At 43.5% G+C, this 144179-nt stretch overlaps 1 protein-coding gene across 1 annotated transcript; it reads left to right on the forward strand.

The window, feature by feature from the left end:
- Nucleotides 1–8161: 8161 nt before the first annotated feature.
- DOK5 (docking protein 5) lies at nt 8162–83481 on the forward strand. Its single transcript, XM_048498926.1, has 8 exons — nt 8162–8494; nt 50208–50315; nt 68655–68769; nt 68887–69006; nt 70763–70952; nt 73403–73538; nt 78847–78967; nt 82824–83481. The coding sequence occupies exons 1-8, from the start codon at nt 8429–8431 to the stop codon at nt 82880–82882; spliced, it is 915 nt and encodes a 304-aa protein (XP_048354883.1). The 5' UTR covers nt 8162–8428; the 3' UTR covers nt 82883–83481.
- Nucleotides 83482–144179: the final 60698 nt, after the last annotated feature.

Here is a 144179-nt window from a genome sequence, read left to right on the forward strand (position 1 = left end):
ACACCACCTGTTCTAACAAACGGCTAGTTGCCTTTCTTTTTCCAGCTCCCTGTCCATTTCTTTTCATAAGAACATAAGAAGAGCTGTGCTCGATCAGACTTAAGGCCCATCAAGTCTCACGTTCTGTTCACACAGTGCTTGGCCAGCTGCCCCTAGGAAGCCTGCAAGCAGGATGCCCACAAGCTTATTTGTTGCTGTAGCAAATATCCAGCTATGTCTTATGTTGCTTGGAATCTATCTGCAACATATGTTGCATTGTCCCATTAAGTTGCAGATAAATGCTCCATTCTGAAATGCAGAGAAATTAGGTACAGATATGTGCCGGGGAATAGCTTTGGGTAAGTCATTGGTTTTACCACATCATGCTTTTCCCCTTTCAACAGACCATTGGAGAACTTCCAGAAGTTCAACTGATCTCCACACAACAGAGATCAGTTCTCTTGGAGGAAATGGCTGCTTTGGATTATGATCTATTGGGATTGTGATCTGTTGAAGTTCTTCCCCTCTTCAGACAATGCCCCCAGGCTCCTCACCTAAATCTCCAGGAATTTCCCAACCCTGAGCTGGCAACCCTACTTGCAATCTACATAAAAACATAGAGCTGGAAATGACCCCCAGGGTCATTTAGTCCAACCCCCTGCACAATGCAGGAAATTCATGGCTATCTCACCCCCCCAGTTAACAGGTAGTGTCCACTTAGGTGCTGTGTGGTTTCTGGGCTGTATGGCCGTGTTCTATCAGCATTCTCTCCTGATGTTTCGCCTGCATCTGTGGCTGGCATCTTCAGAGGATCTGAGGATCTCCTGACGTTTGAGCAGACAGGAGAGTGCTGCTAGAACACGGCCATACAGCCTGGAAATCACACAGCACCCCAGTGATTCCTGCTGTGAAAGCCTTTGACAATACAGTCTCCACTTAGATTTGGGGGAATCAGCTGGAGACAGAAAGCAAGAGGAAGTAAGTGGAATCGATAACTTATGTATCTCAGAATTGTCCAAGTGAGAACTATTAAAACAGCAGACTGTTGTCCAATTAACTGAGTTCTATTGATAAAATAGCAAAAAGATAGGAATATATTTTTAAGCAATGAACATACACATAGAAGGCATACAAGAGCTGACTAGTAGGAAATGTCAGAAGCTGGATAGGGTTTCAGGGATGGGTGGTAGTTACCAGTCTTAAAGGGATGTACAGGGAAAACAGACTGAAGAGAAAAATGACCAGTGTTTCCAGGATCAAAAAGGAAGAACCCACACGCAAGCGGGTACATGTACACGGATCCAGAACCCACACATTATGTACGGCCAAATATTTATGTCAAAAATATTTGGTCCTGAGGTAAACTGGCAGGAAAGTCAGAGCCAAAGAATCAATGACTTTTCCTGAATTTGAACAATAAGAGTAGGAGAAGCTTGATGAATCATCAGGACCCAAGAGAATGCCTGGTCTATTCTCTTGAATACTGATTGATTACTGGGATGGATGCAGATAGGGTAAGTAATTGTCTGCTCAAAACACTGATTAAATTCCCTTAGGATGACACAATGGAGATTACTTAGTGCAGAGGTGTAGCTCCAAGGGACAGGGGGGCGACGCACCAGGTGCGCGCCCCTGTGGGGGTGTGGTGAGGGTGTTCGGGGGACATTTCTGGGGCGTTCCAGAGGGGGATGGGGGCGGAGGACGCACTAGTGCACCAGGCGCTTTCCTCTTACTTAGTGCCACTGTCCAGCCAGGCACATCTTAGGGCCATGGGAAAATTTAAGCGAGGGAAACTGCCTTCATGGCCAGTCTTGATGGAACCCACCACACAACTGTAAATATCCTTTGAGCAAATAAATGTTCTCTCTAAGGCTCTCTTGTAGTGACCCTGAACTCTTTTTTCTCTAGAAAATGGAGTTTTACTTATGTGCACACATTTCTATGCCCCTTGAATGAGCATGCATAACTAGGGGGCAGAGTTTACCACTGCAATCTCTAACCCTTCCTGGCATGCTGAGCTTCCATAGATATGTTGTTCAAAGGGAGTTTTCTTTATAAGCCCAAACTAACATCCTGCATATTTACAAATAAAAGAAAGACAAAGACTTCGCAGTATAAAATAGTTGTTCTGTATAGGACTTGGCCATTACAGAATTTAAAAGGGAAGTAGATCACAAGCAAATTGAGCCATACTCAAACTGGCTTTAATCTGCCTAGAAGGCAGGAAGAAATGTAGGCCTCTGGAACCGGTGTTTTCTAGCAGAGATAAAAGATTAGGGCTGTGATTAAATACCTGTTGTGTAAGACCTTGCAAGTGTTAGTTTTTATATACATTAGTTTTCTCAACTGATCTACTGGAAATTAGTTTAAAAATAGTGTCTTTTTCCTATCTGTCCAGTTTTTGTTTTTTAATTAGGAAGCTTTTATCTCCTTTCCTCATTTTATCCTCACAACACTGGGTAGGAAAAATAAGATGCCCCCTGGGTTCCTGGGCTCTGCCCAACCAGGCAGGAGATACCTTGCAGGTGACCTGAGGGGAAAAAGTCCACCTTTTAGTTAGTGTTTCTTAGAAGGCTGTTTGTGTCCCCTCAAAAGAATTGAAAATAAAACTTATCACAGAGACCCTGTGAATTAATGACCTCAAAATCCCCTATCATTAACAGCCTTGCTTAGGTCTTGCAAGCTGCAGTTTCCTTGATGGGACTCAATCCATTCCCACTCTAGTGACTTGTTTTCTCATGATGTGACCAGAGCTCGACAGCTTCAGTTCAGTCATTTCAGCTTCTAGTGAGAGTTCAGGCTTGACTTGATCTAGAATCCATGTTTTGGCGCTCTACAGTATCTTTAAAATTCTCCTCCAACATCACACTGCAAATGAACCAGCTTTTTCACAGAATTATCTAAGAAGTGTTAATTTACAGCTCCATCCAGGAGGGTGTGTGTGAATGGTCTCTTGGAGCTAGCATGGAGCTGTGCCAGCAGGTTTGCCCACCCTACCAGCAGTGGCGTAGGAGGTTAAGAGCACTTGTACTCTAATCTGGAGGAACCGGGTTTGATTCCCAGCTCTGCCACCTGAGCTGTGGAGGCTTATCTGGGGAATTCAGATTAGACTGTACACTCCCACACATGCCAGCTGGGTGACCTTGGGCTAGTCACAGCTTCTCGGAGCTCTCTCAGCCCCACCTGCCTCACAGGGTGTTTGTTGTGAGGAGGGAAGGGAAAGGAGATTGTAAGCCCCTTTGAGTTTCCTGCAGGAGAGAAAGGGGGGATATAAATCCAAACTCCTCCTCCTCCTCCTCCTCCTCCTCCTCCTCTTCTTCTTCTTCTTCTTCTTTCATCAGGGAGTGCAAACTGGGTGAAAGGTGGGTGCTGTGAGCCTTGGTGCACCCACCAGAAGAGAGCCTGACCCAGTGGTGGGATCCACTATCCTCCTCCATTTTCTCACAACAGTCCTTTGAGGTAAGGTCGGCTGAGAGTTGTGATTGACCCAAGATCACTCAGCAAGATTTAATGGCAGGAATGTGCAATTACCAGGGTTCTTGTCTGCCACTCTATCCACTACAGCACACTGACTCTCTCTGGCCACATTCCTGTTCTCTTTCTAAAGGAAATAGTTCTGAACAATTCCATTTTACGCATGCTGCAAAATGATGGAAAAATGGGGACCTTCATTGCAAAGGGCGGGAGTTACGACAAATTATGTTTCAGTATGGTCATCTGTAGATCTTATCCATTTGCAGGATGATAACTTCTAAGACCTTCCTGTGTCCCTAGTGTTCACAAGAGATCTTTGGATCAGGTTGAATGTTAAATGGTTTGAACATTCTTATGTGTCCATAAAGTGTCCATATTTTTTTTTACAGTTTAAAAATAGATTGTTCAGATAAATTCACCCATCCATCTTGGAGGGGGACGACACATGAGTAGGAAACAAAGTTGACACACACACACACACACCCGCCCCAAGCCTCCAAATGATGCTGGTCTCTTCAGTTCAAATGCTTCATTTTGTCATTTTCATGCAAAAGAAAGAAATCTTGGAACTCAAAGTCACGCCATGTATTGAACAATTTTCCCAGACTATTGTAATGTGATTATAATTATTACTCATTTAAATTATTTACAACAGGGCTATTACTTCAGAGTGACCTTTTGTTCTCTCGCAACTAAAAATGCTAATATAGTGTTGTGATAATAGAATAATGCTATTGTTGGAAAGGCTCAAAGCATACATTTATTTCCATTGAAGACTACAGCTCACAAAATAAACATAATAGGAAGCCTAATTCTGATAAATTGCTAGAGGTCACTTTTCTGATTCTCTGGCTGTTATATATGATCCCATCTTCAGAAAGGAAGTGCTGTGCATCTTGCTGTAATCCACTGAGGTTCCAAATGCTGGGAGAATAGTTAGAGGTTGGAGTAGGGACTGGATCAGGATTCCTTAAAGTATACACAGGTATGAAAGGTATAGGTGTATTTGTACCTTTATTTGTCTGCTGAAGGAAACACAGGTATTCCTGATAGCAACTGTGACGTGGGGAGTTGCCCATAGAAATAAGTAGAGAGAACCCTATTTTGTAAACATATCTGACATGATATTGACGTATGAAACGGCTTTCTGCTGAGTCAGACCATTTGTCTATCAAGCTCAATATTGTCTGCCTGGACTGGCAGAGGATTTCCTGGATTCAAGCAATGCAGCCTTTTATAATTGATAGAGGGAGATTTTATTAATTTTGTAGTTCAGGTGCTGTCCAGAGTTTTTTGGTCTTGGACCCAGTGTGTCGATCATCACAGGGACCCCAACTGCTGGTTTGTGCCATAATCTCTCTACTTGCATTCTCAGATCCTACCATGTCATCATCTTTTCCTCTTCTTTTTCTTCAACCCTGTTGTCACCAGGTATTGCTACATCAGCTATTCACATTTTTTCCCCTTTTCACAACCACTGTTATGTCTGGTGTATTATGTGCCAATACCTCGTCTGTTTATATTTGGAAGTCCCACAGTGTTTTGACATGCACATTTTCAACTACTTCTTCAAGAGTCTGCTCCCACCAATTTTTTTTTCCTGCTGGCAAATGAATTTTTTTAACAGATGTTCCAGTGAATAGTTTTAGCAACTGTGTTATGACATTGTTTATAACCAGTTTGTGCAATCTTCTTGCCGGAGCTTAGTATGTTGTCGTTGCTGCTGCTGCTGCTGTTAAGTATTGGGAAGGTGCAACTGAGTTATAGCAATCCCTCATGGGATTTTTAAGACAAGAGATTAGCAGAGGATTCCATTCAGAGGTGTACCTGGGGAAAATATAGCCCGGTGCAAAATCTGAATGCCCCCCCCCCCCTGCATATGGGTGGCCGCCCTCCCCCATCATGACCAAACAACTTTTTTTGCACCAGGCCTTGAAGTCAGTGTATGGATCCGGAGGAAGGAGGCGGGGTGTAGGGGGTGATTTCCCCCCCCCCCACATGACTAAATGGCCACAGCCAGGGGACATTTGACCCCATATGCCCCCCTGCGTGGTATGCCCCTGTTTCCATTGCCTGCTTCTGTGTAGCAACCCTGGTCTTCATTGGCGGTCTCCCCTCTAAGTACCAACCTTGGTTGACTCTACTTAGTTTCCTCGGCTATACTGGACTTAAAACACAATGCCAAGAGATATATATATATACTTTCAGTGCACTTTGTGCTCTGTGCTCTTAAATGAAGGTGGGCTAGGATTGCAGCACATTATTATTCCGTGCCTCTTCCTTTCCCTTCCTGACATTTTCTAGCTTAATTGGATCCCATCAGCAGTGGATGCTAGAAAGGGCTCAGGGACTGGGCAATGAAAAGATTGGAAATTATGCAGGCAGAGGGAGGTGAAGGGGAGGGGGACAGACCAAAATGCACTGAAAACAGTATTGTCCCCCCCCCCCCAGGTGTGCACAAATCTCGCTCTCTTCCCCCCCATCCAACCTGGCTCTTGTTAAAAAAAATGACTTTTGCAAACCCTTTCAACTGCCTATTGTTTAATTGACTTGCAAAGTATTATCAATACCTAGGCAGAAGATGCATATGACTCCCATTTTGTCCCGCGCATATGGCTGCCCATCCATTAGCGGGTTCAGTTCAAGATATTGGCTATCACATACCTGGCCTTTCATGGCCTGAGTTTCCATGTCTGAAGGACAGCCAGCCCTGCAACTGGGCAAAATCAAAAACTGGCTGCCCAGTGTCTTCTTGGTTTTGGCCCCCATCTTGTGGATCGCACTGCCTAATGGGGCCAGAAAGGCTCCCATTCTCTTGGCTTCCGACAGGTTCTGCAAAACTGAATTATTCAGAAGGGCTTCTGACACTAGTAATTAAGATTGTATTGTAATAAAATGTTTCCAAAGGGTAGAGACTGTGGACTACAAAATGTATATACTAAGCTGGTTCTGAGAGAGTAGATGGTTGTAGTTAGGTCCTGGTTTACAGAGCTGTGGGAAATCGCCATCTATATTTTAATTTTTTTTAATCTTATGTTTGTTATCAGGTTAATTGATCTATGAGGTTATTTAGTTGTAATAGTTTACAAGTTAGGTATAGGGATTGGTGCTTATTGCAGGTGCTAAGGTGTGTGATATTTGATGCTTTGCTACTATTTGTATGCTATGTATTATGTTGTTGTGCTATTGCAAATTGTTATTATGTGCTATGCTGATTATATTGTTAGTGGTTAACCTGAGATAGGAATATTATTATTAATGTTTATTTAGCTGTTGTTTGATTATGTTAGGGTTTATTGTAAACGATGTACTATTATGCTTGGTCCTATTATATTGACGTTGTTGTTTCTTTTCATGTTGTACACTGTCCTGAGCCCTCCGGGGGAGGGCGGTATATAAAATAAATTTCAAATCAAATAAAAAATCAAATTACTGTGTCTGGTGTGCACTGTCTATTGCTGTAAGTTTCTTTCGACTATATAGTTTCTTCATTGTTTATCATGCCATTTTAATGTCGATGCTTTGATCTGGCTGTTTTCAGATTTCTGCAGCCCAAACCCTATTGATTGGTTGCCCCACCCTATTGGTTGAATTTGACTTACATTGTGCGATCCACCTTGAGTTTCAGTGAGGAAAATAGGACATAAATAATGTAAAGAAGTAAATAAGTTTGCTCAAGGTTGCAACCCTTCTATACCCACTGATTTAAATGGATTTGGAAGAGGGCAGCATACTGTAGTACTGTGCTGTTGTTCCAAGTCTGACAACTCCTGAGTGTTGCAACCTAATTTAAACTGTTTGAATGCACCAAAAGCTATCATTGTAGGTTGGTTAAAAAAAAACTGTAGATGTGATACACTTGGCAGTTATCTCAGCTGGTGTAGTGGTTAAGAGCAGGTGGACGCTAACTGGAGAACTGGGTTTGATTCCCTGCTCCTCCACATGAGCGGTGGAATCTTATCTAGTGAGCCAGATTTGTTTCCCCGCTCCTACATTCCTGCTGGGTGACCCTGAGCTAGTCTCAGTTCTCTCAGAACTCTAGTCTCAGTTCTGTCAGCCCCACCTACCTCACAAGGTGTCTGTTGTAGGGAGGGGAACAGAAAGGAGTCTGTAAGTCCCTGTGAGTTTCCTCACAGGACAGAAAGGGGGTATAAATCCAAACAATAACAACAACAAACAAACAAACAATACATCTTCTCCTTCATGCTGCTGCCCCTGCTGCGTACATTCGCCTGCTTTTCCTTATTTGGCTGTTGCCCTCTTCGCCCTCCTGTCCATTAAAAAAAAAGTGTGGGGGCTCCAATCTGTCTGGCTCTCTTATCCCCTGATGAACAAATCAGTCCCACAAACCCTGAGTTTCTGGGGCCCCTTTTTGGCAGTGCTGAAGGCAATGCGATCTGCACGTGCTTAGAGGCACTTTCCTCTTGGACCTGATCAGACTTGCTGGGGAGGAGCCTGCTTCCTAATTAACCCCCCCCCCCCCCGCTCCTCTCCACCACCTTTATACTGCAAAATGAAAGGATCCCTGCTTTGGCAACAAGGGCGATGCACGGTCTTTCCAAGGGAGAGGGGCGGGCGGCGTTCAGCAGGTCGATCCCCCTTTTGCTAAGGAGCAGCCAGCGAAGGCAGCAGGACTTGTCGCCCACAAGAGGGGAGGGCAGGGGAGGGGAGGGGAAGCGCTGGGCCGAATCTCTGATCTCATTCCAGAAGCCAGTCAGCTGCGAGCTGTCGTCTATCCCCGTCAGCTGATCCAGCAGGGGAGTCTCCCGTCTCATTCACTCTTTCTCACTTCCCAAGTGGATTAAAAACTCTTGCCGGCGAGTTTCTGGGTCAGGCGGCGGCTTTCATTCCAAGGGCTGGCTAGCTAGTAGGAGATCTATTTTTTTTTTTTTTTAAACAAGCCAACCCAAACCCACAGCTGCAAACTGGATCGCCCTGCAACTTGCACCCAACTCTTGGGCTCTCCATTCAGAGGATGGCGACCAATTTTAATGACATAGTGAAGCAAGGGTATGTAAAGATTAAGAGCAGACGTTTAGGTGTAAGTATTTGGGATTTCCCTCCCCCTTTTTTTATTTCTTCTGGGCAAAGGAACGGGCCGGGTGGGTTTGGCTGGTCGGTGTTTCCCAGGCTTCTGCCACGTGGGGTGTGCGGTCGGGTCGGAACGGAAGCCGCGTTCGTTTACATTGCAAAGAGCCGCTCCTTTCCCGATCCGAAGCGGTATGCGCGTTATAAATATAGCAACAGCTCGGCTGCATTTCGCGTGCACGGATGCCAGGGGCGGGGGGAACCGGAGGAGATCCACCGGAGTTCTAACTGGACCAGCCGCGTCCATAAAGTAGCAGGCTTTCGGAGTTCACAGGACTCAGCTTGGCTGGGCAGAAGCTCATTTGCAATTTTTTTTAAAAAATACGGTCTTGGCTTAGGAAAGAAACGACTTTGGAGAGGAGAGTCCTCTGAAGGCTCTGAGGGTCATGATTTTAAGAGGACACACCTGTTGGACTGTAGCAGAGTGCAGTGCTCTTCGTGTTGTGGCAGTAAGTTTTGGGCAGAAGACCTTCCTAGGAGGTCATGCCCTCCCCCCCAAATGGTGGTGGAACCTTCATGTTTTCATGCCTGAAGGATGTTTACCTGGAAGTTAAGTCTCACAGTATTCAGGGACATCCAGGTGGATAATAGGTTCCGGAGAACTCAAAAGCATGCACGCTTCTTTGTGTCGGCCTTAACCAAAGGCACCACTTGGCTTTTTGATTTGGCTTTGGACCCACGCAACTACCTGCAATCTCCATATGTTCCTATGTAAGGACAGTAGGGTGACAAAGAATGCTGATTTCTGCAGATTCAACTGGTTGTTGTGGGTTTTCCATGCTGTGTGGCCGTAGTCTGGTAGATCTTGTTCCTGGACACAGTGTGTAACAGACTTCCCTCTGTGCTACACCTCTGAAGATGCCCACCACAGATGCAGGTGAAACGGTAGGAACAAGATCTACCAGACCACAACCACGCAGCCTGGAAAACCCACCAGAACCAGCTGACTTCTGTGTTAAGGTGCATAGAACCAAGCTGTTGGGACCGCTTTAGCATGTTGGAATTGGATGTGATGGAAATCATTCTGCAATGCCCGTGCCTCATTTAGCAATTGTAGATGTTGTATTTCTCTTCCTTTCTCCAATCCTCCTTCATGGAAACATAGCCAGAAGAAGGGATCTGGAGCATCAGGAAACTAGCATCCTAAACCAAGTTATCCCTGCAAGATTACAATTCTAAAATTGCCAACTGGTTTAGAAGAGTGTAACTCTCAGTAGGATTGTGCTGTAGGTGTGCCATCCTTTGTAGAGTTACTTCAGTCTTAATCCAAAGACCCCAATGATTGTAAACAGGAATAACTCTGCATAGGTTAAAGGGCAGGTGTTGAAGGAGGAGGGTGCACATGCCAACTTACTCTAGCAGTGGCAGTGGGCATTTCTTCAATGTGTCATCGCTTGCTATGGATTCAGATGCATGCCTATATGAGGGGCTCATTGTCTGCAGGAAACATGGAGATGCCACAATGAATAACACTTGTTGGGCCAGCTTTCTTGTCGCCAAGAAGGACTCTTTGCTCATGCAACTGTTTACAGGACAGCATACGGAAGGAAGAACATGGTCTTTGATGTGTTAAGTGCACATGAAAGACTGTGCTTAGCATGGCAGCTGAAACAACCCACACTAATCCAGTTAGTTAATATGGGAATGAGTTGTGAGTGTTCACAAAGTTTGGCTGGTATAGAAAGAGGTCTGTGTGGAAGGAATGCCTTGGGTGAATGTACGTGCCTTTACTATGTCTCTGTGGTCCCTTGCTGATTGCAACTGATATCTATATAAACAAACTGATGTGTTTATCTACTTTCCTTGGTTTTGCGATTAAGCATTGTTTTCATTGTGACGGTGTTTGGAATTCCACGTTCACTGTAGTTTATGAAATAGATCTTAGAACTATCGGGGTCTACTCAGTAGCATCCTGGTATTTCAGTCATGAACTCATTTGGTAAGGCAATGGGCTAGTGAGCTGCCTGGCTCTTCTGCCTGTCGAATGGGAACACTTTCTCTCTCATCTGGGAGATGGTCCGTAAGTCCAAGTGACCCTCCTGTTCTTGAAACATGGGCTGGCAATACATGAAGCTGAACTTACAAGGATTGCCTGTGTGATGTCTTCTGGAGATCTTGAATCTCACCCAAACTGAGATGCCATTTCCAACAACAGAAGAGTTGACAGCCGGTGTGGTGTAGTGGGTATAGTGTCAATCAAGGATCTAGCACAGGGGTAGGGAACCTGCGGCTCTCCAGATGTTCAGGAACTACAATTCCCATCAGCCTCTATCAGCATGGCCAATTGGCCATGATCTAGCAGATCTCCGTTTAAATTGGCCCTGATCTAGCAGATCTCCGTTTAAATCCCTGCTCTGCCATGGAAGGTTGCTAGGTGACCTTGGATAAATCACACACTCTCAGCTTGACTTACCTCACAAGGTTGTTGTACAGATAAAATGGAGGAGAGGGTTGTAAGCTCCTTCGGGGAGAAAGGTGGGGTACAAATGAAGAAAATAAAGCGGGGATACAGCGACATCTGAGTCTAGTAACACCAAGTTTTTCAGAGGTGCTCTCAGATGCCCATTAAAAATTTCTAGACATGATAAATGATGGCTGCTTCAAAGTATGCGAAAATGACCTTGCATTCAATTGACCCCAAATAAAAATTCATATAAAACTGTCAACTCCAGGAATAAGCACTCCCCCTTCCTTTTCCCATGAGTCTTGCTGGGTGTTGCACCTGCTCTTGTAACATCATTTGGGTTAGAGTTCAGATTTAAATTATCAAAATGGTAAATATACAAATGGGGCTATGGGTCAAATGCCGCTGCTACCACAACACTTTTGGCAACTTGGGCAGTACATGATTTTTCTGCTTAAGGATGTTTTGAACAGATCTAAGAAAGATCAAGACTGCTTGTTGAGAGAAGGGCTTCCAGGTTATACAGCAGGAAAGATCTCTGCTTTGCACATAACATTACCTAACTAATCATGCTAGGTTCATTGGGGTTTGAGGGGTGTAACTCTATTTAAGTTTGTACTAGATTGTGGCCCAATCTAGATATTCTGTTTGAGGGTTTCTATCATGCCACAATAGGAAAATCACTGTGTGGATGTTTATCTATTTTCCCCCTGTATTTTAATTTTATACAGGATTTTTTTTAAAAAAGGTTCATCCCTGTGTTAATAGGATGATGAGCATTTCTGGAGAGAAAAAGAATCAACTGGTACATTTTGTATTTCTGCTTAATGGAATTATTCCTGCAGTCTCATACTTATTTTACTAGAATACATAAAGGTTGGCTGGCAATCTCCTGGAAAAAGAGGCTGCTGATGCTTTAAACATACTTCAATTAAATCACTTAAGGACAAGTTCCCTCCACCCCCACCATTCCTACATTTATATCAATACTCAAATGATGATAAACTCTGGGTTAAAAAAGTAACAATAAAGAAGAGTTTGGTAGGTTGCAGTGGTGCTATTTGAAATATAACCATCCCTATAAACTCAGCACAGATGACCAGCAATTATAGACAAAACATAAGTGATGTACAAGTGCTAATAAACTGGGAATGGCTTGGATGTGAAGACTGGATTAAATGATAGAAATATTCTAGGTATTAACACCGTGTGCTAAATGCTCGTAACCCTAGGAGAGCCTCGAACATCCCTTTGGAGAGGAAGCAAATTACATTCTTCGTTAGCAGGTGACGTGATTAGTTATGAACTAATAAAAGATATTGGTCAGGCTCCATAAAGATGGAATACAGTATGTGAAAAGGAAATGCATACTTTATTGCTGCCTTTCCCCGGCTGGTCGTAAATGGTATTTGCTAATGTAATTGGAGTAGAGAATTTATGCTGCTGGGAGAATCTCGGTGATGTAAAACTGGCATCAAAAGTCATGTGTACATAGCTTAGCAGGGATGCAGAGTTCAGAAAAAGTCAGGGAGCAAACCTGTACACACTTACCTGGGTGTAAGACCACATGAATAAACCTGGGTGTAAGACCACATGAATAAACAGGGACATTTTTTTCTGAGCAAACATTATTGGATTGTGCTGTGAAATGTCTGTAAACGTAACTCGAAGTGTAAATGTCTTGCATTCCAAACTTGTTTACCAAGAAGTAAAATCCTGATAGTACAAAAATCCATTGATCTACTTCCAGGTAAATACGTTTAGGATGGTAGCTTCAGATTTAAATCTCAAATGGACAGTTAGAAAGGGAAAAGTTCACACCAAACACAAAAGTCACATCATATTCCAAAACAAGGGGTGATCTTTTGAGTTCTCCACTAGCACAAAATAAGGGGAAGGGAAGAAAGTGAGCTGTTGATGGGGAAAGCCCCTCCCCTCCCAATGGCTTGAAAAAGGGATGCAGAATGTGTTGTGGGCTTAACTGGTTTTGATAAATGGTAAAGTTTCCCTTCAGTTGTGTTCAACCCTGGGGTACCACTGCGAGCAGTGATTTCGTAGGCAAGCCATTTTTGAGGGGTAGTTTGCCATTGCTTTCCCCTTCTATTCTTTACCCCCTAGCTATGTGCTAATACCCCCTAGCTACTCATTTACCGACCAAGGAATGGCTGGCTGGCTGAGTTGACCACGAGCCAGCTGCCAGGATATCTGACCCATAGGGGCCTCGCACTCCTGACTGTGTGAGTGGCAGTGCAAGCACTTAACCACTATGCCACACAGCTCCCAGATAGTGCTAGGTAAAAAACCCAGACTTTTAAATAGCACCAGTGAAGGTTATGTTTGAGGAGAGAGAAATAGAATTTTTCCTTGGTGAATATGAAAGGCAGCTGCAAATCAAATCTCTTCCTCCTTCAGCACTAAATGAAACACGCTCTTTCATTACAAGGCAGGGAGCAAAAGCCAAACGCAGTTATTCTAAGGAGGTTGGAGTTCTGGACGTGATTTGACCATGATGTTGACGAAGCCATAGCTCTCGCCCAGGGGACTCTGTGCTCAAACAGCATCTCATTTAAACTAGGCAGCAGCCCCTGTAAATCAACTGCAGGCGCTTTGCTAGTGTGCCAGGGGCCCATCAGCCTGGTGGATGTGGCACAGGTGTGCTCATTAATCACCCGGAGGTTCCCTGCCCAGGGAGTAGTCCAGTTTAAATGTGATGCTATGCAGTTAGGGTTGCCCAGTCCAGGTTGGGAAATGCCTGGAACTGTTGGGGGTGGAGCCTGGGGAGGGTGGGGCTTGCGAATGGGAGGGATTTCAGCAGGGTATATAGTCCACCCTCCAAAGCAGTCATTTTGTGAAGATCAGTTGTAATTCTGGGAAATCTCCAGACATAGCCAGAGATTTGGCTCCCCTATATAAAGCACAAAATCCTTATAATAGTCCTGTGTGGTAGAAGAAGACGAGTTTGGATTTATATCCGCCCTTTCTCTCCATTAAGGAGACTCAAAGGGGCTTAAAATCACCCACAACAAACACCTTGTGAGGTGGGTGGGACTGAGAGAGCTCAGAAGAACTGTGACTAGCCCAAGGTCACCCAGCTGGCGAGTGTAGGAGTGCAAAGGCTAATCTAGTTCCCCAGATAGCTTCCAGAGCTCAGAGCGGGGGAATCAAACCTGGTTCTCCAGATTAGATTGTACCTGCTGTTAACCACTATGTCACTGCTGCTGAGGGAGAAAGAGTGATCCAAGGTCATCCAGTGAGTTTCATGGCTGAACAAAGAACTGAACCCATGTCTTTCTGTAAGGTTGTATCTAAAAAAAATAGTACCTTGGGGTAAGCACTGAAATTTCACCCCCTTGTTTGTGGGGAGAGAAGCCAGAGGTGGGGGCAAGAAATGGGCAGCAGCAATGGGGGGGGGGGGAAGCGGGGCAGGCTTCCATTTCTGGCAGAAAGCCAGGTGCTGAGAGTCTGTTTAGTTGCCTGTCTATAAGCCAATAGGTCCTTCACTCATTCTATTCCTAATTAAAGCCATGTTGGATCAGACCAAACTGGGTCCATCTACTTCAGCTTCTGTGATTGGTTGCCAGGATTTGGCCAATCAGAAAATTGGTGGTGTTTCTGGCCCTGCGACAAATGCTTGGTTTCCAAGCCAGCACCCTGACTGCAGCCAGTGAGAGTCTGGGGGTGGAGGGAGCCATTAGCAGGGCATTAACGTCCAGTACTCTTCCTGCAGGCCACCTTGCCTCCTCCTGCTATGCTCCTCTGCTTTTGCAATATATCATTCTTTTTCTCAGCTGCCCTCCTGTGCCCTCCCCTACCAAGCAATGGTTAGGGCTTGAGCCCTTCCATGGCCTACCCTAGTAATGCTGCTGCCTTTCTGAGCCAGCAGGGTATAGCTGTTATGAGTGGTGGACTGTAATCTGGACCAGGTTTGATTCCCCACTCCTCCACATGAGCAGCGGATGCTAATCTGGTGAACTGGATTTGTTCCCCGCTCCTACACAGGAAACCTGATGGGTGACCTTGGGCTAGTCATAGTTCTCTTCAAATTTGCTCAGCCCCACCTACCTCACAAGGTGCCTTTTGTGGGGGAGAGGAAGGGAAAGAGTTTGTAAGCCACTTCGACACGCCTTACAGCCGAGAAAAGTGGGGTATAAATCCAGACCTTCTCCTCTTCTAAATAAATAAATGGAAGAATAAAACACTAAACCAGTGAGTCCTTTCTTGCTATTGTACATTACACATTTTTGGGATGGGATAACTGATCAGAAAATTCTGCCAAACCTCAGCAACAGCTGAAGAAGACACAACGTTGCTGCCTATACACACAATAGGAAAAGAACCGATACAGGATTTACTCAAATGTAAGACTAGATTTTTTCACAGGTAACCCATCAAACAAAGAATGGAGTCGTCTGATGTTTGCATACTAGTTACAGTTATGTCCAATTATTTTATTGGGTGTATAACATTTTTAAGGGAGTCCTTTTATCTTCTGGTTGTCTTCCTTTCAAGGAAAATAATGGCAATTGATGGCTAACTCAAAACTCTTTCTTTGTTTCATTTTGCTTTTTTACTGTTAGTACAAGAGCAGTAGCACACACACATTAAAACTTGGTGACTGGGATATTTATTTTAATAAAATGAAGAGTTGCCATAGTAGCATTGGAATCACATCCTCCTACGTTTCTGGAGAAAAATCGCTCCATCATTTCTTTAAATCATTGCACTCTAATAGACCCATATGTTACACTCATGGCAACTCTGTATGCTCCAGCTGGCAAGAAAATATGTGCAAAAGAAGAATTTTTAAACCCCACTTTTCTTTACCTTTAAGAAGCTTCAAAGTACCTTAAAATCACCTCCCCTTCCCCTCTCCACAACAGATACCTTGTGAGGTAGGTGAGGCTGAGAGAGTTCTGAGGGTTACTGTGACTGGCCCAAGATTACCCAGCAGGCTTCATGTGTAGGAGCAGGGAAACAAACCTGATAGAGTCCGCAACTCTTCAACACTACACCATCGCTGGCTACACCAAGTGATGTCTGAAAATAAAAACTTGCAGTTTTGTAATTTGTTATAATTGTGGGGCATCTTATCTTGATGATTACTTTTATTCTTTCTATGTTTTATCTCTGTTTTATTTAGACCAACTTCGTAATGGCCCTTGGCCACACTCAGTAAACATTTACAGTTATCCCTTCCACATCGTAACTTTCCCCATCGCAGTTTTGATATATTGCAGGTCGACATAAGTAATTAAGTGTTTGGGGGGAAGTTTTGCAGAAACCACAGACATCACGCAAAGGCCAGCTGACAACACAAAAAAGTTTAGAAACTCAGAAATGCATAAAATATATGTATAGTATTGTATAATATAATCGTATTTTATTTTTAATACCACAAATATATACACAATTTCTTTTTAGAAGTTAAGATAAAAGGAAAAGAAAAAAAATCAGACTTCTTTTTTGGTACAAAGAGAGGGCCAAAAAATTTAAAGTGAATTTCCAAATCGCGGGCGGCACCATGCCCATAACCCCAGCAATGAGGAAGGGATAACTGTGCTTTCCCTACTACTAATAGAAATTTACTATGCTTTCCCCAAGCCAATTTCATCAAGAGTGCTTTGAGTCGCCAGTTTCAAACTAAGGGTTTCTAAGCATGTGCAGAAATTTTTCTTATGGGGGGGGGGAGTTATCCTGTAAGCCAGTATGGGGCAGTGATTGGAGTGTCAGACTATTAGAATATAGAGGACCCAGGCTGAAATTCTTCCTCTTCCATGGATACACACTGGATGACCGTGGACCAGTCAGTCCCTCACCCTAGCCTCTCAGGGTGGTTGTTGTGCAGACAGAAAATAGAAGAATGATGATTTGGGTTCCTGTTAGTGGAAAAAATGGGGGACAAAACCTAAATAAATAAAAGATAGGAAAGGAGAACCAGAAAAGTTTCCCAGTTTTGGAGCGGCACCATTTAGATAAAAGGCATATTATACTTATCAGAAGGATCAATATACAATATATAAGAGATAAATAAAAACTGCGTTAGTCGAAAAGAATGTAAACATGGAGTCCGGAGATATATTCCATTGTTTGTTTAAATCTGGGTGTGAAAGAAAGCTTAGCCAAATAAGGTCAGAATTGATGGTAATATTGATTTAGTAGGTCCGAATGGGAAGTCAAGAATGAAAGTAGGGAAATTATCTGCATTAGATACTTATAAATTTTATATATGTATTGTACCTATTAAGGTACTTTTGTACCACAGTTGAAATTTTGTAAATGCTTTTTTAATATGGATAAATGGAATAAACTAAAATAAATAAGGGGATCTCTCCAAAAATGAGACTTGAAGGAGACATTTGAGGAGGTGCAGAGTGCCTTTGTCTCATCAAGGGAAGGCTTCTTCATGTGGCTGGAGACGGGTGTGCTTTGGGGTGGCTTTTCATCCTCTGGTCCTCATTATTATTGAAAAGGGCCTTGCGTTCTCCCTCTGTGTGTGTATGCGTGTGAGAGAGAACATTCTGGCTGGGGCAGTAACATTCTAATTGGATTATCATTTAGCATTCTGAAAAGTCTGGGTGGAAACGATCCTGTTGGCCGTGCACTCAGATCTGATTTCCTGTCGGTTATCCTTATTGCTTCCTGACCTACTGTTGGCAGATAGGGTGAAGAAATGGCACTCAGTGTCCATTCTGACAAAATAGATATCATTCTTACAAGTCCTCATTCTGAAAACAGGCAATTCCTTTGACTTCCTCACGTACGTTTTTCTCCAGTACCTAGTATCATCCTCACAGATGTCCTGAGAACTTGGAATAGCTTGTCAAAAAGCCACCTTCACACACTCCAGATGTTCTTGTGTTCAGAAATACGATCATGTTTTGACACTGACACTATCGTGAAGCGAAGCTCCAAGCTGAGGAAATGTCTGTTATATATAGAACGGGAGCTGCTAAGACCTGGACATTCCACCCTGACTTCCTTCCTGCATCTTTAATATCCTATTTAAGATGGTGATCTGGGGTCAGGATCTAGAATGGCCATGTCTGATCTTGGACAGGCACCACCAATATGCTTCCAAAGTGGGTGAGAGCCACCTGCTGAACTCTCTCTCAGATTGCTATCCTACACCTAGGTCGATTCCCCACGGTCAATTTATCACGTGATACACAAAAAAACATGGTTTAAGCAAGAATTCCCCACCACTTAAGTACCGAACACAGATTCATCCTGGTTCTGGCATGCACTCCCCCCCCTTATCCCACGTTTTTTCAGAACCTGCACCCTTTTTCCCAATCACGCTCCGAAGCCGGTTTGGTGGGGAGAAACAGGACAGACACGGCTTATTCTTCCCACTCTTCGAACCTTCCAGCCAATCAGAGCATAGTGGGCTGTGCTCAAAGCACGCACAGCCTTTTTTTGTGCTGCACTGGGCGTGGCTACGAGGGAATGTTAATAGGGAGCTTCGGCATAACGATTTTGAGAAATTGTTTATGCATGGCTCCGTTCAAACGTAAAAATGAGAAGAAGAATTTTCAACCGGCGGCGGAGTAGTGTTCCCAATCCGAAGGTGGGGAAATTCTGCCTACGCATCTACATAACAACATAGCTGCGTGAAAAAAAAAGTTAAAAAAGTTCCCACCCCAATACAACACAACAGCCAATCAGGACGAGGAAGAACAGACCCGCCAAGCAGATTGCGTGTTCGTGGGGAGTCTTTACATTGCTTGAATCCACAATAGACATCGAGGTCTTCACTAGACAAACGCTGCAGTGGGGGAGGGAGAAACCGCGACGAAAAGGTGCTGTTTCTTTTGAAACCTGGTTGTATCCGGCTTTAATTTCTCAGTGGGGAAATGGCCTAGCTACTTCATGTCCACTGCCTCCTTTTGCTGCCTTTGCAATGACAGCCGTTTAACAGTACAATCTCAAAGAGTTGCATCTTCTATGTCCATTGACTATCGTGGCATTAGAATAGGGTTGCTAATAGTGATGACAGTCTCCAGGTGGGGCCTGGGGATTGTGGCTCATCTGCAGACAACAAAGATAAATTCCACTGGAGAAAATAGACACTCTGGAGGGTTGAATCAATGACACTGTAACTCACCAAGGTCTCTGCCCGCCCCAGGCGCCACTCCCAAACTTCCAGGAGTTTCCCATCCTATGGCTGGCAACTGTGCCCTGACCCATAAGAACATAAGAACAAGCCAGCTGGATCAGACCAGAGTCCATCTAGTCCAGCTCTCTGCTACTCGCAGTGGCCCACCAGGTGCCTTTGGGAGCTCACCTGCAGGAGGTGAAAGCAATGGCCTTCTCCTGCTGCTGCTCCTGAGCACCTGGTCTGCTAAAGCATTTGCAATCTCAGATCAAAGAGGATCAAGATTGGAAGCCATAAATCGACTTCTCCTCTATAAATCTGTCCAAGACCCCTGGTGATGGCCTCGGGGAACCTGGCAACCCTTGTTTCCAACCTGTCTTGAGACTTCAAGGGCAGTGCCGGGGGAAGGTGGAGTTTGGGAAAAATGTGATGTCAATTTCAAATGCCGCTCTATGAATTTGCTCCAATATCTCTGATAAGCCTATAGAGACATGGAAAAACTCCTATGGAGGCTGTTTTCTTTCTTTTCCTGCTCAGTTTCTTGCAGGTGGGAGCTTGGTGGTGGTGATGATAAGTGCCATCGAGATGCAGCTAACATGGTGACCCAATAGGGTTTTCAGGGCAAGGGACACTCAGACGTGGTTTGCCATTGCCTGCCTCTGCATGGTAATCCTGAATTTGCTTGACGGTCTCTTGTCCAAGTACTAACCAGGGCCAACCTTGCTTAGCTTTTGAGATCTGATACAATCAGTCTAGCCTGGACCATCCAGGCCAGGACAAACCTTACTTAGGATATCATTCTGCTGAGAGTTGCATTTAGGCTTCCAAACTTCCAGGCGTTGCTTGGAGATGTGCTGGGAATTGCACGTTATCTCCAGACCACAGAAAATCTGTTCCGAGCAGCTGGAGAAAACTCAGCTAATCAGCTCAGTTCACAAGCAGGAAGCTGCCGCTTTTTAAAAATCTGTTCTGCTCCTTGCGAGCATCTTTTGTTGTGTGCCTATACAAGAATACATGCTGGGGTCTGGGACTAGCTGAAGCGGCTTTTCCGTACTTATCTGGTTTCTCATTCCCATCCTCTTTCGGCTCACAGTTTCTGACACAGCACGTCCAATTCAGTTCAGCAGCCAAATATGGTAGCCCATCACAGTCTTGTTCAGTGCAGGGCTGCCAGAGGGGAGGGGGAAGAGATCGGGGAGTTTCTCTGGGCATCCCCAAAAGCCAGACAGTCCATTTACCTCAGTTTGTGCTTACGATCCCCAGCCTGCAGGATGTATGTAACCTCAGAGCTTCAGCAATATTTCGAAGCTTCTCAAGAGTCAACCTTCATTTTAACCAGTTGTTTATAATGTTTTGTTCTTCCTCTTTTCCACTAAGGATTGGCACAACCGTGTGTGTGTGTTAGTGTAACCTCAGCTTGTGGGTTCTGTGGGCAGAACTTGGAATGAGTTTGCAACAACAAATTTTTAAAAACAAAATGGTTTACTTTCTTAACATATAACATCAACATTTAAAATCACATTTCAAGGTCCTGTTCAGGTTGCATTTTCAAGTCCTTATATTTACAGTCTACTGATACTGCCAAGTCCAATTCTTCTTTGCAAGTGGGTTGGCTCCTGAAGACTCCAAGGGCTTGATGAACAGGCTTCAACATGATGAAGGTTTCCAGGAGAACTCTCACCCATTACAACCACAAAAAGAAACCCTGAGACAATAAACTCCAACATTTACAACATAGCAAAATAAACAACTACCTTCCCAGTAGTTCCCAACAATATTGCAGTTTACCTTAACAAGGTGTTAAGGGCTTATACAACCAAGGTCCGAGTCTGGTAGCCTTGTCTCCTCCAAAGAGCTCTGCAGCCTCGTGCTGCTCTGAGTCTCCACCCCTTTCTGGGTCAACCCATTCTGAGCATGGGGGTTACATTAGGATTGTCAGTACTGGACTAGGTAAAACCAAGAGATTTGGGAGTCTAACCTGCAGAGAGTGGGGTTTGGGGAGGAGATATAATGCCATAGATTCAACCTTCCAAAGCAGCCATTTTCTCCAGAGAAACTGACTTTAGGCATTTGGAGATCAAATGCATTAGTGAGAGATCTTCAGATGCCATCTGCAGGTTGGCAACTCTAGTATGTGTACCTTCTTCAAACGAGGGGCAGAAGCTTCAGTGATAGCGAACCTTTTTGAGACCGAGTGCCCAAATTGCAACCCAAAACCCACTTATTCACCGCAAAGTGCCAACACGGCAATTTAACCTGAATACTGAGGTTTTAGTTTAGAAAAAAAGGTTGGCTCTGAGGCATGCATTACTCGGGAGTAAGCTTGGTGGTAGTCGATGGCTTTGCTTTGAAGCAACTCTTCCAACGGGTGAATCACGACCCTATGAGGGTTTATTCAGGAGCAAGCCCCAATGCCAGCAACCAAGCTTACTCCCAGGTAAAGCACTGTGCTTTAGTTCTTCGCATGAACGTTTAACAGCGCTTAACAGGGTTACCTACACTGCCTTCCCAAAACTAAGGCCCCTTCCACACACGCAAAATAATGCATTTTCAAACCACTTTCACAACTGTTTGCAAGTGGATTTTGCTATTCCGCACAGCTTCAAAGAGCACTGAAAGCAGTTTGAAAGTGCATTATTCTGCATTATTCTGCATGTGCGGAATGAGCCTAAGTCTTAGGTTTAATGCTAATAATCGAGCCCAGCGGCCCAGGCCAGCCTAGAGGGGCACTCTGTTTGCACATGCCCACAGAGAGGGCTCTGAGTGCCGCCTCTGGCACCCATGCCATAGGTTGCCACCACCGAGCTAGGTTATTGTCCTCCAAGTGAGGCCTGGAGTTCTCCTGAAATTACAACGAATCTCTCAACTACAGAGATTGGTTCCCCTGAAGGAAACAGCAGTTCAGAAGGTGGAGTCTATGACATCGCCTCTCCGCTGAGGCTCTCAGGCTTTGTTCTCTGATCTCCAGGAATTTTCCAAGTGGAGTTGGCCCCCTAGGGTTGACAACCTAGGGTTGTCAGCTGTGGATTGACAAATACCTGCAAACTTTGGGGGAGGAGCCTGAGGAGGGTGGGGTTTTGGGTGGTGAGGGACTTCAGTGGGTATGATGCCATATAGTTCTCCTTCCAGAGTGGTCATTTTCTCCAGGTGAGCTGATCTCTGTTGCCTGGAGATCACAAAGGTGGAATCCTTCGGACTAGTTAAGAATAGGCTCTTGGATCTTGATTTTCATAATTTGACTCTTGCAGCCAAGACAACCTGTTCTCCGACTACATTATTAATCCCATGCGAGCGTGGAATTATGGCAGCATATCTTCGTCTGCTGATTAATCCCACCCAGAGGAGAGCCTTGGCTACTGCAAGATGTAATGTGCTGCCATCAGCTCTCCTGGAGGGAAGATTCAAGGGAACATTCTAAAAGAGTTTGTTCATGTGATCTGATTACGGTTGAAACACTTGACCATTCTCTGTCTGTATGCCCTAAATACAATAAGATACGCATGAAATACATGAATTCCATTTTCTTGCAATGTTCTCAGTGGCAAGAGTGTTATAAGATACCCAATCTCCTGAACAGCTCTGATGTGCTCTTTTGTGAAACTGTTGCAAATTTTACACTGGAAATTAGTAATTTTAACAGTTTTTCTTAAACTTCATTTTGTTTTAAAATATTGTCCTGTTTTGTATGCCAATAAAGACTTGTGTGTGTGTTGCCTGGAGATCAGGTTTAACAGTGAGATATCTCCAGCTGCCCCCTGGAGTTTGGCAGCCCTAACCAGTATTACAAGGCAGGCAACTGATGGACAACTCACAACTGGGAGAGTCTGTGACAGTTGCAACCCTAGCAGATTCATGGAGGGTTTGAATGTTAAAAATGAGAGTCTGGCTACAATGCACGACTAATGGGGTCTGCTGGGCAGGCCTGCTGTACCTAAAAGAACAGGTATGTCCTTATCTCTTAGTATTTCAACATAGACTGTCATTCAAATGGAAAACAGGACTTCCGTCTTTGCCAGACTTCCGTCTTTGCCTATTTTTTTTCAATTATTAGAACAAATGAAGGAGAAGCCAAGATGGAAATAGCTGTGGTATTCATTCTGCTTCTGCAGGATGTTTTCTTTACATGACTGGCTTGTGCTAACTCAGGGGCAGACTGGCAGTTTGTCATCCCAGGCCCTGTTTCACCCAGATTCAGTGGATTTATCGCTGCCTCCTGGCCATCGTCCAATTTCTTAGCGTCTCGCTGCCCCTTCCAAAAGGAAATTGCTTTTAATTTTTGCCAAACTGCTACTTGTTGTTTTCAAAGGAATATTATGAGCTGATTTTCTTCAGTCTCATAATGGGAAATATTGGTCAGTGCTAGACGAGATAGTGCCTACATTGAATTAATTAGCAAAGATATCTGCTTCTGAAAGAAGCATAAGATTATTAAAACTGCCCAGGGCAGTCCAAGGCTGAGTTAATCCAGTCAAAACCCACTGAGTTCTATGGATTTAGACCACAGTCGCTTGGCTTAGGCCAGTAACTCTGGGCCAAAAAATATTTCTGGGGCCACAGAACAAAAACAGCTCCCTGTGTCTGAATTTCACTGGCTAGGAATGCTTAGGTTATCTAACCTCACTCGCTTGGCTCTCTTGGCACCTGCTTTAGGCATCGGTCCAAATTATTTCAACTCATGGAGAGACTGGCAGGCTCTCAGGATGAGGTCTTTCACAACACCTTCGACCTGATCCTTCTAAATGAAGATGCCGGAGATTGAACCTGGGACGTTCTGCATTCAAAGCAGACACTCTTCCACTGAGTTTACCTGAGCCTTTCAACTGGAGACACTGGGGACTAAACCTGGGATGCTCTGCCACTGAGCCATGATGGCACCCTCCCCAGTCCTATTTCTAACCTGTGGAGTATTTTTATGCCTTTGTTTGTAGTCGGAGGGAAGGTTCAAGGTGTGTGGCTTTATCTATATATATAAAAAGCTAACAGTGTTTTTGTTGATGATAGTGTAACTCAGTAACTGCTGGGCCAATTCCTCTGAAAATTCCCAGCCACTATAGTCAGCCAGGTGAGAGTGTGTTTAGATGTTCACATACCTGAAATTTCACACCTGGCCCAGGTAAAACACCTTTTTCCTGGCGCTCCATGGTGAAGGACATGCCTGTGTGTAACTGTCACCCTTGGAATTTTTGTGCTGCTTAGAATGTTCGCTCAGATGGCCAGGTATGAGCAGTGAAAACAGTACATAGGCAGTAACTCCAGTGGAAGTGAAACACATACACACGAGGGAGAGGGGAGGGAAAGGGATGGAGGGGGAGGCATGCAAGGGAAGAGAAGTGAGTGAGGGTGGCATGCAAGGGAGGGGAGGCAGGGGGCCCAGCATCTTGATATGACCCACCCACCCTAGCAGAGGAAAAGGGAAGGGAAGGGAAGGGAGGGGGAGGGGTGGCATGCAAGGGAAGAGAAGTGAGGGAGGGAAGAGAGTGAGGGGTGACATGGGACGGGAGGGAGGGGCCAGGCCCCCTAGATTCCCTGAATACTGTGGTTACAGTTAAGAAAACCAGGCACGCATTACTCAGGAGTAAGCTCGGTACAGCAACCGTGACATACTTTGAATGGCTGCATAGCGCCCCTCAGAGGGTTTCCTCAGAAGCGACACCCATTGCCACTAACCAAACTTACTCCCAGGTAAAGGATCATGACCAGCCAGCCTAGATGTGTGGTAGGGGTGCCTTTCCATTCCGCGCACCCTCCCCCCAGGAATGCGGGCACACACATCAATGACATCGCACAGTATCAGGCTGCGTGTTTGCATGAGCATGTACTGCAAAAAACATTTTGGAGCTGCCTCAGGCAGTATTCTGGAGGTGTGTCTCTATAACTTTTTCCAAATAAATAAGGTTTGATGATTTACACTATTTGATGGTAGGAAAATCAAAGTGAAATGCGAGAAGGAGCCACAGGTGCCTGGTTTCCCCACCTACTCAGTGATTTAATGGTTAGTGCCCAGTTTCTGGATCATGAGCCAACAGCTGTAGTGAATATTAGTATTTATCAATGGCCATATGAACCTTCAGATTGGTTATTTTCCATTTAAGCAGGTGGAAATTGCTTCAGGGATGTAAGTGGCAATTAAATGATATTGCTTTTAACACTGCAGGCCTCTTCCTTCATATTCCATATTGGCAGAAGTTAATAACATTAAATGCTGCTGCATTGATTGAAATCAGCAGAGGTGCTGATTGCAAGCAGGCTAGTTAGTTGAACTTTCAGCCAGAGGAAAGCAGGAAGTGAAGTCAACAGTCTGAGAGGATGAAGAAGGGCAGGGGGATAAACTGCAGGAAGGCATAACTGAAGTAGCCTGGTTGTGAGTCTAGCTTGCTGAGGCCAGACTTCTAAGCTGCTTATACCATTCAGATAGTGAAAATAATGCCATTATTAAGAGCAGTTGTTACTTGAGCACCAAGAACAAGATGAAACTGTGTTTTCTGTGTTACAGAATGGTAGCCTAGGTTGACTTTATCACTGGAATGAATAACTGAAGGGCTTGTGAATTTCCTTTCCAAGAAAAAAAGTATCTAATAGGAATGAGGATATTGCTTTAGAACATGACTTTGGGGAAAAAGGTTTAATTTGAACCAGATGTTATGTGGAATTCATACTCCAAGGGGCTTTCCCCACTGACAGAGTTGAACTGGTTTCTACCTAGGTTCGCTTCAGTGAATCCCCACTGCCACCGAGCTCAACATTGTTTTGTCTCAGTCCCCCCCCCTCAGAACTGTGACATCCTTGTCCGTTTCACACCCACACAAGGTCCCGTTTCACACCCACACAAGGGATGCCAGCCTCCAGGTGGGATCTGGGGATCCCCCCACAGGATTGACACCTCATCCGTTCAACCAATCATGAGCCGCTTTTGTGGCATGCGCAGAACAGGAGAGTCATGGCAGACAGAAAATACATGTAACTGTAAACTGTAAAAACTGTAAAAAAAAGAGTGAAACAGGCACCAAGATGATCCCGCCCACTTAGCTCGGTTCCTGGGGGCCAACTCAGTTGCTGTGGGGACAGCCTGGAATCGCCCTCCACTGAAGGGAACCGAGTCGACCTTAGCTCCCTTCTGTAGTGGGGAAAACCCCTTCAAAAGGGAAACAATGAAAGAATAGGTTTATTGAACATGTATGGAGTACAGTTTTAATCGCTGCTGAGTGCTGGTGGTCAGCATGCATTTTTTTCTCCTTGGATTCTGAGTAGGGTTGCCAATTTTGGTTGGGAAGTTCCTGGAAGTTATAGGGGTTAATCCTGCGGAGGGCTGGGTTTGGGGAGGGGAGGGAGTTCAGGAGGGACATGGTTCCAAAGAATCCAGCCTTCAAAGCTGCAATTTTGCCCAAGGAAACTGACCTTGGCTGTCTGGAAACTAGCTGTAATTCAAAGGGACCTCCAGGCCCACTTGGTTAGCAAGCCTATTTCCAGAAGGGAGGCCTATGCCACCTGAAAGACTGCCACTGATTTTTCTTTCCAGAAACATTTACAGTGCAAGCCTATGAACACTTCTTGGGAGTAAGCCCCGCTGAAGAAGCCTGAATAGAATTCTGGGTAGATCGGCTTAGGATAGCAGTTTTAGATGCCCTTTTGATTTCAGTAGAGTAGGATCCAACCAGCAGAACTATTGGTGAAAAAGAGGGCACAGGTTCCCGTTTCACACCCACACAAGGGATGCCAGCCTCCAGGTGGGATCTGGGGATCCCCCCACAGGATTACAGCTCATCTCCAGACTACAACAATTAGTTCCTTTGGAGAAAATGGAGTCTTTGGGACTGAGATCCCTGTCCTCTCCAGGCTCTGTTCCCAAATCTCCAGGAATTTCCCAACATGGATCTGGCAACCCTACCTCGCCCCACCAGTGGCCACTCCGAACAAAAAATGGGGGCAATGTTACTGGTGAAGTCTACTCACTTAGGTTAAGGTTTAGGGTTGCTAACCTCCAGGTGGTGGCTGGAGATCTCCTGGGACTGCAACTGAACTCAAGGCAACAGTTCACCTGGAGGAAATCATAGTTTTCAATGGGTGGACTGTATGGTATCAAATCTCTGCTGAGCTCCCTTCCCTCCTGAAATTCTGCCCTCCTCAGGCTCTACCCCCAAAATCTCAAAGTTCCACCCTCCCAAATCTTTAGAAATTTGAGATCACAGAACTGGCAACCCTATCAAGGCAGGACTGGATCATAATTTTTACCCTACAATGAGAAGGCCAAGATATAGGAATGAAAGGATGTGTATTCTATCCCTGTATATCAAAAGCTTCTAAGGTGATATTGGCCAGCACAATCGCCATTCAGTCAGAGGGACCCTCTTTCACTAGGGCCCCAGAGGGTAAGGTAGAGTTGCTGGCTCTGGGTTGGGAAATTATTTGAGATTTGGGAGGGTAAGGCTTGGGGAAGGACTTCAACATGGTGTCATGCCATGAAGGCCAACCTCCAAAGCACCCATTTTCTCCAGGGCAACTGATAGTTGTTGGCTGTAGAGCAGCTGTAATTTCAAGAGATCTCTAGCCACCAACTGGGGTTTGGCAAACCTAACAATGGATAGCTCTGTAGTCTCCTGGACACAGTAGTATCACGGGGGGTGGCCCGCCAGCTAACAGTTCGAAGTGCATCTGGCCAGCAGAGGGAGGACATCCCTAACTGGAAGTAATGTTTGATCTGGTCCCACAAAAGGAGCACAACAGTCCTTGATGGTTCATCCACAGCCGTTGCCTGGACCTAAAGTGACGTTGCTTGGGAAGTGACATCCTTGCCATGCAAGCAGTGTCCAAAAGAGTGCTGAATCTCAGCATTTCTAATGGATCTATTGAGCCCCTTCTGCACGCATGTGGCATTTTGGTTCCTGATTTCATGGGTAGGCATGAGTAGGCAAGTATTGCAGATCTAACACCATAGATAGAACATTCATGTCATCCATTTCTTACCTCCTCTTTTTAACAGAATCAGTTGACACATTTGTCTGCAGGTAGTATTGACACATGAGATAATGTGAATGCATGACTCTTGTGATGCAGGAGAACCATTTGGTTGGTTCACATATTCATCATCTGATCAGCTTCAAGTGTTTAAACTGGTCTAAACTTATATGGAATTGTCTTCATCGAGTTTGAACTGTTCACTGAACCACCATCAGTGCAACTATTGACAACATTCATACCACTCATAACGTAATGTTAGCTACTCCACACATGCAGTTATAAATCACGAAGTGTCCAACAACAAAGCAATGGGCAAATGTCAAGATCTCTGTGTGTGAACCAGCCAAGTTTACATGGAAATTTCCTCCAGTTGCATTAATCAGACAGCATTCTGGATTCATCGTTGGTTTTATTATGACTCCAATTATTAAAAAGCGGACACAGATTTTAGTAGTGTACACTCTGTGCAAACAGTGTCTTAATGAGCGCAGCAAGGAAGCAACATTCTCAGTCGCACAAGACATCTCTTCCCCACTTGCACTTTTCTCTAATTAAAGACAATAAGTAGAAGACAGGAGCCATAAACTGCCTTCCTCCTAATTGGTAAGCCCATTCAGTCCCGAGCTGCAGAGCCTGTCTAGTTCTGCATTAGTCACTGAATGTATTGCACTGGCAGGCAGCCCATGTTATTCGTCAACTGACTTCTTTTAAAAAGAGAATCTCCCCCCTGCACTGGGGGAAGCACCAAAATCCTATGGAATCAATCATCTCTTCTGTGCCCTTTGGCATTGTAGACTTGGTCACTGTGCTTTGATCATTATTCATTCTCATTATGATCCACAAAGAAGCAGAACATACCAGTGGAGGTGCTCAAGATGGGCTTTCATGTACAAGGCACAAGTGTAGAACAGTTGGTTCACAATGTCGTATATCAGCAATAATCCATCTCCAGGAAAATCTCAAGGGGTTTCAAGTGCATGCATGCAGAAAACCCACAGGATGCAGTCTCATCTTTCATTCCAATATCACATGAAATGAGTTGCTTCCATCATTGAAATGAGTGGAACCTCTTCACAGATACCTCTGGACTCTTTCATGAAGAAGACATGGCCAAATGAAGAACTGTAGAACAGACTCCATTGTGACTGCATTCTTATCTATTGCATTTGTATCCCACCTTTTCCAAAGACTTCACAGTGGTATACCTGAGATTCTTCCCATCTTCTGGACAACCCTGAGGTAGGTTAGGCTGAGAGAGAGTGGTGGGCCTGAGATCACCTCCAAAGTTTCAGGGCAGTGTAGAGACTTCAATCTGATTTCTCTAGATATTTGCCTGATTGTTTAACCACTGCCCAATAGCAACTCTCACCTAGGCTTGCCAGGTCTCCTGTGATAGTGGGAGGAAATAAGGGGGATACTGGTCTGCTGATGTCACTTCCTGTAAAATCTAAATGTGGTGTTCTAGGAGTTGTATAATTTTCAACAAATCTATGGTTTCATTTTAGTATGCCCAGTGATGTCATTTCCAGGTTTTATGGGATATGATGTCAGCACATTGGCAGTCGCGTAGCTACCACGGGGTGGGGTGCCCCGCCCTGGGCGCACACCATTGGCGTCACATGGGGGGCGGAAAATTGGGTCTGGGCATCATTTTTCTCCATACAAAGATGGTTTCTGCATAATGACATATAGTACATGAGGTTAGATTAGTAAGCGTTGAACGTACAATCTTTAGTAAGAATATCTAATGTGTTTATAGCAGCAGGAGGGCAATAACAGTGTCAGCTTAATAAAAACATATTATAGGTACAAATACTCATTTTAGATACAAATGTAATAGGATCTACATGTTACCTTAACAGTAATCCTCGTCTCATGTACACAGTGCTGCAGGCACAGAGGGATTCTACACTACACGCCTTGGCAGAGGTGAGCAACCTTTTTGGCAAGCATGCTAGGCATACAATCCAAAGCTTCCAGACCAAATTTTCCTTTAAATGGAGACCTATTTTTTAACTAGTTCTCTTTTCCTGTTGTCTCCTACTTTTCCCCCCTCATGCCATTCCTGAGAGTCCCTGGTTACTCCAGAGGAGCATTTTGAGGAGACCCATGTACTGCAGTAGAAGATTAAATACTGGGGAAAGCCTGTTCTGCTGACAGAAGTACCTTCTGGTAGTGGGAAATTTCACCTGGATTCAACCCATATAGGCTAGAGATTGTGAGGGTGTGTAACAGACTTCTCTCTGTGATACACCTCTGAAGATACACCCCTGGCCCGAAAGCTATCAGGCCAGCCTCTACAAGGGCCAGGGCTTTTACAGCCCTGGCCTCCACCTGGTGGAACAGGGAGATCAGGGCCCTGCGGGACCTGCAGAGTTTCCGCAGGACCTGTAAGACGGACCTGTTCTGCCAGGCATTTGGCCAGCCTCGTTAAATACATCGCTGCCATTTCATCTGGCCTCCCATGGGCATAAAAGTAGGGAGGGGGAGGGTGAAACGCCATCTGACGATCTACGGTTCCTGGTTTTATTATTGCTAGTTAGTTGTTTCTGTTATGTTTTTAAGCTGTTTTTATCACTGTTATCCACTGCCCTGAGCCCCTAGGGAGAGGGCAGTTTAGAAATCTAATAAATAAATAAATAAATAAACAAGCCAGCCACAGATGCAGGTGAAACATTAGGAACAAGATCTACCAGACCACGGCCACACAGCCCGAAAAACCCACCACAACCAGTTTAAAAAGTAGCTCGGGAGAAGGGAATGCTGATTTGGATTGGGGTTATATCCTGAATGGAAATTGACCTTGCCTTCAGATGCTAATAGTGTACATGTATACAGAGAGCAAACCATGCACCATGTTTTTCTCATATGCATGCTAAGAAGACCAACAGTATACTGAGGTGAGGTTACTCAGTGGCTGGAGAAGATTTGTCCATTCATCCACCATAGCTTCTGCCTCACTCTGGGGCACCTCCAGGTGCTTGCCTGGTGTTCCCTCTGAATCTTTTGGTCTGTAGTTTACAAACCTGATCCTGACACCACTGAGGTCATCATGGCTCTTCCTGCTAGCGTTCCTGCTGTTATAACTCAGAAGTGATAACGGGTAGCTCCAGGAATTGATACACATTCTATGGGTTTACCATAGAGTTTCTGTCAATTCCTGGAACTACCCATTGACACTCTTGGGTGGTACCTGTTCATGATGTAGTGACATAGGTGATATCACCAACATCACATGTCCTCCACACACCCCATATTCCTGCCTTCCAGCCCTCCAGCTGCTTGCAAGGATTGGTGTGGGGGCATCCCTACTGTCAGGTGGCTTACATTATTTCTTTACACATGCCTCCAGATCCCTGAGTCCCATGGTCAGTGTATCCTTCATCTGGAAAGATGGGCGACCACTGCTCAAACCACCTGAAACATTTTTACCTTCTCTGAAAACTTTGGAGGACAACAGAAGGAAGATTCCCTTTAAAGACTCACAAATTGCCTGGCAGCGTGGCAGAAAGTCACATGGCTTTTTAAAAATAAAAGCCCGTCTGCCACAGAGCGATCCAGCAACTTTAACTTGATGGTATCAGTCTGTTTCTTGATTCTGCCGTCTTCCTGCACTTCCGGGACTTTGGAACGCTCGCAACATTCCTCTGAAAATTCATGTCAGCTCTGAAGTTTTTGGAGCATAATAGTCTCAGCTTAGCAAAAACTCCAACTGCGAAGCTCTTGATCTCTGTGTTACATAACTTGCCAAATAACATTGCCAATGTGGGGGAAAATTTTGTTGGGTTTTTTTTTTATTTTCAGGAGGAAAAAAAAATCTTAGTGAAGCAGACCACATGGCGAGAAGCATCTTGCTCTTAATGAGCTGCTGTCCTACCTCTAGGTCATCTATTTTTATAGGTTTATCGTAAGTATATAAAAGCCAAGCTTCTGGCATCAAACCAGGCATATAGAATATCGTCTTGTGCTGCCTGACATAACGTTTACTTCTTTTTTAAAAAAGAAAACCCTATAGAACTCCATATCTGTCAGATCTCTCAGGATCTGTAATTTCTCTGCAACTCAAAAGTGCCACTTTTTTTAAAAAAAGGAAACAACAGAGTAAATAATACACAAGGACTGCTTTCTAGAAGGTCAGTTATATTCCTTGAGATGGCAGACTCTTACAGAATCACACCCTTGGGAAGGCATGAAATGTACTTCTTAAGACCCCGGGCCAGAGCTTCTCTCTCAGCCTAACCTACCTCACAGCGATGTTGTGAGTATAAAATGGAGGAGAGAAGAATGATGGATGACGCCTTGAGATATGTGAAAGAAGGTGGAGATACAGACTGATAGAAACCGGCGTCTTTATCTAGATCAAGGAAAGATATACTAGCAAAGAGAAGAAGCTGTCAGTAACATTGTTTACATGCGCTGGTGAATGCACATATTTCCTGCCTGTAAGAGGGAGCCAATGCATGTTCACTATATGAATAAAACTGGGGACCAGTTAGGGCAGGGGTCTGCAATCTGTGGCTCTCCAGATGTTCATGGACTACAATTCCCATCAGCCCCTGCCAGCATGGCCAATTGGCTCTCCAGATGTTCATGGTTTACAATTCCCATCAGCCCCTGCCAACATGGTCTTGAACATCTGAAGAGCCACAGATTGCAGACCCCTGAGTTAGGGTCACTGGCTTCCAGGTGCGGACTGGGTCTCTCCTGGAATGTCTCCCAGAATTCTTCCCTAGAGAAAATGGCTGCTTTGGAAAATGGCTGCCATGGCATTATACCCTGCTGAGGTCCTTTCCCAGGCTCCGCCCCCCAATCTCAAGGAAATTCCCAGCCTGGAGTTGACAACCCTAGGACCAGTACCCAGAGAAATGTAGTGTTCAATCATATCACATGTCCAACAGTATGTGAGTTGACTGTAACAGAATTAATTAACAGACATACATGGACTGTGCATGTGTTCACAGTAACCTGTACACAGGGCTAGTGAAGAGTGGGGGTAGCTAAAATGCTCAAACAGAAACAGAAGGCAGGAGCTGTTTTCTAATCTGTTTTCTAATCTGGCAGCATACTGAAGAAGATAATTTTGGATTTATATCCCACTTTTCTTGACCATAAGGAGTCTCAAAGTGGCCAACAAATTTCCTTCCCTTCTGCTCCACACAACAGACACCTTGTGAAGTAGGTGGGGCTGAGAGAGTTTTGAGAGAATTGTGACTAGCCCCAAGTCACCCAGCAGGGTTCATGTGGAGGATTGGGGGAAAAAAACTGGTTTACCAGATTAGACTCATGTGGAGGAGTGGGGAATTCTACTCATGTGGAGGAGTGGGGAATCAAACCCTGTTCTCCAGATTGGAGTCCACCACTCTTAACCACTATGTCCCATTGAAAGATAAAGGGAGAATTTCTGGCAACCCAATGTAGGGCTGTTTCCTCAGGGAATAATTTACAATGACTGGTGTGCCATGTAGTTGCTTGCTTGTGTGAGGCTACCCATGCTTAGACTGGGACTCAGGACCTGAAAAGGAATAGAAAGTCACAGATTCAATTTCCAGTATTAAAGGATCAGGTAATCGGTTGACCTGAGACCCTGGAGATCTGCCAGTCAGAATAGCCCATACTGACTTGGCTATACTAATGATCTGATTCAGTAGAAGGCAGGCTGGATTAGGGTTTCCAACCTTCAGGTGGGAGCTGGTGATCTCCTGGGATTATGCTGATCTCTAGCCAATGGTGATCAAGTTCACCTGGAGAAAATGGCTGCTTTGGAAAGATGGACTCGATGGCATTATACTGCTGAGGCCTCTTCCCTCCCCATCTTCCCTCCTCTGGCTCCACCACCAAAATCTGTAACCCAAAGCTGATAACCCTACCCAGAAGAGAAATGAGGGAATAAAAAATATGGAGGGTAGAAGTTTGAACCAGTAGAGGAGGAGGAGTTTGGATTTATAACCTGCTTTTCTCAAATACAAAGAGTTTTTTAAAAGGCGCACAATTTCTTCTCTTCCTCTCTCCGCAACAGACACCTTGTGAGGTAGGTGGGGCTGAGAGAGTTCTGAGAGAACTGTGACAAACCCAAGGTCACCCAGCAGGTTTTCATATGTAGTAGTGGGGAAACAAATCCAGTTCACCAGATAGGAGTCCACCTGCTCTAAACCACTGCACCAACACAAAGCATATCCAACAATCAGTGCTTGCCATTACATTCTGCTATTAAACTTAACAAATTCCTCCTTTGTGCGTGTGGGAGTGCCCATTGCCAAATGCTAGTTTCTCTTCACTGTGTTAAGTTTCCTGATGGGTGGCAGTTTATCTAACCAGATGCTGAGCTGAAGAAATTCTAAGTGCCTGAAGAGGGAAAGAGGGAACTAATTTCTCTCTTCTCCTGGTGTTTCATCAGACATTTGATTCTTCCCATTTAGAACAAATTGCCACTTTTTGACTCCTTGGCTGTGAAAACCATCCTGCTGTAATAGCTGCCATGTGTTGGGATCAATAAGCAGTTGTTTGTGCTCCATTTAATGTAAGCAGTAAATTAATCATTTTGAAGAATCAGCACTTAGGGATACATTACACTTCTTTTGTCTTTCGCTGGGCTCATTTTCCTGTAATTCTTATGCGAAGGAAAATGAAATCCTGACAATGTGTTTTATTGATCTGAATAGGTATTGATATTTCTCTAAACTTTCTTCCTAAAATAACTTTTGTTTCCTCCTGCAATACAATGACTATAGCTCAGATATGCTAGAGTTTATTAAGACTAATTGGTGGCATGGAATTTGGGTAGGGTGCTCAATGGACAGAGCATCTTTCATGAAAAGGTGACAGGTATTAGGTCTGAGACCCTGAATAGCTACTGTATATCATTCAGACAGACCGAAGGTTTGAGATAGGCTACAAAATTTTGAAACACAGCGATACAATTGGATTAAAAAATAGAAAATAATACAATATAATACAATAATACATAGGATATATACAATAAACAATGCAATAACATCACTTTTTTCCCCACAGACTGTGAGTTTGCTTCTGAACAAATTCATTTTACACTGTCTGAAGAACTCTTGTGGAATAGTAACAGTATGGGTTGCCAGTCCTTGACAGGCAAATGGCGGGGGACTTACTGTGCTTAGCAACAGGGCCCAGGGAGGAGGAAACGGCATTGAGTGATGCACAATGTCAGTTCCAGCCAAAAAAAACAGAAGAGACATCACAGTGTCATGGTGATGCTCTAGGAACCCAATTAATCTCTATGGTTCTACCCTAGAACTTTGATGAATTCCTAGAGTATCCTCACAATGTGGTGACATCACTTCTTTTTTTTAAAGCTGGAAGTGACATTGTACACCATGTGAGTCTATCTTCCCCTTTCTGTTTTCTCTCACTGTTCACTGAAGTAGTGGTAGAGTGACTGGGAAGGACTGGCAGGAGTATTCAAGCTAGAACAGAGGTCTGCAACCTGAGGCTCTTCAGATGTTCATGGACTACAAATCCCATCAGCCTCTGCCAGCATGGCCAATTGGCCATGCTGGCAGGGGCTGATGGGAACTGTAGTCCATGAACATCTGGAGAGCTGCAGGTTGCAGATCCCTGAGCTAGAAGATGTTAAGTGGAATTGCTGTGTTGGAGCCTCCCTGATCTTGTCAAGCGGGCTGTTCTACCAGATCTAGCCACAACACAGAAAGCCTGAATATGGGCATCCTTTCGTCTTTTCACATTTGTGAGGTGGAAACTTCAGATGACTTAATGTGGCTGGAGTTGGGCTCTTAAGTTTCATATCTGTTTTTTTTTAAAAAACCCCATTCACTGTATTGTCGAAGGCTTTCACGGCCGGAAACACTTGGGTGCTGTGTGGTTTCCGGGCTGTATGGCCGTGTTCTAGCAGCATTCTCTCCTGACGTTTCGCCTGCATCTGTGGCTGGCATCTTCCCAACATCAGATCCTCTGAAGATGCCAGCCACAGACGCAGGCGAAACGTCAGGAGAGAATGCTGCTAGAACACGGCCATACAGCCCGGAAACCACACAGCACCCACCCCATTCACTGTAAGTAAATCATATTTTTTGACATCCTCTGATACAATCCAAGACAGCTTTTTCAGGTGTGCTTGAATTCTTGGATATGTACAAGAATGAAGTGTCCCTCTATGATGCATGCCAGCTTTTACAAATCTGTCAGCAGAAATCGCTAATTGCTGCGGATCCTTCCCACATCATCTTTCCCTCAGCAATCCTTTCTGATCCCAGGAAAGTTTATTCATGGTATCCTGGAACCTGTGAAAATGGATAGTCATGTAAGTTGGGAGGTAAAGTGGGATTCTGTCCTCCATCTTCTGTCAGCAGAACTGTGTTGATGGAGGATGAAGAAACGTGAACAGAACATGGGTTCTGTGACACATAGAATCAATTTCCCCTGAACTGGAAAGAACTGTTGGGGAGTGGGACGTTGAAAAGATCTGTGCTCCTTGAATCTATAGATTGCTGTATCTAGTCCACTGTCTGTCAACCCAACTCACCTCAGAGGGTTGTTATGGGTATAAAATGATCATGGTTGCTGCTCTGAGCTCCTTGGAGGATGGCCATGAAAAAATGGACCAGGTAATGCTACAACATTGTTTTAGGAAGTGTTTCTTTTGAGTTGTTTGGGAGTCTTTATTCTCTTGAGTCAAAACTGCCTTCATTTCCCAATGTTTTATTGACCAGGAATGCCCACACAGCCTACTTGTATACTGGAAGCTGATTTGAATAATTGTGGTGAATAGATATGAGGGCAATCAAGTAAACAATGAATTAATGCACACTTACTATTCAGGGCTATTATTCAGAGAGCTAAGTGCCCCTGAAGGATATTGCTGTTAGGCATTTTGCGAACCCGATTTCACTTTCTCAATGTATTGAGTTGTTTTTTTCTGATTAAGTCTGTGTCTGGAAACTATGGAGTTGTTGAGCAGGCAACAATTTCTGTTGATATACATTAAAAATAGATGTGATGCATTTGTAAATGCTTGGGTGTTGTCTGGAAAGTCAAAGAGTAACAACTGCAAATCATAGATGCAGGTATTGTCGAGAAAAAAAGAAGAAGAGAAAAATATCCATCAAGGTACAGATGTACCTGCTCTGCAGATATATTTCACTGGTGGTTAGGATGTTAGACTCTCCTTCCACACATGCAGAATAATGCACTTTCGAACTGCTTTCAGTGCTCTTTGAAGCTGTGCGGAATAGCAAAATCCACTTGCAAACAGTTGTGAAAGTGGTTTGAAAATGCATTATTTTGCGTGTGCGGAAGGGGGCCTCTGTTCTTTTCCACACAAATCCCCTAAAATGTTTTTAATTTTTTTTCAGTCCCCATCTTTACATATTCCTGCACTCACCCCTTCGAAATGACTCCTGACAGCCATAGTGTGATCCCCCCCCCTTTTTTTGAGCTCTGCATTGAATTGATGCTTCTTTACTTCACAGCCTCATGTTGCATTCTCTACTGGATGCTTTAAAGATTTACACCCCCCCCCCCCCACAAATAAAAGAACAGAGAAATGCTGCAAATAAACAGGCGAGGGGAAACGAGCTAGCTCAGAAAATGTCACCGAGGAGGAAGTTCAGGGAAGCAGAGAAATGGGAAACAAAGTCAATACATCGCACAGCAATTGAAGATGTTTTCAAAACATTTCAATCAGAGAATTGTTTTAAAAGGGGATTCGTTTAAAATGTTTCAAGGCCGGAAATGAAACGTTTGCAGGTAAAAACAATGCAGAACTCCGTGGAGGAAAGGCTTTATTTCCTGCCACAAAATGTTTTAACAGGTTTGTGAGGAAAGGGCCTATGACTGGGGAGGTCCTGGTTCCCACCCTCACTCTGCCATAAGGCTTGCTAGGTAATCTCATTCCCTCTGAGCCCATGGTGGTGAACCTTTGGCACTCCAGATATTATGGACTACAATTCTCATCAGCCCCTGCCAGCATGGCCAATTGCTGGCCAATTGGCCATGCTGGCAGGGGCTGATGGGAATTGTAGTCTATAACATCTGGAGTGCCAAAGGTTCGCCACCACTTCTCTAAGCTGAATAGACCCATCAGAATTGATGCAAGGATACATGGAGAAGGAAGTGCTAGCTTAGGAAGGCAGACTCTGTGGCATCAAATCTCTGATGTGCTCCCTCCCCCAAACTCAGCCTTTCTCAAGCTCTGCCCACAGATCTCCAGGAATTGCCCGAGCCAGAATTGGCAAACATAACATTGGGAGCCCATATGGGATGGGATAAATCTATTCATTTTGCTGTATTGCCAGGGCTGCAAACAAGGCTACCTCCCAAGTTTAGAGAGCAGTGGTTCTATCAGCTGGGCCTTCTCAACAACTTCCTTCTCTTTACCAGTTTCCAGAGATCTCCTTTGCAGAACCCATGAAATCTTGGAGATGGCCTTGTAATGCATTCCCTAAAACCTAAGGCCAATTCCACACAGCAAATGTATAACAGGTTGCAGTCATACTGGAGCCCATTTTCCTGTATACTTGTTCACAAGTGTTCCATGCAGACATTGATTGGAGCCCACAGAAACAATCTGGGCTGCTGTCATGCCTTTGCAAGAAGAAGGAGGAGGAGGAGGAGGAGAAGGAGTTTGGATTTATATCCCCCCTTTCTCTCCTGTAAGAGACTCAAAGGGGCTTACAATCGCCTTGCCCTTCCCCCCTCACAACAAACACCCTGTGAGGTAGGTGGGGCTGGGAGAGCTTCAAGAAGCTGTGACTAGCCCAAGGTCACCCAGCTGGTGTGTGTGGGAGTGTACAGGCTAATCTGAATCCCCCAGATAAGCCTCCACAGCTCAGGTGGCAGAGCGGAGGATCAAACTCGGTTCCTCCAGATTAGATACATGAGCGCTTAACTTCCTACACCATTGCTGCTCCTACGCCACTGCTGAATGGAGACACTTCTCTTTTTTTAAAAAAAAATGCTGCTATACATGCATAGCTACGCAGGCATGCAAAGATGAACCCTCACAGCCATGCTTGTGGTCCCACGATGTGACCGGCTGCACCTGCATAGCTACACAGATGCAACTGGCAAAATTAAAAAAAGGAAAAGAGATCTCCCTGGAACAGACGGGCAATGGCAGGCTGCTTCTCCCTTACCATGGAAGGAGTGGTGGGAGGCAAATGAAGGACTTCCTGCCTGGCCGTTTGCTCGGGAGCGGCTCCAACCAAGGATTTTTTAAAAAAGATCGCTAATTTAACGATTTTCAAAAAATTCTGGTTGGGGGAAATTAAAAAGGGGCAGATTCGTTTTGGGGGGCAGGATCTGTGCGAAGTCTTCCCCCCACACGAATAGATTTTATAGCATTTACACCCATTATATTTGCACTGTGCGGAATCAGCCTGCGTCTTCTGGTAGTTTTTTTAAAAAACATGAGTAGGGAGGAACAAAAATGAATATCTCTTAAGGATTAATTCTATAGTGAGAGATTATTATATCAGTTGTTGCTTTTTCAGGTTATTATCACTCATTTACAAAACATACAGTGTTATGCCTAAGGCTTTCCAAATTAAATCAAGTCAGAAAAGCGTTGAGGGTTGTGTACTGAGCTTGATACTAGCTGCAAAGGGGGAAAAATCTATACTCATTAAATATGTTCCTTTGGCAGTTTAGCAGTAAAGGCACCAGAGAGAAAATCAAGAAAACACCCCCCTCCCCGTATCTTACTCAATTTCTGTTTCTTCCAAAGTCCTTGGAAATAAGGATGAACTCAACTCCATCTGTTTATGCAATGCAATTTACCAAAAAAATTACAAGTTATGGGGCACATGAAACACCACAGGGCAATTAACCTTGTTAACAGTGAGGAACACAGGGAATTCATGAAAACTTGACAGCTTTGTCAGTTTCTCCCCCCCCTTTGCGGTGTTTGTGTGTGTTGAATTTTCTTTTTTGTAGGTTTAATGGGAGGATTCTTAGGTAGCTTGTGACTTTCTACATCAGAGAGTCTTCAGAAAACAAGATATTTATTGTAAGATCTAAGAAACTGTGCTCTGAATCAAGAAACCCTTAGTTTAAATCTCACCCCGGTAAACGTAACCACACCATCTGTTTCAAAAATGGTAAATATGCAGGTATTCTCCTAAATATATGAGCAATAAAATTGCACATACAACAATATATACAATGTGGGTTTTATAATATACTTTCCTCCCTTTGAATTCAACACAGTGATGGCAGACCTTTTGGATTTGGTGTGTCAAAAATTAGCAATGCATGGTGATATCTATTATACAAATAAAGGCCAAATATTTTCAAAAATGACTCAGACAGGGAGAATAGTTTTTGGGTGTATCAACTTTGACACATGTCATAGGCTCATCATCATGGCTCTATGTTCTGTGTGTGTGTGTCTTCGAATCTGTTATGAGAAAGACAGAGACCCAGACAGGCAGATGTAATAGTTCAACTAAGACCAGGAAGACATTGGGGGTATAACTTTGCATCCGCCCATGATGTCTAGGCAGCATTGGGTCCCTCGCTGTTTCTTTCTCCCTACCTCATGGAGCTGTCATGAAGAGGGAAACTATGAATTTTAGCATGAGCTCAGGCTAGACTGATCTTGTCAGATCCAAGAAGCTAAGCAGGGTTGACCTTGATGAGTTTTTGGATGAGAGATCACTGAGGAATACTAGGGTTGCTATCCTTGAAACCCCTACTGGGTTGTCATAAGTCAGCTGTGACTTGATGGTACAAAAATTGGATGGACAATTGAGTGCATCTGATGAAATGGGCTCTGGTTTACGAAACCTTATATCCTGATTGGGATGGCTCAGACTTACCTGATGTCATGAGATCTTGGAAACAAAGCAGGGTTGATCCCTGGCAAGTGTTTGGATGGGATACCACCAAGGAATTCCTCTGTTATGCAGAGGAAGGCAATGGCAAACCACATCTGTTAGTTTCTTGCCTTTAAAATAGTCTGAACAGCTGTGGTTCCTGCTTCTCCACTCCTGCTTGCTTGGTTCATTCATCATTTGTCACAATATTTTAGCATTCCAGTAAAAACATTTTCAATTCTTATGTTTTTAAATTTAAAAAAAATCTGCATTGCTTGAGGCATTACAGGTTTGTAAAGAAATACTCTCTGTATGAACATGGTCTACTTTCTGTGTTTTTTTTAATCTGCATGAGGGCCAAGTTCAGAATCAGATATGTAATACTGAAATACACACAATAAAAGTAAGTTAGGAACAGAATTCAAAGGCCCTGCATTTCTTATTGTGAAGCTCTAGTACAACTAATGTCAAGAGTTTAACTAAGAGACATATTCATTCATACCACTGTTTCTCCACTTTCTCATTTCAACAGCTGGTTGCCTTGGTATATTACCTTGATGCCAGTGCTGTGTAGTGGTTAAAGTTTCAGACTACAGTCTGAGAAATCCAGGTTCAAATCCCCACTTGTGCCATGGAAACTTGCTGAGGGACCTTGGGTCAATCACACACACTCAGCCTAACCTCCTTCATTGGATTCTTTAAAGGATAAAATGGAGGAGAAGAGCAAGTTATGTAATTCATTTTCATATTGTATTCAATTCAGGTGACATGAGAGGGACCTCAGCAGAAATCTTTATCTGGGGACCTATGATGGCTGTCAGCCATCCTGGCTGGAACATATGCTCTGAATCTAAGGAACCCAGGTCAGGAATGGCCTGGCAACTGGTCGGGAGGCTTATTGGCAGCAAGGTCCTAGCTCGCACTGTAATGATGTTGCCAGTGATGTACTGATGTCACTCACTGTGCTCAGAAGCAACATCAGCGAGTCACTGAAGAATGCTCTGACATTTTGGCAAAACTCGATGGTTTAACTAAAATACCAGTGCATTCCCCAGTGACGAACTGATATCGCTTTCAGGAGCATGAGAAGTGACATCATTGCATAGGGATGATGCCAATGCCCCCCCACCCCATTTCCAGCCATTTTCCCCACACCAGCCAGTTGACTGACAGGAAATCCCCTGCCTCTAGCAGAAGAATGGCAAGTCTACATTCAAAATGCTCCCTTACTGGAAATTATAAACAGTAGATTTGTCAACCCCAACTGAAGGGTCCAACTGAAGGGCTGTCCTTGTACAATTTGATGAAACACATGGGAATTATTGTTCCGTCTGTAATTGCAAACCTCCCATTTATTTTGGCGAGGGCTGTGTGGAGAAACGTTCTGCAGGCTTGGATCCAAAATACCCTGACAAGCATATGAACATGGCTTCTAACCTTTCCATAAATGCCATACAAATTAACAGCATTGTTAGTATACACAACAGTATGCCACTAAAGATTTCAAATGCAGAGTAACGGGCCCCGAAGTCATGATTTGTAGATTTAGAGAAAGTAAAAATTAATTTCACTTTGTCTGAAAGCAAATCCCTTCTCAGCAGTATCGTTATTACACTCAACAAATAGACATGTTTACCTTCTGTCTGCTAGCATTACAGATTCAAACAATCATACTTAACCTTTGCAAATAATCCTAGGGTTATTTTAATAAAACGAAAACTGTTCATCCACCAGCTGGAATCCCGAAGTCTCTCACTGTTCTTTTATTTGCTTAGCTGCTAAACACAAGGCCACCTGGAGACTACAGCCGTTGCTGGCACACCTCTGCACCTTTTGGAAAGAAAGAGTAGTAGTAGTAGTAGTAGTAGTAGTAGTAGTAGTAGTAGTAGTAGTAGTTTGAATTTATACCCCAGCTTTCTAAATTGTATGGAGTGTAGAGCGACTTACAAACTCCTTCCCTTCCTCTCCCCACAGCAAACACCTTGTGAGGTAGGTAGGGCTGAGAGAACTCTGAAGAACAGTGACTAGCCCAAGGTCACCAAGCAGGCTTCATGTGGAGGAGTAGGGAAACAAATCCAGTTCACCAGATAAGAGTCCACTGCTCACTGGTTCTCCAGATTAGAGTTTGCTGCTTTTAACCACTACACCAAAAAGGAAATGCTGGAATCTTCATGGATACAAGTCATATTTGATAGGGGGAGTAGTCATTATGGAAACTGGGCAAGATTGAGACCACTTTTACAGACTACTGGCCCAAGAATTAATGTTCTACAGCTGTAATTTCATCAGCTATTTTCCCCCTTTCAGGCACTCCCAAACTTGGACCACCAAGCTGATGCCTCAACCCATTAGATCAGGGGTAGGGAACCTGCGGCTCTCCAGATGTTCAGGAACTACAATTCCCATCAGCCTCTGTCAGCATGGCAATTGGCCATGCTGACAGAGGCTGATGGGAATTGTAGTTCCTGAACATCTGGAGAGCCGCAGGTTCCCTACCCCTGCATTAGATTAATGACCCAACCATTAAGGTTGATATCTGTTTCTTGTCTTTCCCCAGAAATGCAGGACTTGTCTTTGTTTTTGGAGATTAAGGGCCACTTTGCATAACACTGAGGGTCCCCTTTTCCCTATAAGAAGCCCCCTTTCCCAATAGCCCTTGTTCAATATCTCTGGACACCTCTCTGTCTGTGATATTGTTGCACAACTCATTGTTCTTCTGCCAGAGCTAAGCATAGGTCACTCAGTTCTGTTCACTGGACCATTCTGCTCCATGATTAGGTGACTATAATCCTTACTTCCCCAATTCCCTTCTCTGTCCCAGACCTATCCTCTTCACAACTGTTTATATTTTAGGACTGTGTGTGTGTTCTGTTGTTTTGATTATTGCCTGCTTGAGTATCCCTATTATCTCTTAATACAATTGTTAAACTTTATTCGCTCTCCCGTGGAATTTCTTGCAAAAACTGACCTCTATAAAACATAGGCAAATACGATCTTGAGCTTGCCCAACCCCTTGCTAAGCCAAAAGTTTGCTCTTGCTAATCCCCCACTCTAAAAGGGAGAGATTCCCATCATTTTGGGAAACGTTATTGAGGAAAATAAACAGCACATACAAGCACTCACAATAGTGGCAGTCATAAAGCAACAGTACTAAATACTAGTATGCTCACATTAAGACACCAATATTTCCAATGCCCCCACATGCCATGAAATTTGTAGCCCTCAAGTAAGGGAGGTAAGAGGAGATACAAATAAAGGATTTTTCCACATAGGACATTTAAAATATTTTGCAAACGTTTTAAAAATAATTGCTTTGGCTTTTTTCATCCACACAGCACAGAAAAATAAAGCGCTTTTGGTGACAACAGCTCTTTCAATTTCTTTTCTATGAGATATCTTTGAAGCTATGGCAATTCAAAATCTTTCCATTTCTTTTCTGTGAGGTATCTTTGAAGCTAGGGCAATTCCAAATCTGTAAATATTGCTGATTCTCATATTGTGTCTTTGCAACTTTGAAGATACCTCACAGAAAACAAAAAAAGGAAAAATGACACATTAATTTGATCAGCAGGCAATATTGGTAACCAGCAATGGTGAAAATTGCAGGCGGCTGCAATGCTAGCTGACAAAATGTCTGGGGATACTTCACCAAATGGCAGAAAGCATGGGGAATTGAACTGAAGTGGCAGAAAATGGTGGTGGGGGGAGGGGAAGCAATGGAGAAATGAAAGTGAGAGCTTTAAAAATTGGACAGCAGAAATAAAGCATTTCGTGCTCCCCACACAGCAAGCAGGAAATGTTTTCAAAATGTTTTGGCAAAAAAGATTACTTGTTTAGCATTTCCAAATAAAATGTTCCAAGGAGGAAATGCAGAATTTTCAGGAAAATTTTTGAGGGGGGGGAGCTGTGCAGAACCCCTTCCCCCAAAAGTGTTTATTTCCACCCTGGAAGACATTTTATTTGTGTTATGCACGATGGGCCAGAGTGAGCAGTTAGAGCCCTCTTGGGATAGGGCGGTATATAAGCATGCATTAAATAAATAAATAAATAAATAAATAAATTAGATAGATAGATAGATAGATAGATAGATAGATAGATAGATAGATAGATAGATAGATAGATAAAATAGAGAACAGATTATTACTGCCAGATCTGTGCAGGTTCCAGGCAAAAGACCGGAGTTCAAATTTGGGTCCCGAATGTTTGAACAATTAGTAATTCAAATAGTAACCCAAAGGGTTTCTATTAACTTAACTTAAGAAGTTAACTTCTTAACTTAACTTAAGAAGTTAACAAGATCCCTTGTAGCTGGGGGCTTAGCTCATTGTATAAACTGAGTTATCTACGGCAGATCAGAAACTTATAACATCATGGTGAAAGCTAATCATGGTGAAGTGCCAAGGTATAGGGCAGAACAGGAGTACCTCACAAGCTGAGCATGTTAAGCACATTTTAGGGACAGGTTTTGGCCTCAGTTATCAGACTAGAAGCCAAACTAAATGTAACTGTTTGTAAAAAGTGGGTCTGGCTTATCAGGTCTAACTTGCTTCTCACAGCCACACAGCAGGGACCAACTTCTTATTAAAAAAATCAGCTCGAACTGGGAGCAACATTGCAGGGGAGAGGAAAGGCTCCTGCCTCCTCTGCAAGCTGTTTTGCCACAAGAAAACTATGCCGGAGAGGAGTTTTATTTCCATGGTTTTGCTGCTCTATGGGGTAGAGGGTTGCCAGGTCTCCACTGGCCACTGGTCAATGATAGAAGAGGGTATGATTGCTATATCCAGACTGAGAAACTCCTAGAGGTTTAGGGATGGAGCCTGGGAAGGACAGGGACCTCTGGGGTATAAAGCCACAAAATCCACCCTCCAAGGCATCCATTTTCTCCAGCATCCATCAGGGAAGCTGATCCCTGTAGTCTGGAGATGAGCAGTAATTCCTAGGTCCCACCTGGAGGCTAACATCTCTAGCATGGAGTATCTGTCCATATGAGTCAGCAAAATCAGGGAAAACACATCCCAGTACAGTCTTCGTGCAAGAAACAGGAGGGTACCTGGAGCCTCTGCATGAGCCTGTTTGGGCTCACAGCTGCATGGCTGTGGGGAACACAAGTTGCATCCAGGGAACTCTATACAAGCTGTAATGTTTAGTTTGTCCACAAGAGTGAGGGAAGCCAGCAAAATGGAGTCTTGATATCATCAAGTTGTAGCATTTTTTGCTTACATGATAGCCAACAATTTCTGTTGATCCAAACAGAAGCAGTCTCATCTGGATCCTTTATTAGGATTAAGTAAAAACCCCAGAGGAGTAAATTAGCTTTCAAGTTTCACAGACATTTTCCTGAGGCCCACTGTGAAAAAAGCAAGTGGGGGATTAAGAAGCAGAGGACACGATAAAAGGTTTGTCTGTGATATATTAAGATGATGGGGGGTGGGGGAGGGTTTGGCAAATTTCATCAGTTTTAATCCAGTGCCCTAAATCTCAGGGTATATTGGACATAGAAGTGCTAACCCTTTGAAAATGTAACTGCCAGCAGTTTGAGTCTGTCTCTAGCACTAATTGGAACTCAGGGGTCCCCTGTTCAGAAGGCAAGAGAAGAAAAAAAATGTGACAGAAGTTACAGAAAGTCCAATCTTCAGTTAATCAGAATCTAATATTGCTGCCCAAGTTTGGTTGTCTTAAAATTTAAATTTCACACAGATGCAGATTTTGAGAAAAGCCAGTTAAGAATCTGGAAATTGTTGCTTCATAGTTGGAAATACTTGGCTTGTGCTTAGAAGTCAAAAGAAGGAGGAGAACTATATAAATATTGGGGGAAAGATATTTGTTTCCGTCCATAGGTTTATACAGGAAAACTTTTTAAGGAGCATATTCTACTTCTCATGGCTCTTACTGTAGGGCCCTTTCCGCACGGGCCAATAACGATGCCCTGGGGACGGCAAAAACGGAGTCCCTAGGGAGCCGTTCGCACAGGCGGCGCTGCCAAAATGCAGCAGCGCCGACCTGGCTCCCTTCCCCCTCCCCCAGGGTGGCCTCAGGCCGCCTCCAAAAACCTCGCTCCTGGAGGGAGGTTTTTGGCACAACAGAGCATTCCCGGCGGCGCGGTGTGAACGGCACCGCCGAGAATGCGCTGTTGTCCCTGTCCCTCTCCCACTCACCTCGTCCCCTCTGTCACCCTGCTGGCCTGGAAGCAGCTCTCGCTGTCCTCCAACCCCTGGAGGTCGGAGGGCAGCGTGGGCGGGTCTACGGAGGCCACCTAGACCCCATGCGGAAGGGGCCTAGGTTTCTGATCCCTATGCAGTCTTTCAAATGGCACTATCACAAAAAGGATGCATTACTGGATATAAATAAATACACCCCAAACAAACACAGACTCCATGAATTTCATGTCAAGCCCCTGTAATTCCAGTCCATCACACTATTGTAATGTTTTGACTAGTGATTTTTTTCTAGTTACTTCCAAAAAGCAAAACACTCTATTAACTAGAGTGGAAACAAGGCAGACACACTATGAAAATCTTAGCCACTTGGAAGACTGGTCTACTGCCCATTGAGAAGCATTGTGTAGACTTGTCTTCTGTGATGCCACCAATGGTTTTCTTCGGGAGATAGACTAGTCCTCTGAGTGGCTAAGATTCTTATAGTGTGTCTGCGTTTCTTCACAGAGACCTCATTAAAAATTAAGAAAATTAAACATCAATGCAAATTTCTGTTTTCCTACCCTTTAACTACAGAAGGTTAATACTGTGAGTTATTGCTACTTAAAATAGCCAGTCATAGTTGGGAGAAATGGTATATTTTTAAATCTTTTGGACAGGTTTGTAAATAGGAAGTTTCTAGAACTTGAACTTCCACCTTGACCATCCGTTAATTGGAGGCAGTATGCTATCCACGATAGCATCTCATTAGTTCAACCCATGCATTGCAATAACTTGAAGAAAAAAGATCTTTTTCTTGAGATGATTCTTGTCGGCTTGAGATGAGGGAGCCATGGTTCAAACTTCTACAAGCAGAGCATAAATGAGGGATAATAATACAGTACAGTTGTGTGTTTTTTCTAGTGCAACAACCCTTTTGCTTTGAAATCATGGGACCAGGCAATGGTTAAGCAAGTTATTCCTTGGTTGTGTCAACTCAAAACAGCAGTATGCTGCTTCTCCAGGGACCATCTGTGCTGATAAAGAAATGGTACATGAGCTCTAGCTATTCCTATTACAATAAATACAGCCATACCAATTGTGTGACTAAACATTGGTTGAAACAACCTCATTTTAAACAAAGGAAAATGTTATGATCAGTTTGCTAACACACTGACTTTGGAATACAGCACAGGATAAGCTATTGGCAGGGAACAGAATATAGCAGGTGATGAGACTTCATCAATATGTGAGTTTGTGATTCTGGCCCTTATCCAGTTGGGTTCTGGCCCTTATCAGAATGACATAGGTTGACCCAATCTCATCAAATCTCAGAAGCAAGGTAATCCCTGGTTAATAACACCCAGACAGTCCAGCGTAATTATGCAGAGGTAGGCAATGGCAAACCACCTCTGTACGTCTCTTTCCTTGAAAACTGTCTGGAGTCAACTGGTTGTGGTGGGGTCACCTTGTATAAACAGTTGTATAAACTGTATAATATTGTATAAACTGTTGGCTATGACTGGATTGCACTTTATGCACATTTTAGCGGTTGTAAGTCCAGGAAATAAATCTCCAGGCTTGACCTGGAAGTTGACAACCCTGGTCCAGAAGAAGCCCTTTCCCAAATCTTCCTTTCCCTTTCCCCTCTCTCTCTCCTCTTTTTTTCTTCCTCTTACTTCTTGTTCTTTCTTGGACCTAAGAGTTCTCCATGGTTTGTTGGTCTCCCCTATTGTCATCTTCTGGACCTACTTCACTTTACTGATGACAGCTCCACCTATTTGAGAAGGGTGCGTAGTTCAAGGTGCCATCTTGCTGACAGCCCAGGTCTCCGGTGCCCAGATGTTCATGGATTCATAATCCTTATCAGTCCTTACCAACATGGCCAATTGGCCATGTTGGCAGGGGCTGATGGGATTTGTAGTCCATGAACATCTGGAGAACCGCAGGTTGCAGACCCCTGGGCTAATAGATTAGGAATGATGGTTTTCAATTATATATTTTTAATTTTATATTTGTATACTTGTTTATTGTTGACTGCTGTTGAAAGCTGCTTTGAGCTCGGCCTTGCTGGGGAAGGGTAGGGAATCAATTGCATAAAATTAATAATAAATAACTGATATCAGGAGGAGGTAAAGCCCAATGGTGTTTTGTGGGGCTGCAGACAAAGCCCAGTTCAAAATTTGTTTGTTAGTAGGGCTGCCAAACTCCAAGTGATGGATGGAGATCTCCTGTTATTACAACTGATCTCCAGCCACTGAGAAAATGGCAGGTTTGGAGACTGGACTCTATGACATTATACCCTGCTCAAATCCCTCCCCTCCTCCCCAAACCCTTGCCCTCATCAGGTTCTCCATTGGAAATCTTTGTGTATTTCCCAATACAGAGTTGGCAACCATATCTGTCAGCCTAAGGATTAAAAACAAAGATCATGGGTCTTCATCAGATAGTCTACAAAAAGATGATTAGTCACTTCTGCAGCAGGTTTCTGTTTGAACTGGGGCCATGCAGGAAGAGAAGAAGGAATTTTTAACCCTTCAGGCCCGGTTCAGCTTTACTAGCCAAAACCAGCCCCCCTAGTCTCTGAATATCATTTGACAGACTTTTCCCTCCTTTTTAAAACTGCTAATAGGAGAGGAAGAAAAACTAAGCAGGCCATGAAAGAATAAATCTCTTTGTGGCTTCCCGCAGGACCCTGATCTAAATTACAACTGCTTATATGTACCGTTTATTTTCTACTGATTGATGGAAAGCTGTGAGCTTCTAAAAAACCTAGCAGGAGTGGGAGGGAACTTGTCTTGAGCCTTGATCTTCTGGAAACTTGACCCAAGAGCATCCTTTGTATGAGACAGCAGGCAGCTCGACAGCTCAGCACAGAGATTTCCCTTTGTAAAGTTCAGGTAGCACCATGCTGCTTTTTAAAAACCTAATTATGGTTCTCAACCCACATGTGGGTCCTGGAATTTTCCTGGGATTACATGATCTCCAGGCTGCAGAGATGCTAGACTGAAGAAGTGCTAGCTGAAGCAGGTGAATTGTGTGGCATCATATCCCCCTCGAAACTCTGCCCTTTTTAGGTACCGCTCCCCAATCTCCAGGAATTTCTGGAATCAGGTTGGCAACCCTGATCTTAATAAGAAGAAGCCAAGAAAATTGATAGCCTTTGGCCTGTAAATCCTCAAATGTTTAAAATATGGGAAGGGATGTATTTTTAAAATGTTGTTGGTAGTACTCAAGTCACGGAGAGAATCTAAAATAATGTGTTTTGTTTCCAGATTTATCAGAGATGTTGGCTGGTCTTCAAGAAAGCATCAAGCAAAGGGCCAAAAAGGATAGAGAAATTCTCAGATGAACGGGCTGCTTACTTCTGTTGTTATCACAAGGTAAGAAGAGTTGTGGTATACTCAGGATTTCAACCAGAGGGTCATTCTGCACATGCAGAATAATGCACTTTCAAACTGCTTTCACTGCTCTTTGAAGCTGTGCGGAATAGCAAAATCCACTTGCAAACAATTGTGAAAGTGGTTTGAAAACGCATTATTTTGTGTGTGCGGAAGGGGCCTTAGTCTTATTGAAAGAAGGACTAGATTCTTCCTTGGATTCAGTGGAATTTCAGCAAGTAGATTTTGGCGGGTGCATTTTATGACTGGCAATCTTGCCAGGTAAATGAGAGGAAATGCACTCTGTTTCCAAATTGTTATCGGAAGTATTTTGATATTTCACATGCTGATGTTCCAAAAAGTTTGAGAATGGTTTTCAGAACTGATTCTAATGGCAAAATAATAAAACCCATTTGTCGATGTGGGATTTCATGGGAGTTTCAAAATGATAAATGGAGCAGTTAATAAGCAGAAAATCACATCAATCATCAATAACTCTTAGACTCTGGGGAAAGGGGATTGAAAATGGAACAAATTATGCTCTGGAAGGATCAGAGCCTGCATGTGAACAGCAGCCAAGTATCATGCTTCAATCCGGAGATTTTTCCATGCAGTAAGGGAATGCATATATTTGGCAAGACAATGGTAACAACATCACATGAGAGTTCTCGGTGAGAGATGAGGTTTATTATTCCAAATGTTATTCAAAACAGAACAGTGAATCACAAAACAGAATAATGGTTATTCCCACACATTTTAAGAAATGCTAATAGGAATCGTATAGGTCGGATGTTTATCCACACCTGTCCTGTGCTCACCTGTCCTGATGCAGTGTCAGGAACTGCATTTATAACCTAGAAAGACTGATGTGTCACAAACCAATGCAGGTGTACCATGTGTCATATGGAGATCACACCATTTCTGTGTCTAGATGCAGAGTCTACTTCTGTACCAGTATCAGAGACAAAGTGGAAGGTTTACTGATCATGGAAGAGAGTTTCATATGTGTTGTCTTTCATGCTCAGTCATCAATATTAATTAGCAGATATCACCTTGTTTATAGTAGAAGCCTTAAAGAAAAGACTGTTTTTTTTCTCAAAGAGATGAAAGCACCACACATCCTGGGGAAATGCGTAATGATAAACAGATGATAATTTTCATTTTTCTTATCAATGTTCTTGCAGCTGACTTTGATGTGTCATGAAGGAGCTGAGACATTAACATTTCCCTCAGTTCATCACACTTTTAAAAAATATCTCACCCAGGCTTCTAAGCCATCCAATTGGCTACCTAAGGCAGTGTGCTACTAGGGAAAATGTTTTCAATATAGTTGTAAATAGGAGGAACTTCATTGCTGCTCCATCTGCCATTGAAAGGAAGGACCAGGATAAGTGTGCTGTATATGGATGAACAGTAACAGCTCCTCTTGTTGAACACTGCAGAGAGGAGAGACCAAGAGCTTGTTGAACACTGCAGAGAGGAGAGACCAAGCCAGAACCCCCAGAGGGAAGGGACATACTGGAAAGAGCCACTGTGATGTAGTGTTGGACTAGGTTCTGGTAGACCCAATTTGGACTAGGTTCTGGCAGACCCAAGGTTGGACTAGGTTCTGGCAGACCCAAGTTTGAGTCTCCACTCTGCTGTGGAAGCTTATTGGGTGACCTTGGGCCAGCCACATAGTGTCAGCATAATCTACCTCAGGAGGTCACTGTGAAGATAAAATGAAAAACAGAAGATGTAAGCTGCTTTGTGCCCCCCCCCCCCCCCAGGTAGAAAGGCATGGTATACCTGAAGTAAATAAACATATGTATGTCACATCCCTGAGACTTGGGAAGCTAAGTATTGTCAACGGATGTGTCAAGAGATGTGGCGGCCTACCAGAATCTGGCAGCCTGATCAACCACCTTCCTTGTCACAAAGATCCACCCAGGGACCCACAACTGACAGCTCTTTTCCTTGACTTACCACAAAGAGCAGGGACCTCTAGGAAGCCAGCAGCAAGAAGAAACAGAGGCTTCTTCTGCACACACAAAATAATGTGTTTTCAAACCACTTTCGCAACTGTTTGCAAGTGGATTTTGCCATTCTGCACAGCTTCAAAGAGCATTGAAAGCAGTTTGAAAGTGCATTATTCTGCATGTGCGGAATGAGCCAGATAGAAATGGCAGGAGAGCCTGAGCAGTAAGCCTCAGCAGTTCCAGGGAACAGGATGGGGACAGCACAGCCCTGGCCAAACTTAATCAACAGTTCTTGAAGAGTGGGGTGGGGCTGGAACAGCCCCAGCCCCCGGCAGGCTGCAGTCAAGGAGGAGAGCCAGGAAGGCTGAAGAGAGACTCAGGCCAGCAGGGCAAGACAGACAGCTTGCCAGCCACTACAAGGTTGGAGCAGTGAGCTTCCAGCAGGGAGGGAACATCCTGAGCGAGATAAAAGGGAGGCAGGGCAAGAGGGAGGAGGTTGGTGTGTTGCAGGGGCTCAAGCTTGCAGGAGTGCTGTTAACTACCTGATGCAAGTGAAGAGCTAATGAATGAAAGCTGGAATTGTGTCCTGTCTGTTCCACAAGGGTGGTTGAGTTCTTACGAGACTACGGTGGCCTACCCTGGCAGGAGGAACTCACAAGTATATCATGAGGGCCAAATGGGGTGAGTGAGGAGTGTTTAATAGGTCAAAAATCCTCAAAGTTATTAGACATCTATACATGTCCCCTCTGCATTTTGGACTGAATGTGCAGGAAGGGAGAGTGAGTGTCCTGGCCCCGACCTCCACTTCCTTGTTACGTAGGCATAATGTTGGGGAGCCAGCGATCATATTGAGGCAGTGAGCAGATCTCACAGTCATGCCCTCACACTCATGCCTGTTTTCCCTCTCTATATGTTCAGTTCACTTGCAGTGTCATGTGTTCATGCAAGGCCACAGTGTGATGGTGAAAGGTTTGGCCTGGAGGGGGAGGAGAGATACTAATTCAATATTTTGCCTACTAATTCATTATTTTGCCTAGTTATTGTAGCTTAATGCCTGCAACGAAACAATACAAGGCAGAGTTATTCACATCAGGTTTTATTAGGGTTCCCAGCTTTGGGTTGGAAAATTGCTGGGGATTTGGGAGTGGAGCATGGGGAAGGTTGAGTTTAAGTTAGGGCATGACCTCAGAAGGGTATAATGCCATAGAATCCACCCTCCAAAACAGCCATTTTCTCCAGAGAAATTGATCTCTATTGCCTTGGGAATGAGTTGTAATAGTAGGAGGTCTCCAGGCAACTCTGGAGGTTGGCAACTCTAGGATTAATTCTTTTGCGCCTCATATGACCTCTAATTTCTACTCCCAGCATTATTGTCTTTCCAAGTGAGTCTTTTCCAATGACTAAAGTACAGTAGCTTCAGTTTAGTCATTTTAACTTCCAGCAGCATAATGATCAGATAAAGGTTTTATTTGGACTGTACTTTATCAGGCTGCGAAAGAGCAGGATATGTGTTTGGTGTTTCCCATGTCAAAATTATGTGTGCTGTATTTTTAAAAAGTCTGAGCAAAAGCTAGCGTTCTCTTTGGGTTGGGTTTTTATGTTTATAGGGGGGTTGAAGGATAGGAAAAAATAATATAAAAGTGTAATTATTAATTAACAGTTCATAGAGGTCAACATAATTTATTTGATTATTTAAAAGAGTTGTTGATTGTATATGGATCTGTTCAGAAAAATATTTATATAATGTATTAATGTATTAATTAACAGTTCATAGAGGTCAACATAATTTATTTGATTATTTAAAAGAGTTATTGATTGTATATGGATCTGTTCAGAAAAATATTTATATAATGTATTGGGGGGACATAATTTTGTACTTTTGCCCCCCTTGAATATATTTATATTTATTTATATTTATATTGAGAGAGAGGGAGGAAGAGAGAGAGAGAGAGAGAGATTTAGTCCTGCCTCATGTCTCTAGTTGCAAATCATCTTTGTATGCCATTGCAAAGTTTAAAGAAGATGCAAATATTTGAACTGTCATAAAATCAAAGACTAACCACATGAATTTTCATCCAACTGATACATTCATTGATTAATATTTCCATATAAGTTTTTTAACAATTCTGAGCCGGGGGGCAGGGTTGGAGAGCATGCTTTTGTATTCAGAGGAAACATGTCTATGTCGTAGTCATAGTAGGATATGAACAAGCATTCCCTCTTGTGCACTAGAGAAGGGAGAAATGCATCCTGTAAGATGGGACTTTCCTCTGCAGTTTTTGTAAGTGCTTGTATGAAAAGTAATGGGTTGGATCCATCCACTCTTGTCCACTAAGTCAGAGGAAGGGTCAGACCATCAGAGGAAGCCTCCTCACTTGATCAAAGGGAATCACTGGATTCGGACTGCATTAAGGAAGTATGTTGGTCTGCAATAAAAGAGCAAGATTTGAGTCCAGTGGAGCTGATGAAGGGAACTTTGACTCCAAGAAGCTTATACCCTGGAAATCTTGTTGGTCTTTTAGATGTTACTGAACTAGATCTAAAAAAAAATAATTAAAATCTGCTTCTCAGTTGTTTAGGACCTAGATCGAGGGGCGGAATAGTACCACTCTATTCTTCATTGGTCAGACCTCGCCTGGAATACTGTGTCCAGTTCTGGGTACCACAACTCAAGAAGGATATTGACCAGCTAGACAGATCCAGAGGAAGCTGACCAAAATGGTTAAAAGTCCAAATTCCATGCCCTGTGAGAAGCAACTTAAGGAGCTACCCTGTTTTCCCTAATATAAGACATCCCCGAAAAATAAGACATAGTAGAGGTTTTGCTGAAGTGCGAAATATAAGGCATCCCCCGAAAGTAAGACATAGCAAAGTTTTTGTTTGGAAGCATGCCCGACGAACAGAACACAGAAAAATAAGACATCCCCTGAAAATAAGACATAGTACATCTTTGGGAGCAAAAATTAATATAAGACACTGTCTTATATTCGGGGAAACACGGTAGGTATGTTTAGAAGACAAGGTTAAAGAATGACATGATAGCCATGTTTAAATATTTGAAGAGATGCCATGTTGAAGATGGGACAAGCTTGTTTTCTGCTATTCCAGAGACTAGAACAAGGAGTAATGGGTTCAAGGTACAGGAAAAGAGATTTCACCTAAGCATTAGGAAGAACTTCCTGACGTAAAGGCTGTTCAACAGTGAAATACACTACCTCAGAGCGAGGTGGAGTCTCCTTCTTTGGAGGTTTTTAAACAGAGGTTATCAGGAAGAAAAAGAAGAAGAAGAAGAAGAAGAAGAAGAAGAAGAAGAAGAAGAAGAAGAAGAAGAAGAAGAAGAAGAAGAGTAGTAGTAGTAGTAGTAGTTTGGATTTATATCCCCCCTTTCTCTCCTGTAGGAGACTCAAAGGGGCTTACAATCTCCTTGCCCTTCCCCCCTCACAATAGGCACCCTGTGAGGTAGGTGGGGCTGAGAGAGCTCTGAGAAACTGTGATTAGCTCAAGATCACCCAGCTGGCGTGTGTGGGAGTGTACAGGCTAATCTGAATTTCCCAGATAAGCCTCCACAGCTCAGGCAGTAGAGCTGGGAATCAAACCCAGTTCCTCCAGATTAGATACATGAGCTCTTAACCTCCTGCGCCACTGCTTTAATTGTGTCTTCCTGCATGGCTGGGGATTGGACTCAATGTCCCTTGTATCTTTTCCAACTCTATGATTCTATGATTCTACAAGTTGATTAAGAAGAACCGAATCTATTAAATGTTGCAAGCCTAATCACAAACGTTCACACATGCATCGTTAAACTTAGAGAACGGTATGTCCCATTCTGAGCACACTTGAGCTAATGAAACTATTCCTTCGCTGTTTACCTAAACATCCTTTCCAAAGCCACTTAGCTTCCTGAACACTTCTTAGCACTTGAGAATCATGTTCTGAATTCACTGTGCCTGAGAAAGTACATGTGTAATTCCCTCTGGCATGGTGATACCAATAATAGACCCTTTTCGTTTTTAATCCTTCCTGGTAATAGCTGAATATATTTAAAGAGTAGCAAAGAGTGTGCAAACAGCCTCAGAGCATTTAAGGAACGAACCACATGGGAATAGTGACTTTGAAACTCCTTAATCTGTATGCTCCAAACTGTATCTCTCTAATGTATAATTTATACAGGATCGGTCATAGAACCCTGGGGCTATTTACCACACACGTCATTTCTGGAAATAGAAGTTGGTGGGGAAATGAAATGAGCCATTTTTTTTTCAAAAGTCATGAAAAGAGACTGGGGAAAAAATCCTGTCTTCTCCCCCCTTTTGATCTCCTACAGGAATTGTGTAGGATATATATTTAGAGCAGTATAATTTCAGCTCTGTGCAGAAGGTGTATCATCTGTAATGATACTAAGCTGACAAATTATTGATGCAAATCTTATGTCTCTTTTTCCTTTCTGTTCTCTGGAGTAATGCAAAAAGTATAAGTAGTACATTTGTTGCTCTCTGAAGGATGTGGTAATTAGGACCCGAACAGAAGATCAGATTTTTGAAAATATTCTGTTCCTCTCACATGATTTTCTTGCCCACAGCTGCTTTATACTGAATCAGAAGCCATTTCTGCATAAGTCACTGAAAAATTTTGCAAAACATTTTCAATTCTCACTGTTTGTCTGCACCTCATCCCCTTGAAAGCGCTTCCTGGCTTCCATGTTGTGATTCTCCCATTTTATTTTAATGTCTCTGTGGATTTGTAGCTTTGATGCTTCAAATACTTATGCTGTGGTTCTTTGTGGGTTGTGTCTTTCCAGCTTCAAAGAGCTCACCCCCACAATTTTTTTAAAAAATGACAGAAGTAAACAGGCGACACTACTGAGTGAGCTCAGAAAATGGTGCCAAGTAGGAAACATCTTAAAGACCTCCACACAGCAAGTGAAAACATCTTGAAGACATTTTCTCAGAATGAATCACTAAAATAGAGGATGCATATAAAATGTTTTGAGACTGGAAATAAAAAGTTTGGGGCTGAAAAACCATGCAGAACTCTTCAGAGGAAATGTTTTATTTCCTACCTCAAAACGTTTTATTGGGGTTGTGTGGAAAGGACCAGATTATTGGTCCATCAAGGTCAATACTGTCTACTCAGACTGGCATTGACTATCCAGGGGCTCCATAGAGGTCTTTCATTTCATCTACGAACTGATCCCTTTAACTAGAGATACCAGGGATTGAACCTGGGACCTTCTGCATGCCGATCAGATGCTCCACCACTGATCTGCAACTCCTCCCTCTCTCTTACAAGGGCCTTTCCCCCGTATGCATGTAATCTAGAGTGCTGCTCTGAAGTTATCCATTAAACCCCAGTGTTGTGATCATCCATTCTCCATGCATTTTGCATGGAACTTCTGTTAGAGTTCCATCAAAATCCTGTAATGGCCAGTGTTCTGGTGGGAACCAATGACTCTGGCAGCTGCCATTGGCTAGTTGGGAAGTGGTTGAAAACATTCACACTCACATGAAATCATATTAATATAATAGGTGTGTCTTTCAAGGTGGGGTTCTGCTGGGTATAACTTTCCTTTACCTTAGTCTTTTGCACTGACTAAAAAAGGATTCAACTCAGCATGGGCTTGCTCCACCTTCCTCCTGCTTGGGCTGTGGAGACTTTGCCCCACTCTCCTGAGTACAGCCGAGAACTTCCTGGTTAACCCAGTCACTTACCCTTGCTCTTCTGGCCTTGACCTAGTCATGAAGAAGAAAACCAGGCATGTTAGCATGAGCTCAGCACGGCCTGATCTCATCAGATCTCACAAGTTAAGCATGGTTGGCTCTGTTTAGTATTCGAACGAACAATGGACTGAGCAATGGGGGACTTCCAAGGAATTCCAGAGTCTTTATGGAGAAGAAGGCAACGGCAAACCACCTCTGTTAGTCTTTTGCCTTGAGAACCCTACAGGGTCTCCACAAATTGACTGCAACTTGATGGCACGTTATACCCAGAGACAATGCTAGCTGAGTCCTGCCTGCTAGGACCCTGCCTAGCTGAGTCCTGCCTGCATCGTATCACTTATTCTTTCAACCCAGCTACTCTTGGTTTTAATTTTAGAGTAAACTTGGCTCCATCTGAACTTTTATAGAGCTGGCAGGATAAAATTCACCAATTTTGGCAGCCCACCGCAAAACCTGCACAGGCTATGGATCTCCAGCAAGGTACTGCACATAATGGCAATTTAAATGAGATACTAGTTAGAATTGCTGACCTCCAGGTGAGGCCTGGAGTTCTCCTGGAAATAACAACTGTTCTCCTGACTGCTGAGGCCCGTGGTAGAATTGCTGGGACTCCTGCTAGAGAGAAAAGACTGATATTCCTATCCCCATGTACTGCAGCCCTCAGAGGCGTACCTAGGCAAACTGGAGCCCTGGGCAAAACCTGAGTTTGATGCCCCCCCATGGGCGGCCACCCTCCCCCACCGTGACAATGATTTTTTTTCCACCAGGTCATTTCAAAGTCACCATCACATTATAGAACATGCCCCAACTCACAAATCTGAACACAGCAATAGGTCATGCCACACAGCAGAAATAATTTTTTTGAAAACATTTTCAAAATGCTTTCAAAATGTTTTATTACTGCTATGAAAACATTTTATGGTGTTGTATCCAGTCCCCACAATTGGGGGAAACAGCATCACTTTCAATGTTGTTTAAACTGGGGACCCCAGCTTCTTCCTTTAAGGTGGATTTAAAAGGAGAATCTGGGCTTCCTAGTTTAAACAAATGATGCTGGAATCCACCCCCAAACAGCATCATTTTCAATGGTGTTTAAACTAGGGAGCCCAGATTCTCCTTTTAAATCCCACTTTGCCCAATGGGAGGAACGCCTCTGGCAGCCCTGGTTGGAATCATGCTCTTATGTGGCTGAAAACTGAATTAAACAACAACTGGGAACACCCCCGGTCTCACCTGGACTGATCTGCTGCAGTCTTGTAGATGATTGAATGATGGACTGAAAAATGCAGGAAACTGCTGGCACCTTAAAGATTAACACAATTTATTTCAGCAGGAGCTTTCATGAGTCAGAGCTTACTTCCTCGGAGGTTTGAAAAAGTGTCTTGGTGAATTACAGTGTCACAAAATTGCTGTAAATCTGCCATTAAAAATGCCACTAGAAAACTCGAGGGGTCATCAGTATGCAGCGCCTGTCCTGGAGTTCTTAATGGATGAACAAACATGAACTTGCACAGTGCTCCCTGGTGCATAAACTAGATGCTACGGCATCCGCAACTCTGCCCCATGGATATGATGCCATTTTAGAGAACAATTCAGTCATTTAAAAGTGATGTAAAACCCACAGCGCTGCAGAACCAGGCAATGTTGTTCCCCGCTATTCCATTTCAGGTGCCAAAATAGCCATGGAGGGGAGAGGTGCTGTTTTGACACTTGAAAAGACACTTGGGGGGTGGGGGACAAGATTATCTGGTCTTGCCATGCTGTGAGCCCTTGCATAATTTTTAAATGGCTGAATTCTTCTCTGAAATGGTGCTGGAGTGTATGGCTTAGACCTTTGGACAGTGTAATGTCTCCTTTACTTCTAAGGAATCCTCTGCCTCCCCTGGTATTTTCTGATGGTGTTTGGTCAAATAGGGGTTTCCTGATTGACCTGTAGCAACACGCCAATGGTATTCTGCAATAAATTCCCTCACTGTTTCTTTCTGGCTAGATTCCTGCAGTAGGATTCCTGAGTTTATGAAACAATTCAAGTAAGTCATCTTACATAAGAACACCAGAAGAGCCCAGCTGGATCAAATCAGTGGTCCATCTAGTCCAGCATCCTGTCTCATCAAGTGGCCAATCAGTTCTTCTGGAGGTCCAAAAACAGGGCTTAGGGGCTGAGGCCTTCCCCTGAAGTGACTTCCAGGTTTATAAAATGCTTATTTAGTAGTAGTGATGGTGTTCTATTAATAGCTCATTTTATAATCAGCAAACCTCAAAGTTCTTAACAGTGATCAAAATCAGGAGAAAAAATAAATCGTCAATCATGACAATAGATTGAATCTTGAAGCTCTTTTCTCCTGTTGGTGGCAGTGCCTTCAGACAACATAAAGAATCTTTCCAGGCCTGGGTCCTTCTGAGATGCCAGACCATGACCTCAGGATCATGTAGTATTGGAATCATATGACAGAAAAGGTGGAGCTGGATTTATGACCTCACTTGTGCCAAGATACCACCCCTGGACTTCAGTATCTCCATTGCCTGCCCATCTGTTTCCAGGCACAATTCAAAGGGCTGGTTCTACTCAAATGGCTTTGAGCCAGAGCACCTGGAGGACTATCTCCTCCCATACATTTCAACTTGCCATTACCTCTCAAGCCCTGCCCTCGGTGCCTCTGCTTTTAGAGGTGAAGCAGGTAGTGACTAGAGGTAGGGTGTTTTCTGTGGTGATACCTTGCCATTGGGGTGCCCTTGCCCTGGAGACTTGCCTGATGCCTAATTTATTTTCTTTTAGGTGCCAGGTGAAAACGTACCATTTTACCCAGACTTTTGATTAGGGGTTTGCCTCATCAGATTTGTTAACAGCCTGCTCTGTTTTTGGACCGTTTTTATGCTGCTTATGTCTGATGGCTTTTGTTTTACACTGTGGTTTTTAATTTTAAGACGCTCTGTTCAGGATTCTGAACGGGCAGAATAGAAATATTCCAAATGAATAAAGACCAGGACCATGGACAGCTGATCAAAAGAGACAGAAAAAGGAAACAAAAACTGAGTGCTAGGAAGAATACTGTGAAACTGACCAAGGGTTAGAGTCATGGGTAATCTTCACAGCTGAATAGCCTTGCCTCATTGACCTTTGGTTGCTCCCAAAGAGCATCAGACAATGGCTCTCTATTCATGCATGCTTGCAGTTACAACATGTGACGTGGATGGCCCAGACTAGACTGATCTCAACAGATTGTGGAAGCCAAGCAGAGTTAGCACTTGGATGGGAATACACAGAGGAAGTCCAGATATGCTACACAGAAACAAGGATGTATTTGGGCAAAAAACTCCATGGTAGAAGCTGTTTTTACTATAGAGTTTTGCTCAAATACCAGAGTGTCTCCCATGTTGCCAGCATCACTTCTGGAAGGGATGTCACCATGCTGACAGCGTCAAGGCCTAGGACTCATTTAGTGACAGGTAAGACCTTTGCCGGCTGGCTGAACAATGCCAGGGAGAAGAGGCTTAAAGCAGAGGACCCCCTGCTTCCAGCAGGGGTCTGATAACCCTAATCAGGGCACTGGCCCATCACTCTTTCCCAACGGCCCTTTTCACACTGCGGAAAGGGCGCCCCTGCACCGGCAGGAATTCTGCCGGTGGAGGGGTGGGGGCCGTTTGCACGGGAGCGTGCGAGTGGCCCCCGCAGAGGCCAGCGCGGGAGAGGCGGCTCCGCACGGAGCTGCCTCTTCCCCATCCCCCCCACTCACCTCGTCACCTTTGTCGTCCTGCTGGACTCCTAAGACCTGCCCACGCTGCCCTCTGACCTCCAGGGGTCGGAGGACAGCGAGGGAGGGTCTCAGCGAGGGAGGGTCTCAGAAGGAGGGAGGTTTTTGGAGGCGGCCTGACGCCGCCCTGGGGGTGGTGAAGGGGAGCCAGGTCGGCGCTGCTGCGTTTTAGCAGCGCCGCCTGTGCGAATGGCTCCCTGGGGACGGCGTTTTTGCCACCCCAGGGCGCTGTATATGGCCCATGCGGAATGGGCCCATGTCTCAAAATGGTCTTCCAGGATTAGTTACTGACTACAATTCCTTTGGTGTTGGGTTGAAAGTTCATCCAGTGGCTGTTGGAATCTGTAAATCTTCTAGTAAGGAAAACGTACTGCATTTTTAGCTCTGCAATTGGGAGTACTGGGATCCTAGAGTTATAGACTATATCATCCTGAACAGAAGAATTTCCTGAGGGTTGGGTTCAGGAGTTATAAAATGTATTAAACCGTTATTGTCCTTATCGGAGCATGTGCTAAGAAGCACTACAGGTTATGATTTAGAACCAGTTTAATTCCACAGAGCCTGAAACTAATATGCCCTGCAGCTGGTATTTCCTTATTACTTTGGAGATTTATTGCATTAATTCATCTGACTTATGCTCACTTGCTTGAATGATGTATTGCGCTAACATATAGTTGTGATGCTGTAGTTCTATTGATACACACTCATGGCAAATTTTCAGCCTGAAAAGGTTGTACCCATTACTTCTTTTAAATGTCATACTGCATTTAGGTAATAGTAAAACACTCCGGCCAAGCCAGTACAGTATATTACAGTATAATCTTATTCAAGGTAACTCAAAAGCAGGACCTCATCTCAATTAGACTTGTTTCTAGGAGGTGGTGGATTGCAACTTTAATCAGTTAGCGCTGTTTTTCAATGACTGCCACAACCACAATCTTATAGTGTTCAAGAAACCCAAAAATAAATGCAAGTCATGGGGAGGATCAGTTTTAATAACTGGGACCTATCACTCAAGCCCCAGTCAAGGTTTCAATAAACACAGGCTGAAATCCAAAGAACACGTTCCCTGGAGTAAGCTGTGTTGAAAAAAAATGGAACTTTTGAGTGGAGTGCTTTCACAAGGTAACAAAATACCTTTGCTGAGGGTCTTCCTCTAACCAAGTTCTTTGTTGGAGACCATCCCAAACATTTAGGAGCCCAGCTCCTAGGCACCCTCTGGCTGGGAACAGCTTCATTGGATCAGTGGATCTTCTAAGAAGGCATCCAGAAGTTAAGATACCATTTCTAGACTGATCTGTTTGTCCTAGAGGGGGTTTGTGCTTTAGTAGGCCATAGAGTTTCAGAAAGCCCCTGACTGAGTTCCTGGCAATTCTGATGTCAGATGTTGGGAAGACCGTTCTCTGTAGAGCCACTGTCAGTCAGACAGACCTTAATGGAATGGGACTATTAATCTGATTTGCTATAAGGCAACTATATCCCTTCTTAAATCTGTACCTGCCCCCTAGTTTTATGAATACATTCTAAGATTGCTGGAGGGGGGGAGGAATCATGCACATGCACAGAAATTGCAGGTGGGATCCAACCCATTGTATAGCACTGAGTTAGTGATACATAAATAACGGTTAAAATGGGTGCAGATTAAATAAAAAAACTGGTGTGAGAAAATGTGTAAAAAAAAGAAATCACGAATCTGATTTGCGCTAGAGAGACAAGAAAGAGAAATGGGGATTTCAGGGGTTAAAAAAAACCCAAAGAGTGAGAAATTCAAGATCACCCTTATGCAGAGCCTGCCATTAAACTTGTGGGTTTGGTCAATTCAAAAAGCCGATTTTATATGACTTTATTAAGTTCTAGCCAGTTCTAGATTTGGGCTAACAAGTAATATAAATTTGAGGATGCTTTAAAACTCACAGTCTACTGAAGGCCTAAATGGTGGCATCCTGAGGTAGAGTGCAATTTGAGGAATGTCACTTCATGTGCCACAGAAAATGTGCAAAGATCTGGTTGCCCTAGACCTCTCTGACAATACATAGAATGGGCTGCAGAATCCATTCCATGTTCCTCGGAAGCTTAAGAGCAGATAGTTTCAGAAGGAAGCTGTACTGGTCCTCAGTAAAACAGCTAGATTCAAATCCAGTAGCATCTCTGAGACCAATAACCCTTAAAACCTTGTTTGTCTCTAAAGCACTACTAGACTTGAATCTAGCTGAACTAAGAACAATTGGAATACCTTCGGCCCAAATTTTTCATGGATAACTCGCCAGCATCTCCCTTTCAAGTTTTTCTTGTCACTGTTGGTTATATATCAACCTAAATATACTGTCTGCTATCTCACATCAGTCTATTATTAGATCAGGCTATTATTGGGGAGAGCAGACTTTTTTTTGTTTATTTGTTCACATAGATTATTGTTTCTTGATATCTGCAATATCAAAGCACGACCTCTGGCACGATGAAGATAGCCACCATGGGAGATGAGCAATCTTTATTGGCTGCTTTATGAACTGATACCATCGTGAAGAGCCGATGTGGGAGGGAAAAGTAACCAAATGAAAACAAATTCTGCTCTGCAGGTGGATGAACTTTGAGGCTTCGAGTGTGAATGAGGCTTGCAAAATGTCTGCCACAATATATTGCTCTGCCTTTCGGGTTTTTGCAGAGTAGTTGCCCTTTCAGCGCCTGACCTTTTAAGAGTGATTTGATAATATGAATAAATTTGGTAGTGGCTCTTTTTTTATTACCTCTCCTCTCCCCTCAAACACCATAAAATCATCAGTGGCAGCCAACAGCTCTTGCCTCATCCATATATGGCTACCTTCACAAATAGCTTGAAAAAGTGTTCCGAAACAGAATTCAGATTTCAGCTCTCCAGAAGTTTTTCCTTTGTCACCGGAGGGGAGAGACAATAATCTGTTTGGGTTCCGTTGTGGCAGATACATGGAAAAAAAGATGTAAGGTCATCATTCATCATCAATAACTAAGGACTTGGTTAGAACCACATTGTATTTCTTTTCCCTGATCTGCGTGGCGGCTGACACCATGGAAGGGAGCGAGGGCAAGCCAAAACTGTATTGTCGAAGGCTTTCACGACCGGAATCACTGGGGGGCTGTGTGGTTTCTGGGCTGTATAGGAGAGAATGCTGCTAGAACACGGCCATACAGCCCGGAAACCACACAGCACCCCAAGCCAAAACTGTTCCATCGCCCCTTCCTGACTCCTTCTCTCCAGTAGTCTTTAGTACTTTATCTTCCCCATAAGCAGTATCTACGGAACTTTCTGGGTGAGAGTACGTTCCCCTTCTCGCATCAGATTCAAAGTTGAACTGCGTGAGCTAATTAACAGGCTAGAGTAGATGGCCTTGTCAACAAACTGCCAGCATGTGTGAGGTGTATGCCACAATATGTTGTGGCTAACACCTGCAGAGAATCAGAGAACAGTGAACTTGAGTGGAACCAACCAGAATATTCCTTTAAGATGGCTTCTCTTTTGATGGGGAGGGGGGAGCCACAAAAGGTTCAGCTGCAGATGCTAGGAGATTTGCTGAGTCCTGAAGCAGCAGCACTGGGAGAGGAGGCAGAAGGGATTCCCCATGGGTATTGCTGGTCCCCTCTTCTATATTCTAACAACCAAGTTGTCCACATCAGAGGAAAGATATCCAGTTAGCTTCACCTAGGGCCAGGGCCTTTTTCTGCCCTGGCCCCAACCTGGTGGAACACTCTGTCTAGCAAGAGCTGGACCCTGTGGGTTCTGATGCCATTCTGCAGGGCCTGCAAGACAAAGCTCCTGCACCAGTCATTATGGCTGAGGCTACTACAGTTTTTCCAATACTGGCTTCCCTCCTTCTCGGTTTTGTTGGTTTCTGCTTTGTCTTTGCTCTCCTGTTTATGACAGTTCAGTCGCCATAAGATTTAAATTAATATATATTTTAATATATTCCATTGTATTTGTTAATATATATTTAAACAATTCATATATATTTTAATATATTTATTGTATTTATTGGTAAAATGTTGTAAGAAGCCTGAGCCCATGAGGGGAAGGGTGGCATAAATAAACAAATCCTTAAAGACAGGGGTTGGGACCATGAAAAGACCAGGCAGATCTTTCTGCAAATGTGAAAAACATTTGCAGAATAAATGGGAAATCTAAGAACAAAAACAAAACATTGGGAGGTTTAAAAAAACACACCCAAAATGATAAAATGTGTGCCTATTGCTAGGCAACCACAGCATTCCAGGATTGATTTTGATCAGGAAAATGTCAGGGCAAGGAGGCTGGGCACTCTCCGGGGCTGTTTTGGCCTTTGAGGGGAGATTCACTGGGGCCGGTCCTGGCAGCCACCTCTGTAGCAACCACTGGGTGACAATATCACCCAGCTTGCATGACTCAGCTAGGCCTTGCTGCTTGCTACTGTCCAGCAGCAGCCACCCTAAGGGAGACATGGCTTGAAATCACGTCTGCCGTGAAAACTCACCATGTTGTACCAGTCACATATGCTCACTCTCACCCACTTCACAGGGTTGTTATGAATGTGGTGACAAGGATATTGGGAAAAATGAGTCCTTTGAAGACTCTCTACCATGCAAGTGGGCAACTGACTGGTACCACACAATCAGGCCACAGTTTTCCTAGGTAAAGGCTGCTAAAGGGAGCAGAGGGAAAACTGAAGACAGAGGGGCAGGTAAATATGGGTTGATGGTTAAGTGGAAAGGAGAGAAGGAAGCAGGAATACTGGAGGGGCTATCGGAAAAAACAAAGAGGAAGTTGTGGGGGAGGGGGAAAGAAGATGTCTCCTGCAAGTCCTTGCAGGTTTCCACTTGTTTGTATTAATTTCCAACTTGATTTAATTCATTGATTTTCATTTATCTGTACCTATGCCTGGCCCTCACATCTTGTGACCTAACAGATTCAGCATAGCCTACTAGGCTGCGTATGGTGGCCTGGTAGCCAAATGCCAATATTTCTGGTGGGGTTTTTTTTTTGCATTTTAAATTTTCTTTATTGTAATTACAGTTATAAATATACACATATACATTCAAAATTAATCATGACCTGTTTACAAAATCATGATACTTTGTAACATTGTTCCATTTTCCATTTTAACATAAACTTAATGAGCTTCCACGTTTACATACCAACCTTTCAACAACATGTTACTTTATTCTAATAATTGTATTTGTTTTATACCTCTATGGTTTCTTATACTTCTTAAATTATGTTCAAGATCACATATTTTTGTTTTGACTTCTCTTCAAGATATTTAATCCATAATAACCATAATGTCTTACATTTTCCATTATTCTCCAATTTTTCGTATCCTGATAATCTTGCTTTCTTAACTAAATCCATAATTTTGTGTCTCCACTCTATTATCGAGGGAATTGTCTGTTGACGCCAGTATCTGGCTAGATAATATTTCTGGTTTTGTAGGACAAGGCAGGAAGCAAAGAAAGGGCCTATCCAGATAAGACATTGGTCCAAAGCTCTTGGTGCTTAAAGAATGAGGGAGGCACTGAGATTACAGGGAGAGGCACTCCTGGTGGTACCTCCCCACCGCTGAGGTGTGGGGGCGTCCCTCTTTATGGGTTTGGGTGGAAACCCTTTATGGGTTTTGGTGCATGGAGAAGACCTTCCTCTTCACCTAGGCATTTGGTTAGCCCAGTGGTAGCGAACCTTTGGCACTCCATACTGGCCATACTGGCAGGGGCTAATGGAAATTGTAGTCTATAACATCTGGAGTGCCAAAGGTTCGCCACCACGGGGTTAGCCTCTCTGGAAACCCCCTCTACAGCTGCTGATCTGGAGTGGTGGGTGGGTGGGAGTAGCAGTTGGGGTTATTTTAATTTGATTTTTATTGCTGTTTTAATTGTTATATTTCATTCATGATGTTTTATGATATTTTTATTGCGTTTTTTTTTCATCTTTGAAAGCCACCTAGAAACACTAGTATGAGGCAGGGAATAAATCTCATAAATAAATAAAATCTCTGCATGCTGTTTTCCTAGATTAAAATGGCACAAGGGAACTGCTTTTTGCCTCATTAGGGAAAATCTGACTATGGGTACCGAATATGTTTACCCCGACTGAGAAAACAGCAGCTCCGCGGTCCCATTTTAGATTGGGAAAGTGATGCAGAGAAGGGGAAGGCTTTCCTAGTGCTGTGTAGGGTTACCAATCTGGCATTCTCCCAGAATTGAAAGTGATCTCCATTTTACAGATATCAGTTCCCTTGGAGGGTGTATTTCATGCTTACATCCCGCCCCCCGCCCCCAGTTTCTTTCCTGTCCCCGGGAACTGCCCCCTACTCTCCAGGAATTTCCCAGGGAGGAGTTGGCAGCCCTCGTGCCAGTCTTGATTCAAATCAGTGCTGATTATGATGATCTGATTCAAATCAGTGCTGATTTTGCCTGGATCAGGGTTCTTCAACCTGCAGCTCGCCAGATGTTCATGGACTACAAATCCCATCAGTTCCTGCCAGCATGGCCAATTGGTTTGCCGGTTCCAGTCGATTACCAGTAGATAGCATTTCTGCTTGCCAAGGAGGTTGTCTTGTGGACAGGGAGGGGTTGGCAGCCCTCGTGCCACTCTTGATTCAAATCAGTGCTGGTTATGACGCTCCCAGTGTTTTGTCTGGATCAGAGGTCTGCAACCTGGATCAGATTCCCATCAGCAATTGGCCATGCTGGCAGGGGCTGATGGGAATTGTAGTCCATGAACACCTGGAGAGCCACAGGTTGCAGACCCCTGGACTCACTCTGGATGGTTCAGCTTTATTTGGTCTTTGGGGACCTGTCATACATCCGTCTGCTGTTTTATGGCTTGTTGTGTTGATTTCGGTAGGTTAAACAGGCTTGTCTTGTACGACGCTCTTCGCATACGGATCTTACTGTTTTCCCTTTTTTAATCAACAGGTTACGGAACTTAATCACGTGAAGAATATATCTCGGTTGCCAAAAAGCACCAGGAAGCATGCTGTAGGGATATATTTTAACGATGACACATCCAGAACATTCGCATGTGAATCAGGTCGGTTTAGCAACAGGGCCTGCTTGGGAAAAGAAACAAAATGAACCTCCTTTGCAATGACTGTAAATATTAGAAACCTGTTCTCTCCCTCTCTGTTCTTTTGGCCTGTTTATGCAGAACTTGAAGCAGATGAATGGTGCAAGGTCTTGCAGATGGAGTGCCTCGGGACTCAGATGAATGATATTAGCCTTGGAGAACCTGACCTTTTAGCTTCCGGAGTCGAGAGAGAACAAAGTGGTACGTGAATACAGTTTTATTGCTCACCTACAAATAGAAACGTTTAGAGTGCCTTTACTGTGGGCTCATAGAAACCAGAAATACTCTTGGACTGTGAGCTAGTTCAGCATGTGAAATTCCTTCCTCTGATCGTGGTTGGGGCTGCTCGATCTTTGCACAGCCTGGGCTACACTTATATTGCTGTCTCTATTCATTTGTTTGATTGTTACCCCTTGATTTGTCCAAGGAGGATTACAAAATTAAAACCAGTGTTTTGTTTGAAAAGCAATAAATCAACCGTGCCTTTAAGAGGCAAAGGTATACTGCCAAGGCTGCCCCGTCATTTCTAGACTGTGAATACTCCCTATAGCAACTTAGCCACAAAAAGTGATTTAAAATAAGAGATTCTTCAGTGGGGTTTTTTTCCCATAATCACTCTCCTGGTACGCTTCCTTGAAGAACTAATCCCATATCTTAAGGGTCATCCATAGAGAATGTCCTGCTTTTTCATGAAGTCAACTGCAGTTGGGAATCATGGGAAGCTGGCACCTACTGCAGTGGGCCTCTGCTGCAATTGCCCACACTGACATCATGGGGGGAACCAACATTAGGTCGGGAATACCCCCTGAAAAGCGTGGTGTCAGTCACTCCTGGCAATGGACTTTCCCAGGGGAGTAGAAGTTTCCCCCTTCTTCCCTGGCACTTGGACCACCGATTCCCTCTTTGGAGGCAGAGCAGTGGTGCTGTCTCCGGCTGGCTCTACCCCTCCACTTTGGGTTGGGCTGTAAGATATGCATCCAACCAAAAGCCAGAAAAGATGTTTCTCCTGGGAAAAGAGATACCAGGAACAATACAACTGTCCCCGAAATAGATTTACCAGCTCTTCAAAATATACTTCACCCGCATAAAGTTTTAATGGCCTTGTGTATAGATTTACATACCTGTACACTGGAGATCAGTTGCATCCACTCTGACTCTCCACTCCAAGGCTGAGCTTCTAGAGACCTTGGAGAGGGAGCTGAGTCCTAAGGAATTATGTGTCTAGCAGTTTGTGGTAATTTTTTTTAACATGGCATACTCAATAGGCAAAAATATGGTCAAAATAAGGATGTAAAGATAAGTGATTTATATCATGGGCGATACCAAAAATAGGGTCTGTCCTCAGTAAATGGATGATGTATTTCTTTTGATATAAAACTCCCTGAAGATAATAAACTAGGTTACTAGGATATTAGGAGGAAGGCTGTGCTGCAGTTCTATCTATGGTGTTCTAGTTTTCTCTCTTAGCATTCTATGGTTGCTGTCTCTGGCTTGGGAAATTCCAGTGATATGCGGGTGGACTATGGGAAGAACTAGGTTTTGGAAGGGGAGGAACCTCACAGAGTCTAATGCCAGGAAGTCCACCCTTCAAATCCACTGTTTTCTCTAGAGGAATTGATCTCTGTTGTCTGGAGCCATATTATAATTCCAGGAGGTCTCTAGGCTTCACGTGGACATTGGCGACAATATTACATCTATATATTCAAATAGAGGCCTTTCAAAAACAAGTCTATTGTAATATAGTCCAGATTCCTATTACCTTCGTCCACCTGCTTCCCTCTGTACAATGTGCAGAATGGTTACCTATCCTCGTAGACTTGTTTGAAGAATTTGTGATTTAAAAAACTGCCTGTGACTTTAGCAAATGGTGACTGATAATTCTGAGATAATTTGTTCAATGTCTGAAATGTTTTAATTCTGCAAGGATTTTAGTCTAAATCTTTTGTTTTTCTCCCAGAGAGATTCAATGTGTATTTGATGCCATCCCCTAATTTAGATGTGCATGGGGAATGTACCTTGCAGATAACGTTTGAGAATATCTGTCTTTGGGACATCCAGAATCCCAGAGTAAAGCTCGTCTCTTGGCCTTTGAGTGCCCTCCGACGATATGGACGGGACTCAACTTGGTTTACATTTGAAGCTGGAAGGTGAGTAGGTGCTTCACCGCAGTGTTCTTCAGTCTTTTGAGACCTGGGAATTTGTATCTCTGTGCATGAGGACACTTTCAGGGGGCGGGAAGGTGAAGCTAGATATGCTGTTCTATATGCAATAACTGAAACATATAACTGAAAGGATTTCCCACCACTGTTCAGATTCTTGAATCATAGCTTTGGGTTGTGGGCTGGTTTTGGCCAGTTCTGAACTGCACAATCAATTCCTGCCTTAAAAACAAATGAACAAAAAGGTGGTACTGCCTGAATTGGCACAGCATAAGTTTGTTCCTAGTGGAATTAAAAGGGGGTCTAGGATGTTTGGCTGGCAGGAAGTAGGGTTGCCATGTCTGGACTAGGAAATCCCTAGGGATTTGGGGGTACAGCCCGAGGAGGGCAGGTTTGGAGAGGGGAGGGGCTTCAGTGGGGCATTATGACCTAGGGTGATTCTGCATGGGCCAAAAACAGCAGTGTGAAAATGGTGTAAAAGGGTTTAAAATGGGGTAAAAGGGTTTATACTGTTTTCACAACATTTTCACACCGCTGTTTTTGGCCCATGCGGAATCAGCCCTATATTCTACCTTCTAAAGTGGCTACGTTCTCCAGGTGAACTGATCTTTGTTGCCTGGATATCAGTTCCAATCAGAGGTGGGATCCAACCAGTTCTCACCACTTCTCTAGAAGTGGTTACTAATTTTTTCTGAGTGCCAAGAAGGGGTTACTAAAGCAACCTCCCTGCCCAATAGGAACTGGAGGTGCAGGTGTCCGGCGGCACCACTGTTTGAATCCCACCACCATTGGAACCTGTTATTAAAATTTTTGGATCCCACCACTGGTTCCAATATCAGGATCTCCAGCCGCCATTTTGACTTTGGTAATCCCAGTGGTCAGCCTTAAGCTGGTCTATAGGCTTGAGCAATTGTCCCCTGATACTAACCTTGGCTGCTGGCCCCGTCAAGGCATGGATTCTATATTGGACCATCTACGGTGAAAAAAAATAGTTTAGATGTATGCCCCACCTTTCTCTCCTGTAATAATTTTCAAATTGGCTTACAAACTCCCTCTTTTCGTCTCCCCACAACAGACACCTTGTGAAGCAGGTGGGGCTGAGAGAGTTTTGAGAGAACTCTAATTATGCCTTCATGTTTATGAGAAGGGAAACAAATCTAGTTCATCTGATAAGAGTCCGCTGCTCATGTGGAGGAGTGGGGAATCAAGCTGGTTCCAAGGGCGTACCACTCATGGGGACATGTGGTGTCACATGTCCCTGGATGCATGCCATCTAATCATGGGGGGGTGGGTGCTAAGCACCGTCCGGGTCCTTGCACCTGGTGACTCACTCTGTGCTCGGGCTGCGCTCGCCGGCTTTGGGCAGTAGACCTGGGTGCCTCGCCGGCTTTCGGGCAGTAGACCTGATTGCTGTCGCCAACCTTGCACTCCTCTGTGAGATTGGCAGAAGGCTTGATCTCTTCCCCGCCCTGCTATATCTAGGGAAAATGGAGCCCGTGTATGTGTGTGTGTGGAAAACTCCGATTTAATATCTCACTCCTCCCTCCAGAGCGGAAGAGCCCTGGCCTCCATTTTCTCTAGATACGCCTCCGGCTGGTCCTCCTGAACAGAGTCCACCATTCTTAACCACTGCTCCATGTTGGGTCTCCTTTGGTCACCAAAAGAATAATAATTTGAATTTATATCCTGCCTTCCTTTCCTGTAAGGCATCTCAACATTGCTTCCAAACTCCTTCCCTTCCTATCTCCATAACAGCCACCTTGTGAGGTAGGTGGGGCTGAGAGAGTTCAAAGAGAACATTGATTAGCCCAAGATCACCCAGCTGGCTTCTTGTGTAGGTGCAAGGAAACAAATCCAGTTCACCAGAAAAAAGTCTGCTGCTCAGGTAGAGGAGTGGGGTTTCAAGCCTGGTTCTTCAGGTGAGAGTTCACCGCTCTTCATCGCTATACCAAAAAGGCTATGCTGATATTTTCGTGGATACAAGCCATATTTTACAGGGGCAGTAGTCATGAGGGAAACTGGGCAAGATTGAGACTGTTTTTATAGACTACTGCCCCAAGAATTAACATTCTTAGCACAAGAATGTGAATATCACTCGCTCATCCTTAACCCAAAGAAAAAAAAACATAGTGAAAACAGAGCCAGCCTCCTTTTAGTGCCTTTTCTTTTTCAGTGGATGTAAGAGTTGCATCTAAAGGGCCAAAGCATTGGAGATATTGTGGAAGTAGCCAAAGGGTTGTCTGTATTGGATTACTCATTTGTGAATATGCATCTGCTCTAATGGTGCATGTAAGTCTGATGCTGATTTAATCTATGCGAATCGCCTGGTGTCATCTCCTTATTCGTTGCATCTATTTTCTGCATGAGCGGCACCACAATGTACACTTATAAATCCACCTGCTCTCACAAGACACCTTGCTGTGTTCTCTTTCTGACAGGATGTGTGACACAGGGGAAGGACTATTCATCTTTCAGACAAGAGATGGAGAGGCAATCTATCAGAAGGTTCACTCCGCGGCTCTGACCATAGCAGAGCAACACGACCGCTTATTGCAGAGTGTGAAAAACTCAATGGTATGCTTACAAATTCTGCCTGTCTTCATCCAGTATTCAGCGTTAATGACATGAAATCAATACCCCACTTTCCTAAGCTGGAGTTCAGATTCTGATTTTATATACTTTGAGCTTCTAGACTGTAAACACTTTGGAGCTTGTAACTGTCTTCTTCTTTGTCCTTGTTAATTCTCAGTTTCTCCATCTTTACAGCGAGGGCTATCTGACCGGTCTGCATTGATGCCCATTTTTTAAAAAATGTAGCTAGTTCTTATGTTCTTAATTCTCACAATACTAGAACCAGGGGGCATTCATTGAAAATGCTGGGGGGAAGAATTAGGACTAATAAATGGAAACATTTCTTCACACAGTGTGTGATTGGTGTTTGGAATATGCTGCCACAGGAGGTGGTGATGGCCACTAACCTGGATAGCTTTAAAAAGGGCTTGGACAGATTTATGGAGGAGAAGTCGATCTCTGGCTACCAATCTTGATCCTCCTTGATCTCAGATTGCAAATGCCTTAGCAGACCAGGTGCTCAGGAGCAGCAGCAGCAGCAGAAGGCCATTGCTTTCACATCCTGCCTGTGAGCTCCCAAAGGCACCTGGTGGGCCACTGCGAGTAGCAGAGTGCTGGACTAGATGGACTCTGGTCTGATCCAGCAGGCTAGTTTTTATGTTCTTAATTACTGAATTATGCATTGATTTTAAAAAAAAAACCAACAACCCATCAGTGTGTGAATGTTGCTATAGCCCAAACTTAGCTGACCTAAACTTCATAGGGTTGCTAAGTCTGGGTTGGGAAATTCCTAGAGATTTTGGAGGTGGAAACTGGGGAAGAAGGAGTTTTGGAAGGGACCTCAGAAGGGTATTGTGTTATAGAGCCTGCCCTCCAAAGCAGCCATTTTCTCCAGAGGCACTGATCTCCGTAGTCTGGAGATCAGTTTTAATTTCATAAGATCTCCAGCCCCACCTGACAATTGGCAAGCATGAAATTATATAGCTCTTGTTCAGTGGGCAGAGGAAAAAGCTTCGGAGATCTCATATGACTCATCAGTAGGGTTTCCCCTATGGCCTGGAGGAAAAAAGTGTCCATCCTCTTAATGGAGACTGCTTAAAGGGTTGTTATTTAATGGGTGATGTTATTTACCTCCTGCCATGGAAAACTTCAGCTGCCCGTTTCAATGTATTCAATCTCCATTGAAGCGACAAGACTCTTTTTGTCTGCAGCTCAGCTCATCCGACGTGCATTACACACCTTTTCTGTAGTTATATCTTGAATTACAGCTGAATACTATACATGATAAAAATTCTTGCACTATGGAATTATATGTCAAAATGTCCATATACCTATCTTCCCACATCTGCACTGCTTGCATGACCTTCCAAATGGCGGCGGGTCCCATTTTCTAATCAATGTTTTTCGAGTTCAATTTTTTTCCAAAAAAGTTGATTTGCAATATTGGATTTTTTTGGGTGGTTCAAAAAATTTCGGGTCTGTTAGATCCACACCTGAAAAATTCCTGCTGTCTCTCAGCTCCATGTGGAGCCTCATAGCCCTGACTCCTCTGGGATTGTGGTAGTTTACAAAATGAGGTTTGAGGGAGAACATTACTTTCCCACAGAGACATCTTTATCTTTTGTTTTAAGAAGAACTGCTCAGAATTCACAGATAACATCTTCCAAGTTGTTTGTTTTGATTCAGTGGTTTTCTCTGCCTTTCTCTCCCACTGGAGGCATCTGAATTCCAAACACAATGTTGTGTTCAAATTTAGAAGTTTCCTTCTCATCCCTCTTATTCAGGTGGGGTACTGTTAAATCAAAACCAGAAGGGATTCTTGAGGCATGTCTTTGAGAAATGTAGAAAAATAATAATTGTACAGAGTGATGCAACGCTTAAAATAGCTTCCTAGTTGTTTGTTTCCATGACACTGGAATGTTGGATAATATTGCAAGTTCTTTTGAAGTATAACTGTAAGAACCATATTTATTTAACATGGTGTGGGTGGAAATATGTATTGTGTGCAGTGATTCAGCATTAGTGACTTAGTTGTGGGTGTTGAAAGAGAGTTAGGCAATTCAATATTTTTCCCCAAGTTTTAGATCTTACATGGAAAAGGTGAACTTTGTAGAATAGGAGCTTATGGGATGACTTTCTTTCTTTCTTTCTTTCTTTCTTTCTTTCTTTCTTTCTTTCTTTCTTTCTTTCTTTCTTTCTTTCTTTCTTTCTTTCTTTCTTTCTTTCTTTCTTTCTTTCTTTCTTTCTTTCTTTCTTTCTTTCTTTCTTTCTTTCTTTCTTTCTTTCTTTCTTTCTTTCTTTCTTTCTTTCTTTCTTTCTTTCTTTCTTTCTTTCTTGACACGAAGGGGGGCACATTAGCAACTGGTGCTCTATGAGCAGCATTGGCTCCAGATGGAATACTGGATCTGTTTCAAGCTCCTAGATTTAACAATAAAAGCCTCTCTGGGACCGGCATTATTTGTGGGATTGTATCTCCTGATATGTTCCCCCAGAGAGCTCTTTGTTCTGTTAATAACCTGCTGGAGGCTCCTGGCCCAAGAATTGTCTGGCTGTCTTTGGTTGAGGCCTGGGCTTTTTTAGTCCTGGCTCTAGCCTAGTGGAATGGTCTGTTGAATGAGACCAGGGCCCTGAAGAAGCTATATAATTGTATTTTATCTATGTTGTTAGCTTCTCTAGAGCCTGCTCTAGAAGGAAGAGATATTAAATCTAACCACAACAACAACAACAATAGTGACCCTACTATCACCAGGTAGTGCTATATCAAGGACAAGAAAATGACCATCATTGACATAACTGTACCTGGTGATAGCAGGGTTGTTGAAAAAGAACATAAGAAGGTCACTATATACCACAATTTGAAAATCAAGATTCAGCAACTATGACACAAACCAGCTGAGGTCATCCCAGGGGTAATCGGCACCCTGGGTGCCACTCCGAGAATGCTAGGGTGGCACTTAAAACATCTTCAAATTGACAAAATCAACATCAGTTAGATTCAGAAGGCAACTCTGCTGGGATCTGCACAAATACTACACAGATACATTACAACGTCCTAGGCCTCTGGCTGAGGCTCGAGTTGTAATGAAGAAGAAGAAGAGTTTGGATTTATATCCCCCTTTTCTCTCCTGCAGGAGGCTCAAAGGGGTTTACAATCTCCTTGCCCTTCCCGCCTCACAACAAACACCCTGTGAGGTAGGTGGGGCTGAGAGAGCTCTGAGAAGCTGTGACTAGCCCAAGGTCACCCAGCTGGCGTGTGTGGGAGTGTACAGGCTAATCTGAATTCCCCAGATAAGCCTCTACAGCTCAGGTGGCAGAGCTGGGAATCAAACCCGGTTCCTCCAGATTAGATACACGAGCTTTTAACCTCCTACGCCACTGCTGCCAACAACAACCACCTAAAGAACTGGCAGCTGTGATATTAAACAAAATAATAATATCTACTTACTTACCTCCAGAGGTGGGATCCAGCAGGTTCTCACAGGTTCTCGAGAGTAGGTTACTAATTATTCATGTGTGCTGAGAGGGGGTTACTAATTGGTGATTTTGCCACGTGATTTTTGCCTTAGTTACGCCCCTCTTCTCAGCAGTAGTGAACAGAACTTGAAGCAGTCTAGCAGGAGGTACACTGGCGTGCGTGGCAGCCTGCGCCTGCGTGCATTTGTTTCCTGCCCAAGGACCGGCGCAGCGGCTGCATCCTTGCCACAGACCCGCCCAGGAGTGCCCCGCCCCCGTAATGCCCGGCCACGCCCCCGCCGTGCCCCACCCAGCCCCATTGGCACTACACCACAGTTTGAATCCCACCACCATGGGAACCTGTTACTAAAATTTTTGGATCCCACCGCTGCTTACCTCCCTCCCTTTTATCTATTTCACCTTTCCACCCAACTAGAATCCCTAAAGCACTGAATATCTAAACATTAAAGCATATCAGTATTACATAGGCTTTAAAATGTATAAAATGTATATAAAATACTTCAGTGAAAACGTATCTACACACAACACCAAAATCATAGGCGCGTGAGTCCCAGACTGTCTAATATTACTGAAGTCTGTGGTTACAAGCCTTTTAGAAAGTCTGCTTTCTAGCAAATAGTACCTGTTCCTACTTTTCTTTTTAAACATTTTTATGCAAGGTTATAATTCCCTTTTTCTTCCCTTGTCAGAAAGAACCAGTACGCACGATTCAAATTTGAAAGTTACTTGAACAAAAGTTTATGACCTTGGTCACAATCAATGATGTAATGTCCTTTTACTAATAAGAGGGATTTTTTTTTTTTGCAAAGGAAGGCCAGTTTTTCAAAGCGATTCTAGCAGCAAAGAGACTAGAGAAAGAAGATAGTAAAGAAAACATTGTTTGGAGTTGTACAGAGTTGAGCACTAAGAATCAAACTGCACATTATGTTTTTGGGTGAGTTGGGTCTGGGTTTTCCTGACTCAGCTTGCTTTTCTCACAGTCATGCAGCAGTTTCAGGAAATGTCATTTTAAGGATCAGAAGGAGTCCTTGTGTGCCTTGTGGGAGAGGAGGGGTTCCTGCCTTCCCACCCATGCTCTTTTCAGAAGCTGAAATGGCCACATAGCTTTGGAGTAGCATGTGTTTGGAATACTTCATGGGCTATTCTATGATTCTGGTAGGCTGGGCCGGAGCGAGGGGAACTGTGCCCGGGGCACGCGTGCGCACTGTGCCCCTGCCATGCCCCCACTCGCCCCTGCCCCACCCCACCCCAGAACACCCCTTTGTGCACCCCCCTGCCCCTTTGGCGCTACGCCAATTCTAGTAGGAAAAATCCAGAGAGAAGACATGAAAGAGGAAGCCTTCGTTGTCAAAACAAGAACAGTCTCATATTTGCAACTGTCTCAACTTTCATTTGTGAGCCCCTAATAAAATTAAATAATTTGAAAGGTGCTTCCTTTTGGAAATGAAGAAGGATTTCGATTTATACCTTACCTTTCTCTCCTGTAAGGAGTCTCAAAGCAGCTATCAAACTTCTTTCCCTTTCTCTCCCCGTAAGGGATGCCTTGTGACTTGGTGGGGCTGAGAGAGTTTTGCAAGAACTGTGACTAGCCCAAGGTTGCCCAGCAGGCTTCATGTGTAGGAACAAACAAATCCAGTTCACCAGATTAGAGTCCGCCACTCATTTGGAGAAATGGGGAATTAAATCTGTTTCTCCACATTAGAGTCTGCTGCTGTTAATCACAACACCACACTGGTTCTCAACACAAGCCAGAAAAGATTAAGAAGCCTGAACATAGTTTTGGTACAGCATTTAGTCTCTCTGTGTCCATTTCAATATCTCTTTTGCTTTGTTTCAGCTACAGATGAAAATGAGCGAGCGAGCCGTCTCTCTTGGCACTATGGTCCCCTTGCCTCGCAGTGCCTACTGGCAGCACATCACACGGCAACATAGCACTGGGCAACTGTTTGGCCTTCAAGGTAGGAGGCTGATGCTGTAACAATGGTATAAATAATTCCAAGTATTGTTTGGGCTCTTGTATCATCAGTAGTGCGAAATCTATCAGGTGTCCACTGACAGAAAATTTCCTTACTGAAAAAGCAGCTTCCTCCTCATTCACAACACATTGCCTGCCACACTGTTCTCTTTTCTCGATGACACTTATAAACCCCTTTCATTCATTCAATGTAGTGGCTAGATTGTTGGATTAGGGTTTGAGATGCCTGGATTCCCACTCTGCCATGGCTGGGGGGGGGGGGGACTGTGGCCAAGTCACATTTTCTCTTAGCCTAGCTAGTCTTATAATTAAGGGAATGTTAAGAAATTAATAATTTTGTAAATAGAAGATAAATGTCTAAAAAGAAATAAAAATATAATGTGATTCATTGGAGATTATGGGAATAACAGGGTTCCCATTCTACCTATTTCTTAAATTAATAGTTAGTTAGTTAGTTAGTTAGTTAGTTAGTTAGTTAGTTAGTTAGTTAGTTAGTTAGTTAGTTAATTAATAATTTAATGACTTGCCTTAAGGATATTTATATTTATCAATCACATTACATTTAAACCGTAGCTTTTTCTGGTCAAGGCGGCATAAGTCTGTTCTATTATTTATTATTATTATTAGTTAGATTTTTATACCGCCCCATCCCCATCCCCCGAGGGGCTCTGGGCGGTGTACAACATAAAATACAATTAAAACACTAGTTAAAACAATTTAAAGCAGCGATAATAACAAGAGGCGTCCGCAACCCCACTTTAAAAAATCCTCCCTAGGAGGGAGGGACTGTGGGTCCCATTTGTTTGAGCGGGGGGGGGGGGGGGCGCCATCAGCGGCTGGTCCCTCCAAAGGCCCGCGGAACAACTCCGTCTTACAGGCCCTGCGGAACTCACCAAGATCCCGCAGGACCCGGACAGTTGGAGGAAGAGTGTTCCACCAGGCCGGGGCCAGAGCTGTAAAGCCCTGGCCCGCGTGGAGGCCAGCCGCATCATCGAGGGGCCAGGGACCACCAACAGATTGGCCTCCGCCGAACGGAGAGGCCGCATAGGGACAGGACTTAAAGACAGGACTAGAACAGGACTTAAAGAAAGCTGTACAATATATTTTAGTTGATCTTCGTATGAAAGTTGTTTCAAACCTTTCTTCATTCTGGTAACCTGTATTTGTGAACCCAGAAATATTGTACCTTTCTTACATACTTAAGTGCTGTCAAGTTACAACTAATTTATGGCAACCCCAGAAAAGGGCTTCCAAAGCAAGTGAGAAGCAGAGATGGTATGCAGTTGCCTTCCTCTGCAGAGGTTTCCTTCGTGGCTTCTCATCCAACTACTGACTCTGCTTAGTTTCTGAGATCTGATAAGACTGGCCTATATTATGCACCCTTCCCTTCCCTGCACCTACCCTGAAGAAGGGAAGAACCATGAGTTTCTTGGAGAAAGGGTGGAATAAAAAACATAATAGTTGAAATTAAGGCCCTTTCTGCATTTACCCCTTCACTTATATGCTGTAAAATGACTTTTAACTGGTATAAATAATGGATAATAATTGTTGTGGAAACTCTCCATTTGGGAGACCACAGTAGGCAATAGTATTACAACTGTATTGATTTTGTCTGTCTTAGTACACAGTTCAGATCAAGTGAAGTTTATGAGGATCCAGTCTCTAATCTATGTGCAGCCCATTCCCGAGGCCACTGCATCCAGAGGGTTGCTCCGCCACTGTGGCTGGGATGATACCTCCAGAGGACTTTCAGGCACCAGTTTCTTTTTTCCTGTTTTGCTGCACCCCTGCACCTTTCAGATGGTTCAAGTCCAAAGCCCTAGCCATGGCATTCCCAGCTCGAAAGTCTGCATGGGAGGTGACTTTAAGAATGCCCCCCCACCCCCCATGCACTGATGAGATAAGCTGCACTGTGGGAGTGCTGGCATGGCACTGGCGTCCTTGAGCATCATGGCATCTCCCTGCTGGCATTTTTGGCCTTCTGCCAGGGTACGTCCCACAGATAGGAAAAACCCACCAGCACTGGCCCATGCCAGATCCAGGAGTTTATTCAAACCCTCCCCCTCCCCTGGATTGGACCATAAGCATCACATGTACATGTTCTCCACAGTAACTGGTTCTGGTTTGACCAGTGCCAGAAGAATGCATGAATAGGGGTATATCTTCAGTCCTTACCAAGTGGCTACAAAACGTCTCTACTAAAAATTAATAGCAATATGGTAAGAACTGGAAGATCCCAAGTAGAGAGCTGCTATATCACCATCTCCACTATAAGCTGACCTTTCTCCATGATCAGATTTGACGTGACCTCTGTATCATCTGGATCCAGTGTGAAAAGAAAGTTTGAAAACTCATAGTGCAATCCTAGATAAGACAGATGACTTTCTAAGACAAATGACTAATGGACTTATAAAGGTGTAATTCTGTTTAAAATTGCCCTGCTAGTTCTACAAATGAGAGTTGCTAGTTCTACAAATGAGAGTATGCTGTGCCTACGACTGGGCTCTCCTTAAAAATATGTGGATGGCTTCTCTCATGATGTCTGAAGGACACCTAGTGGCCATGAAAAGTATGGTACCCGATGTCAAATACAGTCTTTCATTAGCCAAAGACAAGAAAGATGAGACTTTTAAAAATGCTTGTACATCCCAGCCTTGATAAAAGGGGGAAGAAACTGTGGAGAGGGGTAGGCTGACATGTGTGGGCTGAAGTTATACATAAGAAGTTAGGTAGCAAATTGATGGATTGGGATATGCTTAGAGCTGAGCCAAGGCAGGAAGCCATGTTTCTAACGAAATTCCTTGAGAAGTATGCATATTTCACTTCCCTGGAGCGGGCATTTGAAAGGCTGTGAAAGTATCTGGGAGAGCAGCGTTGATTAGAGGCCTGCAGGCCACACCCTATGAGGAAAGGCTTAGGGACATGGGAATATTTAGTCTGGAGAAGAGGTCAAGAGGGGACATGATTGCTTTCTTTGAAGGGCTGTCACTTTAAGGAGGGCAAGGAGCTGTTCCTGTTGTCAGCACAGGATAGGACTCACAATAATGGGTTTAAAGTATAGGCAGAAACGTTCAGACTGGATATTAGGGAAAATTTGTAGTAAGAGTTGTGCAACAGTGGAATCAGCTGCAACCTAGGGAGGAAGTGAGATTCTTCTCTCTTGCAGTCTTTAAGCAGCAGCTGGACAAACACTTGCCAGGAATGCTTTAGATTGATTGTGTATTGATCAGGGGGTTGGACTAGATGACCTGTATGGTCCCTTCCAACTCTATGATTCTACGAAATGATCCATCCCTGCTGAGACAGCAAGCAGCCTGATCCTTTCACACTGCGCTGTGGCATCGAATCTCATATAGTGCGGCAACACAGAATTCATTACATGGATGTACATTAAAAAAATTCAAATCCAGGTACAGATGCCACTCATCAATGCTATATTGCTTTGAATGAGAGCTTGTATTCCATTTTGTACTCAAATAAAGTCATCCAGGTATTACTAGAGCCGGGATTTCAGTTAGGACAATACGGCCCCTTTTGATCTCACTGTGTGAACAAACCTGGCGGCTCCATGAAGTTCACTGCAAGATTCCTAACTGGATATCATGCAGCAGATAACCTGCCCCATTAAAATTAAAATTGGGGTATTAAAACAGCATGCGGTGAATGATGGCAGAAGTCAGAAAAACAATATATAGAAGTGGAGGGTACAGGTTTGGAAGGACACTTTTCACTTCACATAGTCGTGTGGTGATTTGGTATCTGACACTACTTCCATAGTATTTGACTGATGTATTTCTTTTCCTCCCCCTTTTGGTCTGTTTTTTTTTCTTTTCGAGAAGACAGTCCACTGAAGATCCATCGAACAGAAACTTTTCCCACCTATCGATCAGAGCATTGATAAAAGAGAAGCAGAGACTTTAAAGCAACATGTCTTGAGATGGACTGGTTCAGCAAAGAGGTTATCATTGATACTGGATAAAAGTGGTGAAGCAGCTGAAAGAAACTGAGACTGGATTATGACTGCAATATTATTTTTTAATCTTCAACCAGATGATGAATGACCTGCAGATAATTTTGGAAAGTACTATATTTCATAGTTACATCCAGAACAAAGATGCACTCCCTCTATGTGTGAAATCTTTTTTGAATATAATTGATATCTGTTGATGATTTGTTTTAAGCTATCAGTTATTCAGAAATTCACTTCCTCCGTTTTGACAGTATGTTGGGATAATGTAGTTTATGGTCTATGTATGTTTTCTTTTGGGCTCCATGTCATAATTCATCACTGAGCATAGCACTTTTCAGAATGGTGACCAGTTTTTTTTTTTTCAGAACTGGAATCTGTTGTCCCTGTCTATTAAAGTCTGGTTAAGACTCACCTAATTTAAAAAAGGGCAGTTCTTTTGTCTTTAATCTATGCTTATTTCCCACTTGTGTGTTTTAAATATGTCTCCTAGAAGTTTAAAAATTAAAAAAAAATCCTTTCTCATAGAATTCAAAACGTTTCTGAAAGTCATAATTTGAGAGCACTAACAGATGGGTCATTGATAAGGTTCTGTAAGAAAACCACATTCTGGGTTTACACTACACTATTATCTTTATCGCTAGTTGAGTGATTTTTTTTAATACACCATCGTGGGCCCGCAGCAGCGTTGCTGCATCGCTGCAACATCGTTTCTGCAGTGACAGCCGTGCGAAGTTTCCACCCATAATGCTGTTTTTACCATCCTTTTACTGGCTTTTTTTGCCCATGCAGAAATGGCCAGAGTCTATTGTAATTTGGTCACATTATCAAAAGTCACTAAAAAACCTCACTAAGGGGCTTTCCGCACTGACAGAGTTGTATTGGTTTCTATCTAGGTTCACCTCAGTGTATCCGCACTGCAACTGAGCTCAATGTTGTTTTGTCTCAGTTCCCCCCCCCCCTCAGAACTGCGACATCCCTGTCGCAGTTATGAACGGCACCTTTCCGCTGGAACAAGGTTGATACCGCTTCAAAGCTTCCAAGTGCAGATGCATCGAAACGACACCTCATCCGTTCAATCAATCAGGAGCCGCTTTTGTGGCATGCGCAGAACGGGAGAGTCGTGGCGGGCATGTAACTGTAAACTGTAAAAACTGTAAAAAAAGAAAGAACGCTCCCGTTTCCCATGGTAACACAAGCTCCAATCACGATCGAGGAGCGATTCAGGCACCAAGATGATCCCGCCCACTTAGCTCGGTTCCAGGGGGCCAAGTAAGTTGCTGTGTGGACAGCCTGGAATCGCCCCCCACTGAAGGGAACCGAGTCGACCTTAGCTCCCTTCTGTAGTGCGGAAAGCCCCTTAAAAAGCCAATCATGCTAGAGAAAGCTGAAGGCAATTGGAAAAGCGGAAGGCCCAGCATGAGATAGATTCATTTTGTAAGGGAAACTACACTTCTCAGTTAATAGCCTGAGCAAGGCTATTAACGATTAGACATTTTGCAGGTCATTAATTCATATAGTCACCATAAGTTGGAAGAGATTTGAAGGCACTTAGCATACAGACAGGGCTAGGGGTAGGGTTAGTTGTGCTTGGCAGCGCCATTGTTTTTGATGTTCCAAGAAGACAGCAAAAACAGGCTTGTTGAGTTTCTGGTAGATCTTATTTGGCCTCCTCTTGCACTGCAGACAACAGTGGTGTGAGTGTATGCAATCAAAAGGCCTGTGTATGATTATTAATCTATCTCTTTTATGTGAATTTTAATATGAAACTCATGTGGGCGGATATGCATCCTTTCTAATTGAAACTCCTTGTACATTAAGTTTGCCAGCTTTGGGTTCGGAAATATCTGGAGATTTTGTAAGTGGACCCTACAGACAGCAGCGTTTGGGAAGTGGAGAGACTTCAGTGAGATATAATGACATGCAGTCTACATTCCAAAGCACTGACTACTGCATTCCAAAGCAGCCATTTTCTCCAGATGAACTGATCTCTGGGCGTTTTCCCACTTACCAGTAGCTGCGCGCTACTGTAGGCAAGTAGCGTGGGGTCCCCCGGCACTCCCCACTACAGGTGCGGCGACAACGCAGCCGCCCCGACGCTGCCGCTGTCGCGTCCCCTCAGCGCGCATCATTCCTGGCACTCTTCCAAACGGCGCCTTTTGATGACCCCACACAGAGCACGGGGTCGTGGGGAATCCCGGGCGCGTGCCAGAAATGACGCGCGCTGAGAGCAGTGCGCAGCATGGGAGAGTCGTGGCAAGTGGGGAAACGTCCACAGTCACCTGGAGATCAGTTGTAATACCAGGAGATCTTCAGCCACCACCCTATGCTACATACATGACCATTGCAAGTGTGTAAAGTGTATTCTGATCCCATGGAAAGGACAGGTTTTTCCCATCTTACTATGCATAGGCATGACTGTAGAAATGGTTTTGCAACTGATCTTCCTCAACTGGAGGGTCTGCAACCTGCGGCTCTGGGACCACATAGAGCACTTTTGGTACTCTACAGGGGCTTCCTTTCCAAATAAACAGCAGGCCAAGCAGACCATGGCAGGAAATGCGCGCCAGCAGCTGATTGTCTGCAGAAGGAAGGCTAAACAGGAGGGGCGGGCCAACAGAGCAGCCCGCATTGGGGCCAGAGGTGGGATTGAAGGGGTGGGTTTTTTTTCAGGCAGTGACAAAGAAGGCTGGACAGAACCATCAAGAGAAACAGGAGCCCTCAGGCGCCTGCAGCCATGCCCTGTTGCCTGCTGGGCTTCCCAGGCCCAGCTTGGTGATGGCAGGTGGGTTCCAGGACAGTTGCCTCATGGCAAAACACGGCCCCTTGGCTTTCCCAGAGTTGTCTGCCTGCTCTGTTGGGGAGGCAGAGAGGGAAGGGGCCCTTCATTCAAATCATTTGGAGAATTTCTCAGGGGAGCACGGCACGACTTCGTTTTGTGTTCAACATTGTCATTGACCCAAAGCCATTGTCTTGTTTGGCAGACCCCGACCAGGCAGTCCTCAATGGTTCCTATGCAAAGCAATCCTGTGGTGGTCAGTGGATTTACAGTAGATGAATTCTGCCAGTGTGATGTAGTGGTTAAGTGTGGAGGATTCTATTCTGCAGAACTGAGTTTGATTCTCCACTCTTCCACATGGATCGTGGATTCTGATTTGGTGAACCGGTTTTATTTCCCTGCTCCTACACATGAAACCTGCTAGGTGACCTTGGGCTAGTCGACAGTTCTCTCAGAACTCTCTCAGCCCCACCTACCTCACAAGGTGTCTGTTGTGGGGAGAGGAAAGGGATTTGTAAGCCACCTTGAGTCTCCTTACAGGAGCAAAAAGCAGGTTATAAATCCAAACCCTTCATCTTCTAAAACTGCCAGGAGGCCCAGCATGGGAAGTTACCATGGGGGCCAGATAGATAAGATGGGTGGGGAATGGAGGGTTATAAAGTAATGCCTGCGATGGAGAAAGTGGAGAGAACTTTTTCTCCTCTCTTATAACATTAGTGTGGGGAAGAGGGGGAGGCACCTAAGGATTTAGATTTATTAAGATTCCAATTTACACTCATTTGTTTATAAAATTCATTTATAACCTCCACTTCTCCCCAATGGGGACCTAAAACAGCTTATATGGTTTTTCCTTGCTTCCAATTTATCCTCACAGCAAACGTTAACAGGCTGTGTTACTTTCATTACAAGGCTCAAATATGTTTTCTGGCTCCAGACAGGTGTTTTGTTTTGTTTTTTGATGGGGTAGTGCAAAAAATAAACTTGCCAGCCCCTGCTGATCTTGGTTCTTTGCTCTGCTCTGCCACTAGATGTTGCATTAGTACCAGTTATTTCCATAGTAGGAAAGTTTATTGAAATTGACATCTAGTGGCTGAACACAAGCATTATATCAATATCGAAGTTACTGGCTACCCACATAGTCCCTCCCAAATGAAGGAGCATTAAAAGCTACTATTGTTTGCACAAATACATGCTAACATAACTTGTGTATGTTAAGTGCCGTCAAGTCGCTACTGAATCACGGCAAACCTATGAATCAATGTCCTCCGAAACGTCCCATTTTTAAAAGCCTTGCTCAGCTCTTTCAAACTGCGAGTTGTGGCTAACTTTATTGAGTGAGTCCATCTCCTGACATAACTTAGGCCTGATTGAAGGGCTTTTCTGTTTTCATGTGACATCTTTGTTCCTTTATGAGAGCTACCATGTTCATTTGATGTGTTAAGTTGGTAGCTTGCAACCTCTGGAATCCATCTGAAGAAACCTGTGGTGACGTCCCATGATCTTTTGGACCTGTGACATTCTGAATGTTTGCATTGTACTTCCTGATATTTCACTCGCTGCTGGTCATAGAGTTCAGACACCAAAAAAGTCTGGAAGAAAGGAGCCATTTTCTTTGAAGGCCTTGCTGCTTCTACAACTTCTTCTTTAAAAGGTAACCATGATTCAGGGAATTAAAATTCTTTTTGAAGCTCTGAGAGATGGGAAAAATCATCACTATGAGAAAGATTTTTTTAATCCCTTATTTGTCATAATGCAGATCAACATGTGCAATGATCACTACCTGAGGTGAGCATTCACACTAGACTTCACACTGCCACCTTGGAATATAAGCATGCAAGCCAGACACACAAACAATGCTCATAATATATTGGTTGCAACTCAAAAAGTCCGCCTTAATCCTATTAATTGGATGTAGGCTTACAGCTGTTCTGTGTCTGCAGGCCTGGAAATTTGTGATGTCAAATTAATTAGTAGGATTTTGGTAATTTTTCATACTGCTCAAGTTTCCTATCCAGACTGGGGGTTGGGTTGGTGTACATGACGCCAACCCAGCCCCCCCGGGACTGTTCGCACGAACGGTCCTGGTAACGAAAGGGAAGATGGCGCTGCAGAGCGACGTCGTCCGATCGACCTACCGTCTCTGCGACCGTCTGGTGCGTCGCCGAGGCCAGGGGACACGCCCCCTGCCCTGCGCGACCGCTCCGGAGTCGCAGGGCAGGGGGGGCGTGTCCCCAGGCCTCGGCGATGCACCGGACGGTTGCAGAGAAGGTAGGTCGATCGGGCAAAGGGGGGAGGGATGGCACCTTCAAAAACCTTGCTCCTCCCCAGCGGCGCAGCTGCAAAGAAGCTGTGCCCCCCATGCGAACAGCTCCCTGGGGACAGCGTTTTTGCCATCCCCAGGGCACTGGATTTGGCCCATGCGGAAAGAACCAGAGTTTAAGCACTTGGCATCCCTTAGGCCCCTTCTGCAAATGCACTTTGCAGCTGGATTTTACTGTGTGGAATAGCAAAATCCACTTTCAAACAATTGTGAAAGTGGATTGAAAGTGCATTACTGTACATGTACGGAAGGAGCCTAACTTGTAGCCTTCTTGTAGTGTTACTGGGCCCCCATCCTCAGCAGCATGTGCATCCTCAGTAAAATCAAAGTAATCACTTTGTGGGTGTGCATAATATACACCCCAAATGGAGATGTGCATCCAATCTTCCTCAAATGATGCAGCCAGCCAACAGGCTCAGTGGGGACCAGATGACCACCTGTATACAATGTGAATGTATATTTAAATGCACATGGACACATGCAGTTGCCTTGTCCATGAAGGTCAGTGTTGTCAGCATAGTGTAGTGGTTAAGAACAGGTGGACTCTAATCTGGAGAATTGGGTTTTATTCCCCACTCCTTCACATGAGCAGTGGACTCTTATCTGGTGAACTGGATATGTTTCTCCACTCTTACACATGAAGGCTGGCGGGTGACCTTGAGCCAGTCAGAACTCTTTCAGCTCCATCTATCCCTTGTGGGGAGAGGAAGGATAAAGGAGTTTGTACGCCGCCTTGAGACTCCTTACAGAATAGAAAGGTGGGGTAGAAATCCAAACTCTTCTTCTTCTACTACTCAGATTGACAGCTGCTTTCCCTGCTCTCAGGCAGAGGTCTTTCACATCACCTACTACTGGGCAACCGGAAATGCCAGGGATTGAACAGGGGTACTTTCTGACTGCCAAGCAGAAGCTTTACCACTGAGCTATGGCCAATCCCTGCATCTTACATGTGCATTATCAATGCATGCAGAAGTCTGCTTCTTAACATGGCCTATTAAGCACAAGGGGTCTGCTGTGTGGTGGGGGCGAATGTCTGTCATGGCAAGATTTCTTGTACGGATGTATCTCCTCAAGCCCTGCTTTTACTTTCCATTCTCTCCACAGCAAGTAAGACCACTTCTAGCACAATTTGAATTTGCTTTGCTGTCGGAGTGGGGCAGATTTGCCAGCGAGCACAGCTTTGCCCCGAACATATCCTCTCTGCCTTCCCACTCCCTCACACTGCCATCCATGCCTTCCCCCTCACCCTCCTTCCATCTTTACTGGCTCCTTCAAATCACAGAAAAGAAGTTCACCCACACAGGCTCAGCCAAAACACACCAACCTCTACCTTTTCATATCGATATATCTAGATATCAATATAATACTAACAGAGAGTGCTTGAAAATAGCAAGCCTCTCTCTCATTCTGTAGGGGCAACAGCTGCATCAGGGAAGTGTGCGCGCACACCTGTGTGTGGGGAGAATATCAGCTCTAAAACATGTCCCCCTTCTTCAGCAGTATATGGTCCAGGGAGTTGCTCTGTCTCATTCACTGCAGGCAGGAATTATTTTTGGAAAGGGCTAGAATATTGATATAACTGCAATAACAGAAATATATTGATTTAAAGTGTAATTTAAAGGACTAAGCCAGCAATTGACTACAGGGTGTAATGAGACCTGTGCCTTTAAGAATTCGTTAAAAAGCGCACCAGGACTTACCCTGGGAGCCATTGCGGCAGGGGAGGAAGGAGCGATCGGCTCACCTCCCTGGTCGGATCGACGGGTCACGTGACGAGGGTGGGAACCGTCACGTGACAAGGGAGCCGGGCAGGCTGTTTAAGCCCATGCCCAGTTCAGCCCAGCCTCCTTACAAGGCTGCCGGCAAGCGGAACCCACCCTCCCGCCCTGAGTTTTGGGCTGTTGTTTTGTGGTAGGTTGTTTATGTCAGACATTTGTCACAGTCTGGGCGGATTCAGGGCATAGGGGCACATCCTTTGGGGGAGGCAGGCTTGCATGCCAGACCTCCCTAGGTGGGGGCCTCAATAAGAGGTCTGGGGGTAGGGCTGGGCTTGAGGATGCAGGCCTGGAAGCCCTGTTTCAAGCTCGCTACCCCTGGCAGGAGGGGGTGTCACAAATGGGTAGGTGCCCAAGTGACATCTAGTAACCTTCTGTCCCGGTCCCCATTGGAGGACGGTGCCGGGTTCAGCGGTGTGCTGCCCGAAGGGCCAGAGGACAGCTGTGGAGCTGACAGTGACCAGGTTCAGCGGTTCGCTGCCTGGTGGCCAGGATATGCCCCGATATGCCTGCCCAGCTTCCAAAAGAGTTACGCATTATTTGTTAATAAACCGGGGCTGTGGCCATTTCTTTTCCAACAAATTTAAGTGTGTGTTTGGTTTGTGAGGGAAGCGGAATCCGCACATCTGCATGCAATGGGCAGAGTTAAGGGAACCAGGCTTGGGAGCATTCTCTGCAGGAAAGCTGCATGGCTAGGAGGCAAGCAGCCACACAGAGAAACAGGAGGAGCTCCCACTACCAGCCTACTGTGCAGTGAAGAGCCCTGAGATAACTGTTCCATTCATAATGGGCCTATAGCTCTCCATTGAGGAAATGGATGACAGACATCCTGTTTCAAAATAGTCTTTCCACAGGCCATCTTGCTTTATCGGTGAATGTGAGCAAAGAATCTCAGAGGTGGTGAGCATCTTGCCAAGCTCTGAGAAAAGAATCCAGGTTCTCCTTTAGAAATACCATAAACTCTTAGGAAAAACAGCTTTTTAAAATCTGGGTAGACAATAACAAAAAGAATGGAATGGGGGTGGGGGAGAGAATGTTCTACGGAAATGTAGTTCAAAATGAAGCAGAGGGTTAGTCCAATGCATCCCCATTGACATATGGAAAAGTAAACATGTAAGTTCTTTGCTGAACTCAAATCCCAGGATTACATTTCTTGTAAACGTGCAAGCTCTAAAGCTGAGAAAAATAAACACTGAAAAAATGTTTGCAGTAGATATTTTTTAATAAAGCTGAATTCATATAACTGCAGCTGTTTGTATATACAACTAAGCAATAAAGTGAAAATCAAAATGTGCGATGAAATAGAAACCCAAGATTTAATATGATGGTGATGAAAGTCAAAACAAAATAAAACAAGGCGATGGAGAAAAATAGAATGATGTAGAATGCGTTGATCCTGACTGAGGCGAGCATTAAATGCGATGGAGGAGGGTGCCATCAAAACCATTGTGTCTGGGAAGGAAAAGCAGCTCATAACATTGTTAACTTCTCAGGATGGATAAGTCAGCTCCAGTGCCTCATCACTGCCCTTCTCACACACAATACCTGCCCTGGTAGACAATTTTAAGACGGTGGAGAATTGGAGCACAAGATTTGAGTCCAGTAACACCTTAAAAACCAACAACCTTTTCAAGTTATAAGCTTCAGAGGTTGATTCCGCACTTGAGAATCGACCTAGGTTCGACCTAGGTCCCTGAAAAGTACTGACTTAGGTCAACTCTGTTGTTACTCCCCACAGCAGCAGAGGTCGACCCGCCGGAGCCGAGCACAGAGGGCGGGATCACCTTGCCATCTCTTCACTGCTCATTCCCGATTGGCTGCTGTTCTACGGCAGGAAAACGCATGTCCCCTTTTTTCCCTGCCACGAGTCTCCCATTCTGCACTCGTCCAACACACTGAACTGTGATTGGCTGAATGGGAGAGTCGCGGCGAAGACAATTCCCCACTTTACTGGCTTCGACCTAGGTTTGCCGAAAAAATTGTACCTCCCTGGTGGATTCAGAAATTTGATGGTGAGAGCGGGCAAAGCTGGGACGAACCCGCGTCGAACTCAGCAGCTGTGGGGAGTACCAAAGTCGAATCTAGGTAGACTCTGCCAGTGAGGAATTGACCAGAGAGTCAGTCAAAGGAAGCCTTGACTCTTGGAAGCTTTTTTTTTTTTTTTAAAAAAAGAAAAGCTTTATTCAATGTTAACATAGTACATGTAAATTTGAATGTTTCATTACATGCAACAAAACAGGAAAAACACAATAGGCAGATGAAAAATACAAAATACATAAAATTAAAACCCATCTATCTTATTTCTATCTATTTTAATCACTCTAATTCAGAGCTTGTTATAAAGCTTTTATTATTTGATACTGACATCCATTTTCCAGAATCTTAATGGCAAAGCTATGGAAACAAAGTATAACCCCTAGTGTGGAGGAAGGGCTAGAAAGAATATGGTCATATATGGAATTAGATAGATTATCTTTATCATTTCTGGAAGAGGAAAGCAGGAAAAAAGACTATCAATGGAAACCGCTTGAAGAATTCTTTTAAAGTACTACATAAATTCCCAGTTTATATGAGAAAATGTTTAATAGTTTATAGTCCAATGCATTTTTTAAATCTTGTATGTATCATGGAATAATACTGGAATGGAAGTTATTGTTCTCTTACCTTTGTTACAAATTTGAGAATTGGAATATTGCCGCTTAAAAGGAAAGTAGTTCACAAACTTAGTGTGATGGCTTTTGGAAGCTTTTATTCCCTGGAAATCTTGCTGATTTTTAAGGTGCTACTGACCGCAAACCTTTCTGAAAGAGAATTCTCAGGCCGCTGTTAATGTTGCTAAATTTTGTGCAGCTGCAATTAGAATTTGTAACAGTACAGCAGAGTGACACAAACCAATATAATATATAATACTATATTATTATTATTATTATTATTATTATTATTATTATTATTATTATTATTATTAATTTATTTAATTTGATATACCCCTAGGAGGCTCTAAGGTGTACAACATTCAAATATACAATTAAAAACATCATAAGAGCATCCATATAGTACTATCCAATAAAACAGCAGTTCTAAACAGCGGTTATATATCACCAGACAGGCGTGCCCCACCTAATCCAGTTTTAAGATCCCTTTAGCAAAAAAGAAGGGAGGCCAATGGTCCCTCTCTATGAGGACCCATAAGATCTTAATAATGGATCTTGTTAATGGTAGGATTCAAAACAAGTGGGGAGGGGGAAGGGGCACTCAGCGGCTGGTTTCTCCAAAAGCCCGGTGGAACAACTCGGTTTTACAGGCCCTGCGGAAGTCCCCAAGGTCCCGGAGGGCCCGGACAGGCAGGGGCCAGAGCCGTAAAGGCAGGGGCCAGAGTGGAGGCCAGCCGCATCATTGAGGGGCCAGGGATCTCCAGTAAATTGGCCTCTGCCGAACGCAGAGGCTGAGCTGGGACATATGGGATAATGCGGTCCCGAAGGTACGAGGGTCCCAGGCCGCGTAAGGCCTTGAAGGTCAAAACCCACACCTTGAAGACGATTTGGAATTCAACTGGGAGCCAGTGCAGACGGTGCAACACAGGTTGAATGTGGTCTCGGAAGGCGCCCCCTGTGAGCAATCGAGCTGCTGCATGCTGGACCAGTTTCAGTTTCCGGATCAAACGCAAGGGAAGGTATAGTATATAATGTATATATACTACGTACAATACAATATATGATACCGGATGTAATACTTTTTTAGATCTTAAATTGGAATTTCTTATAAAAGTTTTTCCCGACTGCTGATATGCACTCTAAGCTTTTTCCTAGTTTACACCTTTTATACCATATTATATGTAAATGTTTAACTTTTTATAGCTCTGTTTTGGTCTAGATGACAATATAATATAATATAATATTAATATATTTAGATTTCTAGATATATATCTTTGAAGGAGAATTTAATCCACGTGCGTTAACGAATAGAATCTTCATTTTACTTTCTTGGTCAAGTTTATCTTCTTTTTTACCTGTTAACCCTTTTAGGTTGTCTGCTAGCTTGTCCTTAATAGGGTCTTTCTTTGGGCTTGAAGACGGACTGCTCTCTGCACTTTCTGAGAAGCCTTTTAAGTATTTCTCACTTGAAAGATGTTTTGCTAGCTGTTTTGCTTGCTTCACCATGGAAATTATTTTCTTCTTTTTTTTGCAGAAGAAACCCAGGTAAAATAAACACTAGTTAAATAGCTCCATGTTCTTCAGCAAGCAAAAATCAATAAGCCACTATTGTTTCAGTACATTCAGCACAACTCCAGTAAGAGATGAATGTACAAGGAACAGAGATAAAATGTCCTTTGTTCTCAGCTTCTTGTTGAAAGGTGCAGTCTAGGCCTTTCGGGGACTATCCACTGTCATTTTCCCTTTGCTTCTTGGCAGCTCCTGAGGTTTTGACAGGAAGATGGCAGATTTCATTCATACCGCAAATGACATAGCAGGGCTCCCTGCAAAGTTGAACCTTTCTATAAAGGATGGCAGGAAATGTGCTAACCTTGCCCCTGGAAACCTCGACCCCTTAAATCAACCGTGTTTGGAAGCTGACCATTTTCCTCCAGTAATACCTGGAAGTGGGAGGGGGGTAATAGTGGAGAAGTAATGCAACCTTCAAATGCTTTGTGTGTGTCTTCGGCCTTGAGCACCATTTATGACATTTTCGACATGTCAAAGAGACATCAGGCCCTGTTAGATGAACACATACTGGTATGTTTATTGGTATTCAGAAATCAATTTGGCACTCTGTCTCTGGATCATTGTGAGATGGAATTAGCTGGAGAGATCATTTATATAGACAGAATGAGAGAAATCAATATACAAGGTAGCTGCTAGCTTTGGGTGAAAGGTTTCCAAAAGGACGTTTGGAGCTGAATCCTAATAGTTTTTTTTTTCTGTATTATAGGGCTTACACATAATGGTAAAAGTGAAGATAGTTCAGTTCTGACAGAACATGCTTCAGCTGCGGATGTCCCCAAAGACTATAAAATATTTATTTGATGATACAACAATGAGGGGAAACAGGGAATAGCAAACAAAGGAAGAAGAACATGTTCGTTTTCTTGTACTTCTTCCCAGTGAGTTATCTAGTCTAGTCCATTTACATCATCAGAGTCTTGAAAGATAAGTCAATCACTGACAATCAACACTGGATCTACATTTTTTAAGCTGGAAGTACAAAATGATGCCCCCTATATATTATATACATTTTTTTATATACGCATATACAATAAATGTGACTAAAATGGGGAATTCATTGCCCGAAGATGTCATGATGGCCACAGGCATAAACGGCTTTAAAAGGAGATTGGATAGATTCATGGAGGAGAGGTCTATCAATGGCTACCAGCCATGGTGACTACAGGGAATCTCCATGTTTGGAGGCAGCCAACCTCTGAAAGCCAGTGCCAGGAGGAAGGCTTCAGTCTGCATGCCCTGTTTCTGATCTCTAGAGGACATTGTTTTGTCAAAGGCTTTCACAGCCGGATTCAACTGGTTGTGGTGGGTCTTCCGGGCTGTGTGGCCATGGTCTGGTGGATCTTGTTCCTAACGTTTCGCCTGCATCTGTGGCTGGCATCTTCAGAGTTGTATCACAGAGGGAAGTCTGTTACATTGTAACATGCCTGTGATGCACCTCTGAAGATGCCAGACACAGGTGCAGGCAAAACGTTAGGAACAAGATCCACCAGACCACGGCCACACAGCCCAGAAGACCCACCACAACCAACCTAGAGGACATATTTGGTTACTGTGTGAGACAGGATGCTGACTAGATGGACCACTGATGTGATCCAGCAGGGCTCTTCTTGGGTTCTTATTACTTACATCAACAAAAAGGTCATGGTCTCAGCTTTTTTCCATTTCCTAATTGTGTTCCAGAACAGTGTAGTGGCAAAACACTGGACTTGGATCTGGCAGATCCAGGTTCAAATCCCTACGCTGCCTTGGTAGTTTGCTGGGTGACCTTGAGTCAATCACTTCTTCTCAGTAGGCTTGAGGGAAAAAAAGGTAAAATACAGATTTGGGCTTATCAGGATTCCAAATTATTGGGAAACCTAGAAAATCTGAATATTTGATTCAGGAAACCCAAAAATATTTGAGCTTTCAAAAAAAACCCTCAGAAAAAATGGGTCTGTTTAAGCTTTGGGATTTTTTGTGTGTTTTTGTGTTTTTCTGGTTTTCTCTCATTGTTCCCATGGCTTGTATTTGGGGCCAAATAAAACCTGAAAAAACCTCGAATCGGATGGGTTTTTTTTAAAACTGATTCGGCTGATTTTTGTGTGTGTGTTTTTAAGTGATTGGGCTTTCCCGAATCAACAAGCCTACATCTCAGCCCAACCTACATCTCAGGATAAAATGGAGAGGGGAAAGATGAAGAACACCACCTGAGTTCCTTGGAAGAAGGGCAGTATTTTAAAGGCACTCTATTGATAAAAAGAATTACATGGCGTTTCACTTCTAGGTTGGTGATTAAAACAAAAAAAATGAAGAAAAACAATTTCTTTCCTACAGCTTAGATATCAGTTGTTAGACAGTATGATGAATCGGGAATAGTGTGGAGAAAATACATCCCATCCTGCAAAAGTGTTCATATCTTATCATTCTGCTGAAGGTATAAAGGCTGAAAGAAAAAAAAGTCCTCTACAGATCCACCCTGAACAGCCAACCCTTTCTTGTCCCCAATGTCTAGATTGCGGTTGGGGTGCCCAAGGTGCATGAACACCTAATCTTAGCCCTATACCCCCTTCCTCACTCAGATTCCATGGCAAATCTGTGATAAAAATCTAATAGGTGAGATTTTAAGACAAGTTCAGTTGTCTCACTAGAAAAGACAATAATGCTAGGAAAAGTGGTAGGTGGCAAGGAAATAGGAATACCCAACATGAGATGAATTGACTCCATGGAGGATGCTGCAGCTGTCTGTTTGAAAGACCTCTGCAAGGCTATTAATGTGGAGGACACTGATTTATAGGCTTGCCATAAGTTGAAAATGATTTGACTGCACGCGCGTGCGCGCGCGCGCACACACACACACACACACACACACACACACACACACGGAGCCTCTTCTTCCTCCCCTTTCTCTACCAAGCTCATCTCCTTCTCCCTGGCCCCAGGCCATGGTGCGACCTGCTGGTGCTGCATCAGATAATTCATCACCAGGAAGGAACAAAGAAAGAAGGGCATGGCAGGGCTGGTGATGCACTGGTTCCAGGTGTGCTGGGACATGTCCTGCCTGGCTGCTGTGGCTGGGACCATGAGGTTGTCTGAGCTGCAGGTGGCTACAAGGCAAGACATGAGCACATGCAGGCAAAGGTAGGGCAGAACATACAGCCTCCAGAAGGGCAGCCACAGCCTCTCACCAGTGGCTACTGCCACGCAGTCCCCACTTTCTCCACACCTGGGGCAGCTGCCCCCTTCACCCCCTAGATCTGGACCTGATAGCAACTAACTCCATAAACTAGAGGGGATTTCAACATTCAGAGGCAGTACACCTCTGAATATCACTGCTAGGAAGCAGAGTCAGGAAAAGGCCTGGACTGGTAGCCCTTCAGAGCAGCTGGTTGGCCACTGTGTAAAACAGGATGTTGGAATTGTTTTCAGGCCTGATTACTGGACTTGTGTTGGGAGATAGAGGGAGTGCAGTTCTCCTTGATATTTCAGCAGCTTTCAGTATGATTGATCGCAGAATCCTTCAGGACTGCCTTTTCAGGCTGGGACTGGGACAGACCATTTTGTGGTCATTCTGGTTCTATTTGGAGGGTAGGTTTCAGAAGGTGGTGCTGGAGGGCTGATCCTCAGTTCCTTGGCTTTTGGCCTGTGAGGTCCTGCAAGGTTCCATCCTATGCTTTTCAACATCTACATCAGGGGTCTGCAACCTGCGGTTCTCCAGATGTTTGTGGACTACAATTCCCATCAGCCCCTGCCAGCATGGCCAATTGCAGACCCTTGATCTACATGAACCCTTGGGTAAGGTCATCCAGTGATTTTGGGTGGGTTATCACCAGTATGCAGATGATACTCATCTTGGGCTTTCAGCTAATCCCAAGGATGGAGTAGAAAGCCTGAAGAGGTACCAGAGGGCAGTTTTTGAGTGGATGGGGGCTAATAAACTGAAGCTTAATCCCAATCAGACTGAAGTGTTACTGGAAAACTGAAGGTTTGATCCAGGATTGAAAAGGCCATCTGTTCTGGATAGGGATTCGCTCCCCTTGAAGGAACAGATCTGAAGTCTGGAGAATCTCTTGGAACCAGGCCTACCTCTGCATAAGCAGGTGGCAACTGTTGCCAAGAATGCTTTTTACCACTTTAGACTGGTTAGCCAGTTGCTGCCTTTCTTGGACCCTGTGGTACATGCCCTGGTTACAGCTAGATTACCACAGTGCATTCTATGAGTTGAAAAATGGTTTGGAAACCCCAGTTTGTGTGGAATGCTACAGGCAGGCTGTTGAATAGAATGGGTCATAGCAGCCATTCTCAACCAGGGTACCGTGGTACCCTGGGGTACCGTGAGCATGTCCCAGGGGTACCGTGGCAACACTACCCCCCCCCTCATTTTGTGGTGTCTCCCACCAGTGCCAGCAAGGACATGGAGCTGGCCCATGGGGCAGGGCCTGCCACAAGGTCAGCAGCCACCCCCCCCCCCAGTGTTTCCCTTCACCCTGGGAGGGGAAGGTGGGGTGTGTGGCAAGCAGGGGCAATGGGAGGGGAAGGTGGAGGGTGGCGGCAGGGGTACCTTGAGATATGAAGAGTGAGGTCAAGGGTACCCTAACCTCGAAAAGGTTGGGAAACACTGGGTCATAGTGTTCAAATCACTTGGCCCAGGAACTCTGGATCTCACTGTGCTTCCTGGCCAGATCCCCCTCAACTGGCAATTCTATTTAGCTCTTAGAATTTCTCCAGATGCCAGAAATATAGAACTGCCTTTTTTAATTTAGAAAATATATACAACATCTCTCTGGATACCTGTGTGAAGTGGATAACAACTGAAACAGTAAAAAGACCATTAAAACACATTCATTAAAACACAAAACAAAGCCAACAGGACAAGCTACTTAAAAATGAAGACATTAAGCAGCCACTATGGGAAGCCTTCCCCTTTCTACATCTTGAAGCTAAACACAGAACACGGGAGTTTAATCGATTGCTTGTGGAGCTGAGAATCTAATAAAAGCTTCAGCACAGCTCTTGGGTTAAACAAAAAAAAAAGATGCTTTATTAATGAAAAATCCTATATTTACAATACTAACCCATCTATGTAATTGCCTTAAATAGTGTTTTTATGGGGAGGGGACTTTCTTTCTTTTTCCTGCAGTTCACTTTTTTAGATATAGACATTGATCCCTTTTCTCTATTTTCTTTTAAAAGAGGGAATTTTTTTTCTTTTTCTTTGAAGAGAAATCAATGCATCCTTTTATAACTTTGGCCCTTGCAAGCTGTTTTATGTTCCATATCACCGGGTGGTGCTCCAACAGGATAGGAAGCTTTGGGAAGACAGTGGGAAGAAATTTTGCGATGTTATACAACCTACTATAGTATAGTGCTTAAGTGTGGCTGATTCTAATCTGGTGAGCCATGTTTGTTTTCCTACTCCTCCACATGAAGCCTGCTGGGTGCTGTCCTAGAAGCAGTTGCCCTGGACCAGAAGTGAGATAGGGAGAGTGGTGGCCAGTAAGCCTGGAGCAACTCTGGGTTCCCTGATCAGGCCTTGTGGGCAGGAAGAGGGCGGCCTTGGCTGGTAAGCTCAGCAATAAGGGGAAAGATGGCATCCCTCCTTCCCATGACTTTCACAGGCCCCATGACTTTCACTTGTGGAGTATAATGCCACAGAACTGACCTTCCAAAGTGGCCATTTTCTCTAGGTGACCTGAACTCTGTCACCTGGAGATCAGTTGTAATCCCAGGAGATCTCTCCTTACAACCTGGAGGCTGGTTACCCTAAACATCCTTATATGGACTCTTATGAGTAGAGTTGTCAACGATGAGTTGGAAAATACTTGGAAATTTGGGAATGGAGCCTGAGGAAGGATGAGTGTGAGGAGAAGAGGGAGTTCAGTAATAACACAATGCTATAGCATCCACCTTCCAAAACTGCCATTTCCCCCCCTGTAGTCTGGAGATCAGTTGTAATTCCAAGAAATCTCCAGATCTCAGCCTCTGTTGTCCTTCCTGCTCCTTCCCCTCTCTTCACAAAAATATATTTGTTGGAAAAGGGGAACTAGGAGGCAGTATTCTATCTGGCTTGGTCTTTCTGATGTTTCTCAGAGAACAATCAGTACCCATTTTTCCCCCTCAGAGTTCTCTGAGGAAGCTTGAAAAACTGAAGCAATTACGAGGTGAATCAGGGAGGGTTCACGCAGAACTAGTTCATTTAGCTTCTCTTCCCAGCATTTGCCTTCCAGACTCTTTATCCTTCTTATGGCTCTCCCTTTAATCCTTTCCAATTTCAAGTTGAACGCTAGCCAATTTCTAATGTTAACAACCCACTACTACTGCTAATTGACACAGAGCCCCGAATCGAGTACACAGCCTTAAATCTCACTGAAATCAATGAGGCTTAAGAACTCTGTTCTGGAATGCAGCCAACGACTTTAAACACCTTAGGACTATGACTTCAGCTTACTCTTAATTAAAAGGTCCTGCAACATGAATGGGATACCCAGGGATTAAAGGTTAAACACTGCTCTGACACAACTCCCTAAAAAGGCACGAGGAATCTACAGCTTCAGGGACCACAATTGAAGGCGAATCTACTTTTCTATTTCTGTACAGTTTTTCATTTCCACGAGGACTGATCTTCAGTTGCTGCACAAAGTGACGAAACATTTCTTTGCGTTCCTCGCATTTCTACTTCCCAATTTCTCCCACCCTAATCAAGACTCTAAAACAGGAAGTATAGATTTTTGTTTTTCCCCATTTCCATTCAGAAATGTAATGTTCCACACTGAATGGCAAAATCTACTTTTGCTGTCCTTCTGCATAGGTGAATGTAGATTTTTTTTTGAGGTTATATCATGGATGCTCCCCGCTCATTCAGACCATAAATAAGGGATGAGTGTAGATTTTTAAAATGGCAGATTTCATGGCTGTTGGAGATACAGAGGCATGGAGATGACTCTCAATCATTATGAGAGCAACGTGAGCCAGAAGTGATTATGTCAGACTGTGTGATATTGATGCATATATAAAAAGGTCTTGAACAGAAGCTACCATCTACTGAATCAAACCACAGTTTTGTCGAAGGCTTTCACAGCTGGATTCAACTGGACACAGAATGTAACAGACTTCCGTCTGTGATACACCTCTGAAGATGCCAGCCACAGATGCAGGCGAAACGTTAGGAACAAGTTCCACCAGACCACGGCCACACAGCCTGGAAAACCCACCAGAACCAAACCATAGTTTCATCAAATTCAGGACTGTCTACTTAGACTGGTAATAGCTGTCCTGAGTCTCATGTAGAAAAGAAGAACAATTTGGATTTATAATCCGCTTTTCTCAATCGCAAGGAGTCCTGAAGGGGCTTACAAAGTCCTTCCCTTCCCCTCCTCACAGCAGACACCTTATGAGGTAGGTGGAGCTGAGAGAGTTCTGAGAAAACTATGACTGGCCCAAGGTCGCCCAGCAGGCTTCATGTGTAGGAGTGAGGGAACAAACCCAGTTCACCAGATAAGAAGAAGAATAGTTTGGATTTATACACCTCTCCTTTCTCTCCTGTAAGGAGACCCAAAGGGGCTTACAGTCTCCTTTCCCTCCCCCCCCCCACAACAAGCACCCTGTAAGGTGGGTGGAACTGAGAGAGCTCCGAAGAACGATGACTCGCCCAAGGTCACCCAGCTATGTTGGAATTCACAAGTTAATCTAGTTCCTCAGATAAGCCTCCACAGCTCAAGTGGAGAATCAAACCTGGTTCTCCAGATTGGAGTTCATCTACTCTTAACCACTATGCCACTGCTGCTCCGCTGTCTGCCACTCGTGTGGAGGAGTGGGGAATCAAGCCTGATTCTCAAGATTATAATCTATCACTCTAACCACTATACCACACTGGCTGCCTGATCCTGTCACACCACAACCAGATCCTTTAAACTGGATATACTGGGACCGAACCTGGGATTTTCTGCACTTGTAACTGAACTGCAAACAATGGCAGTCACAGGAAGAAGGTTGAGGTACTGAGTAAGATCAGTTAAACCCCGCCCCCACTCTTTACTGATCAAAAATGGCAACTGATATTATACGTTTTCGTAACACCTTGTACCCTTCTTGGAAGAACTCTATAATGCCCGAAGCCTAAAGAAAGGCCAAAAAATTCTGAGAGACCCGTCTCATTCAGCACACTCTCTTTTTGAACTGTTACCTTCCGGCAGACGATACAGGTCTATCAAAACTAGGACAAAGAGGCTTAGAGACAGCTTCTACTCTAGCTAAAATCTGCGGCTTCGTGTTGATGTGTTTGGGGCTGTGTAGGGATGGGTGGAGGAAGGGGAAAGTGAGGATGGGGTATGAGTCTGGAATTGTGTGCATCGAGGAATGCTGCTGTAAATTTCGTTGTGCGTGCACAATGACAATAAATGCTTATGTTATGTTACCTTTGCATTCTTCACAAGTATTCTTTACAACTTCCCTCCCACCTTCTGACTGGGATAAAAATGACTCAGATCTCCATCGCTGCACCTGTCTGACAAAGGAAACCTTGAAAACCTAGACACTGAAAATCTTATTGGTATATAAAATGCTGCTGGACTGAAGACTAATATATTATACCTCTATTCTTTTCCTTATCAGAGCGTAAAACTATCCGGGGAAGGGGGCAGTGGATTTCTAAGTGGAAAAATGGTGTGTGAGATTAGGGGAGAAATTAGCTGCTCTTCCTCAGCAACCTGGCTTTGGCCAATTCCCTTTCCCCGCCTGTCCTCCCCCCTGCCCCCACTCAGTCATGCATCTGGGGATGCGAACATGAATAGTGCAATCTTTAGTTCTTTCTGACGTTTTCATCTCTACGCTGCCCTTCACTCTTCCTTTTTATTTTTGCTGCATTTGCTGGTTTCTGCCACAGTTTGCATCGCTACCTTTTTAACTGGTATGATCTGTTGTTCAGCACCTTGTTGTGAGATGCCTAAACTGCTTTGATCAACTTCCCCCTAAAAAAGAGGGGGGAATAGTAGAGGGGGGGGAATAATAGAGATATTTCACTAAAAACCTGGGGCCACAGTATGGAAACATGAAAAAACATGCTTTTTAAAAATGCATGGATAATTTCAACTCAGCCTTCCTTTTTTGGCATTTTTTGTTTTTGCTGTAGGCCCATTTCTGTAACCACTAGATGTCTCTCTCTTTCCACGTCAAAGGAAGACAGAAAAAAAATGTGAGCAACTTTATTTACTTTATCAGAGCTTTCCCCATGCTTTGATCTCTGGCTAAACTGGGGTTTATAGCTAATAAAGCCAAAATATCGTACATTTTCCCCCATTCCCGGGTCTGACATACGGCATCTTCCTTGATTTCTTCTGTCTCAAGCCTCTTTGCTTTATGTCTCTCATTGTCCACAGACCGACGGCAACTGGGCTGCTCTAAACTGGCTCTCACTGGTGAAACCTTATAGACAAAACAATAAACGCGTAAATAGGTAAGAGGACAGTCTCAGACTGTCTTCTGTTCAAATATATGGGTCGAAAAGCCATTCTGGAGCTGCTGCTCACAGGCAGTGTGAACAGGACTTAGTGGGATTGAACAAAGAGAATCCTTTCAGCTTCTGACTGAACTTGAATCAAGGAAGACATAGAGCTGAGGGTGAAACACCAGCACCTGCTGCCTGAGGAAATGTCTCCCTGTGTGAGAAGTGCCACAAAGCCACTACAAATGAGTTAGCAAGGGGAGCCTGCAGGCAAGGAAGAGCAGTGAATAGGAAAGAGTGCAAATGTGCCTCAGTAACTCCTCGGTTTCTTCAGCATCTTCTTAGAAGCACGGGGCTGCACATGGCTAGATTTTCTAGCATTTGAACAGACTTATGATGAGAACGCTATCCTAGGGTGAGAGGAAAGAGTTGAACCAGTCTTTATTAGGGCAATTGCTCTGCAGTAGTCAGGGATGCTGGGCTGATGGTCCCTCAGTGGGAGCTGGGAGTGAGATGTAACCTCCGGGTTTGCCTCAGAGGCTCTCCCTCTCTTTGGCTCATTCCGCACATGCAAAATAAAGCGCTTTCAAACTGCTTTCAGCGCTCTTTGAAGCTGTGCGGAATAGCAAAATCCACTTGCAAACAGTTGTAAAAGTGGTTTGAAAACGCATTATTTTGCATGTGCGGAAGGGGCCTGTGTCTCTGGCCCGTTCTGCACAAATTACCAAAAACATTTTCAATCCCCCCTTTTGCCATGATATTTGTCTGCACTCACCCCCTCAAAACGATTCATGGCTGCCATTAGGTGTTTTCTCTCTTTCTCTCTTTAGTTATTTTCGTTGCTTCAGTGCTTCTTGCTACTATTATCTGTAGCTTGTATAATCAATGCTTTAAAGATGTCACCCCCCCCCCAAGGAAACAAAACACCCACAGAAATGATAGCAATAAGCAGACAAAGGGGAACGGAGTAAGCTTAGCAACATGATAAAATGGTGCTGAAGAGGAAGTTTGGGGATGGCACAGAGACGTGGAAAACGTACTAAATAGTTTGCAAAGCAAGTGAAGATGTTTTAAAAAACGTTTCAGTCTAAAAAGTCATTTTAAAAAAATCATTTAAAACATTTTGAGGGAGGAAATAAAATGTTTGCAGGACTTAAGGGGGGGACAATGCAGAACTCCATGGAGGAAACATTTTATTTCCTGCCTCAAAAAGTTTTAAAAGTTTTGTATGGAAAGGGCCTCTGAGACCTATTTGTTTGCTCTAATTCCCTCATGGCTGCTTGCTTTGCAGTGAGGTTTCTTGTGGCTTTCTCTCCTTATCTGATCACTCTGCTGCTAAGCAAGCTGAGATGCCATTTTGCCAGGCCACTGCTGACTTCCTTATTGCATTCAAAACCTCTATATTGCACCTAACTTTTTGTTTCCTGAATTAGATCTAGCATTATTTCACTAGATTTAATATGGTCCTTAGCCCCAATGATAGATCTATACGTTTAAAGTTTTTTTTTTCAAAAGCCCTCCTGATTGAACAGCAAAGGCAGAAGTGGAGTGGAGAAAGCAGAGTAGAGAGCAATGCAGGGCCATCTGCTTTGTCTTTCCTGTGAAGCCAGGACTGCTCTTTGCCCACTCTTTGAAACAGCAAGGTTTATCAGATCTGCAGTGTGGTGAATTTGGGAGCGGGGAAAAAGGTGTTTGTAACTGAAACTCTCCCCCAAAGGGAATGCAGATGCACCACAGGGCAGAGAACACATGCATAATTGATCTGACTGTGTTCACAGCAGAAACTGGAGGTAATGCCGTTTGAATTTAGGACAGAATGAAAGAGAACTGTGAATTTAGCTAGTCAAACATAGCTGACAAATCAAGGCAGAGAAGACCACCAGCTGCTTTCCATGGAGGGTGTAGCAGAATTCCAGAGGCCCTTTCCGCACGGGCCAAGAGAAGCGGCGTTGGGTCAGTAAAACATCGTTTTGGCGGGGACTGTTCGCACAGCCGCCACTGCCAAATTGCTGCAGCAGCGCTCGGTTCCCACCAAAATGATGTTTTCAAACCTCAGTGCCAGGCGAACGGCAGTGGAAGCCGGCGTTTCTCCCCCAGCCCTCCCAAATGCTGCTTACCTCCATTTGCCTTCTGTTGCATTCTCCAGGGTCATCGCTCTGGCCTCCACAATGCAACAGAAGGTGACGGGAGGTAAGCAGCGTTTGGGAGCAGCGCAGCCTGTGCGAAGGCTGCACCGCCAGCACCGCTTCTAGCGGGACCGTCCATGCGACTATGCCGACGCACCCCCCTCAGCGCCCGGGTGGAAAGGCCTTAGTTTCCCAGAGAAGCATGGTTTTCAAGCTATCTTTTGGGAAACCCTGAGATTCCCTGAGAGATTCCGCGAGTGTTTTTAATGAGACGATCTAAAAATGGACCACCTTGGATACCACTACTAATCTTTGACTGCAATATGCAGAGATGATATGTGATATTTTCAACCGTGTTCAGATTATTGGGGGCGGTGGGCCGGGGGAGAGAGGAACCCCTTTAACCTTTCTAATAGATCCCTTATATTCTGTTTATGAAAGGCTGGGGATAAAATTGCAATACTTGGAAACAAGCAAAAACATTTGTTCTGAATTGTACTACCAAATGTTCGGAGCATGCGTGCTGTTTTACTTCTTTTCCACTATCTTGTCCCTCATCTTCCGAATACATATTGTTCTTAATGACTTTGAAAAAAGTGCTTCAGATCTGCTTGGCTGGGGTTGGGGTGGGGAAACTGTGACTTTGTGCCTTTTGTCCACCTTTGCCCATTAAGTTCATGGGGGCATTTGGGTATAGGTTAGGAATGGTGCAAACTTCATGGTGAGGGTAGATGGGAAAATGTACCACCTTGCACAATCTGTTTGCCTGTCTTTGGTGTGAGTGGTGGAAGTTTTAAATCTTTCCTAAAATGGGCTTTTGATCTATATAGCAGGAGATAGGATTTTACCGACAATTCGAGATGGCTGAATCAAAAAGAGGAACTTTTCGCAAAGCTGTATGAACGTGTGCATGATTGAAATAACTTTGATAAGACAGCCGTAAAATGACACCAAGCAGCAACCCAGCGTTCATCATCAATGGCCGATTATTTGTTCATTGTTTCAATGATTGGCGGGTGACTGGTACACAGTGATAGCAGGACAGGGGGGAGGGGGGAGAGCAGAGAATGAGGACTCTCACCAGGCTTGGAATAAACATGTGTGAATTACTGCGATGGTGCTATAATGTGGATTTATTGAAACACAAATAGCATAGAAGACGGTGTGCATTTTATGGGAAAAGGTTGGTGAGGGCTGCCTGCTGCGGAAGAATAACACAGGTTTATATGACGAGAGCGGGAAATAAGCTCCCCAAGCTACATTTCAAGTCCCTGCTAACATTTTTTATGGTGATAAATGCACTGGGGGGACAGCAGAAACCACACAGCCATCTTTGCCATTTGGGCCAGACTGCTGATTGCCCTGATAAATTACTCCCAGCCCTCTCACTCTTGGGGGCAAATTACTCCTAGTCCCTGCGGGAGGGGGCATGACCCCAGCATCTCCAGATGAAAGTAGTAGGTGATGTGAAAAACCCTCTGCCTGAGACCCTAGGCAGGGGTCTTCAAACTATGACCCTCCAAATGTTCATGGACTACAATTCCCATCAGCCCCTGCCAGCATGGCCAAGTGGTAGGGCTCATGGGAATTGTAGCCTCTGAACATCTGGAGGGCCATAGTTTGAAGACCCCTGCCCTAGAGAGCCGCCGCCAGTCTTGAGACTCCTTTCAGTACAGGAGGGGGATGTATAAAACCCAACTCTTTTTTTCTTCACCCAAACTCTTTTCAGTGGTGGGAGTCAGGGGGTTAAGATTTCATCAATGGCTCCCTTCTTGTCCTCCCCATTTGAGAAGTGACTTGCCATTCAAGAAGGAAAACAATGAGCTCAACACCAAATATGGGCCGAGCGCGTGCTCCAGACTATGGACCAGAATTCCCTGCAACAAAGTGATGAGCTGTGGATAGTGTTACAACCACTGCCTGCACATCTGGAATTTCAATAGCTCTCCCCATCTGCACAGATCAGTTCCTCTGGAGCAAACAGCTGCTTTGGATGGTGGACTGTATCATGTTAGGCCCTGCTGAGTTCCCGCCCTTCCCCAACCCTGGCATCAGATTCCACTCCAAAATATCTATGCATTTCCCCAACCCATGTTGTCTGCTGCATCTGTGGCAGACATATTGGAATCCCTGAGCAGAGATTTGAAACAGAAAGAATTCCCTGAAGAGAGAAAATCCTCACGAAACACACCTTAATTTTACATAAAGAGATGCAAGGGGCCCCCCGCGATGATTTACAGCCCTCCTTTTTGTGATAAAAGACAAGGGACCCTTTGTGAAATATGTTGTCTCTAAAACTGGACTTAACATTTGCATAAACAGTTATTTCCCCATGAATGCCTAATGACTCAGATGAAATCTGAGTGGTGTTAAATGATGGATGCTCACTATTTTTGGCATAATTTAGTCAAGAAGCCTACATTTAGAATGTGTGGAGAAAAATCTAAATAAATGATATCCTGCAGAGTCTTAAGACCTGGGAAACAGATGTTATATTTACTATTTTGTGTTGCTATTTTTATAGCACAATAATAACTAGTCTTACACAGATGTGTCTTGTTGTGAAGACTGGAGTCTGTTGTCTTTAGCAGTCCTGATGTCCCACTTTTAGTCTGGTAAATTTTTTTGGCCCAGATTGTTCCACACTGACCTATAAACATGCATAGAGTCAACTTCACTTCACATACTCACCCAAGGACAAAGTGCACATCGGGAAAGCCCTGGGCTCCTTCCACACATGCAGAATAATGCACTTTCAATCCACTTCCAATGCACTTTGCAGCTGTGCGGAATAGCAAAATCCATTCACAAACAATTGTGAAAGTGGACTGAAAGTGCATTATTCTGCATGTGCGGAAGGGGGCCCTAGAGATTTTGGGGGTGGAGCCTGAGGAAGGTGAGGCTTAGGATAGGAGGGGTAGTGCCATAAAGCCCACCTTCCAAAATGGCCATTTTCTCCAAGTGAACTGTTTTCTCTCACCTGGAGGTCAGGTGAAATTCCAGACATCCAGCCACCTCCTGGAGGTTGGCAACCCTAGCCAAGCACCTACTTTGTTTTGCCATATTTCACATGCCACAATCTTTTGGCAATGTTGGCTGGCCCATGTTATTCTGCCTTGGGTCCCTCTTTGGGTCCAGGAGTCAAGGATCATTCTTCGATTTCCTTTTTTTTTTGCCCATGCTTCTGCTTCTACGGTTCACCTGGCTAATTGTGAGCTGAACTGTTCTTGCCTTGGGTTGTCTGTGTCCAGTGGTGGGATCCAAAAATTTTAGTAACAGGTTCCCATGGTGGTGGGATTCAAACAGTGGTGTAGCGCCAATGGGGCTGGGTGGGGCACGACAGGAGCGTGGCCGGGCATTCCGGGGGCGGGGCATTCATAATTTCTCTGTTACTGTAAAAAACTCTTACTGTAAAAAAAGTTCCTAATTTTGAGCTGGTATCTTTCTGTCCATAATTTAAACTCATTATAGCAAGTCCTATTGTCTACTGCCAACAGAAACAACTACTTCTCCTCTAATTGTCTGCCTGTCAAATACTTAATACTTTCAAATACTTAATTTTGTTTCTAGAAATCAAAAGAAGGATACTTTCCTTAAACAAGGAACTTTACCATATTACTAAAACATGTTTTTAAAACAGCCCAACAGGGAGAATGATCCCGTTTTCTACCTTCGCTAACCAGCCACATAGGAAAGAACAGGACTTTATGATTTTTGGACCTAATGGAATTTCTTACGGAAAAGCGGACCCAATTAGTAACCCGCTCTCGGCACACACAAATAATTAGTAACCCACTCTCGGGAACTGGTGAGAACCTGCTGGATCCCACCTCTGTGTCCCATATAATGGTCACAGAGGAGCTGCAGATGCTCCTCAATTCAGATCGCAACTGTGATTTTGGGGGTGAAGCCTGAGAAGGGTGAGGTTTGGGGACAAGACGGGCTTACAAGTTGCCATTTTCTCCAGCAGAACTGATATTTGAAATCTGGAGATCAGTTGTAATGCCTGAGGATATTTAGGTATTCACTTGGAGGCTGGCAACTCTACTTTGAAGCATAGTTCCTCCCCCCCCCCTTTTTTCAGTTTTTGTATACAAGAATATGGAAAGTTGAATATGACTTGTAGCAATTTTACCCACCTTTCGAAAAAAAGAAGAAGAATATGAGGCGGGAGGGCATGGGTGGAGTGGGGAAATGGGACTTTCAAATACTGCCACTTCTACAGATAAGAGAAGCAATGCATATTTACAGCAACAAAAGACGAGTGGTGAACCTTTGATGACCTTTTGCCGAAGGATAAGGATCTACAGAAAACGGAGCTTACCTTGAGCAGTCATTCCGGAAGCATTTTCCATCGGGGTCCATCTCAGTGTTGTTGCTTTTAAAATTATTTTGCCAGTGGATTATTCAATTTACTTGTTTACAGTATGAAACCAAATCAATCCAAAGTTACTTTCTTTGTGCAGCACATGACGGTCAACTCCTTGTGGGAAATTGCTCAAATTTATGCGATCCATTGCTCCAGGCAAGAACAGTGCATTTAATTAGAGTTTAATTTCCACACTCAATTTTAAACTGTTTTGTTTGTTTCAAGACCCCTGTGCTTTCCTTTATTTTATTTGCTCTGTTCAAAAACACACACTTGTTTGCAGCAAAATAGGAATCATTTGTTGGGAGTATTCAGTTTTTCATCGGCTGTGTCTGGGTTGTACAGGCTTCTGTGTCTGTAACTGTGATGGATGAGGCAGTCAGTGGGAGAGAAAAGGTTGGGGCCTTTTACATTGTCACTGCAAGCTAGAAGTAAACAAGGAAACAAAAGTCAGACAGAATAGCCTGGATCAGATATGATCACAGAATCATACAGGATGGATCCAGACAATGTGCACTTATATACTATTGAAGGTTTTCATGGCAGGAATCAACTGGGTGTTGTAGGTTTTTGTTAAGATTTGCAAGTGTCTGTCACAGTCCTGACAAGAAGGGGTTAAGTATGTGCATGTTAATTAGGTACTGAGGTCAGAGTCTTATGACCAGTTCATTGATTAAGCCATTGTTGGGTTAACCCGGCATTGCTTATGTGAGACTAGTCACGTAGGTCAGAGGTTATAAAGTTAACTATGTTTCTTTGTCTCACACAACATTGCAGGTAGCGGGGTGCTGTGTGGTATCCGGGCTGTATGGCTGTGTTCTAGCAGCATTCTCTCCTGATGTTTCGCCTGCATCTGTGGCTGGCATCTTCAGAGGATCTGATAGTTGGAAAGGAAAGCAAGTGGAGTATGTATACCTGTGAGTAAAGGTCAATAGGTGAGGGCATCTGAATGGGAGTGGCCTGGCAAGTGAGTAACAATGAAGTGAAGCATGTGAGTAACAAAAGAGATAGCAAGGTCAATAGGTGAGGCATCTGAATAGAAGTAGTCTGGCCTTTGTTCCCTTTGTTTTGTAAACCCTTCCCTTGTTAGTAAGTAAACTCTTTTTTTATATAATCACAGCAACTTATTTGTACTCTTATTTGTACTCTGCTAAGTCAAATTAATCCCAACAGTTTTCCGAGCTGTGTGGCTGTGGTCTGGTAGTTTTTGCTCCTAACGTTTCATTTGCATCTATGGCTGACACTGACCTTTGCCTTCTTCATGTGTTGACAAAAAGAGGAGACCAGTTCGTACAACCTCTGGGCACCTGGCATTCAGCTGAAAAATCTGCTTCCAACCTGTGGCGAACTGTTGGTGTACATCCATCACCAGAGGGATTTAGTTATTGGCATACCGCTACAAATGTCACTTCCTGTGGATACATGCTGACGTGCATCTGGCAGCAATGCAGAAATGATTAGGTAAACTCTACCATCAATCAGTGTGGGGTAAGATTATATTCTTGGCAAGAGATCAGAGACCTAGTCACATGTATTCAACAAAACAGGAGTTCATCAAATGCTAGAGATAATAGCCCAAAGGTTATGGAGAGAACTGAGCGAATAATTCAAGAACCCAACAGTGGGAGGGAAAAAATCCTTAAATAAGCAGCCAGAGGGAATGAACCGGGACCTTTCATGTCTCCACACTAATGAACGGAGCATGGGAAATAAAGAAGGTGAATGTGAACTCTTAACATGGCAAAGCAAATGTGATATAGCAGGCATCAGTGAAACCCTGGTGGGATGAGTCTCATGATTGGAATGTAATAATTGAGGGGTATAACCTATTTCAGAGAAATAGACCAACTATTCAGGGATAATTACACCTGTGAGCAGGTCCATGACTTAAATCTTAGAAGCCAGGTTGACAGCATCTGGGTAAAAATTAAGGTAGAGGGTAACAACGGTGATCCCATTGTTGGGGCCTATTACAGACCCCTAAGCCAGACTATTGAGTTGGATGATGCCTTCCTGGAACAGATGAGCAAACTTTCACAAAGGAGAGAAGTAGTAGTAATGGGAGATTTCAATTATCCAGGTATTTGTTGGAAGTCAAACTCTGCCAAGACTATAAAATCCAGCAAATTCCTCACTTGCCTTTTATGGACCAGAAGGTGGATGAGGCAACAAGGGGATCGGCTATTTTAGATTTGCTCCTAACCGACAATGATAGCCTGGTTAAAGGGGTGGAATTGGTAGGATCTTAGGTGGAAGTTACCATGTTCTCCTTGAGTTTGTTATACAATGGGAAGGAGATGCCAAGCATCATCAGAAACATATTCTAAACTTTAAGAAAGCTGATTTCAGTAAATGTAGGGAAGTATTGGGTGGGATTCTGTGGTTAAGAATACAAAAAGAGAAGGGAATGCATGATGGATGGGAGTTTCTTAAAAGTGAGATCTTGAAGGCACAATTTCAAACAGTTCCAGTGAGGAGGATAAATGTGAGGTATCAAAGGAAACCAGGATGGATGTTTAAAGAACTTTCAACTGAACCAAGATTTAAAAGATACGCATAAGACATGGGAAAAGGAGGAAATCACCAAAGAGGAACTCTAACAAATTGCCAGGATGTGTAGGGAGAAAGTCAGGCCGAGCGAATGTCTGAAGCTGCCAGGCGTGTTCAAACAAGAGAATCATGAAAATCGTGATTCTCGAAAAAACCTTTCCCTGGCTCCCATCTGCAAAGGCACGCAGGGGAAATGGACCATATCATGGCCCCGGGGGGGGAGGTGGGGGGTCGGTCCTAGGTGGAGAGTTCAACAACAAAGGTGTGACATGCTTTATTCTGTGGTGGTGGAATATACAATCTACGAAATCTTTATGTGCAACAGAGTATAACTACATCTTCTAACAGCCAGTGTGCTATAGTAGTTAGAGTGTCAGACTAAGACTCGGGAGTCCCAGGTCCAAATTTATACTCGGCCATGAAGCTCACTGACAATCTTGGATCCTTTGCTCTTTCAGGGTTACCACCTTCACAAGATTGTTGTGAAGATAACATGGGGAAGGGGAAAAAACAGGTACGCTTCCTCAAGCTCCTTGTGGGAAAATAAAAATATGGTAGATAAAAGCAGTACCTTTGTAAACAAAGTGGAATTGGGCTGGTGAGGTCCAGGAGTTCTGCAGATGTCCTGTGGAGTTCTGCAGATGTCCTGTGCCTAAATTAGGCAAACTGATTGATTCATGGACTGGTCCAGTGACCTCTGTCCATTTCAGAGGACAACAGGGCCCTCCATTTTATGTAGCAGTCTTGGATGGATGTTGCAGTCACACATCATTGCTCCTTTAAGAATGCAATCAGAATGAGAGAGAGAGCGAAAATCCTGCCTTGATTTGCTGATTTATTTCGCAGTTCAAGTTCAGAGGAATCAAATGCACGCTGCTGGAAAAATGAAATAAAAAAGAGATTTCACAATCTGCAAAGTGAGGCTGCAGTAACAATCTGCCACTTATCATCTGAGGAGGGATACAAACCTGAACATTTTCTCGCCATGTCGCATGCACAAATGTACTGATTAATTCATTATTCTCACTTTCAGTAGCAATAGCTTGGGCTGGTTCCCCCACCCCCACCCCAGCATATCTTAGGTCTACCCTGTCTAAATTTCCAAATGAAGTGATATTGCCTGCACACACACATGCACACACATATACATACACGAAAATTTTATGACATTGAGGTGCCTTAAAATCAGGCCATTTATTTCTTTTTCTTTTTTTGTGTTTTAATGGTGTCAAGTCAGGGCTGGAGCTTTAATGGAAGAGATGTTCTTTAAACTTAGGTGGCACCCAACAACTTTGTCCTTTTTGACCAATTTTGGCAGTGATAAGAACATAAGAACTAGCCAGATCAGACCAGAGTCCATCTAGTCCAGCACTCTGCTACTTGCAGTGGCCCACCAGGTGCCTTTGGGAGCTCACATGCAGGATGTAAAAGCAATGGCCTTCTTCTGCTCCTTAGCACCTGGTCTGCTAAGGCATTTGCAATCTGAGATCAAGGAGGATCAAGATTGGTAGCCATGGATCGACTTCTCCTCCATAAATCTGTCCAAGCCCTTTTTAAAGCTAATCTTTGCAGTGATTCGTTACATTATGATTGAAGCTTTATAAGCCTATTCAAGCCACTGTATTGCTGTGGTAAGCATGTGAGCATCTGGGATTACGTGCTGTGTTCGGAAGCAGACAGTGTAATGCTGTGACTCTCAGTGAGGAAGTCAGTCCAACTGACCTGAACATTCTACAGGAAAGCCAGTTCATGTATATATTTGCTTCATGTATATATTTGCAGCAAGAAAAGTCCACCTTTCTTGCTGACACTTAAGACAGGCTACTCAGAGGTGAAGCATGTGTGGCTACTCTGGTGTAAGAAAGAATACTGTTTGCACACACCCTTTGAACTGTTACTTTCTTTACATGATCCAGAGCTGAGCCCTGGAAATTCAAGCCCAGGTAGAATACAATGCAAGTTAAGCTTTGGTGAGTTGGCCACAGGATGATATGCCCTGATAAGATTAATTCTTATGTAAGGTGTCCTCCTATAGAACTGACTTCCATAAGTGGAAGATGGAGTTAATTTTTGCTGACTCCTTCTTCTCATAAGTGCCCTTAATGCTCACCCAATCTGTTCTTTGTGGGGGTCTACAGGGCACTCGAGGACAGGGAACACTGAAGGGCACTAAAACTCCACTTCCTGGCTCTGTGGCATATTAGCTTTGTGGCATACTAACTGGGTAACCCTTCCAGGTTTGAGATTTCATGTGATGTTGCCCATATCACATCCATATACACCTCTACTAGACATAAGAACTACTTATCGCTTCATGTTTGACAGCTTCATTGTTATCCCCAAGCATAGAAGGTCCATCTTGTTTCTCTTTGTAGGGCTTAATTTAGTGAGAAAGTTGATGGACAGGCTTTTTTCCCAGTTTCTCTTTCATTAAATCTGTGGAGGAGAGATAAAAATGCAGATTGCTGATTTCTCTGTTTCAGCTTTCATGATATTGGGCTCTCAGCCATGCAGGAGGTCCCAGAGCTGCTTACTTGCATTGTCTCGAATGGAACCAGCTGATTCCCTCACAATCCTATCACATTCTCCTCAGAAGTGCTGCTGCTTGCTTTTCTCCCTCTCGTGTTTCTGAAAGTTTCTTTTTCTGTTCCAGTAGCTTGAATTTTGTGTATGTTGCCCATTCAGCTTGTTTGGTTTTTATTTTTTGTTTTTTCTATCCCTCGGTTTGCTTTGATCTTCTGCAAGGGTTGCCAACTCGAAGTTGGAAATTTCTGGAAATTTCCTGAAAATTTGGGGGGCAGTACCTGGGGAGGAGAGAGTTTGGGGGAGGGGGAGGAGCTCAGCAAAGATGTGATGTGGTGGAGCCCATCCCCCAAAGCATCCATTTCTCCAGGGCAACTGATATAAGTACTCTGAGGATCAGATGTAATTCTGGGCCTATTCTGTTCCCCGATTAACAACAGAAGAGTTCTACTTTATCATTTTTGGGAACATTTATAGGTTCTGGTGATTTTTAGAGTAACTTGCAAAGTGAAAGGGGTAGCTCTAAAGACCACTGGGAACTTAATGATAAGGATGTCTTGTTCTACCATAGCATTTCCCATGATTCCTAGAGCCTCCCTTTTCACTTCTGGGTAGCTCTAGGAATCACCAGGAACTCTATGGCAACAGCTTCTTATAAGTAGACAAGGCCTCATTTTTCTTTTTTTTAATTTTTCTTCTGGGAAACTAATTTTCCACACAACTCTTCAGATGACTGCTAAACACTGCTCCTGGCAACCCTAAAAAAAGAGAAGAGTCTGTGTTTATACCCTACTTTTCTCTAATTTTAAGGAGTCTCAAAGTGAATTACAGTTTCCTTTCCTTTTGCCCTCCTCACCCCCACAACAGACCCCTTGTGGAGTAGGTGGGACTGAGAAAGTTCTGAGAGAATTGTGACTAGTCCAAGGTCACCCAGCAAGCTTCATGTGTAGGATCGGGGAAACAAACCTGGTTCACCAGATTAAAGTCCACCACTCATGTAGATATAAAACCATCTGGGATATAAAACCAGGTTCTCCAGATTAGAGTCAGCTGCTCTTAACCACCACTACACATAGCATTTTTTGCCATTAAGTCACAGGCAATGTGGGACAACCCCATAGGGTTTTCAAGGCAAGAGACATTCAGAGGTGGATCACTATTGCCTGTCTGGTGACACACCCCTGGTATTCCTTGCAGGTGTTCCATCTTACCATGGTCAAGGAAAGTATGTGACTGGCCTGAGGTCACCAGCAAGTTTCAATGGCAGAGTAGGGATTCCAACTTGCGTTTCCCAGATCCTAGTCCGACACCTTAACCACTACACCCTGTTGGCTCTCTAAAGAAGCAAGCCTTTATTGGCATAGACAACAGTACAACAATAATTAAAAAAGGATTAAAAAGCATATACAATACAGGAAATAAATGTTAGGTCGAAGGAAATCTACTGGCATTTAGTAATTTCCAGGAGAAAGTCTGCCACTATCATCCAGAGAGAAGGATCAGGGTTGTCCAACAAGTAGTGTAATCTAATTAAATCGGGGAGATGGGGTAAATGTAAAGGAGTAAGATTCACATACTTGGATCTGATTTCCTTGAATCTGAGACAGTGTAGTAATTGGTGGGCCAGAGATTCAACTGAGCCATCGTTACATGGGCACAATCTTTTAGCCTTTTCTTGCTTATTAAATCTGCCATAAATCTGTAACAAGGCAGAAGGCATAACATTAAACCTGGCGAGCATTATGGCTCTCCTTTGAACAGGGTTTATTAAGCAATACAGGTAGTGTGCCAAGTAGCCCCGTTCGAATGGGAGAGAAAAGTACAGGGGGAGCATGTTTTCTTGGCTGCGGTGATAGCTGGCTCTCTAAAAAAGAAGGCATAGAGATGTTCAAATATATAAAACATGTCACAGGAGCTCAGTCATCTTCCTGTTCTGAGGTGGATCTGTATCTTTAGATATTCCTCTTGAAGTCTCTAGAAATATCACGAAGATGTTCAAATCAATCTCGTTACTTTCACAGCTCTGGACTTGCTTTGAAACTTCCCTTCAGTTAAACTCAGTCACTGCACTTCAGTTATATATCACAAGTCCGTTTCCCTGTAGCCTTCACTGGCCCTCGCAAGCAGGATAATGAATCCTTCTTAGAGCAGCTGAGCAAAGGAGCAATAATTGTTTGAACTGTTAGCTTCAAACATATTTTCAGAGCTTAGCTGCGTTGCTCTGCAGTAGAACATTCAGATTTGAGTCCAGTAGCACCTTAGAGATCAACATGGGAGCTTTCAAGAGTCAAAGGTTTTTGATAAAATTGGCAAAAAGCACTTTACATTTAGATGCCTAATAACAATAACAGCTATACTGGTAATATTTGTATTGTCATGCAAAATCTCATTCCCCTAATGCTATGGGCTCACTCTAGCTCAGATGTGCTATCTTCCAAGCCCCAATAATTTTAGCAGGAAAAAAATAAAACATATAGCTTTCTCACTAACTCAGTGATACTCAGCAGTGCTTCAACTTTGCTGACCATGGATGTAACAGGGAAAATTTTAAATTCCAAAATGGGGACAGGATAATTCCCCTGAATATAATGGTGTTTTGGTCAGGCCTGCCCTGTGTGTTAGATGCAGGTGGCTTCAAATGATGTATTTGCCTCCAACCCATATGTCAGACTTGACCAGCACTCACCATCTTGTCCCAAGGAATTTTTCTTTTCCTTTTTCCCCCTTGAGGAAATGTCCCTGTGAACTTGAAAGTTTGCACTCTGTTCTGTGCCATTTGGGAGGTCCATTTGGGAGGCAAGTCAGCATGGTACAGCCCACTGTTGCCAGTCCTCAGAAGCTAAGCAGGGTTGGTGCTTGGAAGCAAGGCTGCCACAGAGGACTCTGCAGAAGAAGGCAATGGCAAACCACCTCCTCTTCTCACTTGCCTTGAAAGTCCTTTGTTGGGGTTGCCATATGTCAGCTACAACTTGATGCCACTTTACAATAAAAGGTATTATGTACCAAGTGGTGGTAGAAGAGGGGAAATGGCCATAAGCTCAAAGGTGTGACATCACTTCCAAGGAAACCCTAGAAAAGATGTTAGTTCACTCTAGGAATTGCTGGAAACTCTGATTTTACTGTAGAGTCCCTGGAGAGGTGCGATGTCATTTTGAGTTTTTTCCTGGAAGTGACCTGACACAGTAACTGATCGATGCCTCCCATGTCCCCCTTTGGTATCCCCTCTTGGTATTCTAAGTGCAGAGGAGGAGAAGGGCTAAGCTATTCTATCAGATGATAAGGGGGAATGTTAGTGTCATGTTTTCCTTGCTGAACTTTCCTGCCCACATACACAAACTGCCAGAGGTGTAGCAAAGGGGGAAAGCAAAGGAAGGCAAACTGTCAGAGGTGTAGCAAAGGGGGACACCGGTGCATCCTCTGCCCCTGCCCCGTCCTGGAATGCCCCTCCCCACTCCAGAATGCTCCCACCATGCTCCCGGAATGTCCCTGCCATGCCCCTGCCATTCCCTTGCCACACCCCCATAGGGGCATGCACCTGGTGCGTCGTGCACCCCCCTGCCCCCTTGGAGCTATGCCTCTGCAAACCGTCTGAGGTTTAACACATTGCCCCCATACTTTCAAGCACATTTTTACCATCAGTTAGGACTAGACATTTTCTTTCAAAAAGTTAACAAGATGGGATTCTCAGGAAGCTGATTGCTTTGTGCAATGATACCCTATCAGCAAATCCTGCCTCCCCACAGCTATTGTGAAGGCTCATAACATGTACACAGCTCTCCAGACATGTCAAGATAATGCTGTCCTGCTAGCTTTAGAGTACACAATTGAGCATCTCTGCAGCAAAGTACAGTTTGAACCACAGCTGTTGAAGCCGATCCATTGAATCAAGTTGCCTGTGAGAGAAACATATATATACATTTTTAGAAGAGTGGATGAGCTATTTGTTGTCCTCTGACATTTTTCACAGAGAACTCAAAGATTTCCACCATGATTTTTCTTTAAGGTTTTTCTCATTGGCTTGCAGCAATACACTTATCTCCACATTCATTTAATGACACTGTGATTTGGACATTGCTTTGCAAAAGGCTGGCCCGCTTATTCCCTTTCTTAATGCACATCATGCATGGTGCGGATAGTGGAGGAGGAGGAGTAGTAGTTTGGATTTATATCCCCCCTTTCTCTCCTTGTAGGAGACTCAAAGGGGCTTACAATCTCCTTGCCCTTCCCCCCTCACAACAAACACCCTGTGAGGTAGGTGGGGCTGAGAGAGCGCCGAGAAGCTGTGACTAGCCCAAGGTCACCCAGCTGGCATGTGTGGGAGTGCACAAGCAAATCTGAATTCCCCAGATAAGCCTCCACCGCTCAGGCGGCAGAGCTGGGAATCAAACCCGGTTCCTCCAGATTAGATACACGAGCTGTTAACCTCCTACGCCACTGCTGCTCCTAGTCTGTTTAAATGTCTGTTTAATGTCTCCTAGTCTGTTTAAAAGGTACATAGGCCATTTATGTCTGCAGAGTTTACCTCATGGCTGTGTGTTTTGCAGTAGGATCTTCCCATGGTTTACTGTTTCAAGGACTTTCTCCCACTGAGAAGTGAACACAGCCAAGCTGATGTTTCCTTTTCCTGGTCCTGCAGTTCCTTGTTCTATCTATGTGGGAGGGAACTGTTGTTGTGTGGGTGGGGAAAGCTGTGAGGAGTGAGGAAATCCAAAGAAAGCAAAACCCATGCTCATTCCTTTTGCTTTCCCTGCTTTGGGGGTGGGGGAGGGAGCGCACCTAAAACTCTGACCCAAATGGAATGCACTCACACTTTGGAGCAGACCACATGTGCATAAATGGCCACAGTCTCTTTGTGCAAGATTACATTCACTTAATGACTAAATCAACTAGCATGGACAGGATCCATCATGAATATTCAAAGCATTCTGATGTAAGATAGTTGCTTTTTTCAGATAATGAAGATTGTAGACCTTTAGAGATTATTTTAACTAGTGTTAAAGTACTCACAACTCACAATTTTTAATTTTTTAAATTTTTTTTAAAAAATCTATAAATCTAATTCTGAACCTGACCTCAGAGTGTGGATCAAAAAATCTACATAATGGGGCCAGATAGAACAGAAACATCATGGATTAGCCAGGATGTAGTGAGTTGGGTTTTGCAGGAGCCTCCTTTGATGAGGGGGAGATGGAATAGGCTGGCCCAAGTTTACAAGTAATAATGGATGCCTTGACAGAGAAGGTGGCTGTTTGGGCATTAGAATAAGTTTTTCAGTCTAAGGCCAGCATACCACTTTTGTAGCCCGCAAGTTTGGAACCTGTAGTGAAGTTCCCACAGCAATTAGCATCACCCGCATTGTCTCCTGAGACCTTGGAACACCAGAGAAGCCCAGCTAGAAGGAACGCTCTGCTTGTAGCTCAGTGACTTTGTACTCCAGCTACCAAGGAGGATTTCTCAGGCAAGCAGGGCTAGGGAAATTGCTGTTGGTCATGTACTCTGCTTTAAATTTTGTGCACCTGCTTGAGAATCACTCTGTGTAGGCTGAGGATTAACAGTCAGATAAGCAACAGCTGAGAGGCAGACAGGTTTGGAGGAAATGGATCCATCACCACAGCTACCCATCGTGTTTGCTACCTGTGCATCTGCCATGACTCATTGTGTCTGCCATTCCCTCATGAACCTTGGATTATGCTTCAACTCTGGATCTCATGCTTGTTTTTTTGGACTTCTTGCCATGGTATATTGACCGCATTTTGTATTAGAAGTTTTGCTCTATTTTCCATCTGATGAACCTCTCACCACAACACATGGATGTTAGACCCATCTATGTGACTGCTTGTAACCTGCTCAATTAGTGTTTCAGTGGGAGCAGAACAAGATACTTAAGCAAACATTGTACTCCCAGGTTTGCACAAAAATCTAATTTGAAAAAACAATCCAGGACTGAATGGTCTCCAGTGGTGACCAACATCTCACAAGTTCTGACAAGATTTGGGTCATCGTTCGCTGTGAGATCTTGTGAGATGGTGGTCACCACTGTGGAATAGCCTAGCAATTAAGGTGTTAAAAGGGGGGTGGGATAAGATGAGAGGAACAAGTGTCAAGGAGGCTGGGGGAAAGAATTTGGTGATTGGATGGGAACTATGGAAGTCAGTGAAGAGAAATAAACTGGTAGCAAGAAAGAAATTGGCAGGTGGTGGTAGGAGTCCCTATTCTGATCAGCAGATTCATGGAGATTTAGGGAAGGCACCCAGATAAGGTCAAGTTAGGGCAGGGAAGAGTGAGAATGTCATACTGTAGAACCTGCCGTTTCTTCCAGGGGAACTAATCTCTATTGTCTGGGACTCTGTTGAGATTCCAAGAGAACCTCTCCTGGAGGTAACACTCGGTGGCAGTAGAAAAAGCAGTGATGCAGAAATAACAGTATGCATTTGGGTGGAGAAAGCAACCATGGAGAGATGATGGAGAAAGGGGAGAAAATGACATTGCTGCTTTCTCCACCCAAGTGCCATCAAGTCACAGCTGATTTAGAACAACCCAGGGGCGTAATGCCCATTGGGCAAGGTGGGCAGCTGCCCAGGGCATCACCTTGTGGGGGCATCAAAATGCAGGGTTCGTTTTTGGGTATTTTTAGTGGTTTTCCATTTTTGGCCTGCAGGGGGGGCAGTTGGAAACAATGGGGGATAGGGGCACCCCCTTTGGGAGTCCATAACTTTGGACTCCTTGAACCAAACCACACCAAATTTTGGTGCTGATATGTCTAAAAATGCACCCCCTGCAGGCACCAATGTCCTGGTGCAAAAAAAAAAAATTGGTTGTGGTGGAGTGGCCGCCCATGGGGGGAGGCATCCAACCCAGGTTTTGCCCAGGGCTACAGTTTGCCCAGGGCTGCCTCGTTACGCCCCTGGAACAACCCCAACACAGACCTTTCAAGGCAAGGGATTAAGCAGAGGTGGTTTGCCATTGCCTTCTATAGTGTCTTCCTTGGAGATCTCCTGTTCAAGTACTGACCTTGCTTAGCTTCCAAGATCAGATGAAATTGAGGTACGCCATGCCCCCTTCCCTCCTATTCAGGCACATTGGAGCAGATTAATAATTCCACATTTAGAAAAAATGGAACTTTGTAACATTGCTCTGATCATGCACCGATGATCCTGGAAATGTGGTCTGGAAGTCAAATAGTCATAAGAACATAAGAACATAAGAACATAAGAACAAGCCAGCTGGATCAGACCAGAGTCCATCTAGTCCAGCTCTCTGCTACTCGCAGTGGCCCACCAGGTGCCTTTGGGACTTCACATGTAGGATGTGAAAACAATGGCCTTCTGTGGCTGTTGCTCCCGAGCACCTGGACTGTTAAGGCATTTGCAATCTCAGATCAAAGAGGATCAAGATTGGTAGCCATAAATCGACTTCTCCTCCATAAATCTGTCCAAGCCCCTTTTAAAGCTATCCAGGTTAGTGGCCATCACCACCTCCTGTGGCAGCATATTCCAAACACCAATCACACGTTGCGTGAAGAAGTGTTTCCTTTTATTAGTTCGAATTCTTCCCCCCAGCATTTTCAATGAATGCCCCCTGGTTCTAGTATTGTGAGAAAGAGAGAAAAATTTCTCTCTGTCAACATTTTCTACCCCATGCATAATTTTATAGACTTCAATCATATCCCCCCTCAGCCGCCTCCTCTCCAAACTAAAGAGTCCCAAACGCTGCAGCCTTTCCTCATAGGGAAGGTGCTCCAGTCCCTCAATCATCCTCGTTGCCCTTCTCTGCACTTTTTCTATCTCTTCAATATCCTTTTTGAGATGTGGCGACCAGAACTGAACACAGTACTCCAAGTGCGGTCGCACCACGGCTTTATATAAGGGCATGACGATCTTTGCAGTTTTATTATCAATTCCTTTCCTAATTATCCCCAGCATAGAGTTTGCCTTTTTCACAGCTGCCATACATTGAGTTGACATTCCCATGGAACTATCAACTAAGACGCCCAAATCCCTTTCCTGGTCTGTGACTGATAGCACTGACCCCTGTAGCGTGTATGTGAAGTCCTTTATTTGGTGGCAGAGGATTTTAAGTGAAACTCCTGTTGGTGTCATTGTAACTATAGCAGAATAATATTTTCTTGACTAATTTGTTTACTCCAATGTGAAGCACAGTTTATTTTTCACCAAGAGCTAATACTAATACATTTGTGCATCATTTGCAAGAATGTCAAACTATATTTGGTGAGTGAACCACATTTACTTTGACAATAATCTTACCTTGAATTTGCAACCATCCTATGTGAAAAGCTCAAACATTGTATGTTGAAAACCATCAATTTGGGACCACTTGAGATACATTAAAAACACAGATGTTTTTAAAGGAGGATGAAACTATTGCAGACCCCTTTCACATATACAGAATAATGCACTTTTAATTCACTTTCAGTTTGCAAGTGGATTTTGCTGTTTCGCACAATAAAATCCAGCTGCAAAGTGCATTGAAAGTGGATTGAAAATGCATTATTCTGCATGTGCAAAAGGGGCCTAAAAACATACAACAAATCTTGCCAACAAGTTTCATTTTTATTCCCCTGAGTTCCACACAGATTTTTTTTCCTGCATTTAGTTCCAAAAACATTTTCTTTCCATTTTTCCTTCATTGTTTTCCTGAGCACTTTTACAGGATGCTTTTCTATCTGTTTCCAAGCCAGTTTCTCTTGAGTGAATGATCACGTTGAAATGATCCATATTTCTCCATCCCACCAAACACCTGGCCCTTATCACAACCCCATTTAGTTGCCCAAGCTTCAGTAAGTTTCTCCTCCCTCTTCCCCTCATCTTTCATTTCCAAAATGATTTTTAATGTTTTTGTCATATCAAATTGGCAATGTAATGTTGAGGTAGTGATAGGATGCAGGGGTGGTTAGATCAACTTTGTCAATTTCATTTACTGGGTGATGATATTCTTCAGACACTGATACAAAGATACAAAGAAGCAGGAGGTAGTAGATCAGCTTTGTCAATTTCACCTCGAGCACAGGTGTCAAACTCGCGGCCCTACAGATGTTATGGACTACAGTTCCCATCATCTCCTGCCAGCATGGTGCTGGCAGGGGATGATGAGAATTGTAGTCCATAACATCTGGAGGGCCGCGAGTTTGACACCTATGACCTAGAGCTTGCAGTGTTAATGTTAAATGAAGATACCCTGCATCTGGAGTTAGGTGTGAGTGAAATTGACAAGGGACTTCCACAGTAACACTTGTGTGTTACTGCAGGTCTAATTTGGCTGAAAAATGTGTTTTGGTGAGAGGGGCTACATGCTTCTGTTCCTTCAGGTAATGGCACCTGTTTTGTCGGCTTCCATTTTGTGTGGGTAGTTCTCAGTTGTAGAAATGAAACTGTCATTTCAATGCAACTGCACAGTAACAATAGACCACTGGTGCAAAAGGAAAAAAAAAAAGGGGGGGGGGAGACTACTATTCTGTGTCACAGTTGACATTCCACCATCATTACGAGTAAGATATTTTCAGCAGTGGCATGTGCAAATGCAACTGAAGAGGTAAAGTGGAAAACAGCAGGGGAAAGTAGGTGTGTAAAATGGGCTTGGGCAAAAATTTTAAAATTCAGTAAAATTCAGATTGGAGATATTCTGGCTTTAAAATTATATATCCCTATCATCTCCACTTAAAAGTATCAGCCAGCAGGTGATGTGAAAGGCCTCTATCTGAGATTTTGGAGAGCTGCTAACCATCAGATGAAACAATACCAACAGACCAGTGGTCTGACTTTGGGCCATTACGCCCATCTGGTCTCCTTCATGTTCAGTGTTTGGGTTGGATTCTTGGTTACATATATATAAAGCCCAAGAATCTGATACAAGAAACTTGAAAATATTCAGGTCTCCCTCCCCCTCAAAAAACCCTGAAAAAAATTAGGTCTGTTTAGCTTATCAGGATATTTTTTGCAGTTTTCCTCCTGTAGGGGGGCACATTTTAAGATCGCAGCACCAAATGTGCAGGGTGGCTTTGGAAGACTCTTCTGATTAGACTACTTGAGTTTGGTGAAGTTTGGTTCAGGGGGTTCAGTTTTATGGATCACCAAGAGGGTTTCCCATTCTCCCATTGTTTCCAACAGTTTCTAATGGGAAATGGGTACTATCCCTTTGATGACCCATAAAATTGACTCCCAGAACCAAACTTCACCAAACCTTGCTGCCCTTATCAGGAAGGTTTCTCAAAGCCAACCTGAAAGTTTGGTGCTTCTACCTTGAAAAATGCATCCCCAACAGAAGCCCCCAGAGATCCCCCAGATTATCTTATTGAACTGTCTTGGCTCCATTGTAGACAATGGAGAATTCCTCAGTGTGTATGCAGGGAGCACATTTTTGACTGAAGAAGTTCCAGATCCAATCCCTATCATCTCCACTTAAAAGTATCAGCCAGCAGGTGATGTGAAAGGCCTCTATCTGAGATTTTGGAGAGCTGCTAACCATCAGATGAAACAATACCGACCTTAGACCAGTGGTCTGACTTCGGGCCATTACGCCCATCTGGTCTCCTTCATGTTCAGTGTTTGGGTTGGATTCTTGGTTATGCACAGGTTTTCAAACTCACTGCACTCTCGAGTCAGACTCTCTCTGCTGTTTCCAAGACCAGCTAAAGTGTGACTTTTCAGGGAAAAGTGAAGGGAAAGTCTTACAAAGTCTTGCATTGTTTGTTTTCTGGATCCCTTTTATAGCTCACTCCCCCTGCTCTGGGTCCAGTTTGGGGTAACAACCTGACCTCTGTATGTTAGTTGGAACCTTTGCATGGGGTTCATATGCATATGGAATCCATACCTGCAGTCTGCACATTCCGCTTCCACTTACAAATCAAACAGTTCTCGCTGTTCCACTCGCACTCCTGTAGGGCAACAAAGAGGTTCTGACCAATGCATGGAGGCTGGGCATGTGGAAGAAGTCAGGCTTACTTCCTTAATGACGACACACTTTCCAAACATTAAGGCTGAATCCCCACTGGGAAATTCAATCTAGATCAAACCAAGTTTGAAAATAAACTGCACCTTTTCATCGAGGTTTCAACTTCCACACTGCAGCATGTTTCCAGTGAAGATATCTAGGCCTATCTCGGATTCAAGAAATGTAACAATCCCCACTACCATGCGGTCGGCTTGGTATCTTCTGATTGGCTGTTGTGCCGTGTTGGGGCTGGACCTTTTTTTGTTCTCCCGCAAAAATGTGCTGACGTTATGATGTCATAACGTCAGCATGTCATGTCTCCCCCACCCAAGTTTCTGGTTGGTTCTCGTGCTCTCACGAGACCAGCACCACACGCACTGATTGGTTATAAGGCATTTGCGTCATGCTCCACCACAGAAAATTTGAACCAAGATTAGACCCCCGATCCTCCCCTCCAAACTGGATCAAAGATGTATTTTTTTAAAAAGTAGTACTTTCAAGCAGGTTCAGCAAAGACGCGGGATAAGGGGGAGAATGAGCCCCAGAACCGGGATGAATCCTGGTTCGTCGATCAGGCAGTGGGGAATTCTTCCTGAATCCTTGATATTTCACGTGAGCATCACGCGATTAACTGACCGTGGGGAATCAGCCGGAAAACAGAACCTGAAACCGTCTGTAAAAAGTGACTATCTATTCACTTATTGGGTGCAAGTAGAAAGAACTGATTTATCTCAAGTTTCTGAGATGCCCTTCCATTTATTAGCCCAAACAGCATCTGCTGGACCATCCCTCATTTTCTTTTCTATCAGTATTTTAAATATGTGCATATATTCCACTGCCTTAACTCCAATTTCAGATTAGCTCTACGATAATATGCAAATTGGCAGATTTAAAGGGGAAACCGGAAGTAATTAATTAGGCATATTTCACTATAGCTTGAGGAAGGTCTCAGGTATCTTAAATCAGAGTCTGCCAACATTTTAATTAAAATGTGACTGGTCTCTGCTGTTATCATATTTGTGCACTCGTGGTTGTGGTATACAGCCAAATGTTGAATAAAGTAACTCAGCACAGAACAGTGATAAACCATTCTAGTTAGCTCTACTGCACGAATAGCTACAGAATGGCAACCATTAAATAAAACATGTGCTCCCTAGATCAATTAATATCCAACCCTTAGTTCTGAACTTTAAGCAGAAGGTATATCGAGATACTATACTCTCAGTCGGTAAATTGCTGAGCACACAAAGCATCAGCTCCTTCAACTGTTAGCTTTCCTTTGTAAGAGGGCAGTACAGAACTTTTATATCTGGGTTTAAAAGATGTAAGACTGAAAAGGATGTAAGCATGATGAGAAATGGGAGGAAAATGAAATGAAAACAAATGAAAACAACCAACCCAATCATTTCCAGGTTGTCTGAGACATCTATCGAAACCAACAAATGTGGTTAAAAAATAATAATGGGGAAGAAATGCCATAATTCAAAGTAAAAAAATAAATAAGGTGCAGGGTATTTGCATTCGGTTGTTTGTACTATGATTGAAGAACACAGGAAATGGTAGCTATCATCTTTTTTGAAGATGTATGCATTGCACACAAAAGCTTATACAAAGAATGAAACTTTGGTGGTCTTAAAGCTGGACTCAAACTTATTTCTGCTGCCTCAGCCCAACACAGCTATCCCACCTGAATATGTCATCTTTTTTGAAAACTCTTTGGGATCACCGTAAGTTGGCTTTGACTTGACAGCACGCACACAGAAAAGGAAGTGTCTATTGTCCCTGGAATGCAGGCCCTCACTAGCCAACTCTCCTACCAATATTGTGTTAGAATATGTGGCTTCTCTTATGTTTAAGTTATTGCAGGAGCAAGATAGGTGCACCATTTGGTTACTGTATGCTAATGCAGGGCAGCTGGGCAGTTAACTGGTGGAGTGAGGCTGACCTTTAATGCTGTATATTATGGTGTAGCTTTCATGCTCCTTACCTCCTCTCCCTTTTACTCCTTGTCCTTATGCTGCATGATTGTATGCTGTGCTGTGTTGCTGTATTTCCCCTTATTTATTTATTGTGTAAGCTTGCTTGCTTGTCAGTGCTTTTTAGCACATGACTATTTTGTCTTCCTCTTCTTTTGTAAATATATTTTTGTAGCCTGAGTTTTTATATTTAGAACTTTATTAAAACTCTTTGTTACTCTGCTGTGTTTTCTCTGCTAAGGAACTGGGTAGTTTCAGTTCTTCTATCACATTGCCCCCTTTTTCATTGAATAATATTGCCGTATTACTGCAGAGGATTTGAGACCCTAAATAAAGACATATGATAGTGACTGGCCTAAGGCCATCTAGTGACGGTTTGGATCTAAGTTTGTCTCATTCTTATCCATATCTCTCTGAACATAATATCATACTGGCTGTGTAAAGCTGCAACACTAAAAACGTTTTTCTGTTATTAATCACCACTGAATAATATGAAATTTATTTCCAAGTAAACTTGCTTAAAATTGTCGAAGGCTTTCATGGCCAGATTCAACTGGTTCTGGTGGGTTTTCCAGGTTGTGTGGGCGTGGTCTGGTAGATCTTGTTCCTAACGTTTCACCTGCATCTGTGGCTGGCATCTTCAGAGGTGTATCACAGAGAGAAGTCTGTTACACACTGTGTCTAGTGAGAAGGGAATGTTTAGTGTGGTATATATTGTCCATGTCCCAGCGTGGGGAACTAATCAGTAAATGTTAAGGTGGAACTTGCTATGCATTCACCAATCTTGCTGCTGCTGCTGCTGGGAATGCAAATATGACTACAAACGTAAATGGACTGATAACCCCACCCACAATACAGTGCACTCAATCACACCTTTGCATAGCAAGTTCCACCCAAACACTTACTGATTATACCCCACTAAACATTCCCTTCTCACTGGACACAGTGTGTAACAGACACCTCTCTGTGATACACCTCTGAAGATGCCAGCCACAGATGCAGGCGAAATGTTAGGAACAAGATCCACCAGACCACAGCCACACAGACCCGGAAAACCAACCACAACCAGTTGCTTAAAATTGTTTGCTATCTGGCTCAGCGATGGTGTATAATCAGTGGTGGGATTCAGCAGGTTCGCACCACTTTGGCAGACCGGTTGTTAAAATGGTGCTTGTAAACAACCAGTTGTTAAATTATTTGAACCCCACCACTGTGTATAATGCCATAGGCTCCACCTTCCAAAGTGGCCATTTTCTCCAGGTAAACTGATTTATGTTGCCTGGAGATCAGGCAGGAGAGTAAACCCAGGAGATCTCCAGCCATTACCTGGAAGTTGGTAACCCTTTTTATCAGCTCCTCAAAACTGATATGGGGGCAGTGATTGACCAGCATGGTATTTCTTGTTTCTTGAAGAAAAGTTCCCTTTTGCTTGATAGGTTTATCAGTAGAATGAAACTTCAGAGAGGTGATTTGATCTATTCTTCTATGCTGCATTTTTTTTTTGAAATCTACTTTTTCATATTATCTTGGGAGACCAGCTGATATAACCTCAGAGTTGATATCAGCAATCTTGGATGTTAAGAACATTTCCCCCCAAGTGGGAAAGAGAAGTGCAATACAATGGCATTCATCTAGCCTAGAAAACACTGAAATTATTGGGAAATTTAGAAATTGAGATAAATGAAAGCATTTCTTCAGTTAAAATGAATGCGATGTAAATGGAATGCAGGGAATACTGATCTTCAAGAGATTCAAAGAATCAAGGTTTTGACAACCTGAGGTTTACTAATTTGATTTTTAAATCAAAAGCTGTACGATTTTCCCATTTATTTAGCATAACTGCCTTATTCTTACTTTGAAAGCTCTTGATTTTGACTTCAGAACACTTTTCTTCAGACCTATTATTTTAGTCCATTTATAGGCCACCTTTCACATTTTTATAAGATGTGCTCAGAGACAGATAGCCATGGACAAAAAAAAATTAAAATAAAAAATAACAATTTTAAGAACTCCAAAAAATGAACATTAATGAGGAGGGAACTAGAAGTCTCCCAGATAACTGGTGGGAATTCTGTCAGCAGAAGTCTTTGGCCAGCTCTCCATTATAGCCTTCCTTGCAGGCCCCCATCGCCGCCAAGAGTGCGGGCGGCGTGGGGGCGCAAGCCCGTTCGCATGCAACCCTGGAGGTCGGAGGACAGTGTGGGCGGGGCTGCGACGCCCCGCAGGCGCACGCAGGAGGACACCGCGGAAGTGGGGCGGAGACGGGAGACAGCCGGCTTTTCTCCGGTGGCGCGGTTCGTGATCGCGCCAAGGCCGAGGGAAGACGCTCCCTCCCCAACAACAACCCTTTAAAGGGTTGTTGTTTAGGGCAGATTGACGCCGCCCTGGGGGGAGGGAAGAAGAGTCAGGTCGCCGCTGCTGCGTTGCACGGTGAACGGCGGCCTGGGGGCGCCTTTTTGGCGCCCCCAGGCCGTCATAAATGGGCCGTGCGGAAACGGCCTCTGGTAGGCTCCAGATCTGAAGGTACTAAAAAAATGATAACCACTAATAAACCAAAGAGCAATGGTAAAATGACCATGGAGGCTATGACGCCAGAAAAAACAAATGGAGAATTACACCTTAAACTGGAAAAACTATTAGAAATGACTACATGCTTACAAAAAGCATCTACATCTTTTCAGGAAGAGACTAAGCACTTCCAGGAAGAAACCAAAGACAGATTTAATAAATTGGATGATCACTATAATAAACTAGGAAGTGAAATACAAGATATTAAGCAAGATCTAAATCATCTAAAGAAGATGGAAACAACGATAAAGGAGGTCCAAAACGAAGTAAAAAGTACAAAAGACTCAGTAGCAGCCTTAGAAAACCAAAATGACTTTATGAAACAAGAAATAGATTGCATGCGGGTCCAAATGGCTTTAATTGAACTAAAATCAAAAGAGAACACCTTGCGACTGAGAGGAATACCAGAACAAGATAATGAAGATTTAAGAGGCATCGTCATTAATGCAATAGCCTCCTTCCTCAAAATACGAGAATTAAAAGTAGAAGAAAACATAGAAAAAATCTTCAGAATTAACACTAGAATGGCTAGGATGAGGAGTACCTCAAGAGATGTCTTGGTTACCTTCTGGAAGAAAACAACTAGAGACGACATTCTCCAAAAACATTCAAAAGACAGATTTAGAGTACAAGGTCAAGAAATAATAGTTTTGAAAGAGGACTCCTGAATTCTATTTTGGGACAAAAAAGACAACATATACAAACCCCTGACTACTATTTGTGGTTAAAAGATTAAACCGATGCAACGTGCTCTGGATGGAATACAATAGAAGGACTATCATTTACATACAAATCTAAACGTCGTAACATCAACAACGTACAAGAAGCTAACGACTGTTTAGAAAAGCTACAGAAAAATAGGCTGACGTAACTGAAATGAAACAACAAAAGGTGGGAGGGAAATCAAATATTTTGTACAGATAATTTGGTTCTGTCTATTTAGTATATGTTTTGAAATATAGGGGAGAAAAAATCCACCTACCTTTGTAATAGTTCCTTTAGATTGTTTCTTTACGTATTAGATGAGGGCTTAAATGTAGATATAACGATTATTGATTATAGTTAAGTAAGAATAAGGTTAATTGTAGGAATATAGATCAATAATTAAGGATTTATGAAATAGAGATTATTTTGATTAAAATATAAGTAATAACAGTGAACATGAAAGTGATGTATATGTGAGACAAAGTACACTATATGGCAAGACGAATGGGATTAAGAGAAACCCAACCTCTTGACCTCTTCTATTTAACTTTGTAAAAGGTAACATAATGCCTCTGACTATTTTTTCACTTAATGTGAATGGGCTTAATAGCCCCATGAAACGAAAGAAAATCTTTAATTATGTCAAGAAATTGAAATCAGAAATAACGTGTTTTCAGGAAACACATGTTAGGAGACAGGAAGAAAAACTACTAGAATATAAAGGCTTGGGTAAAATTTTTCACTCCTCCTCTACGAAAAAGAAAAAAGGAGTTGTTATTTATGTAAAAGAGGATTTAAATCCGGTACTAAGATTTAGTGATAGTGCGGGAAGATATGTAGGTGTGGAAATTAAGTGTGAAGGAAAAAACACACTGATAGTAGGAATATATGCTCCTAATCAAAAAAAAGTAGGTTTTACGGTAGATTACAAGATGAAATGTTACAAAATACATGTGAAGAACAAATATTGTTGGGGGACTTTAATGGGTTGGTAGACCCTGACGTAGATAGAAAAGGTAAACAATGTATTTTTACAAATAAACTACCAAAAACATTTTTTGATTTAATGGATCAAATAAAATTGAAAGATGTGTGGAGAGAACACAAAAAGATTCAAAGAGACTACACTTATTATTCACACAGATATAAATGTTATACCAGAATCGATATGGTATGGGCAACGAAGGCACTTGCGATGCATACTGAAAATATTCAAATTCTAGAGTGCTCCATATTGGATCATAGCCCGATGGTATGGAAATTAAATATTAAAAAAACCCGATGAAACACAGAATAAATGATTCTATTCTAAATATAGAAGATTATAAAAAAGAACTGATCCAAAAAACAAAGGAGTTCATGGAAATTAATGAGAAATCTGTAGAGAATACAATGGTGATTTGGGACGCCTTGAAAGCCTCCATTAGAGGCGAACTAATAGCTATGAACTCGAGACATAACAAAAAGAAACGATTAAAACAAAATACTTTGCAACAACAATTATGCAAGATAGAACAGGAATTTAAAAAAAGACCTGGCAATAAAAAAATAAAAAGAGAAATGGATAAGACTAAACATCAACTTGAGAGTGAATATACAAACGAAATAGCAAAAAAAACTCTGAGAAAATACTTAGAAAACAAAAAAAAAATTCCTTTGAGAGTGGGCGAACAAACCTGGAAAATGGTTAACAAATAAGTTAAAAAAAACAAACAAATGACAGATTAATATGGAAATTAAAAGAAGACGGAAAAATTATAATAGAGGAAAGTAAGATTGAGCACACTTTGGTGAATTATTTCGCCAACTTATATAAAGAAACTTCTAACCCTAGTGAACAAGAAATAGAAAGTTATTTAAAAGACATTGAGATTCCACAAATTAAATTGGAAACACAAAATACATTAAATAGCCCGATTACTAAAGAGGAAATCTTAGAAACCATTAAAAATTTAAAAAAAGACAAATCTCCGGGACCGGATAGAATAACGGATAAGTTTTACAAAACCACCGCAGAGACAATAGCTCCAATTTTGGAGAGAATCTTTAATGAAATATTAGACGGATGGAAACCTCCAAAATCATGGTCCTCGACGCACATAGTATTGATACCTAAAGAAAAAGATAAAGAAATAACTAAAAAACAATTTAGACCTATTTCATTGCTGAATCAGGACTACAAATTTTTTTCCTCAATCTTAGCTAAAAGACTTAAAGGAATTTTGAAAAATTATATAAATATTCACCAAGCAGGTTTTCTACTGAATAGAGAAACTAAAGATAACACGAGGATTTTGGTAAACCTGATAGAATACATGGAAAAGAAGATTGACCAAAAAACGGCTTTAATATTCCTGGATGCAGCTAAAGCATTCGATAATGTAAACTGAAATTTCCTGAAGGAAATAATTAGAAAAATGGGAATAAAAGGAAAATTTTCTACAGCAATTGAAAAAATATACTCAGACCAAGAAGCTCAATTAATAATAAACAAAAGTACAACTAAAACCTTCCCAATCACTAAAGGTACCAGACAGGGATGTCCCCTGTCTCCCCTACTTTTTATAATTTATATAGAAATCTTGTTTAGAAAAATGAATTTGGTAAATCAATGGAAAGGGATAAATTTAAAAGGACAGAACTATAAGTATAAGGCATATGCGGATGATGTTACAATGATGATAGAAAGTCCTACGAAAGATAAAATAAGTAAAATTATTAAGGTAATTGAAGAATTTGGAGATATAGCAGGACTAAAAATTAATAAAGAAAAGACAAAAGTCCTCACAATAAATATACCACAAAAGGAAAAAGATGAAATTTTCCAAGTAACGAGATTTGAATTAACAAATAAAGTTAAATATTTAGGAATATGGCTTAGAGGTAAAAATAATTATCTATTTGAGGACAATTATGTTAGAACTTGGAAAGAAATTAAAACGACGTTAAATCAATGGAATAATATAACAGTGTCCCTCTTAGGTAGAATTAATATAATTAAGACATACGTAATCCCCAAAATGATGTTTCTATTTAGAAACTTACCAATAATCTTATCAAAAAAACCAGTACAGGATTGGCAAAAAGAAATTATGAAATTTGTGTGGGGGAAAGGGAAATCCCGGATAAATTATACGAATATGATAGATTCAAAGTCAAGGGGAGGGATGTCAGTACCGGACCTACATACATATTTCGAAGCAAATGCTATCTTGTGGATTAAAGACTGGATCTTACTAGACAATGAACATTTACTGACTCTAGAGGGCTTTAATCTAATGAGAGGATGGCATGACTTTTTATGGCCAGTAGAACAAACAAAAAACTATCGGAACTTCAATACACATATAATAAGGAAGGCATTAGGTAGGGTCTGGAATAAATACAAACATATTTTCTACCAAAAAACTCCCACTTGGATTTCAAGATCCGAAACAATACAAAATAAGGAACATGCGGATTTAAAGAAATGGCCTACATATAAAAATACACTTAAACTAATAAATTCCAAAAGAATATTAAAAGAGAGAGAGGAACTTAACCAAGAGGGAATTAAATGTGGATGGTTCACATACAGACAACTGAAAGAGATTTTTGAGAAAGACAAAACAAATTGGAATTTTGCAAAGGATAATGAAGAATTAGATAAAAACCTACTTAAAAATGATTGCAGTATAGTCAAAAAAATATACAACCTATTATTAAGGTTCAAAACTGAAAAAGAAATTGTTAAAACAAATATGATTTCATGGGCCAAAGACATAAAAAAAGAAGTAAGTATGGAAGAGTGGGAGACATTGTGGAACAACTATAATAAATTCACCTGTTGCCAGAACCTGAAAGAAAATTTCTATAAAACATTTTATAGGTGGCATTATACTCCCACCAAATTAGCAAAAATAAATAAAAACTCCAACCCTAGATGCTGGAATTGCAAAAAACATGAAGGAACACTATTCCACATGTGGTGGAAGTGTAAAAAAGTGGCCAAATTCTGGAATAAAGTGATTAACACAATAAATAAAATTTTCAGAATTAAATTAAAAAGGAAACCGGAGACATTTATATTGGGAATTACAAACGATAAGACAATTAAAAAAAATGTCGCTTTTTCTTTATTTAATAACAGCGGCAAGATTAGAAATAACTCAAAACTGGAAAAATGACAAATCTATAAAATATGTGAAATGGGAAAAAAGGATTTATGAAATAATGAATTGCGATAGGCTAACATGGATTCTGAGAGACAACCCGGAAAAATATAACGAAATTTGGCAACCGTACCTTTTTATTTGGATGGCAGAAGTAAATAAAGAAGTAAATACAACTATATACAATATACTGTATTAAGAGATGTGTACGCAAAAACTATAAGATGTTATAATATATGTAGGACAAGGGAAGATATTACCCTATTTTTGTTTAGATAGAGATCGTAAGTATATGACTTCTCTTTTCCTTTCAAAACCTAGAATGATAGATAACAACTGTACCAGATCGGACGAAGACAACAGCAACAGAGACCACTTGTGAAGTCACTTGATGTCCAACGAGATAAGGAACACTTTGTGTAAACTTAGATAGGACTTGTGTTGGATTAGAGGAAAGATGTAATAATGAGATCTTTACTCCTTTCCACTTGTATTTTATCGTTTCCACTGTAACATGTTTATATATTATGTAATTATCTAAATTTAATAAAACTCTTTAAAAAATAAAAATAAATGGGCCGTGCGGAAATGGCCTCTGGTAGGCTCCAGATCTGAAGGTTTGTTCTCTGTCCAGCCAGAGAGAGGGAAGTCATGCCACAAGGAAGTCTGCATCTATGGTTAAGCTTAAGGTACATAGTTGTGATCCACTTGCGCAGGAGAATTTCAGTGCTTTACTGGGCAGTCAGTGGCCAATTATACACTGGTACTCTGCCCCACAGTGAGGGTTTGGTTTTTTGGGGCGGGGGGCAGAGATACACTGACAGTGTGGTGGATCTGAGAAACCCCATGTTTCCTGAGAGAGGGCAAGTTCTAACGTTTTCCATGGATTCAGCGTTTCGGCTCTGCTCTGTCTTCCCCCTAGCAGGCATTTCTAGGAAATCGATGGGCGGCTCTTTTTTTCCCAAATAACGCTAACACTAAAGTGGGAATCTAGCAAGTGACCAGGAATGACTCGGAAGTAGAGGCAAGCAAAATGACTGCAGGTCGCAAAGCAGGCAGTGGGGCACGTGCTCACATTTAAAGGGAGAAATGCGAAGAGACCCCTCTGTGACCCTAGTGCGAAGCAAAGAGCCATGAGGTAAGTGGTCAAATACATTAATAATGGCCCATTATTAATGGGCCAGTGGTAGGGAATTACCCAAAACTCAATTTTCCCCAGTTCCATTCAAGACTACTTAAGTTTCCCCCAAAGGCTCAAGAAGCAAGTGGGCCCTAGTGGGCACCATGCATGCCATGCTGGGAATTCCTGCTTGATTACAAAAAGTTTGGGGCATGGTTTTCCCCCCCTAGTCCTCTGTTGGGATGGGGTGGGGGGAAAGTGCTGCTAAGTTGCAGCTAACTTAGGGCGTCCCTGCAGGGTTTTCAAAACAAAAGACAAACAGAGATGGTTTGCCATTGCCTAGTTCTGCATAGCAACCCTGGACTTCCTTGGTGATCTTCTATCCCAGTGACACATGTTCATACTATTGGTGCAAAGTGCTGTCAAGCTTCAGCTGATTTATGGTGACCCCCATAGGTTTTTCAAGGCAACTTGGCAAGAGACATTCAGAGGTGGTTTGCCATTGCCTGCCTTGGCACAGCAACCCTGGTCTTGATGATTGTCAAGCCTAAACAGTGTTAATCCTGTTTACCTGCCAAAATCTGATGGGATCAGGCTAGCCTGTGCCATTCAGATCAAAGCACCACTGTTGACACAACAACAAAAACTATCATAATAATCATACCTATCTCAAAAAATTATCACTCTGTGTATCTGTATCACTATATGTTGCCAGACAGACTCTGTCTCTCTCCCTCTCCCATCTCCTTTGCTGTTTCTTTGATCAGCTCCAGTATATTATCATGTCCAATGTCAAAAAGTCAGCAATTCAATCTACCGCAAACACAGCTGTATTTAACAAACAAAAAGATAGAATTTAGAGGTCAGATCTTCTGACATTATTCTATACACCTTCTGCACAGCCGTAGCAGAAGGCAGCAGATGGTTCAATTTACTGCGCCATCTCAGAGCACAAAGGAAGGTGCTGACTCAGCCATTATTCAAGCAGAGCTGCAGATGACCCAAAGGACCGCAACAAGAATGCAGTCATATACGAACCAATTTCTCAACCCCAGCTTTTTGATCATTTTTGAATGCTTTCTTGATAGCATACACTAAACCCCAGATTCTGATGCCGCTGAGAAAAATACTAACTTTGTATCATCAGTTAGGTGTTAAGAAAGCTGTGTCGAATAGCTAGTTGGTAGCCGTGTTCTAGCAGCATTCTCTCTGGACGTTTCGCCTGCATCTGTGGCAGGCATCTTCAGAGGATCATGCCAGCCACAGATGCAGGCGAAATGTCATCTTCAGAGGATCATACCTGTTACAGATGCAGGCAAAACGTCAGAGAGAATGCTGCTAGAACACGGCCATACAGCCCGGAAACAACACAGCACCCCAGTAATTCTGGTTGTGAAAGCCTTCGACAATACAATGTTGGTGTATGTTCTCCAAATATTTCTGTTTTACTGGATACCTCACTGTCCACCCTATTCAGGGCTGCTATAAGGAAAGAAAGTAAGGAAGGTATTAATAAAGATCTGACCCAAACCGTGCCCTCTTTGGAAATGTCTAAAAGGTTGCATTGGGAACCAAAGAGGTTTAGTGGTTAAGAACGGTGGACTTTAATCTGGTGAACTGGGTTTGATTTCCTGCTCCTCCACATGAAGTCTGCTGGGTGATCTTGCGCCAGTCACAGTTCTCTGAGCCCATACAGAGATAGGCAATGGCAAACAAACCCTCAAACGTCTCTTGACTTGAAAATGCTGTGGGGTAGCCCTGAGTCAGCTGTGATTTCATGGTACCACACACATACTCACATGCACACAATAAAGGTTCCATTCTCATATGATGTCTATTTAGATGCCTTGCTGTCTGGATTCATTTTTCATGGCAGCAGGAGGCAAGAAGGGAAAGGAAATGAAGAGAATGACTCAGTGTCAGCTTCTCTGTACATAATAGGGATCCTTCCTCTCCAACTAGAAGAGTTCTAAACAAACAGAATGATGCCCTGGCTTTTTCATGCTCAGTGTTTCCACTCTTCTGAATGTGGAATGAAGGACTGCAACTTGAACCAAGTTGGTCTCGTTATTCTCACAGGTCAGCAATTGTCAATTTTTTAAAAAATCTGAATCGCTGTGCAAAAAATCCCCTAGGAACTTGGATTGGTTACTAGAACATGAATAGAAATCATCATCAGTATTTGGAACTGCTCAGACAAGTATGTGGTGTAGGAGGTTAAGAGCTCATGTATCTAATCTGGAGGAACTGGGTTTGATTCCCAGCTCTGCCACCTGAGCTGTGGAGGGTTATCTGGGGAATTCAGATTAGCCTGTACACTCCCACACATGCCAGCTGGGTGACCTTGGGCAAGTCACAGCTTCTCGGAGCTCTCTCAGCCCCACCTACCTCACAGGGTGTTTGTTGTGAGGGGGGAAGGGCAAGGAGATTGTAAGCCAGAAGTCTCCTGCAGGAGAGAAAGGGGGGATATAAATCCAAACTCATCCTCCTCCTCCTCCTCCTCCTCCTCCTCCTCCTCCTCCTCCTCCTTCTTCTTCTTCTTCTTCTTCTCCTTCTTCTCCTTCTTCTTCTCCTTCTCCTTCTCCTTCTTCTTCTTCTTCTTCTTCTTCTTCTTCTTCTTCTTCTTCTTCTTCTTCTTCTTCTTCTTCTTCTTCTTCTTCCATCCCCCAAATTCTAGGAGCCCCCTTTCACTACTAGGACTGTAACAGCAAAAGAGAGACAGGAAAATTGTCACTGTGTATACAAGTTGGACTGAATCCAGACTAAATTTTCTGCTTGCACAAGGGGATTCCAGCATTGGAACAGAGTGTTCCTGGCTATTGATCTTCCTGAAATGCTGGCCCAGAGAGAACAGAGTTGCCTGGAAAATTCCTGGAGATCGGGAGTTTGAAATCGGAGTCTGTTGAGGGGGAAATTTGGTGAGGGAGTCCACCCTCTGAAGCTGCTATTTTTGCCATGGGAACTGATCACTGTAGTGTAGAGATCAGTTGTTAATTCCTGGAGATCTTTAGTACCCAGCAACAACTATCTTGAGCAAGTGAAGACTTTTAAATATCTCGGCCTTACCTACCATCACAATGCTGAATGGACACACCATAGGAATAAAGCGCTAGCGTCAAGTAAAATTTCCTGCCATGCTCGCTTTTTCCACAATAAGGGCCACAGATATATTCCAGCAGCTTTAAAGGTATTTAATACCAAAGTGTGTCAACAGCTTCTTTATGGCAGCCTGTTGTGGATACAAGCATGGAACATCGAAATTGAGCTAATTCAATCTAGATTCCTATATAAGATTTTGGGAACCCCCTGCGCTGTGGCCTATGCTGCCCTGTGTTTGGAAGCAGGCCAGTATCTAATGGAAACCAAAGCTTGGCGTTGTACTTTCAGGTTCTGGTAACATATTTGCTTCTCCAACGGGCAGCCCAGCTTCACCTCCAATGCTTTCACCTTCCTGTATCCAACGGAGTGGTGGGCCTGCACAGACTCTAAACTGCAAGCCCTGGCCTTATCGCTGGATTCTCTACTACTGATGACTGCCAACGATATATACCAGCTAATAAAGCAAAGACTTTTTGAGCAGGAGTCACAGAAATTGATGGCCCAAGCAAACAAAGTTTGCTCTCCAATTCATTTGAGTATCTTGCCCCGTTTCTGTATCACAACCAGCTATCTTCATCTCCTTCATGATCCTAACTTGAGTCAAGCGGTCACCCTGGCCAGATGTAATGTTCTTCCCTCCACTAGATGATACAACAGAGAGTTCCACCTTTTAACTACTGACAGAACCTGTAGCTGCATTCTCGGTCTGGAGGAAACTGTTCATCATGTTCTTCATCACTGTCCCTTTTATGACTCTGAGTGGGAAAAATTACTCAACCCTCTTATGGCTGGTTTATGCAGCTCTTCAGATGTTGTCAAAATTTTGTTCTTGTTAGACAGGAACTCAACTGCCTTACTCGAACCAACAGCCAGATTTTTGTACGCTGTTATTACTGAACATTCCCAAATTTTTACTAGACATGACTTTAATTTAATGGCGTAATGTTTTTAATTCCTATTTATGGATCTTAACGTTATTTTTATTGTATATGTTCGTTATGCCATTAAAGGTTTCATTCATTCACTAGTACCCAACAGGAGATTGGCTACCTCAGTGACAAAGGACCTTTGGGGGAAAGCATGAGAGGCTACTGGTGGTGATGGTGGTGGCTGGCTCAGGTTAACCCTTGTGTTACTGGAAAATTTAGTGTGGATCCAATTCACTGGGTAGCTGATGAAGGATTTGGATTCAAGTGACTGCAGTACAGTTCTCTAAGAACACAAGAACATAAGAACAAGCCAGCTGGATCAGACCAAAGTCCATCTAGTCCAGCTCTCTGCTACTCACAGTGGCCCACCAGGTGCCTTTGGGAGCTCACATGTAGGATGTGAACGCAATGGCCTTCTGCGGCTGTTGCTCCCGATCACCGGGTCTGTTAAGGCATTTGCAATCTCAGATCAAAGAGGATCAAGATTGGTAGCCATAAATCGACTTCTCCTCCATAAATCTGTCCAAGCCTCTGACTGTCAACACAATTATAAGGGTCTGTTACTCCAGTCAATAATTGAGATCCAGGAAGGATTCAAGAGCTCTAGTGAACTGTGTCAGGATCTTAGCTGTAGAAAGCCAGAGCTGAAGGCTCAGGCTTTCCAGATAGCATATATCTCCAATTTTCCCGTTTATAGTATCCCCACCTCCCACTGTTCCTACAATAGGCAGTATAAGAAAGGACAGTGTTAAGACCGTATTGCTATGTGTTTCCAAACTTAAGGACAGTGAAAGAGCTCACTCTGGGCCCCAGGGAAGGGGAGGAGCGGGGATGCATATTTCTCTAGTTACAAGCAGCAACTGAAACAAAGATGGCCCATTACCACACAGATAACAGCAAGTGCAGGTGTGACCTTGGCACCAGCCTGGTGATGTCCAGTTCCTGCTTGGCCTGAAAACAATATAATACACCTTTCTTCAGTGTCTCAAATCCTCTACAGTAATATGGTATTATTATTCATTGAAAAAGGGGGCAATATTGGTTGGACAGTTGGCTGGTGAAGTCTGCATCCCAAGGGCAATAGTGTAGTGCAGACCTGGGTATTATACGGCCCGCGGGCCACATCCGGCTTGCCGGATGATCTTGACTGGCCCCCCTGCCGTGCTGGGGAGCGAGGCGTCTTTGAAAGCCCCGCAGAAGCCGGTTGCCTTGGCTGCCGGCTTCTGCGGGCTTTCAAAAGCGCCTTGCCCCCCTGCCTTTTGGCCCGGCCCTCCACAATATTTTCTGTTTCTTATGCGGCCCCATGGAAAAAATAATTGTCCACCCCTGGTGTAGTGTGTATATTGTAGTGTGTGAGCGGTCTAGTTGCAGCTGACATTTGGTGACCCCATAGGGTTTTCAAGGCAAGGAACATTCAAAGTGGTTTTCCGTTGCATGAGCTGAAAGAGTTCTGAGAGAACTGTTACTGGCCTGAGGTCATCCAGCCAGTTTCATGGGGAAGAGTGGGGGAATCGAACCCAGTTCTCCAGATCAGAGTCAGCTGCTCTTAAACACCCTGGCTTTCAAGATACTTTCGTAGCATCAAGGAATTAAAGATGAGACCAGTAACTCTCACTGGTAACTTTATTTGGTAATCAAGTGAACTGTCAGTGCTATTGGGGACTTCCTCCCAAACAGATTAATATTCCTCACTTTCTTGGAGGACTAGCTGTAAAAATATGTGTGTGTGTGTGTGTGTGTGTGTGTGTGTGTGTGTGTTTGTATTTTCCCTGATAGTTTTCAAAGAAAGCTTGGAAAACTGAACAAATTTCAAGGTGAGCCAGGGGATCTCACCCATCGTGGTTGAAGTTTGGGGAGAGGGAATATAGGAAATAAATTTTTTCATTGTTTTCCTTATCAGGAAGAGAACATTAATCATATGAAGTGCTGACTCCTTCGGGGGAATCCAAATATCCCAAACCCCTGGAAACTCCTTAATAATTATTAAGAGACTTACATAATTTACCTGGAACATAAATCATCGATGACAGAATACAGGGCTAGAGGAAAAAAATGTTTCTATACTTTGAAAAACTACACAATATTGATTATGTTGTGCTTACCGTCTTTTCTTCTATTCGGTATATAAATGTATATGTTTGCAGCAGAGAGATTCTATTACGGTATATATCACAGTCCCATATAGTTTCTTTAAAGTGTTTCACATTGACAAAAAGAACTCATTAACAGCCAACCTACAAATGAGGATATTTGGTATGAAATCTCCTACATGTACTATTGGATGTTAGTGCCAGGGGGATATTTGTGTCTGGGTGTGCGGGGGGTGGGGGGTGGGAGGGGGGAAATATCTGAAGTTACTCATTTATAACATCTCTGAGGGCCAAATTATGTTACACTAGAGATCCTTGATTGAGTCCCCTAAATGTAGGTTAGTTTGAAAAAGCAATTATGAACAGATGTTACCCTGATCAATCCTCATGTCAGGGCAGACTTGTAAACAGCATCCTCTCCGTGTGAAACTAGAACAGAGATCCTGTGGTGTGGACTGTTTGAATCTAGTATATGCATACTTCCAAGAATGGGACAATAAGTTGACCCTGGGAAGAAGATAAAACATAGGGCGCAGCCAAATACCCCATTGAAAGGGGGACACAAAACAGTAGTAGTAAAAGACAGTGAAGCTGAACTATTCAATGGCAACAATACAGCAGCAATTTATTTGTGGCAATTCCATTAAACCATTCAATTTTGCACAGTCTGTTGTATTATACATGTTGTTGGTCCAGAAAAAAAAACAACAACCTAGAGGTGAACCAAAAGGAACCAAAAGATGTGAAGGAATGAATGAGGAAAAAAATTGTAGGGATAGGAAGAAAGAAGTTCTTAACTGGTGAGGATCCTGTGAGGAAAGATTGGTTTATTATTTTATTTATAGTTGGATTTATAGGCTGCCCTTTACCTTATAGGCTCAAGGGAGCTTACAGTAATGGATCGTATTAAAGTTATAGCATTTTCAGTTTCTGGAATGATACCCCAGGATAGTAGATTCAGACTGACTAAAGGCAAAGGAAGGGGAAGGGAACAAAGGAATAGGTAAAGCAGGGACAAGGAGTAGGGAGGCCAACTTTGGTGGAAATACCATTGCTGCCCTCAGCCTGGTGGAGTAGTTCTGTCTTACAGGCCTGTGGATCTGTGATAAGTTCTGCAGGGCGCTGGTTCCATTTGACAGAAAACAAAGAGGAGAAGCTAACAGAAGGGATTCGATATAAAAATGTGGAAGGTCAAATCAAGATGGGAAGGAGTACAGGAGAAGGAAAAAAATATACTCTACCTGTCTTGAGAAGGAGGTCCAGTGATTTCAGGGTCAGTAGGGATGGAAGAAAACTCAGGAGCAGAAACAACTACGAACATGGAGAAGTTGGTGAGCTTTTTTCTTTTGCACACCTGGGTTTACCTGGGCATGGACAGTGGAAGCAGTGCTATGGGCCAAAACTGGTGCAGAACTAGGATCCAAATTGGCAGTGGACTAATGGTTAAGATCTAGTAGCTCATGGGAGAACTCTTTGTTGTGTTGTGATTGTGGGAACTTTAGGAGGTGAAACCCCATTGGTGAAAGAGTCAGAACTTTCCAGCGGCCACTGAATAATTGAAGCCTT

Source organism: Sphaerodactylus townsendi, linkage group LG05 (assembly GCF_021028975.2).
Source record: "Sphaerodactylus townsendi isolate TG3544 linkage group LG05, MPM_Stown_v2.3, whole genome shotgun sequence".
Taxonomy (NCBI): domain Eukaryota; kingdom Metazoa; phylum Chordata; class Lepidosauria; order Squamata; family Sphaerodactylidae; genus Sphaerodactylus; species Sphaerodactylus townsendi.

Excerpts from the sequence above, each read along its gene's own strand:
- DOK5 (XM_048498926.1), top strand. The coding sequence starts at position 8,429 with ATGGCGACCAATTTTAATGACATAGTGAAGCAAGGGTATGTAAAGATT. Across the intron at positions 69,007-70,762 it reads AGTCGAGAGAGAACAAAGTG|AGAGATTCAATGTGTATTTG; the intron begins GTACGTGAATAC and ends TTTTTCTCCCAG. Across the intron at positions 73,539-78,846 it reads AGAGTGTGAAAAACTCAATG|CTACAGATGAAAATGAGCGA; the intron begins GTATGCTTACAA and ends GCTTTGTTTCAG.